The 137,595-nt window shown below is 44.4% G+C and overlaps 14 protein-coding genes across 27 annotated transcripts; 6 read left to right on the top strand and 8 right to left on the bottom strand.

The window, feature by feature from the left end:
- Positions 1–4,847: 4,847 nt before the first annotated feature.
- Positions 4,848–15,096, bottom strand: ehd1a (EH-domain containing 1a). The gene is made up of 5 exons (XM_062524560.1): positions 14,307–15,096; positions 11,410–11,507; positions 7,164–7,576; positions 6,383–6,547; positions 4,848–6,209 (listed from the first exon to the last, which is right to left on the bottom strand). Exons 1-5 carry the CDS (start codon positions 14,702–14,704, stop codon positions 5,679–5,681), a joined length of 1,605 nt encoding a protein of 534 aa, XP_062380544.1. The 5' UTR covers positions 14,705–15,096; the 3' UTR covers positions 4,848–5,678.
- A 1,986-nt stretch (positions 15,097–17,082) lies between these two features.
- ubxn1 (UBX domain protein 1) lies at positions 17,083–20,087 on the top strand. Its single transcript, XM_062524101.1, has 10 exons — positions 17,083–17,190; positions 17,636–17,698; positions 17,811–17,864; positions 17,950–18,071; positions 18,181–18,268; positions 18,403–18,594; positions 18,780–18,831; positions 18,943–19,065; positions 19,271–19,448; positions 19,550–20,087. Exons 1-10 carry the CDS (start codon positions 17,105–17,107, stop codon positions 19,588–19,590), a joined length of 999 nt encoding a protein of 332 aa, XP_062380085.1. The 5' UTR covers positions 17,083–17,104; the 3' UTR covers positions 19,591–20,087.
- On the bottom strand, positions 20,005–30,646 carry si:ch211-114c17.1 (pre-mRNA-processing factor 39). 4 transcript variants are annotated; one of them, XM_062524098.1, is made up of 14 exons: positions 30,573–30,646; positions 29,699–29,943; positions 29,320–29,445; positions 29,035–29,153; positions 28,663–28,830; positions 28,278–28,464; positions 28,090–28,194; positions 27,732–27,980; positions 27,503–27,629; positions 25,374–25,645; positions 23,853–24,037; positions 23,346–23,420; positions 22,866–23,031; positions 20,005–21,279 (listed from the first exon to the last, which is right to left on the bottom strand). In XM_062524098.1, the coding sequence occupies exons 1-14, from the start codon at positions 30,628–30,630 to the stop codon at positions 21,205–21,207; spliced, it is 2,157 nt and encodes a 718-aa protein (XP_062380082.1). In that variant the 5' UTR covers positions 30,631–30,646; the 3' UTR covers positions 20,005–21,204. The 4 variants fall into 4 exon arrangements, 3 of the variants coding, with proteins under 3 accessions (XP_062380082.1, XP_062380083.1, XP_062380084.1); XM_062524099.1 differs by having other exon boundaries at positions 28,281–28,464; XM_062524100.1 differs by having other exon boundaries at positions 29,699–29,940; positions 30,573–30,631.
- Positions 30,647–53,983: 23,337 nt separating this feature from the next.
- Positions 53,984–66,154, bottom strand: ganabb (glucosidase II alpha subunit b). Of its 2 annotated transcripts, none has more exons than XM_062524399.1 (24): positions 66,125–66,154; positions 65,274–65,375; positions 64,986–65,094; positions 64,290–64,417; positions 63,789–63,971; positions 63,470–63,539; positions 63,199–63,286; positions 62,893–62,989; positions 62,569–62,749; positions 61,919–62,072; positions 61,464–61,699; positions 61,143–61,269; positions 60,565–60,644; positions 60,089–60,229; positions 59,852–59,948; positions 59,384–59,485; positions 58,895–59,138; positions 58,538–58,602; positions 58,303–58,379; positions 57,878–57,952; positions 57,566–57,679; positions 57,314–57,426; positions 56,998–57,098; positions 53,984–56,047 (listed from the first exon to the last, which is right to left on the bottom strand). In XM_062524399.1, exons 1-24 carry the CDS (start codon positions 66,142–66,144, stop codon positions 55,941–55,943), a joined length of 2,811 nt encoding a protein of 936 aa, XP_062380383.1. In that variant the 5' UTR covers positions 66,145–66,154; the 3' UTR covers positions 53,984–55,940. The 2 variants fall into 2 exon arrangements, with proteins under 2 accessions (XP_062380383.1, XP_062380384.1); XM_062524400.1 differs by lacking the exon at positions 66,125–66,154 and adding an exon at positions 65,924–66,021.
- A 556-nt stretch (positions 66,155–66,710) lies between these two features.
- On the bottom strand, positions 66,711–71,100 carry ints5 (integrator complex subunit 5). Its single transcript, XM_062524134.1, has 2 exons — positions 70,813–71,100; positions 66,711–70,244 (listed from the first exon to the last, which is right to left on the bottom strand). The coding sequence occupies exons 1-2, from the start codon at positions 70,890–70,892 to the stop codon at positions 67,196–67,198; spliced, it is 3,129 nt and encodes a 1,042-aa protein (XP_062380118.1). The 5' UTR covers positions 70,893–71,100; the 3' UTR covers positions 66,711–67,195.
- Positions 71,098–74,298, top strand: LOC134068490 (phospholipase A and acyltransferase 3-like). Its single transcript, XM_062524136.1, has 5 exons — positions 71,098–71,251; positions 72,235–72,301; positions 72,426–72,534; positions 72,791–73,059; positions 73,192–74,298. Exons 2-5 carry the CDS (start codon positions 72,287–72,289, stop codon positions 73,312–73,314), a joined length of 516 nt encoding a protein of 171 aa, XP_062380120.1. The 5' UTR covers positions 71,098–71,251; positions 72,235–72,286; the 3' UTR covers positions 73,315–74,298.
- Positions 74,299–77,903: 3,605 nt separating this feature from the next.
- On the top strand, positions 77,904–81,080 carry LOC134069412 (phospholipase A and acyltransferase 3-like). 2 transcript variants are annotated; one of them, XM_062525375.1, is made up of 5 exons: positions 77,904–78,067; positions 78,679–78,723; positions 78,835–78,943; positions 79,629–79,897; positions 80,522–81,080. In XM_062525375.1, the coding sequence occupies exons 2-5, from the start codon at positions 78,709–78,711 to the stop codon at positions 80,642–80,644; spliced, it is 516 nt and encodes a 171-aa protein (XP_062381359.1). In that variant the 5' UTR covers positions 77,904–78,067; positions 78,679–78,708; the 3' UTR covers positions 80,645–81,080. The 2 variants fall into 2 exon arrangements, with proteins under 2 accessions (XP_062381359.1, XP_062381360.1); XM_062525376.1 differs by having other exon boundaries at positions 77,914–78,049.
- A 625-nt stretch (positions 81,081–81,705) lies between these two features.
- Positions 81,706–91,644, bottom strand: scyl1 (SCY1-like, kinase-like 1). Its single transcript, XM_062525373.1, has 18 exons — positions 91,419–91,644; positions 90,583–90,723; positions 89,932–90,054; positions 89,541–89,761; positions 89,162–89,252; positions 88,722–88,877; positions 88,334–88,492; positions 88,143–88,250; positions 87,634–87,747; positions 87,328–87,483; positions 86,939–87,127; positions 86,402–86,477; positions 85,558–85,755; positions 85,277–85,413; positions 84,647–84,736; positions 83,967–84,314; positions 83,556–83,637; positions 81,706–83,075 (listed from the first exon to the last, which is right to left on the bottom strand). The coding sequence occupies exons 1-18, from the start codon at positions 91,524–91,526 to the stop codon at positions 82,951–82,953; spliced, it is 2,622 nt and encodes an 873-aa protein (XP_062381357.1). The 5' UTR covers positions 91,527–91,644; the 3' UTR covers positions 81,706–82,950.
- Positions 91,645–98,247: 6,603 nt separating this feature from the next.
- znf185 (zinc finger protein 185 with LIM domain) lies at positions 98,248–100,550 on the top strand. 2 transcript variants are annotated; one of them, XM_062525004.1, is made up of 5 exons: positions 98,248–98,437; positions 99,108–99,161; positions 99,276–99,353; positions 99,714–99,813; positions 99,948–100,550. In XM_062525004.1, the coding sequence occupies exons 1-5, from the start codon at positions 98,400–98,402 to the stop codon at positions 100,080–100,082; spliced, it is 405 nt and encodes a 134-aa protein (XP_062380988.1). In that variant the 5' UTR covers positions 98,248–98,399; the 3' UTR covers positions 100,083–100,550. The 2 variants fall into 2 exon arrangements, 1 of the variants encoding a protein (XP_062380988.1); XR_009936776.1 differs by lacking the exons at positions 98,248–98,437; positions 99,108–99,161; positions 99,276–99,353 and adding an exon at positions 99,381–99,509.
- A 1-nt stretch (position 100,551) lies between these two features.
- Positions 100,552–103,279, bottom strand: fut11 (fucosyltransferase 11 (alpha (1,3) fucosyltransferase)). Its single transcript, XM_062525003.1, has 4 exons — positions 103,125–103,279; positions 102,210–102,875; positions 101,436–102,058; positions 100,552–101,282 (listed from the first exon to the last, which is right to left on the bottom strand). The coding sequence occupies exons 2-4, from the start codon at positions 102,873–102,875 to the stop codon at positions 101,135–101,137; spliced, it is 1,437 nt and encodes a 478-aa protein (XP_062380987.1). The 5' UTR covers positions 103,125–103,279; the 3' UTR covers positions 100,552–101,134.
- A 78-nt stretch (positions 103,280–103,357) lies between these two features.
- Positions 103,358–106,176, top strand: rab9b (RAB9B, member RAS oncogene family). Of its 5 annotated transcripts, none has more exons than XM_062524050.1 (2): positions 103,358–103,376; positions 105,119–106,176. In XM_062524050.1, the coding sequence occupies exon 2, from the start codon at positions 105,161–105,163 to the stop codon at positions 105,770–105,772; it is 612 nt and encodes a 203-aa protein (XP_062380034.1). In that variant the 5' UTR covers positions 103,358–103,376; positions 105,119–105,160; the 3' UTR covers positions 105,773–106,176. The 5 variants fall into 5 exon arrangements, with proteins under 5 accessions (XP_062380034.1, XP_062380032.1, XP_062380029.1 ...); XM_062524048.1 differs by lacking the exon at positions 103,358–103,376 and adding an exon at positions 103,942–104,037; XM_062524045.1 differs by lacking the exon at positions 103,358–103,376 and adding an exon at positions 104,077–104,182.
- A 2,612-nt stretch (positions 106,177–108,788) lies between these two features.
- plp1a (proteolipid protein 1a) lies at positions 108,789–115,211 on the bottom strand. Of its 3 annotated transcripts, XM_062524044.1 has the most exons (8): positions 114,707–115,211; positions 113,137–113,323; positions 112,799–112,955; positions 112,338–112,506; positions 111,964–112,037; positions 111,718–111,783; positions 111,316–111,359; positions 109,170–109,336 (listed from the first exon to the last, which is right to left on the bottom strand). In XM_062524044.1, exons 1-8 carry the CDS (start codon positions 114,708–114,710, stop codon positions 109,315–109,317), a joined length of 723 nt encoding a protein of 240 aa, XP_062380028.1. In that variant the 5' UTR covers positions 114,711–115,211; the 3' UTR covers positions 109,170–109,314. The 3 variants fall into 3 exon arrangements, with proteins under 3 accessions (XP_062380026.1, XP_062380028.1, XP_062380027.1); XM_062524042.1 differs by lacking the exon at positions 111,316–111,359 and having other exon boundaries at positions 108,789–109,336; positions 114,707–115,207; XM_062524043.1 differs by lacking the exon at positions 109,170–109,336 and having other exon boundaries at positions 109,674–111,359.
- A 3,305-nt stretch (positions 115,212–118,516) lies between these two features.
- On the bottom strand, positions 118,517–121,619 carry pcdh20 (protocadherin 20). The gene is made up of 2 exons (XM_062524549.1): positions 121,487–121,619; positions 118,517–121,127 (listed from the first exon to the last, which is right to left on the bottom strand). Exons 1-2 carry the CDS (start codon positions 121,508–121,510, stop codon positions 118,632–118,634), a joined length of 2,520 nt encoding a protein of 839 aa, XP_062380533.1. The 5' UTR covers positions 121,511–121,619; the 3' UTR covers positions 118,517–118,631.
- A 764-nt stretch (positions 121,620–122,383) lies between these two features.
- Positions 122,384–126,876, top strand: si:dkey-27i16.2 (regulator of cell cycle RGCC-like). 2 transcript variants are annotated; one of them, XM_062524550.1, is made up of 5 exons: positions 122,384–122,542; positions 122,654–122,830; positions 123,355–123,435; positions 125,737–125,799; positions 126,174–126,876. In XM_062524550.1, exons 1-5 carry the CDS (start codon positions 122,521–122,523, stop codon positions 126,179–126,181), a joined length of 351 nt encoding a protein of 116 aa, XP_062380534.1. In that variant the 5' UTR covers positions 122,384–122,520; the 3' UTR covers positions 126,182–126,876. The 2 variants fall into 2 exon arrangements, with proteins under 2 accessions (XP_062380534.1, XP_062380535.1); XM_062524551.1 differs by having other exon boundaries at positions 122,400–122,542; positions 122,657–122,830.
- Positions 126,877–137,595: the final 10,719 nt, after the last annotated feature.

The raw sequence follows: 137,595 nt of genomic DNA, 5'->3' as shown, positions 1-137,595 counted from the left end.
CAGCCTTCTTGTCCATATTGCAGAGGCCCTTATAAACAAGCACTGCCAGACTCTAGGAGAGACAATGAATAACCCAATTTGATAAAAATGGTGGCATGTTCCTTTAAAGCCACACACTTTTTTATGACACTAGTGCTGTTCTGTTGACCTTAAGTTTTGTTGCTAGCCTATGAAGGATAGGCCAATTATGAGTTCTGTCCAACATTGATTTAGAAAAAAAGTCAGCACATTTTACAGTTTTCAACTGTTTACATACTACATTTTTGCTTGTCACACAATTTTCTAAACATGTCTTTCTAACACCTGCCCACCTGCTACCAAATCTGTTAAACCATACACAATTTGTCAAACACCACACACAATTTTCTATCTAAATGTCCTACCACAAATCTAACAACTTAATTTCAGTTTCCAAATACAACCTCAAAATGCCACCCTTATTCACCAGTGCTTCTCTCTCTCTCTCCTCACATGCGTAAACATTCATTACTGAACACCATCCAATCATTGCCTGATAACAAACATTTGAAAAACTAAACCAAGTTTCTTCCTGTTGGGTTTCTATAACTGCCATAATCACAAATACTGGTGTACTTGAGTGAGAGCCAGGTGTGTTTGAATTTCAATTTCAATTTCAATTTACTTTCACTTATAGAGCGCCAAAACATTGCACATGTCTCATGGCGCTTTACAGAGTGTAAAACATTCAGAGAGAGCCCACTAGGGGCAAGGAAAAACTCCCTAGATTTGGGGACACATGTAGGAAGAAACCTCTAACAGATCCACAACTAAAGGGCCCAACCCATCTGCCTAGGGTCAGTTACGGTACAGTAAGGTCATTTTAAGTGTCAGAAAGTTAAAATAGTCCAGTGTAGGGAATAATTTGTCCATAGGGATTAGGAATTGTCTTAAGGAAAGAATTGTGTCGCTAGGATGTGTGGGCCAGGAATACGGGCAAGGGGACAACAACAGCCAATGTAGGGTAGTCCTCGTGATGGGACTTCAAGTGTGATGAGGGCACAGGGATGGCTGATGACTAGTAATGGTTTACCTCACAGGTGAGGAATGGGGGAAGAAAGAGATATAGAGTGGGTTAGTGTTGATATTAATGGTAATATATAATGTGATACTATAGAGAGAAAGAGGCAGAGAGTGAGACTTAAGAGGGAGCGGGAGCAGAGAGAGATTGAGTGACAAGACAGAGAGAGGAGGGAAGAGGGAGATAAGAGAGAGAAAGAGGGAGAGGGGAAAAGAGGAGTTGTACGACGTGACACCTGAAAAGTCCATGACAGCGCTAACTAAGGCATGGTGGAGGGTAGTCAGCACCAGCGCAGGTGTGGTCAGGTCAGTTGCCACCATGGGATGTATGACACCTGAGCACACAGCAGAGGTGGTCCATTCCAATAAGGTGGTTGTAGTTCCACACCATGCACCATGCCTAACAATGGGAAGCACTAGGCACTGGGACGTTTGGTGTATTGTGATGATTTACACAGCGTCCATATTTTGAAAAGGCACGGTTTGTAGACTGGGAGCTACTGTGTGGATGAAGAAAATGCAACTCTCAGACCCAGGTAGCTTTCTTAATCATAATTGCACATTCATTTACATACATTTGTTATCTGTCATAGATTTGCAATCATGTTGGAATGAAAATTCATTAAGTATCTTTTTTTGTGTTTTTTCTGTTATCCAGATGATCTGTGTGAAAGCTTTCAGAATGTGCTGAGTCTAAGAGACGCCCCGCCTCAATGTAAACCAGTGTACAGCATCGAGAAGTTGACACGCCTACAGAGGAAACTTTTTCCTGGTGAGCACATGCTTATTTTTAACTCTTTGTAACACTGAGGACAATTCATTCGTTGGTTAACATAATTGTGTTACATTAACTGTATTAACATTCATTCTGTAACTCGGCTAGCAGCAAATAGAAATTATCGTACATTTTTCGTTTTGTTTTTTGCTCTTTTAAAAGAATAAAACCATGTTCATAAACCTGAAGTTACATTGTTTTAACATTGTTGTAACTCTTTTGTGATATTGTGGAGTACTTTTTATATCACTTCAAAGATAAACTATTTATGAATGTAAAAATGATAAGTTCTGATTCCAGTGCTCTCAGGATGAATAGAATATTCAGCAGAATATATGTTGTGGAGCTGCCGTCTGGTGCATATTGAGTGTGTTGTTCTTCATTCTAGTTCCAAAGAAAAATATCACGATGGTGCTAGATGCCTTTAAAAACAACCCGCTCACCGATGCCATCCTCACTGCCAACTCTGCAGAGGGTCCTGGAATTTGCATTTGCTCCCAAAGCTGGGCAGTTGATATAGATCGCCCCAAGAATGATGCTGTATTTTGTGAGGCCCTGATCATCAGCACAGTTATCCCACTCTCTGCTGTGTGGTTGAAACGGCCCGTCCTGATTTGTGGGAGTATGCAACAAATACAGCATTCCATCTCAAGCAGAAGCTGGTGAACCTGGGAGGGCAAACTGTGTGTAATCCCCCAACTAGTGGAGAAACAGAATGTGACAGTGATGGACCACCATCCACAGTACCCCAATAGTTACAAAATTACACTACAATGCATGCTGTAATGTTGTTCATACTATAGTCTGCTCTTATAATGTCACATAATACACTGAACATACAGTATTTTTAATTTATATTACTGTAAACCACCTTCTGTAAACCAACTGTATACTGTCTACGCTGCTCTGTATATCCTGTCCTGTCTATGTGCCATCTGTCTATACTTTGTATATCATTGCACTTTTCTTTTTTTGCACTTCTGTTTAGACGCAAACTGCATTTTGTTGTCTTTGTACTTGTAATCTGCACAATGACAATAAAGTTCAATCTAAAAATGGAAATGTACATAGAATAACCCTCATTGTGCAATTACAGCGAAGTTAAAATTCACAAAGGCTTTGCTGCTCTAATCTGATAAATTGCAGGTTAGGACCAACTTGCTCTTGTGAGGATTGAGAACTCATTCGAATATAAACCAAGTCAGTCATAGAGAAGCAACTGGTGATGGTGAGTCTTGAGCTCCCACACATAAACAAGCTCATGTCATCTACGCATCAGAGACGCAGTGTCAATAGCCTCATTCGACTTCATGTATCCATCTTAAGACAACTGCAGATGAGACTATTTCTGACATTCCGATACGTCTTTCAAACTGGAATTGTACATACGTCATGGTTGAAAACGTATAAGAATGTCAGAAATAGTCAAGTCTGCAGTCGTCTTAAGACGGCCACATGAAATCGATTGAGGCTAATGATCACTCTCACACCTTCTACTCAGAAGCCTCCCTCCTCTAACTCTAGTTATGCAACTCAGCTCCCTTATATAATACATTGGGTCAGTGTGTCTGCTGGACAGGAGAGATGGCCATCAGTGGTATGGAGGGGACCCCCTGTGACATATTCCTGAGAGAGGGAAGGTGAGGAGAGCAGGAATGACTAAGACCAGACACGCGGAGCTCTCCCACCCTTCTCACGTCTGTGCTCATTCTGGCACTAAAACGATTGTATGCCGCCTTCTAGACCTGCAGGCAGCATGCAATCAGTAGGTGTGACCAACAAGAGGTCACAGACAGAACCTGGTGATGTCATGTCATGTGGAAGGTTGTTTTATTGTTTCACTGAACACCAGACATGCACACAGAGCAGCTAGAGTGAAGTATTCCAAATCAGGTGCACAAAGTAACTAACCTGACTTTCGCCAGATCCTGTAGTTCGCTGTCTGCTCAGCGAAACGCCTCTGGTGGAGCATGACGGAACTACAAGGGTCTGGCGAGAGTCAGGCTACAAAGTAACCTAAAAATCCCAAAACTCTCATTTGCACTAATAAATAATGTCTGGAAAAGGAGGTCTCTAGACTTTAGACACAATAAAAACGTTGTAACACAAGCAGCTCGCTCTCTTTTCAAACTACTAGAATAATGAAGTTCAGAAGCATGTAACTATTCTGTTCTATAAAATATATTGTAAACCAATACATGATTTGGTCAAACTCTGTGAGCTCTTCACTGGCATTGAGTGTTGCCTGTATGAGCCATGGACTATTCCAACCAATCAGCATGCTTCCTCTGGGGCACAGAAGCGAGGGGTGTTTGACTGACTGTTGAGTGGAGATAATAACAGCCTTTCACCAGAATCGCAGACATTTAAATTACTTTTGTCTTAGGGACAAAAGAGCATGTCCGTCCCAATGTAACTTTCCCCCACAAGGGGTCACTGTTGAGTCAACATTTTGCTCTGGCTATTGTGAACAAGGTTTTTCCCACTGTAGCAAGAACTACTTTACCAAGCTCTTACTGTAAATGAACCGGCCCATTGTGGTTCAAGCGGTGTGAAGAAATCAAGGCTCTAGTCTGGTCTTAGACGAGACTTCAAGCATACATGAGACTTGAAAGTTCAGAGAGATGAACAGGCCAATCGTCACCCTTGTGAGAAGATACAAGTGTCCAATTAACACCTCATAGCAAAAAGCCAAGCATGTAAAGCATTGCATTTCCTAAGACCTATGGCACAAATGGTATTCAAACATGTCAAGGCGTGTGTGTGTGTGTGTGTGTGTGTGTGTGTGTGTGTGTGTGTGTCATGGAGACACACTGTCACATATAAGACAAGAGATGAGTTACAGTGCATTGCTCACATTCTTGGCCTGGTCCCATTTTTCCACTGATGCCGGCACAGCGTCTTAAAAAAAAGAAAAAAGAAAAGAAAAGAAAAGAAAAAAAAGCCCAAACCAAGCAGATCCATAGATAGTCATGATCACAGTGACACAAGCATACATTGATTTCTCCCCCCTTGAACAACATGCTGGTGTGTGTTGGTTTTAGATACGTCTTTAATGGTAGTTTTTGAACCGGATGTACAATGACTTACACATCACGGACGTCAAATCTTCTCACAAGACATAAATCATGCATTCGTGAATGGAGTTTGATAACGATGCACTTGGACAGATCTTGGAACAGCAAATACTTAATGTATGGGGATATCAAACACAGCTCAATCAATGTCACCCTTAAGACATCGTTCAGTAACATACATAACACAGTGGTCTATTCTGAAGCAGAAAGTGAAAGCTTTTGAAGACTTGAGTTCCCAGTCCTATATGAGCAAAGCACAACTGCAAACTGCACATAAAGGTGTATACGTCTTCTTTAATAAGACTGAGAAAAACTTGAGTAAAATGAACAGAAATAAACTTATCATAGCTGTCAAACATTGAAAATACAAAACCGACAAAACTCTAGAGGAAAAAAAAGAATAAGTTAGACATATTAACTCTGAAAAAAGGGTGATGTATAATGTATATATATATTTAATATATATATATACTGTATATATATATTAATCACATTTAGCACTCTTATGAGAACTGGATTTTCTCTTAAAATGCATGAGGTGTAACATCTCATTCACAAAAGTTGTCCCTTGCAGTACCACCAAAACGTACCCCTAAACACAAGTTCAAAGTTCACTTTGTTTTGTACCAACCCTTCTGAAGAGCAAATCCACCGAATGTAAGGTCTCTCACTGGCACAGTTGATGTTTTGTTTGTTTGTTTGTTTTTGTTTGTTTTGGTTTCAACCCACACTGCAATGAAATCCATCATCTCCTCCACGCGGTCTCCTGGTTAACACAGTCTCCTCGTTCAATTGGTCTCCTGCCCTCTTTTGGAGGGTGGCACCAGGTGGTCGGGCAGTGTCGCGGGCAGCTCGTGGCCCTCCAGCTTCACCTTGATCAGGTGATTGGCCAGCGCAAACTCTTCGTCGTCCAGATAGCCGTCCTTGTCCACGTCCGACAGCTTCCAGATCTTGCCGAGCACGGTGTTGGGCAGCTTGGACTTGACCATCTCCTTCTTGGCCATGGCCCCGGACACCTTGCCGTTGACGGGGGACAGCGTGTAGAAGATCTCGTCGTAGGACGGCTTGTCGCGCGCCACGATCCACTCCAGCTCGTCGATGCCCTCGCCCGCTCCCTCGCCGTAGCCGACTCCGAACGGGCCATTCATGGTCCCCTCGAAAGCGCCGCCCTTGACCGTGTGGGTGGGCATGGAGGCCTCCTCCTGCCGCACCAGGGTCATCAGCTTGGCGATGTCATGGGCCAGCATGTCGTCCACAGCCTCCAGCAGCTTGGGCTTCAGCGTTGGGAATTTGGTGAAGTCCTGATTGATAAGGATCTCCTACGGGAACAAGGGAGAACCAGTCATGACAATCCGCATTCATCAGTTAGACAGCACGGCAGTCAGAAGGGGCCGTCCACAGAATCAGTTCACGATACGGCGGATTCATTAAAAAACAAAAGGGAACTTGACTAATACACATGATTCAGTGGTCAGTATGTCAGTATCTTTACCTGCATCTTCTTGACGTTGGGGAAGTCTCCAGGTGAGATCTGGTGTTCCCTCTCGATGGAGGCGTAGATCTCCGGCAGGTTGGCGATCAGCTCCTTCTTCTTGGAGTCCTTCCCAAACACGCTCGGCATCTCCTTCTTCAAGGCGCTGATGATATAAGCATGCACCTGTGCAAAGATAAACAAATACCACCCATTTATAAACATCGACCAAATTCCTTTCGTTTACTATAAATACCTTCCATCCACTTCCACATGGGCTGAGCGTATGATCCCTGATTCATCTCAACATGCCACTGATGCCAGCTGAAGCAGGGATTTATGTTGGTGTGAATCACTTGTAATGATTCTGATGGCAGTGGAAAATAAAAGGCTACGGTTCAGAGAGGGGAGTGAAAAAATACCATGTTTATCTTCAACTGCACACCACTACAGAAACGCAGTCAATGATATACACAGCGTCTTGCCGTGGCTAAGCCTGACAGTTTCAAGAGGCAGGCCGAGGCAGGAAGCCAAGCCAGCACTCCGATCACCTTAAATGCAGACTACTCACAGACGTTAGCCAGACCCGGGGCTGCCTGGCGCGCTGCCTCTCTGTGGTATTTAGCGGCACGCACGGCTAATGCAAACCATTCAGCTCCTTCTGAAGCAATCCGTCAACTGAATCAAATTACGGCGGGGGCTCGAACACACCGCTGCAGAGAGGCAGATCTGGCGATTGACTTGACGTTATCGACGTGACCGCAGCAGCTCGTCTCTAACGGCCGCGAAGCAAACGTCTCACCTTAGCCAAGCGCGCCCGCTTGATGAGATCGTTGAGCTTGCGCAGGGCGGCGTTGCGCGGCAGGCCCTGGATGTCGCTGAACAGGTCCTGCTCCTCGGCCTCGAACAGCTTGCGGTTGTCGGCCACCAGCAGCGGCTGCGCCCAGAAGGAGCCGATGTAGACGCGCACCACCTCGGGCGTGTTGATGATCTTGCCCAGCGACCACATGAGGGCGCCGTAGACGCGCATCAGCTGCTGCGTGCCGATCTGGTCGGCCTTGTTGAGCACCACGCGCATCTTGTCCTCGTGGTTCTTGAGCGCGCGGATCACCTCCGAGAACTCGTCCGAGATGTCCAGCTTGTGGGCGTCGAACAGCAGGATGATGCGGTCCACGCGCTCGGCGAACCACTCCAGCACGGCGGCGAAGTCATAGCCTGGCGGAACAGAGAGGGAGAAGGATCAGACTCGGTCAGATGATGGAGCCGACGGTGGTAGTGGACGATGCGGAGGAGGGGAGGGGGGCGAGGGGGGGGGTCTGTTTTGGCCAGAACATTGCGCCCAGATAGAGTTACTTCAACCCCCTAATCCACAGCCTGCTGGCCACACTCCGCTAATCTGTGAGGCCGGAGGGCCCCTGGAGAGGGGCGGCTGGCTCCGAGCTATTCTCTACAGCTCAGCTACTGTCAGCGTAGCCTGTGTGAAACTGTAAACAGCAGAGTGAAAATGAGGGGACTAAAAGGACCGAAATGACATTGTATCGACTCAAAACACAGGATAAGGGTAATTACAGAGCTCAATGAGGTACTTAGCCTTCAAGGCGTTTCAGGGACTAGCTGCACCGTTAGCCTTCAGGCTGGAGTCTCTCTCTTTCTCACACACACACGCACACACACGCACACACACAGAGAAAATCAGCACCAACACAGCGCACAGTAAACTACAACTAAACTAAAGGAACCCTTTGTTTTTCACTCCCCCTTGAGAAATTGCCGAGGGGAAAAACGCCCCTGGAGAGGCAAGACAGGCTGAGGGGGGAGAAGAAATGATGGTTTTGATTATGGAGGAGAGTCATCCGATCCGTCAAGGACACAGTTGGTACGATACTCGCAGTGCAAGGCCACGTAAACACAAAGAAATTTGCCTTTGCAAACACCTCCGGCGGCGGGCGAGGTGGTGTGTGTCTATGCATGTATGAAACACAGCAACGCAGGAATGACTACATGATGACAGCGTCTAATAACCAACGACAGAAACAAAGGCGGCTGTCTAGGAAAACAGTGCGAGCAGAGAGAGAGAGAGAGAGAGAGAGAGAGAGAGAGAGAGAGAGAGAGAGAGTGAGAGAGAGAGAGAGAGAGAGCAGCATTTCAAAATGGGAGAGGGGTAAGATCAGAGTCCCTGGGGGTAAAGCCCCAAACATTCTTTCTGCAGAATGACTTGTGCACTTGAGTGATCCTTCAGCTGCACTCACTGACACACTCACATCCGCTCTCGGTCTCTGCTTTATCAGTCAGAACAGAAGCGACGCGAAGAAGCTAACGACAAATGGAGGCTAAGCCAAAGACAAATGGAGGACAAAAGAGCATCATAATAACTGGTCTAATGACATCTCTCCACATGCTGGGACAGTGACTTTGACCTTTCGAGGCTCAAAAGCCTCGCCCTCTCATGAGCCATCCAGTTCTGTAACACACTGACAAGACAAGGTAGTTTCCCCATAAACCTTCCAAATGTGATTGTGCCTGTGTGTGTGAGTGTGTGTGTGTGTGTGTGTGTGTGTGTGGGTGAGAGCTTTTGGAGCGGAGCTGTATCTCTCTCTCTCTCTCTCTCTCTCTCTGCTGTTTGACGGGTAATAAAATGGCTGCCTTGTCTGAGGAATGAAGGGCATCTTCCTCCTGGTGTCAGGTTACCCCCAGCCTCCTGATCAGGGCCACACAAAGAGGGGCCTGTCACAGACCAAACACATCCTCCATCCACCCCTCTCTCTGTCTGTCCATTCACCCCTCTCTCTCTCTCTCTCTCTCTCTCTCTCTCTCTCTATCCATTCACTTCTCTCTCTCTCTTTTTCTACCATTCACCCCTCTCTGTCTCTCCCTTTTCTCTCTCCACCCTAACCGTCACTCTGGGTCCACTTCCTGCTCCGTTGCTGTCAGTCGTTTTTCCGCCATTCTCTCACCCTTTGTTTTACGTCTGCCCTCCACACTCTCTCGGTTTGCACCTGTATTTCACTCCCTCACATTCCAATAGGCATCTCTTCACGCTCACTGATATACACACTATTGTTTTTATGCCTTTGCCTTTACAGGTCAAATCCTTTCACTAAGAGTTGTTTTTAAGTCATCCTAAACTCACTCTCTCTCCATTCAGTTAGACACCATTGACTGTACATAATATATACAGTGAGGAGCACATGTATTTGATACCATGCTAAAACAGGAATATAAAATCATCATTTGACAATTGATCTTAATGCCTTAATTTAAAAAATGAGTAAAAATCAAACCGCCAAGGACACCAATTTTCTTTGTGATTGAAGAATGTATCGTAAATAGATAAATGTTTTCCTTAAATGCTAGGGGAAGGAAGTATTTGACCCCCTATGTAACCCTATGGGAATTTAACACATAGGGTTAACATAGGGGCAGGCAGATTTTTATTTTTAAAGACCAGCTATTTCATGGATCTAGGATATTATGCATCCCGATAAATTTCCCTTGGCCTTTGGAATTAAAATAGCCCCACATCATCACATACCCTTGACCATAGCTAGAGATTGGCATGGTGCTTTTTCCAGTAGGCCTATTAGCCTGTTTGATTTGCATTGAGCTCAATGAGCATCAAACAGGCTAATAGGCCTACTGCAAAAAGCACCATGCCAATCTCTCGCTATGGTGAAAGGTATGTAATGACGTGGGGCTATTTTAATTCCAACGGCCAAGGGAACTTTATCAGGATGCATAATAACCTGAATCCATGAAATAGCTGGCCTTAAAAAATAAAAATCTGCCTGCCCCAATGTTAACCCTATGTGTTAAATTCCCATAGGGTTACATTGGGGGTCAAATACTTCCTTCCCCCTAGCATTTAGGAAGAACATTTATTTATTTACGAAACATTCTTCATTCACAAAGAAAATTGGGGTAGTTAGCGGTTTTATTTTTACTCAATTTTTGAATTAAGACATTAAGATCAATTGTCAAATGATGATTTTATATTCCTCTTTTTAGTCAACTTTAGCATGGTATCAAATACATGTTCTCCTCACTGTATATGAAGGTTGACACACAGTGGAAAGGCCCTGGTGATTTTTTTTTGCATTATACCGACGCGTTCACTCTGCTAGAGTTGTTGTGCAATGCACTGCGGTTGATTGTGCCGAAAGGGGCCCGGCGGAACTGAGCACCTCCCTGGCAGCATGAGAATGGTGAGCGCTCACCACAGCCGTGGCAGGCAGGGGCTTAAGGGGGGGGGGGGGGGGGGGGGTCACGTGGCATGACAGAGGTGTGCCAGCCCGTGCTGATATCCATCAGCAGATAGCTGCAGTGGAATGTACACAACACACAGGGAAGCCAGTGAGCCTTATGGCAAACGCAGGAGCAAACTACAGCCCCACAGTCAAGGGCATGGTCAGACCTGTCTTTTAGAGCTTGTAGTGTCTCAAATCACCACAGCTCTGTGCTGGCCATAGCAGTGATTGTAGGGCGGGAACGTAAACAAATGCTGAGCCAGGCAAAAGAGTTAAGAGGATGAACTTCTGCATGAGAAAATCCCTCACGCTCAACTTTTTTTTCACTAACGTAACTAAAAGCGTATGCTGACTCAGGTTAAAACGTGCAGCGCTAGTTATTGTTGGGTATTTCTCCTTTGACGGATAACAGACACACTGCTTAAAGCATATGTGTATGCCGTATGAAATCAACATTTCATTAACCACTGAACCACTTGTCCTCCACTTAACTAAGGAAATAAGCTGTTGAAGTTCATTGTTTTCCTTGTGGAGGATTCCACATGCAAATATGGCATCATGATTAACTCTGGCGGGAGCTACCCACTACTAGTTTGCATCCTGATGTACGACAAAGCAACGTTACACGAGTTAGGCATGAAAGATAGAAAGTAGGGAGTGAAGTAAGGGAATGGGGAAGAGAGGTCAAGATAGGGTAGGGACACTGTGGGGAGGAGAGAGGGAGAAGAGAAAACAGTGAGAGGAGAAAAAGGAGAGAGAGAGAGAGAGAGAGAGAGAGAGAGAGCGAGCACCGAGTGCACTTACCCCTGCTGATTCTCTGTTTTTCTCCAGACAAGATTCCTGGAGTATCGATGATACTGATACTCTCCAAGACCGGGTTGTTCAGCTGAGCGCACATAAACCTGTTGGGGTGCGGGTGGGGGGGCAAAGGTGACAGAGGCAAGAGAAAGGAGGGGTGAGAGTAATTGAGGCATGAAGAAACAAACAGGTTTAGGGAGGTTAAGCAACAGCTCACATCTAAGTCTTCAGGGGAAAACCCTCTCCATCACACAGAAACTGGCCCAGTTGACATGCACACATTGCCAGTACACTCTAAATTCCTCCTTGGGGTAACAAGTAGGTTAATATGAAAACACTTGAAATGCCTAGCCGGGCGGTTAAACTGGGCTCAAACCCTAGATGTGCCGGTCTCCAGCGATCCATCCAGCCCAAACGAAAAAGAACCCTTCTGTCAAATTCAATCCATCCAAATTAAATGGCTGAACTTTGTGTGGACAGCCCCCCACTTTGTTTTCTTAAATGGAAAGTTTCATGATCAAGGCAGCTGCACAAGGACACAGAGCAGCAGACATACCATTCTCAGAGTATTTTGTATATACTGCAAGATCGGGTTAAGGTCAAACTTCAACAGAGAGGTGCAAACCAAATTATCTCAAGACTGTGGTCTGGTCTTTAGAAAGCGGTTTGTTTCTTTGGAACATTTTCTCTCTCTCTCTTTTTTTACACTTTTTAAAAGTTTTCTCTGTTCCCAAATCGACCGCTAGTGCCCCAGCCTGGACGTCCGCTCTTTTGGAGCTAATACTCAGATGAGGATCCTAGTCATGAGACCCGCGCTGTATGCCAGAACATTCTTTGTACAAGAGGGGCCAATAGAACAGGGCTTATTTAAACCCAAACCAAAAGTGGAAACTATGAAAACTATTCAGTGGGGGGGCAAAAAAGCCTGATTTTTCCAAAGTGGTTATCAGAATCTGTCTCAGGAAAGCTATTCTTCCTTCACTCTGCTTGTGTTAAAGTGGGAAAGCATGAAGCCCAGTTAGCGTGCAGGAGATAATGTTTACATCGGCTGTATGACATCCTTCACCTGAGCTTTGGATTTTATGAAATGAATTCATAATATCACAAAAATGCTTTTCAGGGCCTCTAAGCGCCAAAACACATATCCTTCATCTCCCCTTGATCCTAGTTCCACCCTTTTCTGATCCATCCTTCCTCTCCCTCTCTCCATTTCCTCTCCTCCTCTGTGTCTGTCTTTGATCTCTCTCTCTCTCTCTCTGTCAGCTTTTCAAAAAGACCCTTCTGCAAAGTCATCAGCCGTGTTGAGGAAGTGCAAACAATAGAACGGAGAAGAGAGATAGTTCAGCACGGTAGAGATAGTTCAGCGTGGACTTTTTCCACATCAGCTTCTCTTTTTAGAGGGGCTTCCTGGCTGAGCTGTGTTGGGGTGTGTGTGTGTGTGTGTGTGTGTGTGTGTGTGTGTGTGTGTGTGTGTGTGTGTGTGTGTGTGTGTGTGTGTGTGAATGGCAGAGCCCCTGGATTGCAGCACCACCACACATGGCTTCTGTCTGCCTCCTCCTGACGGGACCCACACCATCATGTGACAGGCGACAACACAAACTCCTGAGTCAACTCATTTCAGTCCAAGTCCTGTTCGGTTTTGTTCTGCGTCACATACTGATGAATCATGTTTGGCAAAGCAGCTGGCTGTGAGCAATCTGTAATTCCCTTTGATTGAGAGAACACTAAAATTAAATCTGACTGGCCTCTCAGGTGACGACTACAAATGTGTTGAGTTGGAAAGCTGCTATAGATAGAGGCCTCAAATGCCATAATAAGATGCACATCTATAGAAGACCCACTTTTAGATCAGTGGGTAGTCTGAAGAAAATGAAATAACTGTTGTCATACTTCCACTTTATGAGGATGCCATCAGACCAGCTTGCACAACTTGAAATGGTGACTCAGCTGGTGTAAGTTCTCTCTTCACACTACAGTGTAATCCTGTGGCGCCAGTCGGAAACAGTCTAATCTTAACTAGCATATGGCGAATGAGGGCAGTGTCTAATCCCAGGCAATAACAATCCTCTTGAGGAGATGAAACACCTGGACTCGCCCCCAAAACACTGGGTTAGGATTGAACTTGGGTCACTTCCATTTGTACTGGACAAGTTCTTTGACAGCTGGTGCCACCTCATATCCGACTACGCCATGGGTGTGACCAATATGGGTGTGTGTGTGTGTGTGTGTGTGTACAATAAGGGTGTGAGTAATAAGGCCAGCTGCTATTCAATATTTCTGAGTTGCTGCCTCGATCTTATATGACTATTCAATTCCATATAGTAACAAGTAAGCACGGGCCCGTTGAATATGACAAATATACGGATACACAGGCACAAACACGATCTAAAACAGGTGTTGCACAATCTGTAGACGCCAACACACACGCTTTCTATTATCTAATAGCCTACTTCAGAATGAGATCATGGACAAAAAGTTTCTGAACAGAGGGAGGCCGTGTGTTTACGGGGAAAACAAGGCCTAATGTCAATCAACGTCGATTTGTGGACCCAAAAAGCACCAAAACTGTCATCAGAACACAACGATCACCAACCCTATCCCGTGCAGCGACACATGCTCCACTAAGACCACAACCTGACAGGATGCTTTACAATAGCCAGGCAACATTTTCTAGCTTCACACTTATAAGTCGGGTATCTGTGATGAAGAGAAGCTTGACATGTAGCGAAGAAATTGTGACAAATCTGGATAAAGATAACTTACTGTCTGTCTGACCAAAATTAAGAACCCTTTATATTAGTTTAACCTTCAAAGTTAGTGTTGGCGTAGGCCTATGAAAGTTTGTTCAATGATGACGTTCACAGGTACAATGGCTTTGATGTGGCTAATAAAAGGACACTCACCTGTTCAGAAAAGCGTTGCCAAATGCGTTGAGTTTTCTAAAAGGTTTCTTAGGGTCAACCACCAAGGCGTTGCCAGGTATCACACCATCCTGCTCACCGTGCATTACGGCGATAAATGAATCTGTAGTTGGCTCTGGGCCTATCCTCATACCTGGGAAGTCCTGCTCCATCAAGTGCCGAATAAAGGTTGTTTTGCCGGTAGAATACTGACCAACCAGGAGTACCATGGGTTTGTTGTCAAAATCGGCGTCCTCCAGTGCCGGTGAGTGGAACTCATGGAAACGATAAGCGTCTTCCAGTGGAAAGAGTTTTGTTCGGTACAACCGACGTAGCCCTTCTGAGACATTCTGAAACAATTCTGGATCTTTTTTCCCGTCTCTTTTGGACCAGCTAAACATGATGAGACTCTGACACTCACCGATACAACAGGAACTTTAAAACGCAAGTGCTTATGATGAGGATGTCCGCCCCAACTGTTCAGTTTCAGGTTTTGACAGTAAATGTAGCTAGCTTACCACCACCCCTCCTACAGCAGCGCAACTACGGCTGATTCATACAGTGAAGAAATGTCGTCGTGTGTCCCGCAGGGTAAACAGAGAATGAAACAGCAGATTTCTCATAGAAGGAATAGTCAAACGTCCTTATATACCGGAAATGGCATTTAATTAAGTCTACCTGTGAAAACGGCTTGTTCTCTCGTGACTGTACCGTACCACTAGAGCGAAACTTTGTCGTTAACGTTCTGGTGCTAGCTGTGCCATTAGGCCACCTCTCGCATTTTTTTCCCACAGAGGAAACCGCGTGTGGCATTGAGGTGTGTGGTGCGTGTCAAAATAAAAGTCCTGCAATGGCAGTCAGAGCAGTATGATTATGCCACTTATTTGACATTCTCTGGTCATATCTTATGGCAGACACCTTTGTCCAAAGTCACATAGAAATTAAAACAATACAATAATTAATTTAATAGTGAACTATTTCAAAAAGTGTTACAGTAGTGAGAATAGCAATATAGTATATTTTAGTATACTATACTATGCAATACTAATACTATATATTATATATATATTATTATATAAAGTGAGGGGAAGCAAATATATGTTTACCAATGTATTTAATAATAATAGGCCTAACAATAATAAAAACACAATACAAACTTAACCTTGTAATATCAGGCTCTTTATTATTTTCTGATACCTAATTTCAGTCTTCAGATAATGTTTAATACATGCAATCCTACCTCTTAGGCACATTTGACTTGAAGAGTCAATTTTGCAAGAGCTCATCTTTTGTATCACTAGTGAACTCTTGTGGCGTTTTAGGGTAGTTCTACTCAAGCACAACACAGGCAGCTCCGTATATCTATGGGCAGCTCCTATTCGACACCATGCAGCGCTGCGCAGATTTGACTTGACGTGAAAGGTCCAGCATGCATGCATCACATTCAGTCAGATCTGCGCAACGCTGCATGATGTCGAATGCTTGGCTACCGTTTATGGTCGAATGAGACATGGAAGACATCCTCTTGCGAGATAATCAACAGAAGTTTTGCTTCTCTCCAAACAGCAAAAATATATTTAACTTGTTGTGTGGTGGAGACAAGAAAATGTCTTCTCTCATAGCTAGGGTATGTCAACACCAAAGTCTTTGAGATTCTGATTTATTATTTTCCAATGGATAGTATGGATAACCCACTTATCCAATGTAGGCTATAGCTGGCTCTCCTGTGGGATAAGAAGGCTGGATGTTCTGTAAGCTTTGAGCTCATTGCAAGAGACATGGTAAACAGAGCCCCCACTTTTGGAGGAACAGTACAAACGCTGTGAACATTCAGGAGGACAACTGAATATCCCAGCACATCCTTGTCTGCTTTTTGGCAACCCCATGGGGATCCCGATCCCCAGTTTAAAAACCACTGGTGTAATAAATGTGGTTATAGTATTTTTTTTGTTATATAGGCTAGGCTTATTTAATTCATTTTAGACAGTTGATGTAATCATACTTGCAAATCAAAGTATACCACTCTCGACTGGATGTTATAGGCTACAGCAGAAATGAGATGTGTGCTCTCACAACATGCTTTGACTGACTGGGGTCACCAACGTTTTATGACATCAAAATAGGGTTATCTGCCAAAAAAAGTTTGGGAACTCCTGATTTAATCTCTGAGAGGCTCTGAACAGGCCAAGACCTGCTGTAAATGGCAAATTAAACATACATCTTAAACATGGCCTTGTAGACTTCACAGTTTCAACACAAACTTCACAGTTGAAACTTTGATGATAAATAATTGTAGAAATAAAATAAACATCAACAACAATAAAAAATCTACTAACTGCAGGTTTTTGCTAACTGAAATCCAAAGTAATCCAACAAAAGCAAAACAACAGTAGCCAATGCCTTAATGATGCTTGTTTGGGTCTAGGGCCTAGCCCTGTTGAATATGATACTGAAAACTGTTTCACTGCACCTATAATGCATTCAAGCATCTATGTTTAATGACTGATCTATTTTATTTTATTTGATCATTTAATGTAGGCTATACTTGTCAAAGAAGTCAAAGTCATGTCAACACACACACACACACACACACACACGCGCGCGCGCACACATCATCATCATCATCATCATCATCTTTAAAACTTGCTCTGTCGGATTCTGTTTTGGCTCCTCTTGCCTAATAAAAATACCTTTAACAAAAGTCGACTGGGCACTCAGAGAAGTGGCTGATTCATTCGTCCCGGAAAATGAGTTTTTTGTAACTGACGTACAGATTGTCCCCGTCAGCTAGCCGTAGGTGCATGAAACCGACGGGGGAAACAACGAAACCCTGTCCCAATGTGAGAAGCGCTTGCTTACCTTGGAGACCCAGACACCCTGCTTTGAAGTTCGTGGTATCATTATATATTTGAATTGCCATATACTTTCAGTAACGTGAAATATTGTGACTCAAGTTCGTTTCCCACCTTTTACGGCCCAACTGTCAACTTAACAGTTGGTTTTACTATCCTAGTTGGCTTAGCTTTGTAGCTTTAGCTAATGAGTTTGCGGCTAACATTAGCCAGCTATAGCTATCTCTGAAACTGCACATGAATATCCTTGTCATCATAATAATGTGACATATTTGAGCGATAATTGGTGATTTTGCTTGTTAACTTTACTATCTAGTAATGTGTCCTCTGAGATAAGACTATAAGTGATTTTCACTGATGTACCGGTTTGGTGAGAGTGAGATTCAGACAGACAGCTAGCAAGCTAGGGTGGTCGCACCAAAGTTGTAGCATTTATAGTTGTAGGCTGTATATTTATTGACCATTTTGGAATATCCTCAGAACCATGGCCGAATGCACTACATTAGAGAGTCTGCTTGAGATGGGGTTCAGCCGAAACAGAGCGTAAGTTTAATATTTGAATAGATTCAGTATTTGTTGTCTGTTACATTCTGTTCATCACAGAAGTCCGGATGTTTCCATATTCAGTTGAGGCGTTTTGTTTATCTATTCTTAGAGAGAAGGCTGTGGCGCACACGGGAAACCAGGGGATAGAAAGAGCAATGGACTGGTGAGTGAATCTTTAGACCACGATTACTTTATTCCTTGTAAACATGTTTTGAATGGGTTGTTCACTCAGGGTTGTCTCACTCCAGGTTGATGGAACACGAAAACGACCCAGACATCGATGAGCCATACGTGCCGGCCGCAGGGAATGTTGTAGGCGGAGAGACTGATCAGCAGAGCGCAGCACAACCACCGTCAGAATCTTCAGAAGGTGATGAGCCATTTATTATATCTGGCATGAGCTGCCATGGTGTCACACACCTTAATCTCAGTTTGTGCCTGTCTGTCCCAAAACTCATCTGATCTTTCACTTGTGATAGCTATGGAGCAGGAAATGAACGCACTGATGCAAGAGGGAGATGGCAGGCAAGCCATGACAGAGGAAGAAAGGAATGCACAGGTGAAAAGGTTGGTGAATATTTTTGGTCACTTCATTCATGAGAATTACTGGGATGGTCTCAGTAAAGAAAAAAACCCAAACCACCTTGTCCCGTCTCTGGTTCCGTCTCTGGTCCCGTCTCTGGTCCCGTCTCTTGTCCCAGACTGGAGGAGCTGATGAGGGTGAAGCAGGAGGAGCGGCGCGAGAGGGAGCGCAAGGACGAGGTGGAGCGGGAGAAGCAGCGCCGGAAGCAGGGCCAGGAGCTCCTGCAGATCAAGTCCAAACTCCAGGATGATGAAATGAAGAAGCTGGCCGACCAACGGAGGAAGGAGAAGATGGAGGATCGGCTAGCCAAGTAAGAGCTCCCTTGCACAAGGCATTATGACACTGCCGTAGAGATTCTGGCCGGTATTGATCGGACCAAGATGCCTCCAGTGATAAACGGGCCAGACTCGGAAGGTTCATGATATGCTGATCAAAATAAACAATACAAAAGCTCCACCCATGCCTCTAAATGTCTGTCTTTGCTGTGTGATTCAGGCAGCGGGTCCGAGACAAGATAGCCCGTGATCGAGAGGAGAGAGCTCAGAAGGTAATGTGCCTGGATTCTTGATTGGCCGGTCTTATCCATTACTCATTGAAATATGTTGCCATACCGTGTTCTTTCAACACCCTCGCACTAACCCCATCCATGCTGTCTTAGTTTGGTGGCGGCGCTTCAGGGACTGGCATTTCTTCTCCCCCGCCTGAGGCAACCTCACCACCCCCCTCAGACAACCAGGGCCCCCCACCAGCCAAGAAGGACTATGATGAGTGCAGGATACAGGTAAAGAAGCAGAAGAGACCCACGCCTACTCCGTCTAGTCAGGAAGGATTGTAATAGTAGATAGATAGATGCAGTAGTAATTCATAGTGAAGGTCTCCTTCGCACTTTAACCTGGACGTTATTCTCTGTCTGTAAGTCACGCTGGATCAAAGCATCTGCTAAATGAATAAATGAGATGTATAACTGAGCTCATGCCCATGTCCAGGTGCGCATGCTGGACGGGTCAGCACTCACAGCCACATTCAAAGCCCAGGAGCCACTGGCAGCCGTGCGGGTCTACATACAAATGAACGGAGGCAGCGATCAAGATTTCGGCCTGCTGTCGCCATACCCACGCCACGTCTACACTGAGATGGATATGGAGAAGCCGCTCCGGGAACTAGGTGAGAAACCAGGACCAGGGAGTCCATTAGAGAAGTGAGGTTGCCTAACCAAATATCAATGCAATTTTTTTTTTAACGTATTATGTGCTTTGTTGTGATAGGTTTGGTGCCTTCCGCAGTCCTCGTTGTTACCAAGAAGTAAAGGGGTTCCAGAGAGACAAAACCAATGACACAGCTCTTCCAGATTCTGTTTTACCGCTGACATGGAGAGTATTTCTGACTCAACAATGGACTTCCCCCTCCGCCACGTTTGTTTTCTTATTTAATTATTAAATACTGGAGTTGATCAAAACAGAGCAAGCACCTACAGATGAGGTACAGTTATGATTCTGTTACAATTGTGAAGTAAATAAATGAACAGCATCCCAGGAAGTCAAAGGATATGATGATGGGCTATTTTCCAGGTGCTGTCAGGAATAATGATGTTTCAGCTGCTTATTACCCACCATTTTGCCATTTGAAATAAATCAACAATATTTTCCCAGGACTTGTCTTCCTGCAAAGAGCAACAAATCAACCTCAACACTGTCTAAATGACTGGTGGAAGACATGCCTGTGTGGTATACTGACACTTTTATTGAGCACTGTGTAAAAAACACATTTGCATGAAAGACATTCAAATAAAAAAAACAGCCAGCAGGTCACTTATGGGGTTCTGTTTGTAAAAATAAATGTCTACAAGTGTGTAAAACATGTGGTTTTACTGCCTGCACAACAATAAAGCATACAACAGAAGAGGTTGGAATGGTATTGGAGCACTCAATAACGAGTGACTGAACAAGGCAGCATCTGTCTCAACGTTGCTGATCAGTAAATTCACACAGATATGACAATACCTAGTACCCTGCTGGCTCTGTCCAGATCTCTACTCTAAGAATGACTTCGGTTTGGTGCAGCATCTTAGCAACTCTTATCTCCTCAATGCCCAAATACAGCAATACAAATCGTTACCTCTTCAAAACATTACCAGTTACTCCCTTAGCCAAAGGTACAAAAGTAAAACAAAGGCAGCTCTTACTTCAAAGTTTTAACAGACAAATGTATGCTGGACAAACGGATGTTTCAGTGCAGGGGGGGTAGTCGACATCATGACTAGCTGAAGCAACTGAAGCAATTGATCCACTGGCTAAAGAATGCGAGGGAGGGAGGGGAGAGTAGTCCTGACTACACTAAAATCACCACAAGAGATGTTTTGCGAGTATTTACCATTCAAATCTTAAAAATATCTGTACATACAAAAACGTTTTCTGCCGGAATGATGTAAGATTTAAAACACCCATGGTTGCGCTCCTTATTACTGATTAGAAACCCAGCATGAATTAAAACATGGGTGAATTGACACATAAAGACCAATTCTTTGGGGACTTTAACATTTCAATGTAAAATGAGACTTTCTATGAAAATAACACATTTTTTACACCTTAAAATCTCAGTGAAGGGGAGGAGTCTGGCTTTTGGAACTGACTACATTGTTAAAATATTTCATATCTTAAAACAATGTGGAGCTGATATTAGATGTTCCTTGTTATCAACAATGTGTCACAGAAGAAAACAATGAATATAAAACCGTGAAGCTTCACTTCAAACCCTTGAATGACTTTGATCCTTATTCTTACTCCTGGTCAGGCGTTGTTTTTAAGGAGTGCTCTAATCACTTCCCGGGATATTGCGACAGTGAATGGGTGCATATCTCCGTGAAACCAAACAGTATCCCAGAATTCCTGTGGCCTGCCGTGAGTCATGCAGGCCTTTCAGCCTAGCTGGGTGGGTAATACTGATTATACTGATTCCATGGGTTCTGGTATCCTCCATAGCCTCCATACTGAGGTTGCTGGGGAGAGAGACAGAGAGAAAGCCAAAGGGCATAAATAAATGCTGATAGTGGTGAAATATGCTTTGACTGCTTTAGTCCGTGACATTGGTCTGGGCCACGTTTCCCAGATTCGTTAAGAAGCTCTTAAGTGCCAAGAACTTCTTATGAGCGTTCTTAGAGCGCTCCTAAGAAGTTCTTAAAGCTGCCGTCGGCAGCATTTTTTTTGTCATATTAGCTTGAACGGTCATGGGATTCTGGAGGTAGAATATTGAATAGGCTGTTTAGGAAAAATCCCAAATTCTCTAGCTCCCTCTGAAGCCTGTAATCTTGCTTGCAAAAATCGAGCGCTCCCTATTTTGTTTAAGCAATAACGTTAGGGGGGAGGAATTGCTACCTGTCAGTCACAGCTTGTGCACACGCTGCTATCCAACCGCTGCTACTCTGCTGCTCACGTACACAACCTCGTCTCCAGAGGGGGAGGGGTTTGGGGGGCAGTTTGGAGCTTGGTAGAGGTTGGGGGAGGGACCTGAAAGTTGTATCAGTTTGAATTTTCCGACTTTAGACTTGGAATTTTGAAGGCTTGCCGACGGCAGCTTTAAGGGTTCTTAAGAGCTTCTTAACGAATCTGTAGCCCCTTTCACATTCAGAAACGATACATTAGCGTTTAAGAAATAGCGGGTTCAGGGGATTTCGCAATGTGAAAGGTAGACGTGTTCTGGTCCCGGGTTGTCTGAAGCCGGTTTCAGAGGCGAGTTATGGGAGGCGTTGCCTAGCAGCACGTCACACGCAATTTGGGAGTGAACAATGACGTTAAGCATGCCTTGGACCTCGGAGATAAACTGATAAACACAACTGTCATGCTAGTTCTACGTGGTTTAGCTTCCAAATGATGGCGGGCCACTTGTTATGTTATTTGAATGCCAAATGAGGTCCTTTTGTCTGTCGAAGTCATATTTCAGTGTGCTGAGTCCTGAACAACTTCTGCTCTGACAGTTAGCTCGTTGGCTAGTTAGCTATCATTAGGCAAACTTTCTAAAAAGACGTGCTGCTGGCAGCAGACGGTTTTGGTAACCTAGCAACAATAAACACTTGACCGAAGTGCTGCTGAGAAAAGGAGGTTCTCTCAGCATAAAAAACGTGATTGTTGGACACACATATATCTATGGACAGTGGACACAGCAGCTAAAGTTATCCTAGTCTCTTGTGAGTTTCCTGTATTTTAACCTCCTGCCTGGCCAAATACGTCATCAGTCACACACCCCTAATAGCGGGGTTGACCTCTGTTCCTTTCATATTCAACACGGCTCGGCTCTGATACTACCCCCCGAGACGGGTTGGATTGCCGAGGCGGGTTGACTCCCCACCCCGTGTCGTCAATGTGAAAGGAACAGCCTTAACGTTAAATTCGGCTGATTTAGCGTTAAATTCGGTGAATGTGAAAGGGGCTTGGGAAACCCGGCCCTGAACATTTTAGAACATCAACTCCTGCTCAGGGACTACAGATGTAAATTAGCCTCTGTGCTATAATCTGGTTCAGTTATGACCTGTCCCTGTTAAATAAAGTATGAATTAACCAGTAGTGACGTGCTCGCAGCTCCTCGTACCTGATACCAGCTGCTGTAGCTTCCGTAGGAGCCGCTCATGTCCCCCATCATGGGAGGAGGGGGCGCCGTCATGGGAACAGGTGGCACAGTGGGTGGAGCAGTCTGGGCAGTGGCCAAGGCAGACCCATCATCTGTGCGGCTCACTTTCTCTGGGTCATCACCATCTCTGCAGGACGGGCACCGAGAAACACAGAACAGATGACGGCACTAGCTTAACTTCAACATTCACTGCCCTGAATAGTATTTTGGAGAAATGAAAAGGCCCTGGGATTATTCAAACGTTAAACTAATTGTCCTCATTCATCATCAACATCATCAACATCATCAACTATATCACCACTTATAATTATTATTATAGTATTGCTGGTATATTGGTATAATCATCGTGGATGTTGTTAAACCAGAGGCTGGGTGTGTGGAACTCTTAGAAGGTGAGGTTAGGGTCATGATGCCCAGTCTCAGTGTCAGTGTCAGTCTTACCCATTCTCTGCTCCCCTTTTCTTCGGGCCGATTTCCTTCAGCAGCTTCTGATGCTCCTCATACATGGTCAGCACACTGGGAGAGAACACAGGACACCCAGTGAGTGAAGTGACCCCATAGTGCACCTCACTGGGTACACATACACACACACATATACACACACACACATATATACACACAAGTATTAATAAGGCCAGGTGTGCATGATTGGAGAGGGATGGAATGAATAAGGTGTCAGTGTAGGAGATGCTCTGACTCACTTGCCTTTAGCAGTGGACACTGCTGTAGCAGCTATCTGATGCTCTGCAGATGCTACTTAGGTATAGGACAAGAGTTTGAGAGCAGCAAGGGGCAAACCCTGACTCCTTAAGCAGAACATTCAAGTCCGTGTCAATGACAACTTCAAGGACAAACAAGACCCCCTTTCGGGTTTTTGATTTTTTTTAAAAAAAAGATCAGATTGCAGAAGGTATTCTTTCTTTGGTTGTGTGGTGCGGCGCGGCTTACCCTTGGACGGTGGTGCCAAAGTCTTCGGCAAACTGCAGGCCCCGCTGGGAGAAGAGGATTTTGGTCCGGGGTGAGAGGGGGGCAGCCAGAGCTCGAGTGACACACTGCTGCACCGCGGCGGTGTTTGTGCGCGGGTCTCCCGACACCTCCAGCTCAAGCAAATTCAGGTGCAGCTTACTGTTGTCCTACAGCAAACACCACGTTACACAGGTTAAGACAGACTCCTTCACAACTCTCAAGTCTATGCAATGCTAATCAAACTGTGTGGTCTCTAACATGCAATTTCTGAAGGATCAGTTGAATCCCATGGAGGGTTGACTTGACTAGAGCTATATGCACACCTTTCTCTAGAATAGAATAGAATATATACTTTTTTGATCCCGTGAGGGAAATTCATTTCTCTGCATTTAACCCAATTTAACCGAATTAGTGAACACACACAGCACACACACAGTGAGGTGAATCACACACTAACCCAGAGCAGTGAGCTGCCTGCCCAACCAGCGGCGCTCGGGGAGCAGTGAGGGGTTAGGTGCCTTGCTCAAGGGCACTTCAGCCGCAGTGGACTGGTCAGGGATCGAACCGGCAACCCTCCGTATACAAGCCCGAAGCCCTAACCAGTACACCACGGCTGCTCTACTACTAATACATTTAGGCTTAGTTCACACTGGCAGTCGAAATCGGATGTCTTGCATATCCAATCAGAACCTGATCTTTCTGACTGACTGTTCTCATTGCATATTGCAAGTGATCACATCCAATCACATCCGATCTTGGCGTGCAATGCTCAGATCCGATATAAATTACACACACCTGGATTCATTAGGTAGAGTGGTACACAACCAAGTCGTCATGGATGAAAGTGGATTTATTTTTTATATTTTCCTAGCTATTATGCGTATCCGCGGCGCAAACACCTCGTTGTCACCCTTAACGTTACAGTTTTTCATGTTTCACCATAAAATGATGACTTGAGTCTGACGTTGGTTTTTGTTTTGCTGGTAGCCCTGGCGCACGCGCTGAATCAATTAATCAATCAATCACTTCCGTCACTCAGAATTACGTTGCAATTGTTTGTCGCAGTGCAAATGACGAAAGGGGCACGTTGAAATTCTATTCAAGTGGTTCGACTGTTCAGATTGTAATATCCGATAGTAAGTGATATTGAAACCACCTCCGGATGTGGTGCGAATCAGCATGGGAAAAATCGCATTTCATGTTTTGTGCCGTTCAGACTACCCAAAATTCAAGCTAGATACAATCCAGATAAGCAAAAAATCGGATTTCGACTGCCAGTGTGAACTAAGCCTTAGATGACACTTTTATCCAAAGCAACATTTTGCAGGGGCCAGTATCCCTGGAGAAACTTGGGGTTGAGTGCCTTGCTCAAAGGCACAGCAGTGGCAGTGAGTAATTGAACCCATAACTTTTTGTGACTACTGCTAGCCAAGATCCTTGGCCACAACACTATCACTGCCCACCATGGCCCATGCCCACAGTGAGTGGTGGACTTTGACTCACAGGGTTGAGGTCTATGGCCTCCTGAAGGACACTGCGGGCTCTGGTCGCATTCTTGCCCAGCTTGAAGAGCAGCCTGGCCAGTTTGATCGAGTAGAAGGCGTGCAGCTGGGGGTTCTCTTTGCTCTGTTCCAGGGCCTCCGTCAGTAGAGTCTCCGCCCGGTCCAGATGGCCCAATCGCCTCTCCAGCCCCGCCCTGCGCAGACGCACCACGGCCAATCCCGGCATGGCTTGCTCCAGGGTCTCCAGAATACGCTGCGCCTCACTGTAGCTTCCTGCAGGAGAAGAATCACAGTATGCAATGAGAGCAAGCACCAGACATGCTAACGTAATGGACAGCATCACATTTAGAACATAAAATAGGACTGTGGCATTGGGAATATACCAAGACAATGCATTACAAAACCTGTATAGTTACAGTACCCTCCAGAATTATTGGCACCCTTGGTAAAAGTTGACTAAAAATAGGTATACAAAATAATCTTTAGGTGATTTATTGTACTCCCACAATGAAAACAATGAGGAAAAATATACCCTGCAAGGCAAGCAAATTTATTCTGAGAAAAAGGAAAATCTCATAAAGAAATAAATATTTTTAACAAAAACAGCTTGCTCACAATTATTGGCACCCCTGAAACATATTATGTACAACATTTAACAGGAGCATTTTCCTATGTAAATGCAACGTTTTAAAGTAAATCAGAGTGTCTGTGAACTTTCAGAAGTAGTTCATGACGTTCTTTTTCACTATGGTATGAAAATAAAGTCACTCAGAGGCTAAATCCTCTAGTCATTTTTCAACATTGGAGAGACAAGAGAATACACTAAATTGAAATAAAAGGAAATTGTGTTGACATTTGTAAGTAAGAGAATGTCTATGGAAACTAGGTATTTTGTTGAAAATGCCTATATTTCCAGTTAAAATGATGACTAAAAGGTTCTAATCATCTGGAAATGTGGCAAACATGCTTGGACAAAGACCCATGGCTATTTTGCTCCCACGCACAGTATGGAGGATGGTATGATAGGCAAAAAAATCCATAAGAACCACTGTTGAGAGTTACAGACAAAGCTATCATCTTGGGGTCACCAAGTCCCCCCCAAAAATCTTCAAAAGTGACCTCACTGCTAATAGATTATTTAGACAGCATGTCAGGTTAAAGCCAGTAGAGTCATTTAATGAACAATGTAAATGGCAGGAGTTACTGAATGGTACCATGACATGTCTGGGAGTGTGGTCTATTGTCAGATGAAAATAAAATTATGCTCTTTTGCTAAAAACACTTAAGGTGTCTTTGGCGTACATAGAAGAATGACTATACTAAAACTAACCCCATGCCTAATCAGAATTATGGTGGAGGGGCTGTGCTATTGTGGGGCTGTTTTAATTCCCAAAGGCCTTGGGAACCTAATTAAGGTGCATGGCATCATGAACACCAAGAAAAACCTGAACATTTTCAAAGGAAATCAAACAATCTCTGCCAAGGCCCTAAAAGTTGGTCATGATTGGATCATTCATCAGGTCAATGAACCAAAACAAATGCACAGATCAAAACAAATATGGTTTACTGAACACAAAATCAAGCTTCAGACATTGCCATAGCAGTCCCCTGATCTAAACTCCATAGAAAAACAGTGGGATGAGTCAACGAGAAGAATGCACAAGTGTGGACCTAGCAATCTGGACGATCTGGGGAGGTTTTGTAAAGATGAATGGTCTTAAATCCCTTACTTTGTATTCTCAATCTTTATGGGGTGTCAGAGAAGAATATTACATGCTGTTTTATTGACAAAGGGAGGTTTAAGAAGGTATTACAAGTAGGGGTGCCAATAATTGTGAGTGACGTGTTTTTATTAAAAACATTTATTTCTTTATGAGATTTTCCTTTTTCTCAGAATAAATTTGCTTCCCTTGCAGGGTGTATTTTTCCTCATTGTTTTCATTGTGGGAGTACAATAAATCACCTAAAGATTATTTTTTAGACCTATTTTTAGTCAACTTTTACCAAGGGTGCCAATAATTCTGGAGGGTACTGTATATACCTCAGCACTGAAGAGGATTTAAGGAAATTATTAATTATTTCATTCATTATCCAAGGGTCACCTTCATATGCATAGTGTACATTTCTTACCCTGCCTCTCCTCAAACGTGGCCCACAGCAGGTGGATGGAGTGTTTGTAGGGCAGGTGAACCTCACAGGCTCTCCTGAACACAATCCGTGCCTCCTCCACACTCGACTGCTCCAGGTAACGGGCATACTGCACACACATAAAAATACGCCAGGTTTAACTTTCGCCCTTTTAGAACAAAATCCTGTGCTAGACTCCTTCTGTCTTCTACCAGACGGCCCCGTACATTACCTTGGTCCAGAACTCCTCATAGAGGGCACAGGCAATGAGACAGCGCTCAAACAGAATCAGCACTCGCTTGTGGTCCGAGATGCCTGCTGCTGGCTTTGGGACCTCTTGCTCCTCTGCTGACGCCCCCTCAGTGCCCTCCGGGGGCTCATTGGCCCCCTGGGCCTCGGCCATCTCCCAGTCTAGGTAGCTCTGCCAGCCCTTCAGCTGAGCCTTGTCCAGTGGTTTGACGTGGAAGTATGGCCTTTTGATCTAGTGCAAACAGGAACAGGTTAATGGTTAATGTGGAATAGCCAAATCACCACCACAGCACACTTTGAACTGAAGACTGTGTACTGAGGGGAGTCAGAGTGATACTCACAGCGTCTTCAAACGTCCACCTCTTGCGGACCTCGGCCTCGTTGTCCTGGAACACCTTCTCCCTGCTGGCAAGGAGGAGCTCCTGCATCTTCTGCACAGCTTCTTCCTAATTGGATGAAACAGAGAAATGAAGAATTGCACCCTGGAAAAAAGACAAGGGAGGTGAATACACTCGCAGGTGGTACACACTACCGAGTCTTTGCCGTTGTCGTTGTCTGCGGGTTCCTCCTCTCCCGGTGGTCTCTCCTCCTCCTCCTCTGTGGGGTTGGATCCTTCTCCCTGAGCTTGGCTCTCTTTATACTCTGCTCGCAGATTCTCATATTCTTCCGCGGACAGAATGTCCTGAGGCGGATTGGAACTAATGTGAGTCTTCAGCCTGCAAAGAAGTAGACAGAGGGACATCTTTTATGTAAAAGAATTGCCTTAGCAAAACATCACAGCGAGAAAACATACCTCGATTGTGTACAGCTCATGATATTTCCATTAACACCTTTAGCTTGCCACTTCTAATCACACTTTAAAGGCAATTAATGCCCAAGGTCTCAGTCAGTGGAACATCGTGAGGCTGCCTTACTTGTCATAGTGTCCTCGGTAGAGCTGTGTGGGTATTCTGAGTGCCCGGTCGTAGACCACAGTCATGGCCTTCAGGTTCCCTTGTTCCTTCTCCCACTCAGCGTACAGGTCCCAAAGCCGGTCAGAGTGCCAGTCCATCCCAGCCGCTTCCACAGCTTCCTCAAACACGCTGCAGCAAACATCAGGGGGGAGCTAGGTCAGTTTGACAGGTTTCAACATGGGCTTTCCATTTTTCTTCTCAAGGTATTTAAAACCTAAGAGGAGAAACCTACCGTCCCCTCAACAAAACAGGACGGGGTCTTAAACATGCTCACTGAAAGTGGACAGACACATGAGGAGCGACAGACAGGATTATTGCACTACTACTGCATACCTGCGAATGCGCTGTGTGGACTCAGGCAGGTTCATGTTCAGAGTCCCCAGTAACAAGTTGATATAGTGAATCCAAAGGTCCACACTCAAAGGGATAGCTTTTAAGCCCTGCACACACACCTGCAACACAACAAGCACACAGACGATCAACCAGAGCACAGAGATTTCCCCGCTCTCTTCACTCACAACATCCTCAGGACACGACTGTGCCTCAGTGTGCCCAAAGGTACACAATGGGGTTGACATCACCAACACCAAACAATACAATGCACATCCTCTCTCTTACCTCCTCTGCCTTGACATTATTTGCAGCTCGCCTCTCCATGTCTGCAAATTTCTTCCAATAGCCATAGCACAGTGGGTATCGCACCAGGAAGGCATTCAAAGCCCTGCGGGAAGCAGTCATGTGACCCTAGAGGAAGGAGGACAGGTAGGTGAGAGGTCTCAAATGCTCCAGTCAATGTCAATGTCAATTTATTTGTATAGCACATTTAAAAAACAACAACAGTTGATCAAAGTGCTGTAAGATTACAAAAGATGGTAACACTCAGTGCATTGCATATAGCTTGAGAACTGACCATCTACATTCAATGTGAAGAAATGCATTACAATTACAGCAAACTCTTCATCAATATGCAGAGATTGATTAATCTTGAAGTTCTCACCTCTTGTTCACAGTACTGTAACAGGTCTGTCCAACTAGAGAAATCCTGGGGATTGTCGTGGGCTGCTTTCCACAGCCTCTCGAAGTCCACCGGGAGCTCGCCCTCATCCTCCTCGTCGCCCTCCACCGCGGGCATTGTGTAAGGTGCAGGAGCCTCGGCTGCTTCCATCACTGCACTTCCGGTGTCAACACAACCCTGACTCTCAGGATTTGGAGCCACAAAGGCTTCAGAGTCTCCGAGCTCTGCTGAGAAACAATACAGAATAGTGATAACTAGCCTAATGCTGTAGAAATGTTTCTTGCATATTATTACGAACTACTTTATTTGTTGTTTGAATGCTATTATTTACTCGCGGTGAACAGAATGACATCAATGACTTCTAATTTCCCACCGAACAAGCACCAGACACATTTTATTATTATGTAAACAATTTGTTTTAACGAACTCCTAACTTTTAAAAATGTTTGTGGCCACAAATGTTATGCTAGCTCGCTAACGTTAATAGCTTCATGGTATGTTGCGTGTTTAAACTAGCACAGTCCCACACAGAATCTATTGCTCAACACATTTGACAAGTGTTTAATGTAAATACTTATTAATAGTTAATAGAAAGGTTCTACATATAAGCTTTGCTAATAGTGACACACTTCCTGGAAGACCAGAGGAACTTTAGCTACGTTGGCTCATGTTAAGATAATGTGGCATTTGCTGATAACGTTACCAGCTAGCCTGTGAGCTAGTTAGCCATCATCGTGTTTAAGAAGGACGCTAACTAATAAGTGATATTTTCCAAGTGAATGAAACGCCATAGTTAGAGCGGACAGTTATAGAAAATACAATATTTTCATGCTCTCTTAAATAAAATTAACCTAACCTTCTGGAATATCCATTTCTCCATTGCCACTGAGGTCTTCAGAACCTTCTGCCGCCATGTCCGTGGATACAACAATTGACGTCATCAATGCGCGACAGTCTATTCATTCATTCGATTCTTTCCAATCTGATTCATGCTTTCTTTTACTGTCATGCCTTCAGGCCTACTGTTTGATCTACTACACAGACAGTGTTCGGTCCGTGTAACGCTTTGCAGTTTTTTTTTTCAATCGCTACAAGCGCTTACCCATACTTCAGATAGTTTTTCGAAACTCTTAACACAGACTCACGCCTACAAAACACGGCCAAATGGATCAATTTCCTCTCAAAAACACATTCCATGTTGTTACACCATATTTTGATACATACTAACTCGTCATTTCTCTGCACACACTAACTTTACCAAAACACTGAAAACCTGACTCAAAATGAAAGAATGAAGCTTGTTTTCACTTCACAAGATACATGCAGTCATTTAGAGTGCACTAGGTGTCCAAATACTGGCTACTGCTGACATTACAAAAACTGCATACGTTTCAGTTTTACAGGTATTTGCATGCAAAACATAAATCTAGACGCCCCTAGCGGCGGCATGTGGGTCTGGCTCGTCAGGCTATGCAAAACATGCAATCCAGCATTTTTACACTACATTTCTTGGTTGGGAACTGTATGTCAAGTCAAGTCAAGTCAAGTTTATTTATATAGCACATTTCATACACAGAGGTCATTCAATGTGCTTTACATAAACAAAAACCAAACAGTAATTATAGCAGACAAAAGCATAGATGGGCAAAGAGTAATAGTAATAATAATAATAATAATAATAATAATAATAATAATAATAAAAAGATCATAATGGAAAATAAAAACAAAGCATAAATCAAGATCAAATCAATAAGGAATAATTAACATAAAAGACTCCAGATGGAATAATTTAGAGACAGTTAGCAGAAAGCATCTGAGAACAATTTGGTCTTAAGTCTAGATTTAAAACAGGCTGCAGTTGGGGCCTTTTTAATGTCATCAGAAAGTCGGTTCAAAGCTGCTTCGCCATGTTTAGTTCTAACAGCAGGTGTTACTAAGAGGTTTTTCTCCTGAGACCTCAGAGGACGAGAAGGTGTGTACTGCTGAAACATGTCTGATAGGTATTTAGGTCCTGCTCCATTTACTGATTTATAAACAATTAGTAGTGCTTTAAAGTCAACTCTGTGACATACTGGAAGCCAGTGCAGAGATTTAAGAATTGGAGTAATGTGCTCAGTTCTTTTTGTTTTTGTGAGAACCCTAGCTGCTGCATTTTGAATCATCTGAAGCTGTTTGATAGTCTTTTTAGGAAGGCCTGTGAAGAGCCCATTGCAGTAATCAACCCTGCTGGAGATAAATGCATGAATGAGTTTTTCTAAGTCATGTTTTGACATTATTAGCCCTCTCAGTTTGGCAATATTTTTGAGGTGATAAAAAGCTGATTTAGTTATCATTTTCATGTGACTGTTGAAATTTAGATCACTGTCGATTAATACACCGAGATTTGTAACAGTATCCTTTGCTTTCAATCCTTTTGTTTCAAGGCGGCATGTCCACATGTAATGTCCACATAATGTTCACATTCAAAAGAATTCCAGGAAAAAGCATTTTTTCCCCTTTTTTTTACTGTTCACTACAGGAGGTAGAGTATAAATACTGTTTACAGTAGGCTATGATAGAACAGTTTTTTTTTTTTTTACAGTATTGCTTGAACATAATATCCATGAAACACACAAGAGTATTCTGAACAAAAAACAACAGCAAAAAGCCCAGATAAAAAGGGGGAAACTTAAAAAAGCACAAAATGATCAATTCTCACCAGCCTTTCCTTACATGACATCCCTGAAGGCAGGCACCTGACCCAACCCACGGACATTGGGCATGACCTGTATGGGAGTGCAGACTTATAGGAGCTGGTGGTGGTTGCTGTGGCCTGATCAAGTGAAGAATAAAGATATTTAAAGACATTTAAAAGCAAGCTCCAGTACATGCGCTTGAATTTCATGGGCAGCTTCTTCCATTGTATTGACAAATGAATTTACGGCACATTGACCCACACCTGCCATCTGTAACTGAGCCACAGCAGACCCACATAAATCAAAAGCTGAGCGTTTTGTAATAAAGTCACAGGAACTTGTACTAGGGCATGTAGCCAAATCAGTTGGCCGATTGTCATCAGAATATTGCTGACTAACAGCACAAACAACTGTCTGCACATTATTTGAAATTTCACAATGTACTCTGTTTAAGTGTTTTCTGTACCCTGAAAAAGACCACAAACATAGCACAACATCTTTTTTTTATTGTTCCCTTGCCCTTTTGTATTGCTCCCTTGCCCCTAGTTCTGCTATACCTAGGTGTTTCCTTTACTTGGCCGACGTCTATTTCGTGGATAAAAGTGTACATATTGTGAAGCACTTTGTTGTAGGACGTACCGAACACAAAATGACTCTTGAGCAGTTCATCAAAGTCGCCAACTGCAATGGCTGACATGCATGGGATGGCATACTTGTCGAGAACAATGTACTGTGCATGGATGGTGTTCTTCTTGGGTCCAGCTGCAAGGAGGAATGGCTGCTTGCTCTCCTGTATGGCATCCAGATGTTCTTGTACACTGTTTCCAGTCTGTGAATGAATTTTTTCACATTAATGCAGGGCTTAAAGTGCCATATCAGATGATGAAAAAGACATTCAGAATGTTTGTATGACAATATCAATAGCATGATTCAAGAGTGTCGATGAGTGTAGCCTACATAGTGTAAATCTGGATAATGTAGTGTGATTTCAGAATGTTAAAGGTCGCATTTTGTGCATGTGCATAAACTCTTTTAGGAGGTGTATAAACTCTATTTCTGAAATTTGAGAAGTGGGTAAACAGCGTTTAGCTTAAATGACAAATGAGGCGTCGGCATTACTTTGAGAACATCTCAATACAAGCACCATACACTGGTAGGCGAGTGGAGAAAATATTTTGACCAACAACAATTACATTGTTTGAATGCTAGAAAGAAACAATGCAACAGAGGGCAACACTCTGACGTGGGCCTAATCTAAAAGGCGGCACATATGCAGAACTGATGGCGACAAGAATCATTCACCAACCTTTAAGAACATGACAACATGATTCTCTGCCATGGATGCAGACATCTTCCCGGGTCTTTAGCAGCCTTGTGCAACCGGTGGAATCAGGTGGAGTAAGAGAAGTATCCCTGCAAGTTCATGATCCCATGCTCTATGAAAAAGAGGCACAAGGATGTGATTAGCAGCTTAGTCAAACTTCATACATTTTCCAACTGAGAGAAAATCGTTCAATTGTTTTAAAGTATCTCACCTGTGTCGTTTTCTTCATCATCATTCCCCATACTCTCTGCTGCATCAATCAGCTCCTGAAGAGCACCTACTGATTTCCCCTTTCTGTGACCGGCAGCGGTTCCCACGACATCAATGGCTACCCTCTCCATGGGAGCTCCGACTGTGTATTGCTGTAGCGGAGCGTGCGAGCACTGTGAAAGGCCTGCGAATGAATCACCTTGGTCTCTGGATCGAGCGCTGGCCAGCTTCAATCCATGCCCACACTCTGCTGAGCATGGCGTCCTCCGACTGCACCTTCCGAATCTCCTCCCTCGACATCACGTCCATCGTGACATCGGCGACCGCTCTGCGACACTGCGTCGTAGAGCCGGGTTGTGGCGCAATGTCCCTCTCGCTGGTGGGCTGCTGGCTATCGCTGTTTCCCTTGTTGGCAGGCTGCTGATGAGTGCTGTCACTCGCTGATAGAGAAGGACACAAGGCGAGCAATGAAACTTAAAGCGATCTTTCCAGAGGGAAAGCATTCTAGAGTCTATTTGAGCATGGAAATATGTCAAACTTTTTTTTGTTCAAAAGTGTTTTTAAATGCATAGCAGCATTTTCTACTTTGACAGATGGAAACATTCACAATGAACACTATATGAGCAGATAGTTAGATGCATTTAAAGTTGCAATTTTAAACCACTAACAAGGCTCAATAAAAAGATAATTCACTTACTTCTGGTTGATGCAGTCCTTGGATCCTCTGGCTGACGTGACGACGAACAACCACACTGGCACAGCATCAGTGCTTGATACAAAAGCTTAGCAAGATCTCGTAGAGTTTTGCGAGATTTGGAAACGGTTCTCTGCTGTAGTTGTTCCTTCGGGCTATGAACAGAGGTGTCAAAAGTATTCACATTCATTACTCAAGTAGAAGTAAAGATACTACGGTTTTAAACGACTTCTGTAGAAGCGGAAGTATCAACTCAAACTTTGTACTTAAGTAAAAGTATAAAAGTACTGGTTTTAAAACTACTTAAAGTATAAAAGTAAAAGTAATGTAAGCGAAAAAATGCCATTAAGGACAAAAGTTGAGGCCACGGCACAGGGGCCGATAGTGCACTACCCCACTAGCCCACCCCATAATGACTAAAATGATATATTAAAATGTTAGTGTTGAAAAATTTGGGATGCACTAGCTATCTGTTTCATCTGTATACTGTATGTCCACTGAACATGAACGCATGCTAGTAACAATGCAGATACAATATGTGTACTACTGAGCATAAACATGTGTTTCATGGAACGGAAGATATGACTAGTTGCTTAAGTATTAATGGTGTAAAAGTCAAATTTCAGGGGCATGTTATCAATAACCTATTAGTATGTAAATGTACATCCAAGCTTAGCCACCTGCAGGAATTTGTGAGGGCAACAGATGTAAGATAACAAAACTGGCCAAGAAAATTAGTATACCCAGGGCAGGCTTAGTGGCTATTTCCCTTGTATGGTTGTCTATATGCAGTATACATTAGTGCTGTCAAAATTCATGATTAATCCAGGTGATTACAGTAATCAAGAAAAAAAAGAACCTTCAGTGGATGACTTCCTTTTGAGGGCTGCTGAAGTAAGTTGCGTGTAGTCTACCTCTCTAGACGAGTCGGCTGTTTCTCCTGTGGGGAAAAATGAATGCACAGGCACAGATTGAGTTTCATATTATTTCTCTAAAACCACAAACTCAGACTATCTAGGACTTCCGCTGTATTAAATGTCATGCCTGAAGTGCATGAATGAAGGTCAGACTACAAGTTAGGGAGCAGTTTCACTGGTCTGTGCAGTTATATTGAGCAGACCAGAATATAGACCCTTAGCCTACAGCTGTTTTAGGATAGCTTAAGACAAGGAGCTGCTGGCATGACTGAAAAGGAGCATTATTGATGAGACAGTCGAAATTCGAACCAGCTAAATTCATTGTAAACAGCATTCGGCTGATAGATGGTAGTTGGAGCTCTAGGATTCATTGTAAACAGCATTCGGCTGATATGGTAGTTGGAGACATGATTTGCCCCACAGAGGCGCACGCACTCTCATAGGCCTACAGATCATGTCTAGAGTGACCAGGTGTTCCCGTTTTTGGTTGCCTGTCCCCGGGAAATTAAAAGACAAACTAAATGTGGCCGTTTTTTAAAAAGATAAACCTTGTATCTATATCAATCAGATTGATAGTCAAACTTAACGGTTTGATTAGGCCCAGTTTTGGTCTCGGGCGCATGGTCACCTACAGTAGCCTATATGCACTATCAAGTAGACTATATCTTTACAGAATTAACTTACAAATATCGCATACAGCGGTAATATAAGCTCAGATAACTTTTGGCTAAAGTTGAATTTCAAATCTCACAGTGCCCACCAACAATATACCGCTAGCAAACCCATGTCATGTAATCTAGTATCTAGCCATAGCAAACATTGCGTGTGCCATTAGTAGCTACGTTAACAGGTTACTATATTGTGTAAATAATCAACTGATATTAACAAACTCTCCACTTACCTCATATGCTTTGTCAAATTAGACGGCTAGTTTTTGAAAGCCAGCAGGTAACCTATGTAAGGTAACAAAGTATTTGTAGCTTATAACTCGTTACTTGACAGTTCTGGCTATGAATGATAACGCCGAAGACTAGACAATGTTTCTTTTAAAAGACAAATTATGAAACTAAAACTGTGGCTGAGCGAGAATGTTCCTAAAGCAGATGTCAGTCATGTAGGCCTATTAGTTCTGGAATTGCCACAGTTATCCTACGGGTGGGCTGCGATCAAAGGAACCATATCTGATTTAATGTGCCATTCGCTGCACTTACCGGCCGTGTGCACTTATAGTGTCTATGAGACAAGCTGTTACTGGCAGGATCAACCAGCCAGCTTGCTGGATAGCTGCCCGTCCCCGGCCCGCGCTGGGGCTTTCGTTGCCTCTGGATTGGCCTCCGGAGAGGTTGCCCCATGCGGGTGTACGCAGCGTGGGTAGCTGGTACACACGTCCGTGTGTGTGGACCTTGAGGACCGGGGAATGCGTTATAGGCTGCCGTGGGGGTTGAGTCCGGCCACTCGCCAGCCGACATCCTGTATGGGACTGCTAGTCAGACGGGGCGGCTGAATCTCGCAACAGAACCTTTCGGCGCTGGGAGCGGAGGCTCCGTGGAGCCCCATGTGCCCCCGGCCTGGAGGCTGATGCCCTGGGGCGGGGAGGGGGGGCCCGATCCGCTGGACGGTCTAGTATTCATATCGGCCAGAGAGAGACAACGAGGCTGGGCGAAGCGAGCTGGAATGCTTATACCTGGAGCTCAGAATTAGGTCCGCGGACGCGCTGGGGCGGGGAGGGGGGGGGTCCGACCCTGGACGGTCGGGGTGCCTCCCCAGGCGCGTCTCGTATTCCCATCCGCCAGAGAGGGTCAAACCGGGGCTTGGCGATCGATGGAACGCTTCCCTGGAGCTTAGAAAGTGCCGTGATTTTTCTAAGTCCACTTTTTTAGTGCACCCTCATTAACGCGCCGGCACCCCACCAGAGGGGGGGAGGTTAGGTACCCTCCAGGCCAAGGGGACCTGGCAGAGAAGTGTCCGAAGCCGTCGGACGCTTTTCGCGGCGCTCCCCTGGTTTCAATTCTGGAGCCTGCCACCTGCCCAGCCTATATAATTAAATAAATGAGGGACATAGCCTCAGGAGAGAAAAGTTGTCTCTCTGCCCATGATGAACCTAGGGACATAGTCTCTGGAGCGAATTTATACCATGGGTAGAGAAAATTTTTCGCTCCAGAGACTAAGTCCCTAGGTTCATCATAGGCAGAGAGACAACTTTTCGCTCCAGAGACTATGTCCCTAGGTTCATCATAGGCAGAGAGACAACTTTTCGCTCCAGAGACTATGTCCCTAGGTTCATCATGGGCAGAGAGACAACTTTTCGCTCCAGAGACTATGTCCCTCATTTATTTAATTATATAGCCTGGGCAAGTGGCAGGCTCCAGAAACGAAGCCAGGGGAGCGCCGAGAAAAGCGCCCGACGGCTTCGGACACTTCTCAGGCAGGTCCCCTTGGCCAGGAGGGTACCTAACCCCCCCCCCTCTGGTGGGGTGCCAGCACGTTAATGAAGGTGCACCGAAAAAGTGGACTCAGAAAAATACGGACCATTTCTGAGCTCCAGGGAAGCGTTCCAGCTCGCTTCGCCCAGCCTCGGTTGCCCTCTCTCTGGCCCGTATGAATGCTAGAGGCACCAGGGTTGGCCCAATCAATCCAGCAGGTCCGGTCCCCCTCCCCGCCCCCAGCGCGTCAGCCTCCAGGCCGGGGGCACATGGGGCTCCACGGAGCCTCCGCCCCCAGCGCCGAAACGTTCTGTTGCGAGACACAGCCGACCCGTCTGACTCAGCGGTCTGATACAGGAGGCCGTCGGCGGGCGGGTGGCCGGACTCAACCCCCAGCGGCAGAAAAAAGTGGACTTAGAAATATACGGACCATTTCTGAGCTCCAGGGAAGCGTTCCAGCTCGCTTCGCCCAGCCTCGGTTGCCCTCTCTCTGGCCCGTATGAATACTAGAGGCGCCGGGGGAGGCCGCCCGATCAATCCAGCAGGTCCGGTCCCCCTCCCCTCCCCGCCCCCAGCGCGTCAGCCTCCAGGCCGGGGGCACATGGGGCTCCACGGAGCCTCCGCCCCCAGCGCCGAAACGTTCTGTTGCGAGACACAGCCGACCCGTCTGACTCAGTGGCCCGATACAGGAGGCCGTCGGCGGGCGGGTGGCGAGACTCAACCCCCAGCGGCAGCCTAGAAACGCATCCCCCGGTTCACAATGTCCAGCAGCTGCCTGGTTGATCCTGCCAGTAACATATGCTTGTCTCAAAGATTAAGACATGCAGGTCTAAGTGCACAAGGCCGGTACAGTGAAACTGCGAATGGCTCATTAAAACAGATATGGTTCATTTGATCGCTCCCACCCGTACTTGGATAACTGTGGCAATTCCAGAGCTAATACATGCAAACGAGCGCTGACTGGGCCCCCTCATGGGGGCCTGCGGATGCGTGCATTTATCAGATCCAAAAACCCATCCGGGGGCCTCGTGCTTTGGTGACTCTAGATAACCCCGGGCTGCTTACGCGGCCTCGGTGGTGACGATTTGTCTTTCGAATATCTGCCCTATCAACTTTCGATGGTACTTTCGGCGCCTACCATGGTGACCACGGGTAACGAGGAATCAGGGTTCGATTCCGGAGAGGGAGCCTGAGAAATGGCTATCACATCCAAGGAAGGCAGCAGGCGCGCAAATTACCCATTTCCGACACAGTGAGGTAGTGACAAAAAATAACAGTACAGGTCTCTTTCGAGCCCCTGTAATTGGAATGAGCGTATCCTAAACCCATGGGTGAGGACCCATTGGAGGGCAAGTCTGGAGCCAGCAGCCGTGGTAATTCCAGCTCCAATAGCGTATATTAAAGTTGCTGCAGTTAAAAGCAATTCCTCTGCCCGCGATGCGAAGTCTAACGGTAGTGTGAAGGTTCGGTGCGGTGATTGCTAATACTACAGCACCAGAAGGAGGAATGGGTCCCTGTAACGGTTTTGCCTCGTATGCCTGAGTGGCCCAAGAAACAGGGCCTGGTAGGTGTGCCCTTCAAATATAAGCCTCAATATCAGTCTGAGCAAAGTGGAGAAAAATGGCACCTGTAGACGGTCTTTATGGGCCAAATTGTGGGAAGCCCCGAGTGAACCTGTTTGTTCCACAGCGAGTCCCCTGCCAGTGTCGCACGGAGTGTGCAACCGAGGGCCTTTCTCATTAATGAGGGCTGAAGAATGAGTGGGAGGCTCTTCTGGACAGTCGGTGAAATACCACTACTCTTATCGTTTCAGTGAGGTGGGGAGGCGAGCCCCTGACGGGCTCTCGCTTCTGATGTCACACGGTGCGCGAGCCATCGCGACCCGCTCTGGGGACAGTGGCAGGTGGGGAGTTTGACTGGTGCAGTATACCTGTCAAACTGTAACGCAGGTGTCCTAAGGCAAGCTCGTGAGGGCAGAAACCTCCCATGGAGCAGAAGGGCAAAAGCTCGCTTGATCTTGATTTTCAGTATGGATACGGACTGTGAAAGCTGGTGAACACAGGTTAACTTGTGCTTATCCAGAGTTGGCCGTGGCGATGTCCAGGGCTATGTCCAGGGCGGTGTGGGCCGATCCCTCTGGCCGGAGTAGGCCTGGTGGTCTGGCCCTGGGCGTTTGGGCTGAGTAGGGAAGTCCTGTGGTCCAGGTAGGCTGTGAGGCAGCGGAAGTCCCCCTGGAGGTCCAGACCAGCAAACGCTCCAGGGCCAAGACTTATTTATTTATTCCTTGGTGCGCCATGGGTCACAGAGAAAAAAAGAAATACTCCAGAGACTCAGTCCAAGCCGCTTGAGCCGGAGGGGGCCCCGCCTAGCAAACAACGCCAAACTTGCCATTGCACTTACTCGTGCCCATAGCAAGACACTAGTTTGAAAGCAATTGGAGGAATGGTTTGAGATACATGCAAATGACAGACAGACATTCCTGTAATTCATAAATAGATGACATAGTAGACATCGTAAACTTTAAAACTCCGCTGGTCAGAGTAATGCTATGAGGGGTTACATTTTACAAAAATATTTAGGGAAAGGTTGGCAGCTCTAATGATGAGAAAAGGAGAGAAGAAAAATGAAGTCCTAATGCACAAGTCCGAGTTCAAGTCCACAGATGAGTCCTTATAATTAGTTAGGGAGTGTGAGTGTGTGTGTGTGTGTGTGTGTGTGTGTGTGTGTGTGTGTGTGTGTGTGTGTGTGTGTGTGTGTGTGTGTGTGTGTGTGTGTGTGTGTGTGTGTGTGTGTGTGTGTGTGTGTGTGTGTCAATGCCAATGTAGGGCTATGTTGGATGACCAGTGTGGGTTTGGTTGTGTTCTGTTCTGTTCTTTTCTTTGTTTCAGGAGTGAGGACACGGCAGGGAGGCTAGGCACCTGGTGGTAGGGAATTTCTGTCTCACCGTCATTGCATTGTAGTGACACCGTGGTGTTCAGTGCAGTGTGTGTGTGTTCACGTGTGGTCCTCCTGACCCTCCTTCCAGAACGCCTCCCTGTGGTAAGTCTCTCCTCCTGGTTTATGTGTTTTCCATCATACCCATAATAACCCATAAGCCTACTTAACCAGTTCTGTGTGTATGTTGTTCTTTTTTCAGCTGTGTTTGTCACTCTCTTATTGCTTTTGCTTAATTCTGTTACCAACTTGGAAAAATAAAGAAATTATTTGTGTTTGTAATAAGAATCTGTCTCCTCCTTGCACAAACCTACCTTGTGCTGGTCCTTTAGTTTGGCTATCCAGCTATAATTATCAGTCTTTTCCTAGGGGTGACTTACTGTATATCCCCTAGGTGGCGTAGTCGGATGCTTTTGGCTCACTTCTGCTTTGCAGTACAGCCAGGCACAATACACCTAATCTACTTTTCCAAGTTTGAAATGATGCTAAAACTTTGGATATTCTCTGCCTTTTATGGACGGTTCATATACGAGAACTGTATTGAGGGCAGGAAACAAAAGCGTTTTGTTTTCATTTGTGTCATGGCTGCTGTGACTCTGCTTTAACTAGTTATATTGATAGAGTTCATGCCAGATGTTTTTTTGTACTTTTTTAGCATTGGACCGGAATCCGTGGCGTTTGTTAATGGCGTTCATTTATTGTATAATCAAAACTTGCATCGACAATCAGGATATGAAAAATGTGAATTGTATTAGTTTAAATGTATTTGTTACAAAAATAGGGAATGTGTATGGACTTAACATTTATTGTTATTTGATATCACGCCTGTTCATGTTTTTCAATTCTTTGTGTCAGAGTATGTGTCAGAGTATGTTATGTCTCAATTGCTAACTGTAATGGTCGCCTGGCTCAAGGCCACCAAAACATAACAGAGGGGAAGACCACACCGAAATATATAACAAAAAAAGATTTATTAACAAACATATATATACAAAAGTCAGTAATTGGAAAGCAAAGCAAAACTGTGGTGTATGTCAGCATATTACGCAAGTGTCATGCGTAAAGTAAACGAAAAGCAAAGGAGAAACGCAGCCGGTTGTCGAGCCGACCAAGCCAGAGAGAGACCCCCGCGGACTGGGAGGTCCTGGTTTTATGTTGTGCGTCATTAGGCCTCCAATTAGCCACAACTGCAACTCAGAGCTCCCCCTGCTGGTACACACACACAAACAGCAACAGCAGCCAACAGACCAACAAATAGACCTGGAGGGTCAGGGACGAAACCAGCATGGGAAGGCTGGGTCGTCACACTAACGCATACAATCAACATGCCAACATTATTATTAATGGTTTTGCTTTGTATAGTGCTTTAATTATTGTAGTTTAAAAAAAAATAAAAAAAAATAAGATGCATTTCCTTTATTATGCCGATGTTGATATGGTAGTATTTGTTTTGTTTTTATTCTGTTTATTCTTTTATATATATATATATATATATATATATATATTTAAAGCACTTAAATAGCACGTCAATCGATATTATTATTATTATGAAATGATTATATTATTATTATTATTATTATTATTAGGCTATAGATAATAGGCTATAATAATGTTGTTGTTATAATAACAATACAAAAAGTAAGTGTTGTCTCTCACTCTCACTGTAATAGGCCTACAAATTAACTTGAGTTGATAAATTTGAGGCTTGCATAGGCCTACTTAAGACTGTACCTTTCAGGCGGTGTATGCACAGCACATATTTGTCGAAAAAATGCCAATAAATGTGCTTGTGTTGGCCTTCAATGATGTCTGTATTTGTCACGTGACAGTTTGGCATTAGGCCTACATGTCTGTCTAAAAAAAATTGTAAAACAATTATCAAACATGATGTGAGCAACTAATAATCAACATCAAGCACTACTGTGTTTTGCATACACTGGCACAACCTGCCAGACACAACCTGCCAGACTGTCCAAGTTAGTATGTCTGTCTGAAGGCTTTTTCAGCTCTCTTTATCTAAAGCAGCAGAACACAAACACACAACAAAGGTCTAGCCTAAGTATATATATATTTAAAAAAAATGGTAATGCAATAATTTGTAAGGATTAATTCATCTTTGACATATTGTAAAAAAAAAGTGGTTTACACCTATTTACTCTTCTTTCTCTGTGTGTGTTTTCAGAATCATTAGTGTCATGCCTGATTTTTCTAAACTCTAAAAATGGAACTAAAAGCTTGGCATATCCTTGAAACACTTTCAATAAAAAACACACCACTGTGTTGAGGAACAAACATATTTAAATACAAATCTGAAACATTTTCATTGTACTCTCTCTTGTTAGTGGGACGTTTTCAGACTAATCAGTTTTGGGATTAAAACTGTAAAAATAAAACTGAGAGATTGACACATCCCACTGTAAATTTAAAACTGAGTGCACACCATGTCATTCATCAGAAAAAGAAAAAGAGGGGAAAGACATTGTTACTTTCTCTTCTAGCTTAAGGGTCATCCGTTTTGGGCTTATTTGTTCCTGACCATCATTACCTTCTGCACAAACTGAAATATTCTATGTTGTTGGGAATGATGATGAGTTATGAACTGTCCATAAAAGGCAGAGAATATCATCATCATTCCCAACAACATAGAATATTGATGTTGATTGTATGCGTTAGCAATTGAGACATAACATACTCTGACACATACTCTGACACAAAGAATTGAAAAACATGAACAGGCGTGATATCAATTAACAATAAACGATAAGTCCATACACATTCCCTATTTTTGTAACAAATACATTTAAACTAATACAATTCACATTTTTCATATCCTGATTGTCGATGCAAGTTTTGATTATACAATAAATGAATGCCATTAACACCTACAGTATACTACTGTAGCCTCCTATTTCACTCATCAGGTAGGCCTATAAGTAGGCCTTATTGTCAGCTGTGTCTGGCTCAAATCATAAATCCCAAACATCCTATCCTATTTGGCAGATGATGGGTGAGTGTTAAGCACATGATGACGCTCCACGGATTCCGGTCCAATGCTAAAAAAGTACAAAAAAACATCTGGCATGAACTCTATCAAGTTAAAGCAGAGTCACAGCAGCCGTTCAACACAAATGAAAACAAAACGCTTTTGTTTCCTGCCCTCAATACAGTTCTCGTATATGAACCGTCCATAAAAGGCAGAGAATATCCAAAGTTTTAGCATCATTTCAAACTTAGAAAAGTAGATTAGGTGTATTGTGCCTGGCTGTACTGCAAAGCAGAAGTGAGCCGAAAGCATCCGACTACGCCACCTAGGGGATATACAGTAAGTCACCCCTAGGAAAAGACTGATAATTATAGCTGGATAGCCTAACTAAAGGACCAGCACAAGGTAGGTTCGTGCAAGGAGGAGACAGATTCTTATTACAAACACAAATAATTTCTTTATTTTTCCAAGTTGGTAACAGAATTAAGCAAAAGCAATAAGAGAGTGACAAACACAGCTGAAAAAAGAACAACATACACACAGAACTGGTTAAGTAGGCTTATAGGTTATTATGGGTATGATGGAAAACACATAAACCAGGAGGAGAGACTTACCACAGGGAGGCGTTCTGGAAGGAGGGTCAGGAGGACCACACGTGAACACACACACACTGCACTGAACACCACGGTGTCACTACAATGCAATGACGGTGAGACAGAAATTCCCTACCACCAGGTGCCTAGCCTCCCTGCCGTGTCCTCACTCCTGAAACAAAGAAAAGAACAGAACAGAACACAACCAAACCCACACTGGTCATCCAACATAGCCCTACATTGGCACAGGTACCTAAACTCCACTTCACGACATTAAGTTGTAGAAAGTTTAAGTAGTAATTCATTTAAAATTGCAAGTGAGCAATACACCAAAAAAAACACACACATTCATATGCTCTCTCTCTCTCTCTCTCTCCCTCTCTCTCTCTCTCTCTCTCAGAAAAGCACACACACACACACACACACACACACACACACACACTCACACTCCCTCATCTGTGGACTTGAACTCGGACTAGTGCATTAGGACTTCATTTTTCTTCTCTCCTTTTCTCATCATTAGAGCTGCCAACCTTTCCCTAAATATTTTTGTAAAATGTAACCCCTCATAGCATTACTCTGACCAGCGGAGTTTTAAAGTTTACGATGTCTACTATGTCATCTATTTATGAATTACAGGAATGTCTGTCTGTCATTTGCATGTATCTCAAACCATTACTCCAATTGCTTTCAAACTAGTGTCTTGCTATGGGCACGAGTAAGTGCAATGGCAAGTTTGGCGTTGTTTGCTAGGCGGGGCCCCCTCCGGCTCAAGCGGCTTGGACTGAGTCTCTGGAGTATTTCTTTTTTTCTCTGTAACCCATGGCGCACCAAGGAATAAATAAATAAGTCTTGGCCCTGGAGCGTTTGCTGGTCTGGACCTCCAGGGGGACTTCTGCTGCCTCACAGCCTACCTGGACCACAGGACTTCCCTACTCAGCCCAAACGCCCAGGGCCAGACCGCCAGGCCTACTCCGTCCAGAGGGATCGGCCCACACCGCCCTGGACATAGCCCTGGACATCACCACGCCCAACTCTGGACAAACACCCTTAACCATGCCCACCTCGAGTTAACCTGTGTTCACCAGCTTTCACAGTCCGTATCCATACTGAAAATCAAGATAAAGCGAGCTTTTGCCCTTCTGCTCCATGGGAGGTTTCTGCCCTCACGAGCTTGCCTTAGGACACCTGCGTTACAGTTTGACAGGTATACTGCACCAGTCAAACTCCCCACCTGCCACTGTCTCCGGAGCGGGTCGCGATGGCTCGCGCACCGTGTGACATCAGAAGCGAGAGCCCGTCAGGGGCTCGCCTCCCCACCTCACTGAAACGATAAGAGTAGTGGTATTTCACCGACTGTCCAGAAGAGCCTCCCACTCATTCTACAGCCCTCATTAATGAGAAAGGCCCTCGGTTGCACACTCTGTGCGACACTGGCAGGGGACTCGCTGTGGAACAAACAGGTTCACTCGGGGCTTCCCACAATTTGGCCCATAAAGACCGTCTACAGGTGCCATTTTTCTCCACTTTGCTCAGACCGATATTGAGGCTTATATTTGAAGGGCACACCTACCAAGCCCTGTTTCTTGGGCCACTCAGGCATACGAGGCAAAACCGTTACAGGGACCCATTCCTCCTTCTGGTGCTGTAGTATTAGCAATCACCGCACCAAACCTTCACACTACCGTTAGACTTCGCATCGCGGGCAGAGGAATTGCTTTTAACTGCAGCAACTTTAATATACGCTATTGGAGCTGGAATTACCACGGCTGCTGGCTCCAGACTTGCCCTCCAATGGGTCCTCACCCATGGGTTTAGGATACGCTCATTCCAATTACAGGGGCTCGAAAGAGACCTGTACTGTTATTTTTCGTCACTACCTCACTGTGTCGGAAATGGGTAATTTGCGCGCCTGCTTCCTTCCTTGGATGTGATAGCCATTTCTCAGGCTCCCTCTCCGGAATCGAACCCTGATTCCTCGTTACCCGTGGTCACCATGGTAGGCGCCGAAAGTACCATCGAAAGTTGATAGGGCAGATATTCAAAAGACAAATCGTCACCACCGAGGCCGCGTAAGCAGCCCAGAGTTATCTAGAGTCACCAAAGAACGAGGCCCCCGGATGGGTTTTTGGATCTGATAAATGCACGCATCCGCAGGCCCCCATGAAGGGGCCCAGTCAGCGCTCGTTTGCATGTATTAGCTCTGGAATTGCCACAGTTATCCAAGTACGGGTGGGAGCGATCAAATGAACCATTTGGGGATGCGTTTCTAGGCTGCCGCTGGGGGTTGAGTCTCGCCACCCGCCCGCCGACGGCCTCCTGTATCGGGCCACTGAGTCAGACGGGTCGGCTGTGTCTCGCAACAGAACGTTTCGGCGCTGGGGGCGGAGGCTCCGTGGAGCCCCATGTGCCCCCGGCCTAGAGGCTGACGCGCTGGGGGCGGGGAGGGGGACCGGACCTGCTGGATTGATCGGGCGGCCTCCCCCGGCGCCTCTAGTATTCATACGGGCCAGAGAGAGGGCAACCGAGGCTGGGCGAAGCGAGCTGGAACGCTTCCCTGGAGCTCAGAAATGGTCCGTATATTTCTAAGTCCACTTTTTTCTGCCGCTGGGGGTTGAGTCCGGCCACCCGCCCGCCGACGGCCTCCTGTATCGGACCGCTGAGTCAGACGGGTCGGCTGTGTCTCACAACAGAACGTTTCGGCGCTGGGGGCGGAGGCTCCGTGGAGCCCCATGTGCCCCCGGCCTGGAGGCTGACGCGCTGGGGGCGGGGAGGGGGACCGGACCTGCTGGATTGATTGGGCTAACCCTGGTGCCTCTAGTATTCATACGGGCCAGAGAGAGGGCAACCGAGGCTGGGCGAAGCGAGCTGGAACGCTTCCCTGGAGCTCAGAAATGGTCCGTATTTTTCTAAGTCCACTTTTTCGGTGCACCTTCATTAACGTGCTGGCACCCCACCAGAGGGGGGGGGTTAGGTACCCTCCAGGCCAAGGGGACCTGCCTGAGAAGTGTCCGAAGCCGTCGGGCGCTTTTCTCGGCGCTCCCCTGGCTTCGTTTCTGGAGCCTGCCACTTGCCCAGGCTATATAATTAAATAAATGAGGGACATAGTCTCTGGAGCGAAAAGTTGTCTCTCTGCCCATGATGAACCTAGGGACATAGTCTCTGGAGCGAAAAGTTGTCTCTCTGCCTATGATGAACCTAGGGACATAGTCTCTGGAGCGAAAAGTTGTCTCTCTGCCTATGATGAACCTAGGGACTTAGTCTCTGGAGCGAAAAATTTTCTCTACCCATGGTATAAATTCACTCCAGAGACTATGTCCCTAGGTTCATCATGGGCAGACAGACAACTTTTCTCTCCTGAGGCTATGTCCCTCATTTATTTAATTATATAGGCTGGGCAGGTGGCAGGCTCCAGAATTGAAACCAGGGGAGCGCCGCGAAAAGCGTCCGACGGCTTCGGACACTTCTCTGCCAGGTCCCCTTGGCCTGGAGGGTACTAACCCCCCCCCCCCTCTGGTGGGGTGCCGGCGCGTTAATGAGGGTGCACTAAAAAAGTGGACTTAGAAAAATCACGGCACTTTCTAAGCTCCAGGGAAGCGTTCCATCGATCGCCAAGCCCCGGTTTGACCCTCTCTGGCGGATGGGAATACGAGACGCGCCTGGGGAGGCACCCCGACCGTCCAGGGTCGGACCCCCCCTCCCCGCCCCAGCGCGTCCGCGGACCTAATTCTGAGCTCCAGGTATAAGCATTCCAGCTCGCTTCGCCCAGCCTCGTTGTCTCTCTCTCTGGCCGATATGAATACTAGACCGTCCAGCGGATCGGGACCCCCCTCCCCGCCCCAGGGCATCAGCCTCCAGGCCGGGGGCACTTGGGGCTCCACGGAGCCTCCGCTCCCAGCGCCGAAAGGTTCTGTTGCGAGATTCAGCCGCCCCATCTGACTAGCAGTCCCATACAGGATGTCGGCTGGCGAGTGGCCGGACTCAACCCCCACGGCAGCCTAGAAACGCATTCCCCGGTCCTCAAGGTCCACACACACGGACGTGTGTACCAGCTACCCACGCTGCGTACACCCGCATGGGGCAACCTCTCCGGAGGCCAATCCAGAGGCAACGAAAGCCCCAGCGCGGGCCGGGGACGGGCCAGCTATCCAGCAAGCTGGCATGGTTGATCCTGCCAGTAACAGCTTGTCTCATAGAATAAGCCATGCACACTATAAGTGCACACGGCCGGTAAGTGCAGCGAATGGCACATTAAATCAGATATGGTTCCTTTGATCGCTCCCACCCGTAGGATAACTGTGGCAATTCCAGAACTAATACATGACTGACATCTGCTTTAGGAACATTCTCGCTCAGCCACAGTTTTAGTTTCATAATTTGTCTTTTAAAAGAAACATAGGCTAGCCTATATTGTCTAGTCTTCGGCGTTATCATTCATAGCCAGAACTGTAACGAGTTATAGGCTACAAATACTTTGTTACCTTACATAGCCTAGGTTACCTGCTGGCTTTCAAAAACTCGCCGTCTAATTTGACAAAGCATATGAGGTAAGTGGAGAGTTTGTTATTATCAGTTGATTATTGACACAATATTTGTAGTAACCTGTTAACGTAGTTACTAATGGCACACTTGCAATGTTTGCTATGGCTAGATACTAGATTACATGACATGGGTTTGCTAGCGTATATTGGGCACTGTGAGATTTGAAATTCAACTTTAGCCAAAAGTTATCTGAGCTTATATTACCGCTGTATGCGATATTTGTAAGTTAATTCTGTAAAGATATAGTCTACTTGATAGTGCATATACTGTAGGTGACCATACGCACGAGACCAAAACTGGGCCTAATCAAACCGTTAGACTATCAATCTGATTGATATACATACAAGGTTTATCTTCTTAAAAAACGGCCACATTTAGTTTGTCTTTTATTTTCCCGGGGACAGGCAACCAAAAACAGGAACACCTGGTCACCCTAGACATGATCTGTATGAGAGTGCGTGCGCCTCTGTGGGGCAAATCATAGCTCCAACTACCATATCAGCCGAATGCTGTTTACAATGAATCCTATAGCTCCAACTACCATCTATCAGCCGAATGCTGTTTACAATGAATTTAGCTGATTCGAATTTCGACTGTCTCATCAATAATGCTTCTTTTCAGTCATGCCAGCAGCTCCTTGTCTTAAGCTATCCTAAAACAGCTGTAAGGGTCTATATTCTGGTCTGCTCAATATAACTGCACAGACCAGTGAAACTGCTCCCTAACTTGTAGTCTGACCTTCATTCATGCACTTCAGGCATGACATTTAATACAGCGGAAGTCCTAGATAGTCTGAGTTTGTGGTTTTAGAGAAATAATATGAAACTCATCTGTGCCTGTGCATTCATTTTTCCCCACAGGAGAAACAGCCGACTCGTCTAGAGAGGTAGACTACACGCAACTTACTTCAGCAGCCCTCAAAAGGAAGTCATCCACTGAAGGTTCTTTTTTTTCTTGATTACTGTAATCACCTGGATTAATCATGAATTTTGACAGCACTAATGTATACTGCATAGACAACCATACAAGGGAAATAGCCACTAAGCCTGCCCTGTATACTAATTTTCTTGGCCAGTTTTGTTATCTTACATCTGTTGCCCTCACAAATTCCTGCAGGCGGCTAAGCTTGGATGTACATTTACATACTAATAGGTTATTGATAACATGCCCCTGAAATTTGACTTTTTGCACTATTAATACTTAAGCAACTAGTCATATCTTCCGTTCCATGAAACACATGTTTATGCTCAGTAGTACACATATTGTATCTGCATTGTTACTGGCATGCGTTCATGTTCAGTGGACATACAGTATACAGATGAAACAGATAGCTAGTGCATCCCAAATTTTTCAACACTGACAGTTTTAATATATCATTTTAGTCATTATGGGGTGGGCTAGTGGGGTAGTGCACTATCGGCCCCTGTGCCGTGGCCTACACTTTTGTCCTTAATGGCATTTTTTCGCTTACATTACTTTTACTTTTATACTTTAAGTAGTTTTAAAACCAGTACTTTTATACTTTTACTTAAGTGCAAAGTTTGAGTTGATACTTCCGCTTCTACAGAAGTTGTTTAAAACCCTAGTATCTTTACTTCTACTTGAGTAATGAATGTGAATACTTTTGACACCTCTGTTCATAGCCCGAAGGAACAACTACAGCGGAGAAGCGTTTCCAAATCTCGCAAAACTCTACGAGATCTTGCTAAGCTTTTGTATCAAGCACTGATGCTGTGCCAGTGTGGTTGTTCATCATCACGTCAGCCAGAGGATCCAAGGACTGCATCAACCAGAAGTAAGTGAATTATCTTTTTATTGAGCCTTGTTAGTGGTTTAAAATTGCAACTTTAAATGCATCTAACTATCTGCTCATATAGTGTTCATTGTGAATGTTTCCATCTGTCAAAGTAGAAAATGCTGCTATGCATTTAAAAACACTTTTGAACAAAAAAAAGTTTGACATATTTCCATGCTCAAATAGACTCTAGAATGCTTTCCCTCTGCTCGCTTTAAGTTTCATTGCTCTCCTTGTGTCCTTCTCTATCAGCGAGTGACAGCACTCATCAGCAGCCTGCCAACGAGGGAAACAGCGATAGCCAGCAGCCCACCAGCGAGAGGGACAGTGCGCCACAACCCGGCTCTACGACGCAGTGTCGCAGAGCGGTCGCCGATGTCACGATGGACGTGATGTCGAGGGAGGAGATTCGGAAGGTGCAGTCGGAGGACGCCATGCTCAGCAGAGTGTGGGCATGGATTGAAGCTGGCCAGCGCTCGATCCAGAGACCAAGGTGATTCATTCGCAGGCCTTTCACAGTGCTCGCACGCTCCGCTACAGCAATACACAGTCGGAGCTCCCATGGAGCGGGTAGCCATTGATGTCGTGGGAACCGCTGCCGGTCACAGAAAGGGGAAATCAGTAGGTGCTCTTCAGGAGCTGATTGATGCAGCAGAGAGTATGGGGAATGATGATGAAGAAAACGACACAGGTGAGATACTTTAAAACAATTGAACGATTTTCTCTCAGTTGGAAAATGTATGAAGTTTGACTAAGCTGCTAATCACATCCTTGTGCCTCTTTTTCATAGAGCATGGGATCATGAACTTGCAGGGATACTTCTCTTACTCCACCTGATTCCACCGGTTGCACAATGCCGCTAAAGACCCGGGAAGATGTCTGCATCCATGGCAGAGAATCATGTTGTCATGTTCTTAAAGGTTGGTGAATGAGCCATCAGTTGTGCCGCCTTTTAGATTAGGCCCACGTCAGAGTGTTGCCCTCTGTTGCATTGTTTCTTTCTAGCATTCAAGCAATGTAATTGTTGTTGGTCAAAATATTTTCTCCACTCGCCTACCAGTGTATGGTGGTTGTATTGAGATGTTCTCAAAGTAATGCCGACGCATAATTTGTCATTTAAGCTAAACGCTGTTTACCCACTTCTCAAATTTCAGAAATAGAGTTTATACACCTCCTAAAAGAGTTTATGCACATGCACAAAATGCGACTTTTAACATTCTGAAATCACACTACATTATCCAGATTTACACTATGTAGGCTACACTCATCGACACTCTTGAATCATACTATTGATATTGTCATACAAACATTCTGAATCTTTTTCATCATCTGATATGGCACTTTAAGCCCTGCATTAATGTGAAAAAATGCATTCACAGACTGGAAACAGTGTACAAGAACATCTGGATGCCATACAGGAGAGCAAGCAGCCATTCCTCCTTGCAGCTGGACCCAAGAAGAACACCATCCATGCACAGTACATTGTTCTCGACAAGTACGCCATCCCATGCATGTCAGCCAGTGCAGTTGGCGACTTTGATGAACTGCTCAAGAGTCATTTTGTGTTCGGTACGTCCTACAACAAAGTGCTTCACAATATGTACACTTTTATCCACGAAATAGACGTCGGCCAAGTAAAGGAAACACCTAGGTATAGCAGAACTAGGGGCAAGGGAGCAATACAAAAGGGCAAGGGAACAATAAAAAAAAGATGTTGTGCTATGTTTGTGGCTCTACTTTTGACAACTCAAATATCCTTATTAGGCACCTTAAATTGGCCCATGGATTTGTGCTCTGGCAGAAATGTACATCTTCGTTGTGGTCAATCAGACTGTATCCTTTAATTTGGGTCTTTTTCAGGGTACAGAAAACCCTTAAATAGAGTACACGGTGAAATTTCAAATAATGTGCAGACAGTTGTTTGTGCTGTTAGTCAGCAATATTCTGATGACAATCGGCCAACTGATTTGGCTACATGCCCTAGTACAAGTTCCTGTGACTTTATTACAAAACACTCAGCTTTTGATTTATGTGGGTCTGCTGTGGCTCAGTTACAGATGGCAGGTGTGGGTCAATATGCTGTAAACTCATTTGTCAATACAATGGAAGAAGCTGTCCATGAAATTCAAGCGCAAGTACTGGAGCTTGCTTTTAAATGTCTTTAAATATCTTTATTCTTCACTTGATCAGGCCACAGCAACCACCACCAGCTAATTCTCTTGCAACAGATGTGACATATTTCATGGAAAGTTTAAAGGCCACTGAGTCTGTTTGTAATGTGAATGGATGAAAGCAGGGCTAGTGTGAAAAAAATATTGTTCCACATGACTATGCTGTAAAAGATGTCTTCAAAGCTGGGATAAACTGTTGAAAAGCGAACGTCCTACAGCTCCTGTAAGTCTGCACTCCCATACAGGTCATGCCCAAGGTCCGTGGGTTGGGTCAGGTGCCTGCCTTCAGGGATGTCATGTCCTGTAAGAATTTTAAAAAATGTTAGATGCAATGCTGATGACAGTCATTTTGTGCTTTTTTAAGTTTCCCCCTTTTTATCTGGGCTTTTTGCTGTTGTTTTTTGTTCAGAATGCTCGTGTGTTTCATGGATATTATGTTCACTAAGAAATACTGTAAAAAAAATTCTGTTCTATCATAGCCTATACTGTAAACAGTATTTATACTGTACCTCCTTGTAGTGAAAAAAAAAGAAAAAAAGAGATGATTTGCTTTTTACTGGAATTCTTTTGAATGTGAACATTATGTGGACATTACATGTGGACATACAGTTCCCAACCAAGAAACACACACACACACACACAGGTGAAGGATTGAGGGATTAATTTATAGCCTATCTCTAACTGGCCAGAGGTGCCACCCGTACATCCCTTGGCGCATTTGGTTCAGTCCAACGACGATGCAGGAATGGAAAACTGGAAAATGGACTCAATTCAAATTCATCATTTACCGTTTCAAAAACCACACTCGAAAGTTAAAAATAGCATCAATTGTCCATTTGCTGAGTAGTCTGACAAAAGGATAATGAAAGTTTTGAAGCCATTTTTCATTTTCTCATTTGAATTCTGCAAATAGAACAAAGCACTGCAAAGCGCTACACGGACCTTGTTCATTAGCTTAAATACGTTTTGCGGACAGCACAGGCTTATCTGAAATCACATGCCAACGTTCGGTATAGTACATTTTTATTACCCACATCAGATCCAACAATCAAACATTAGTCGTTATTAACTTGGGAGTAGCCCCTCAAGGCAATCCTCTACAAATGTGTTATCTGAAAGAGGGCACGAGCTAGTTTGAACCTATGGTTTGAATAGGATCCCTAAGTGGACATCAACGCCCTGCAGAACTAATCCATACTACCAAGAAAATAAAAACATCATTATTAAAACATTGCAAGGTTGACCTCTGTGACTAATATTTCTGCACTTGCACACAGATACAACCCATTATTTAACAGCAGTCAATAAGACTCTACAAACCCACAACCCAAATTGTATTGTATTATATCATTATATCATTGTAAACATTGTACCCGCCCCCTCCCCTCCACCAGTTACTCTCCTCTTATGAACATCATGAACATAATGAATTCAACACAATCTCAGAATGCAAAGAACAAAAAAAACAACGTAGTTGTTCCAGATTCAGTGGTTTATTCCCCTGAAAATATGTCACAACTCTTAGTTTGAATTTAATTTCCCGCTTAAGCTGCCACATTTCCCCTTACCCACCCATCACATTACAATACACAGAGCCAGTACTAGCAAGACATATTTAAACTGTCTCACAGAATTATCAAGTATTTCAAGTTGAAGTTAAGGACACAGTATCTCAATGTTTTCCCAAATTAGAGAAAAATCTGGCACAATACCGAGTGTTGTGTTGTTCAGGACAGTAAGAAGAAATGGGTGACGATTTCTAAAGGCTCAACCATGCTATGGTGACTACTGATTTTCACAAGGCATGATTAGGTTATTAAAATGTTTATAGAGATCCAGATGAAATACCTTCCGATGAAATGCCTGAAATTTCTCAGAAATAATAATAAAAAAAACATTTTGACTTTAGACTTTGTCAGTTAAATATATATTCAACAATCACATGATCAAGATTGAATTGACATAGACATGGACATTTATAAAAACGGAAAAAGGAAAAAAAAAAAAAAAAAACCACCTAGTCCTAGGAGTTCATCTAAGATTTTTTTTTTTTTTTTTTTTTTTTATGACATGGTCACACAGTAAGGTGGGGATCACACTAGCCAGCGGCAAGCGGCAGGTTTCCTATTGTTCTCTATGGTTCGGCAGCGGAATGGTGACAACGCTGGCGTAACGCTAGCGTTGAGCAAACTGTGAGTTGAACTTGGTTCAACTTTGAAGCGCAACGCTCGGCTCGTCACAATCAGTTTTGGAATGTTTAGGTATTTTAACCAATCAGATTTGACTAAGGACGTAGCAACAAGATTGAACTTAGCAACGAGATATACTGTTTTGGATGTATTATTATGGTCTGAGCGTTGCGTTACTCTTGCCGCTGCCGCTTGCCGCTGGCTAATGTGATCCCTGCCTAATAACTCAATTGTGGTCCTGGATGGCAAAGGTGATAAGTCATCACCTGTTATGATGATCATAGATGTGTTTGTGTGTGTCTGTGTGTGTGTGTATGATTGTTTCGCGTCTAAAGAGTCCCATACCTATTGGTCTACTTCAGGGAAATTCACTTGCATTTGTGTGTGTGTGTGTGTGTGTGTGTGTGTGTGTGTGTGTGTGTGTGTGTGTGTGTGTGTGTGTGTGTGTGTGTGTGTGTGTGTGTGTGTGTGTGTGTGTGTGTGTGTGTGTGTGTGTGTGTGTGTGTGTGTGTGTGTGTGTGTGTGTGTGTGTGTGTGTGTGTGTGTGTGTGTGTGTGTGTGTGTGTGTGTGTGTGTGTGTGTGTGTGTGTGTGTGTGTGTGTGTGTGTGTGTGTGTATCTGATAGTAGTCCCATACTCGATCAGCTTGGTCTCCATGTGCCTCTTACAAGCTTCCCTTCCTTGGTCATTTCTCCACGTGTGGTCACCACAGCCTGTGGCCACTCTCCTGCACCCCCATAACAGCCTATGGATCCTGAGCCCAGTCCCATCAGCCTCACAGCAGCTCCACAGTCCAGTCTGCGCCAGCGCTCACGCCAGGCTTACGGAGGGTCAGCACCGACATGGAGGCATCAAACTCGTACTCCAGTGGAGTCTCTTTACCTGGACATTTAGAGGGGAGAAACAGAACAAAACGAAAATTAGGCGTTCTCGTATACAATATATATCCTGGGGGCAGCCGAACTTTAGCCCCGCCTACATAATTTTCCAGCGGAGAAGTTCAGTCTGGCATTTCTCCGTTGGCCTTGCACTATGCGCTGTACAGATCCTACCGGACCAATCAAATTGTCAGGGCGGGCTTTACACAATGATGGACAGATGAACAGTGCCGTTCACAGCTTCACGCTTAGGTTGATTTAGATTGCAAAAGAAACGCTATGGCTCTGAATGCATATTTTTTCCATGCAGTTTGGAGGTTTTATCACGGATTCACACAACCATTTCTGAACACTTAGACCAACGTGGATATGTGGGAAAACTTCGGTTTCACTTCCACCAAGGTAGGCTATAGGCTTTAACAGCATGTTTGCGTGATGTTGTTCCCGTTTGTTTGAAATGTCTATTTGCTCGTTAGGTTAACGACACCTTTCCCCAGCTGTTCATTGCATGTTTGTACAGTTTGAAGGAATTATTTTTAAAAAACGAAGGAGGGGAAATCTTTTGCAAATAGCCTACCCTGCTACATATTTCGTTGTCTTCGATTTCGCTATCAGGTGTTGTACAAGATAGATACTGACAGCGCTGACAACAGAAGATATAGCCTACGTTATTGCCTATTCCGTTGCTCTGTTTGGTTAGGTATATCCAATGAGTGCAGAGCTATCCCCCCCGCCCTGGTTGAAACACGCCCCATAATCAAAGCTGGAGACATTTCAGACTCACATTCTGACAAGAATTGAGGGTGACGTAGTCAGGCTATACAATATAGTGAATTAGAAATCACCACTGTAATGGTGCACTACAATTAGCATGTCTTGTGTTCGAGCAGCAGCAGCAGGAGGAGGAGGAGGAGGAGGAGGAGGAGGATGATGATGAAGAAGTGTGTATCGTACCATCAGTCTTAAGGTTGACCCCTTTGGGATTACTGGCCCCAAGAATGATCACCTTCTCGATCCAGGAGGGAGAGGAGAACTGGCTGTCAGGGCACAAGTTCCTGCAGGGACAGTTGTTACACAACATGTTTGAGGACACATGTATCATGCAATGGTTTTTGTTTTAGTTTTTCTTAACTATTGCTTTTAGAAGTCATTTTAACACACACAATTGAGAATAGCAAGAAAAGTGAGATTGGGCTAGTCAGAGAGGAGAGGAGAGGCAAGAGATAGGTGATTGTACTGTAAGTGATTAGGATTATGGATAGTGTCTTACCTAGAGGAGAGGACATTGTTGGCAAAAGTTAGGCTTCTGTGAATAAACTCCTTCTTGGTGTCGAAGCTGAAGGTGTGGCCATCGTCAATGTAGAGCTCTCCCTCTGCAGTTCTCTATGGTAGCCATCACACACACAGTTTCATTAAATACCGCTGTTTATACTACAACCAAAATAAGCCAAAACAAAACCAGTGGTCTCTCAGTCTCAGAGACTTTTTATGATTGCATTGAGAGTCAAAATGAATGTTTAACCTGGGGACTGAGAGCCACAATGAGAGTGTAGGGGTCATTCTCCATGCATGAGGAGGACCTCCGGACCCGCAGCTTTTTGGGAATAATGGAACCACCACGTTGGAATACTGGGATCTATGAAAGAGCAGGATGAGGATCTATGAGCCAACAGGAACAAACTGAAAAGCAGCACCATCATGTACTTCATTTCCTTAATTCATATCACAGTATTTGCTTGTTTGTGCAAAGGCAATCAAAGTTAGATGTTAAAAATGAGTAGTTAGTTTACGTTTTAATTAGTTTATGTTGGCAAAAGTCAAAAATCTATCTTACAGAACTCATGGTAACAGGAATGTACAGGCTCTGAGCACCGTTGTGTTTCTGGAATGTGTGGACGTCGTACCAGATCTGGAAAAAAAAGATACCAAACACAATTTATAACACAAATTGGTGCAAACGTTTAACAATTTACGAGCTGCAGATCACATAGCAACTTATTTCAGCACAAAGCAGTCTACTCTCTACAATAAATACTGCTCCGCATTCCACCTGCTAGCTGAATTGCTTTAAAACAAGCGGTCCATTTATATCCTCAGAGATACCAAAACCGCAAAGAAAACAAATAACAATCTGTTAGTCTAACACAGCCTGCCTTAGGGCAGTCTCCTTAAGAGATGGCAGAAAACTTGGCGAGAAACTGGAGAGGAGCTGAGGAAAGGCCTCTGAATGGAGAACGAGGGCATTGTGGCGGCACCGACCTCTCCGTGTCCTGGCAGATAGGCCGTCACGCCCCGGGAGCCCTCCTCGGTTACAGGGTGCACCAACAAGTCCTTCCCTGAGGCAGAGACAGAGTGAAACTGGAGCCGGCAGAGTGAAACTCCTCATTTGTGTACCAAGCATGATACACCATATGATACACCAACACCACCATCTTGTCAAATTCTCTGTGTAAACGGTTGCTTGCTTGCTCACTTACAACTTTTAATGACTTACCAATAAGGAACTGGTCATCCATGGTGAACGTGGCTGTGTCCTTAGGATACTCTACCCACAATGGTCTGTCAAAGACAAAAGTGTATGACTTACAATGCACACACAAATAACCTCAAATCAAAGACAGGCAAAACAACTTACTAATGCAACTTTGACATATTCAGATTATTTCACTCTCGCTAACTGAACCAAGAGATAGGCACACTGGCTGAGGACACACTACCTCTCTCAGCACAGCTCTCCTAAACCACACACTCTGGTCCTGTCATGTTCGATGTGTTATTCTCTTTGTCCTTTGAAGCGCGCTTGTCTTGTGTAATGTGCTATGCAAATACACTCCGAACAAGCCTCCCTCACCTCATGACGGGCTGGCCGGTTCTGTGGGCCTGGTAGAACTGCTGGTACCAGTAGGGCAGGAGGGCGTAGCGCTGGCGCACGGCCTCGCGGATCAGCGCCGTGTTCTCGGGCCCGAAGAGCCAGGGCTCACGCCGGGGGGTGTCCAGGTGGGCGTGGGCGCGGAAGAAGGGCTGGTAGGCACCCGTCTGGTACCAGCGAACCAACAGCTCAGGGCTGGGCGTCTTGAAGAAACCCCCGACATCAGCTGACAGACAGACAGACAGACAGACAGACAGGACATGGAGAGGGAGAGAGGAGAAAGAGGGACATGATCACAAGGGTAAATCATTTTGAATGGAGTGGAGAGAGGGACAGAAAATAATTCAGCCACTGGTATTCAGCTACTTACTAAAGCTGTATGCTCATACAATTCAGTCAATTCAGTCCATGCACAGTATAAGTTGCGTGCATGCACACACAGAGCAAGTGAAAAGAGTGTGTGTCACTGACCTCCACAGAAAGAGATGCCCACCAGGCCCAGACTGAGGCACATGGGGATGGAGATCTTCAGGTGGTCCCACTCTGCCGCGTTGTCACCGGTCCATACCGCTCCTGAGCACGCGAACACACACACACACACACACACACACACACACACACACACACACACACACACACACACACACACACACACACACACACACACACACACACACACACACACACACACACACACACACACACACACACACACACACACACACACACACACACACACACACACACACACACACACACACACACACACACACACACACACACACACGATGTTTAGACAGGGGGCAGACCCTCTCAAACAACTACAGTCATTCAAAGCAAGCAAAACATCTAGGACGTAATGCAGCTAAGAGGAGATCCAGCCTAAAACCTTAAGCCAATCACTGTGGGTTAATGACACCGGCGTGCTGAAGGGCTCACCGTATCTCTGAGACCCAGCGAAGAAGGCCCTGGTGAGGACGAACGGACGCTCAACTCCCCCTGAGCGGCGGATCAAACCATCAGCAGTAGCCATTTGCTGAGGAGATCAGAGAAGGCAGGTTCAGAGCTCTGTTTCATCTGACTGAAAGACCAGTTAACTGTGAAAGTATATGTGAGCGGCTGGCGTGTGTGTGCGTGTGCGTGTGTAATTCATCCTCTCCATTAAGCATGTCTCACCACGTAGAAGCCATAGAGGTTGTGGACGTCGCGGTGCTCCCAGTCTCCATGCTTAGCATCCTTATGCATGGTCACCTCCGGCCCATTGAACACAGACGGCTCATTCATGTCGTTCCATGTGTACAGGTTCTCCATCGAACCCTGAAACACACACACACACACACACAGTCATATAGACACTTATAAACTATTATATTGTATGCAGTTTTTTTCATCAATTTTCATTTACTTCATTCTCAATCTCTGATGTTTTATTTATTGTGTTTGTTTGTTTGTTTGTTTGTTTGTTTGTTTGTTTGAATTATTACACTTTATTCCCAATTGTGTTAAATGCTCCAAAGGTAAAGCACTTTGAGCTGCATTCTGTGTATGAAAGAAGCTATTATCTGGATTTGGGTAAACCTAACTGAGGCAAAAATAATGCTTTCTTAAACATGAAACAAATGTACATATTGACCTCAACTAAGATATCTCACCTCATATTGATCATAGGCAAACATACTAGCCCACCAGTCTCGCATCGGAGGGTTGGTGAAATCTGGATAGCCAGCACTCCCTGGAGAAAGACAAACACAAACATTTACATGCAAAATAACAGCCAGTATGGCACAACACTGATGTAGCACAGTACATCAATTAGCGAGCTAACAAGCTTTTAAACGTCCCGTTTGTTGATATGTAGGAGGAAAGTCTTTCAGCTGTTAATCTTGTTAGTGTGCTAGCTTAAGGCACAACTCTCAAATGTTTTCTCTCAATTGAAGATAATCTATTTTGAACAGAGAGAAAAAAATGTGTGCTGGTATTTCATAAAAACCACTAGAACTATTGGCAAATTATACATTTGCAGTCTTAAAGAGATAAGGCAATATTTCCGGGCAAACCTCAAAGAGGATGCTGTGGTTGGATCTCAGGCTGATGAACATACGCTTGCTTTGTGCAAAAGAACATAACACGTGGAGGACAGTGCCAACTAACACTTCTTCAACACTTGATATTTCATATCATATCATAGGTCACTGGCTTAACAATACACAAACACGTGATGGTTGTTTACCAGGCCAGCACCAGCCTTCATAATCTCCTCCGTCTTTGTTTTTGATGTAGTAGTTTTGGGCCCGGATCTCGTTGTGGATTTTGTAGTTGCTGTCTACTTTGATGTGGGGATCTACGATTGCCACCATCTGCCGGAAACAGAAACAGAAGCTTAGAAGCGTCAACCGTGTAGTGTAGTGCACACACACACATCTCTCCCCTCTTAGCAGATCTGGTGTTGCTACACTTTACTTCAGCAGTTGAGCTAGGGGAACTCGGAGCTGTGCAACTCTTCCTACAATTGTACAACTCTTCCTTAATGCACTCTGGTCTGGTGGCTGACCTTGCGCCGTTTGTCCATAATGCCCTGCAGCATGTCCTTGGGGTTGGGGAACTTGTGGGCGTCCCAGGTGAAGTAGCGCTTGCCGTCGGTGTGCTCGATGTCCAGCCAGATGAAGTCGTAGGGGATGTCGTGCTCGTCAAAGCCCTTGTCCACGGCCTGCACGTCCTCCTGGTCGTTGTAGTTCCAGCGACACTGGTGGTAGGCCAGCGCAGCGATGGGGGGGAAGGACTGAGTGCCTGCAATAGGTCAGCAGGAGGAGATGGAGGAATGAGCCCAAAGAAAGGAGAAGGACGATGACAAATATTGGCTTGTAATATCCATTATTAGTCTACTTAATTACAAATAACTCATGACAACACTGTCCTTAAAAAGCACCAGACAGATCCATGAAAAGGGGGGAAAAGGCTGTGTGTGTATGTGTCTATACTGCACGCTTTCCATGCACTCTCGCTCACCAGTCAGCGAGGCGTACTGGGTGAAGACGTCAGAGGGAGTGGGCCCGAGCATGATGAAGACGTCGATGATGCCGCTCTCGGAGATCCAGCGCACGTCCGTCTGTGGCGTCTCGCTGGCGCCCTGGACGTAGTCCAGCATCTTCCCAAACACCGTCTGCGTGGAGAGAGGAGAAGAGCGCATGCTAGAGCTGCTCCATAATGGCAAGACATCATGGTCATGATCACTCTGGTCCACTACTGAAATCACCATTATTTAACAACATTACTCAATGATTTTGGAAACATGATCCATTTTCTAAACGTTAAGAAGTAGAGAAGATTAAAATTGCACTAGATTTATAACTCAAGGCAAAATAATGGCAATGTTTCAAAATAAAACGCAGCAAAAAACCCCATTATATTTTAATCATGTAGCTTTCAAAGTCAAAGTCAAATTGTATTTCTATAGCACGTTTACAGACGGCTGAGCCGCACCAAAGTGCCTCACAGTAAAGTGCAAAAAAAAAAATTCAATATCATTGGTAATCATAATGGCTGATTAATTCTATAATTACACAACCTCCCATGTATCCACAGATTCCTCTATCTGCCATCTCATGACAGAGAAAGGTGAGACAAAATAGAGAAGACGGTGAACTGTGTCCTCACACCTTTCCAGCAGTGTTGGAGCTGATGTCCACCCAGGTCTCTGCAGCGTTGAGCCAGAAGAGGCCCATGGTGCGCGCTGTGCTATGGGCCAGCATGACCGGTACGGCTCCGTACAGGGCCATGGGGTTGAACAGCTCGTATTGGAACACGTCCAGATTATACAGCCTATAGGGATCCCCACCGCTACAACAAAACAAAGAGCTAGGTTATTACAGCCATCTACTGACAACTCTCTGCTTTAATGACTTCACCGGCTACTTGTCTTTTCTATAGAGGCTTTGAAATGGTATGAGATGGATCAGCAAGATGTATTGTTGACTGCTTACTCTGTGGTTTTCAATTTGAGATTGTCGCCGTGTTCTGGAATGCCATAGACGTGTTCTACTCCGGGCAGAGAGAAGTCTAGACTGATGGAGGTCGGCCCTGTAGGGCAGACAGATGTCTCGGAGTTACACAACACAAGCAGAGCTCCAAGCAAACACCCAGAGAGCAAAGTGCAAGGCATATTAAATTAACACACAAAAATAGGGACAAAGCCAGACAGTGTTCTTGAACCAACTAAATCTAATGGATTAAGCTGGTGTGTGTGAATGTGTGTGTGTGTGTGTGTGTGTGTGTGTGTGTGTGTGTACCATTCGGTTTGCTGTCAGTGTGCGACTTGAATGTCTCCTCCCACATGCCGTCTATCTCCTCCTCTTTAGCACCTTCTTCTGCGGTCTCCTAAAAGCAGGGAGAGGAAGGCACAGAATGAGACTGAGGAAACAGGTTTTGGTTGACGATTTCTTTTTCATAACACCTCAAAATCCTGTCTGAATCTTACCCTCCATATTAAGCACTTGTAAATGAACAACGCAAGGAAGTGTCGGTGTGTGATTGTGTGTGTGTGCGTGTGTGTGTGTATACCTTCGCTTCCTCCTGCTGTTCTTCTCCATCTGCATTCTCCTTCGCCTCGCCACCCTCAGGATTGGCCTGACTGCATGTTGTTCCATAAACACATACAAAAGGATAGCATGAATTTCAGAATTTCTCGTAACCAGTCATGGTATCAGAAAACATAAAATCCTGCTCCCGAGAAGCTGCTGGAATCCAACAGGAACAACTTTGAGCATCAGTGTTCCACTACAGGACCTCAAAACAATGCACTTATTCAAGCAAATTTGCGCATTTTTCAAGAGAATCTCTTGAAATTCTTCAGCACTGTAGAGTTCAGGTGGGGACTTACGTGTCCTTGCGCACACGCAGGTGCTCAAAGGCCAGGAGGCCCCGGGAGTTGAGGGACATCAGCACCTCGGGTCCCTCCACGATGTCCAGCCGGAAGGGCCGAGCGCTGACGATCAGCCTCTGCTGCCGCTGTGCTCCCAGGGACAGCACCACGCCGTTATCATCCTGAGACAACAGCGACAGACTACACACACAGCGGCGAGCAGGGAAAGACAGCAGGAGCAGAAGTTATAGGAGAAGGGAGGGGCAGAAGGCATAGACAGAGTGATAGAAACAGAGAGGGAAAGAGTGAGTTAGAAAAGAGTTAGCACTTAAGACAATATAGACAAATCATACATACTGACTGGGGAGGGGGGGGGGTTCCAAATGTTACTGTGCCACAATAACCACCATGGTTGAGAGAGTCTTACTTTAACCCTCTCTCTCATTTAGTTATACTGATTTAGAGGGCTGGTTCTCAGACCTTGATCCACGCGAGAGCCTACTAGGCTGAAATACTCACGGCTCAGTGGGTGGGTCGGACACCAGCACGTCCGGCACCTCATAGCGCGGCCTGAGTGGTTTCAGCTCGTTGATCTTGACCCGTGTCATGTTGCCCTGTAGCCGGTACAGCTCCAGCAGAAGACGCACCTGTGCAGAGGATCATGGGATATGAACAGGTAGAAAAAGGTCACAATGTACAGAAAATGCAATCGGATCTTTGTAATTGTACATGGAGACTCTACAAAGCTAAAGGTTCTATGGATGAGTATGAGGTTCAGCAGTTCATAATGTTGAGGAGGGTCATCCAACATCTCACCTTCAACTCAACCAATAAGGGCTCTCTCACTGACACAAAAATAAGAGACCTTTGCAAGTCCCCTTGTTTGAACAAAGGAATGGTCAAAGCCATAAACATTCTCTGAGCTGTCTGAAAATATTCGGGGCACTTCTCTAACTGAGTGTTAGTTGATTTGGAAGAAAATAGAAAAGTGTGGCAAACACAAATAGGAAACTGTCTCCCTGACATAATGCAGAAACTGTCCAACCATTTTACAGAAATACAATACAGAATAGTCGATTGTTGTGGGATGTGTTTCGAGGAGATGTATGCAAAATATTCCAATTATGCCCACTAGGCCTTTTTCTAATGGTGGGTAGAAAAAGGGAGTGGGCTGTGAACTTTACATGTCAATGCAAAGTTAGCTGGTAGCCAGACCTTGTTGTTGTCATTGATGAGCTGTAGTGTGACCCTGGAATCACTGAGTTCCAGCGTGTCCAGCAGAGCTCTGTACGGGGACTGGCCTGCCTTCAGTGCCCGTTGACGTCTGTGAGAGCACGTGCACACACGCGCAAATAAAAAGAGGAAAGAGCATGGATTGTCAAGTTAGACAATAATACGAGGAAAGCTAGTTAAGCTATCAGAAAAGCGGTCATGCGGTCTCAATAACTTCTGAAAAGTTGAACTTGAACTAGAGTGGGCATCGTTAATCATTAGGTTACTCACTTGCAAAAGGCACTCTGGTCGCAGGTTTTGAAGTTTCCTCGATCCACAGCCAAAGACCCACTCACCAACAATGAAACACAGGCCAAGACTAGCAGCCCCATTCTTGAAAGAACAGGAAAGTCGATTTAGAGCTAATTAGAATTTTGAAATCAATAACTAAGACAAATCAGAGCTCGTTAAAAAAAAACACAAGATGAGGATATCTCATTGTGAAATCTTGATGGGTTCATAGGTTCGTATGGCTACGTCATCATATGTGGCCTACGAAAGGAAGATGAGCTAGCTTATCAATAACCTAGCTAAATCCTACTACCTAATCAACCGGGACAGAAACTGGATATGAAATTGATTTTATCTTCCGCCATAACTCTTCCCAATGTTATGTCTACAGAATCTTAAACCGAAACAGGTGCAAGCTAACACCTTTGTATGACATCCGCTGTAATGTTAATGCGCTAACCGACTTGGTTAGCTTGCCATCACCGCTAGCCAAAATTGACACAATCTAATGGTTAGCGGGGAAGGCAGAGCTGTATTAAATCAGGCTATCAGCTTGCTCAAAATACATATATTCGATCGTTATATTGTCTGAACTATTCAGTCCAGTGTTTCCAATAGGCCCGAATGATGCTCTGGATGGGGAAACTTACTGATAATCCAAGGATGCTCACCTCCTTCGCAATCACCGGCTAACGTTTACGTATCACAGTGCTGCGGCCTATTTCTACACTTCTACACAATTTAAGAATGCTGAGTCCTGCCTCTACGTAACTGGCGCTAATATTCACATTTTATCATTACAGAGATGTAATAAATAAAAAGACCACTACCGTTAGCTATCTTTCTCTTACCTCTCAATGAAGGCAGCCATCTTGGGTATATTCCAACCCCCAATGGTAGTCCAGCCCCCCAAAACAGTATGAGTATAAGCAATAATGAGTCTCATGAGATATTTATTTTCCTCTAGGAACCTACGTGACAAGGGAATTTTACCTGCCTCTTTTTCTTTTTACTAGTATAGTCAGTGCATTGAACAAAGAGTAGGCCTACTTTCATATTAATCTTTTGCGCCCCAAAAATAGTACTGCCAGTGGCAAGTATTATACTCTTGAACACTTCAGTTAATAACCACTGGTTAGTGTCATAATTATTATCGTTTTATAAGTGCTCTAGACCTTGATCTTGCGTTAAACATGCGTTTACAGCACCCTAGATGTACAGTGTGTGTGTGTGTGTGTGTGTGTGGTGTGTGTGTGTGTGTGTGTGGGAGGCGGTGTGGGAGGGGGTGGGTGGGCTCACAAGGTCAGACTCATGGCTTATTTCCTGAATTTCCTGGTGGTGGTGTTCATGCATAACAGACATTTCTTGATTAATTAATTATTTATCTTTTAAATTACACCAAAACAATTTCAATGACAAATTTTGACACCATTTGGAAATACATATTTTATTGAAAAGAATCTGCAGTACATCATCATAACATCACTATAACAAATGTGAAATGTCACTGTGGAAAAAAGTCCTGGAGTGCTGCAGAAACACTTACAAAAGGCTGACTATGATATTAAAAAACTGATATTTCATACAGAAATGCGCAGAAAGACGTACTGAATGACTGAAAACAAGATCATACATCAGGCTACCTTACACACAGTATTATTGTCATTGGAGAAATTAAAATAATGTGTGCTTAAAGTAAGAGCATTATTAGTCCTACACAAAACAAGGGAAAGGAAATGTTAGAGAGTATTCTTAATGTCAAGTGTTGTGTGTTCAAAAGTGTAAGCAAAGGTGCATAGAAAGAAAACAGCACAAAGAAAATATCACAGAACGAGAACATCACAAAAAATGACCGTAACACTCAAGCACCTTCTTGAAACCACAATCAAACCGCTCTAATGTACACCACACTACCCTGTTCCTTAGACTTGAAACCTCCAGCATAAATGGCCGAGCTGGTCAATGTTCTTATGCAGCACGCTGTGAATCGGTGCCATGTAGCGTGCCACATCCCCATCGCGGGAGAAATCTCGGTAGAAAAGTCCTTTGTCTGCACTAAAGGTGAACTTCTGGGGCATGGGACTATTGCCGCGCATGTACTCCCAGATGCCGAGCAAAAGCAGCCTGACCTCGAAAGGGGTCAGATGTGGAAACAGCTCATGGATGTTGCTGAGGACAGGAGGTAGGAGCTGGCCCTCCCCCATGCAGGAGACCAGGAGGCAGGAGGCCTGGAGGTGCCAGGGGGAGTCCACCACCAACGGCTCTCGGGAGGACTCCCAGTGGGAGAGCAGAGTGGCGAGGAGGCCCCTGAGGACCACTGAGCAGTAGCAGAGGGCAGGGCGTCCAGCTGCAACCACACGCAGGAGGTGGAACAGGATGGGGTTGGCCTCAAAGGCACGGCGTATGTGGATGTCTCGCTCCACTGTGGTTTTGGCATGTTCTTCAGGTGGCCACGCAAGCTCTCCATTGGTTACTTCAGGGCAAATGTTCTCCACCAGAGCAACAGCAATGGCCTTTGCTGCCTCAGCGTTGATTGGGGCAGGTTCATCAAGATCAGCACCTTGTTTGAAGCGGGAGCCGTTAGAGGGACCTGCGCCCGAGGCATTGCCGGCGTTGGCCCCAGAGCCCACTCCAGCCGAGCTGCAGCACTGGACGGTCACCGCCAGCAAGGTCTGGAGGTTCTGAGTGACCTTGTCGGGGTCCAGCTGTGGAGAAACACTCGGAGGTTTCAACCCTTTCCCAATCACCCCGGCGTGAAACACTGACCACACGCTGCTGGAGAAGTTCACCGTGGTGCCAAATTTACAGTTGATGTCCAGCAGCGAGGGTCCCAGGTCTGGCACGGATGATGGTGAGAGCGGCGTGTCGTCCGAGGTGGCCTGGCCCCCAAACAAATCGGCGTGACCCCTGTGCAGTGCGCCCTCCACAAGCTGCTGCAGGACGGCCTTCAGGGTCAGGGGGGAATACGCCGCCAGCCGAGACAGAAGCCGCATAGAGTAGGTCACTGCCTCGCTGCCACCTCTCCCGCCATCTCGCAGTCCAGACACTCCCCTCTGCCGGAGGGCCAGGAAGAAATGGGCCACGGCCGCCCTCGCGATGACCAGGATGTGGGCCGGAGTGGCGCTGCGGGGCAGCTGGCTGCAGGATAACAGGCGAGCCGCTGCTCGCGACACAAGATGGTCGCCGTGGAGGAGCAAGGGGCAGAAGTCGTGGAGGTGGTTGGAGACGGCCGCCCCGACCTGAACGGACATGGACGCCTGCGCCGATGCGGCCGCCCCCGCTCCCTTCCTGTCCTCCTCCTGGCTCTGCACGGCGGTGGCCAGGTTGTTGAGCAGCTGGCTGAGCTCTCTGCTGCTGAGGTTCTGCGTGTGAATCTGAGCCACGCAGCGCGCCACAGCAGCCGGGATGAGCCCGGGGATGGAGCTGGAGAGCGGGGCGTGGAGCTGCGAGGCCAGCGCCAGCTCCTCCGGGTTCCGGGCGAGGGTAAGCAGGTGGCACAGAGCTTCAGTGGCCACGGTGGGGCCCCCGTACACCGACAGCAGACACAGGAGCTGGTGCAGCCACAGGTGCCTCTTTCTTTCCAGTCGCAACGTTTCACCGCAGAGGTCAGCGATGTGGGACTGCAGCTCCTCCAGGAAAGGGATCACTCGGGCGGTGGGTGGCACAGACGGGGAGAAGGAGGAGTGGGCGTACGGTTCGTCTCCATCCGGCCGGTTGTACACAAGCTTGTGGAGGTGCATGAGCAGCATCTGCAGCAGGCGGTCACAGCTCTCACGGACGCCTTCGTGAGGCGACGGGGAGGGTCCGGAGATGATTACGGAGGACGGAGTGGCCGTGTCTGCGAGGAAACGCAACACCTTGGCTCCCCCCGCGGGAAACTGGCTGATCAGATGCACCGCTAAGCCCAGCAAGTTCTCCAGCTCCTCCCGGGGTAGTCCCTGCAGCTGGGCCTGGAGCTGCAGAAGGACCGGCGGACGCAAGGAATCCACCAGCTCCCCCGACACTGCGCCCAGGAGGGTCGGCGATAGGGCAATGAGCTGTAGGAGGAAGGGCACGGCAGCATGGCGGAAGTGGACGGAGGTCTCCCAGGCGGCCGTGCCCGACGGAGTGGTGACCGGTGGCTGCGGCGGAGGGGACACACTGTCCTGAAACATCCGAAAGAGCTCCCTTTTGATGCTGTCTGAGTGTCGGGAGGCCAGGTGTCCAAGGATACCCACCACCGATCCTATCTTGGGAACCCTGTTGCTTTTGTCCATACCCGCCAGCGCAGAGGTAGGACTGGCACGAGCACCCTGTAGATTTGTCATGTCGGCACTGGTCGGGTAGCCGTGAGCGCAGAAGTCTTTCAGCCCGCACGCCAGCACTCGGCTGATGATGGTGTCGGGGAAGGCCGAGCCGATGTGGGCGACCACCCAGTCGAAGTGCGGCGAGTGCTGCACGGACGTGTCCAGCAGGGCGTCCACGCAGGCGTCGGGGCACCAGGCCAACATGGCGGCGAGGCACTGCGAGTAGATCTCCATGAGGGAGCGCGTGGCGGCACAGGACATCCACAGCTGGAGGAGCTCGTTGAGGCTGGAGGAGTGCGGCGCTGCCCGGCGGCCGGCGTGCTTGCTGCTGAGCTGGCCGAGCAGGTCCACGGCCCAGCTGGACACCAGCGGCGCCCAGGCTTTGGGATTCAGGCGGATGAACTCGGACAGCACCGAGTGGATCTCCTTGATGACGTCCTCCAGGTTGGAGTCCATGCTGCTGCCACCATCGTGGTCGCCCTCCGTCTCCAGATCGTGCAGGAAGCCCGAGACATACTCGTCGTACACACTCCTCAGGTGTTCCAGCACGGCGCCTCGGCACGCTGGCACCGTGCAGAGAAGGCGGACAGCACAGCGGGCATGATCGCGGACACTGAGTTTGCGTCCCTGTGTCTGGTCAACCCCACTAATGAAAGCCTTTATTTCCAAGGCCAGTTCATGGGGACTGCAAAGTAAGACAATGCATGTTTATCTATTGCATATTACATGCACAATTATTTCAATTCATATAACGAGCAAAAAATGGCTTTACAAAAAGGAGCAAGGCGTTATTTCTAACAAGATCTTTACTGAACTGTTGTTGTGTTACTGTCGTGTGCCACTTGCCTACTGTCACAAACCACTCACTCACTCACTCACTCTCTCGCACCAGTGTACTCTACCACTTACCCACTGTCCCATACCACTTGCCAACTGTTTCAACCATAACCCATGTAACAGCTGATAAGTGACAGGGTCAGTGCCACATGCCCACAGATATATGGGTTAGTGTTAAAGTTATGGTGGTTAGGGTTGGAATGGTTGGCAAGTGGCACTAACAACAGTACAGTGTTTGCTCCTACTGCTACTCCAGAAGTGTTGCAATATGTGTTGAGGTACTCCGGCATATTAAGATGATACAGCAGGAACCGACAAAGCGAGGAACACGTCTTACAATACCTACATATAAACATTTAACTTTTAAACTAATGTTCTAACTTCGAGAGCAATGGAATGACTGTCAAATTACTTACCTATATGTATTCTGAGGCGTGTGACTGTGCGTGGTCTGCATCGCTGTCATAGTTGAGCCATTAAACATAGCAAATATCATACGTTATTTTTTAATCACCATATGCCACATTTACGATGTCTAGTTGGTCGTAATTTAATGGAGCAGGATGTAAGGATGATTATATTTGAAATATCTCGCTAACTCTTCAGACAAATCAACATTACAACTCTTTTATCAGCATCCAACCGACGGAAGTGCAATCCGTTTTCCTTCAAGGATAGTCGACATCTCTGAACTTGATCGACCCCTGCAGTAGTGGAAGAAGTACTGCTTGGTGTTGTGGTTGCGTCACTTCGCCCCTCTCTTGCCTCCTGCTCAGCTGACTGATGACATTTGGCAGGATACTTTCAATCTGAGAGAAGTTGTCGGAAAGCAACCCTGTAACCTTCATCATCACGGTAAATATAAATAGTGAGCTATATAAGAGACGATTGATGTCACTGGTGTTTCTGCAGAGTGAACATTTGTTTTATTTAGAATCAATGTAACGTTGGGCAATGCCAATTGCACGCGCTGATTTAAGATGGTAAACAGTTAGTAGCCTAACGGAAACAGGACGTTAGCTCACAGGCTAAATTCAATGTTGATACCGAAGAAATATAGGATTTAATGTTAATATTTTGCTTAGATGGACGTTTCTGTCAACAGAAAATACGAAGAGGCTGTCACGAAAAAGATAACAGGCAGTGACCTTCCATTAAAATTGGCATCGAAGCAAGGCAAAATGATAGGGCATGATGATGTTTTCCCCCCTCAAATCTCAGGCTTTTTTTTCAAGATGTCGATTATTTTGAGAATGCCGTCTGTAAATAGCCACAACATCTGATGTTAGCAGTAATTGTGATAAATGTTGTGTCTATTTGCTGTCGTTATAATTTAGGCGGTCCTGGGCTAAATTGGGGTTTGTTATTTTGGGACAGTTCTGGGGTTTTCTATTAGTCTAGCAGCTAGCAGTACCCGCATGGTAGCAGGTAAGGCTAAAGTTAGCAAGAAACTTTCCATGTTCAGTTGCATATTGCTGTTCCTATAAACGTTGCACTTTGCACTTTCTTGAAGTTCAGATTAATTCAGATAATCCAAACCTCTCTTTAAACCATGGGATTAAAGGTAGGCCTACCTCGTGCCTCTCTGCCTGTGTGATTATCAAATTTATTTTAGCAGCTTAGAAAGACACTCAGGAATAACTTCATATAAATGGTTACGTAGGAATAATTGTTACGATTTTATTACTGGAATGTGACGATGTTTCAGCATGAAACCTGAATGCCTATATTTTTTCGATCACATATGACATTCACATTTTAAGAGAATCCCTTCTGTCCTTATAACCTTACGCTTATTTTTTTTCCATGAATGAATGCTGTTGTGTAATTCCTCACAGGACAAAGGGAGATAAGTGTCCCCTAGGCAAATCTTATCTGAGCTTCGTCAGCATGGCTCCAACTCTGGTAAATGTTTGCATTCTTAGATAACCTATTTTTAGGCCTACTCAATTGCTACGGGATATATAGTAAATTTGTAGTATTTGTTGTGTAATCTTTTTTTACGAAAGATTTATATGTTGATTTCTAGTATGATGAGAAACCAGAGATTGGGGACCTGATAGAGATCTTCAGAGGCACATACCAGCACTGGGCGGTGTACATCGGAGATGGATATGTCATTCACCTGGCGCCACCCAGTGAGTCATCACTCGGTTTTGTCTTTTATGTATACAAACATCAAGGTCAAGTGAAACCAGTATATTGGCATACATCGGTCTGTTTTAAGGCAGGGTAACCTGACCAACAATATTGTGCCTTGTGTAGCAGGCTACTCTTGGTCAGCATTGTTTGATTTTATAACTCATTTATTATGAAATTATTACTAAATCATCACATCCTTTAGCATCACATAGTATTACATGTTGCTCGATGTCAACTTGTACAACTCTGTAGCTGAACAGGCAGGTGGTGGGGCTTACAGCATGATGTCGGTACTGTGTGACAAAGCCATCGTGAAGAAGGAGGAATTGTGGGATGTTGTGGGAACCGACCAGTGGCAAATCAACAATATCCTGGATAAAGAGTATGAGCCGCGGCCAGCCCACATAATCCTGCGGGAGGCCAAGACCCTTCTGAACCAGGAGCTACCCTACTGTGTTTTCCGAGGGAACTGTGAGCACTTTGCCACTGAGCTGCGATATGGCAAGGCCCATTCACGCCAGGTGAGCCATGAAGCATGCAAAGTTACGCTCTTATCTGCTAGAGGGTAATTGCTCTCATGCACAGCACATGAAATCTTCACTGTCAATCATTTGTCATGGTTTATCTAATTATAATGCTGTGCTAACGTGCAGGTACGCAAAGCTGTTGAGGTTGGCGTCGGAGTGGGGATGGCTGCGATGATTGGTGTGGGAGCTCTGGCTGTAGCTGCAGCCATGTTTGGAGGTGGAAGCAAGCAGAAGGAAAGTAAGCGCTGAATACAAGACCTACAGTATCTTTCCTTGAAGTAACCCTAAGCACACTACCACCACCAGGCCTTTCTGACAATAAAAACGCCAAATTTCTCATACATTTGTCTGGCGTGGACCTTGAAATATATCCGTGACTGGAGTATGGATCAGCTGACACACTGTCAGTCATGATTTGACAGATTTGTATAGGTTTTTATCTCTCTCTCCATGATGGTGCCATGTGTTGGTTTATATATTGATTACGCTGCTCTCTGTTAATATAAATCTATATAAAATGAATATGTAAAAACTGTTGACTCAGTTAACGCACATCTTACTCTGTGATAAATGATCAGAATTAACACAAGTACTGGGTCTCCCTCCAACTCAAAAAATTCAGCTAAAGAAACTGGACTCTGAGTTGTGCAGCTGTGGATCAGCTGGAATCAAAACATATGGTTGTCAGGGCAACTTTGACAGAAAAGCAAAATAAAATTGCAACAGTTGTCCATTTCCATCAACTTTTATGCATTATACTCCATGTGAATCAGGATTTAATCCACCCTTGTCTAGAATGTTGATTTCATATACAGTTTTATTTTACGCAAATTTGTGAAAAAGACACAGGATTTCCTTTTACTATTAGTTTCTAATCCAAGTTAAAATTCACATTAAAAAGTTGGCTGGGAACCCAGTTGCTGTCAGTAGGCAGATCCTTTAGGCTACACAGCTAACAATTGTTAACTATTGATTGCCATGTGATTGATAAAAAGTGACTGAGTGATTTTGTCATCTACAAGGTGTCGGGTGTTTAATATAGTTAAAAGGGAATGCAAATAACATTGCAGCATTATCTAATATTTGTTCACAGAAGACTGGAATTTCATAGTTGGCACAGCTTTTATGTAAAATAGTAATGAATGACTGTTTGTTAACATTACAATGTTTCTATGTGATACATTTCATCAAACCTTTTGTCGAAAATAAAATTGTATGAAACCTGTGCATAAAGTTGTCTTATTCACAGAGTCAAACAATAATGAGAAAAGTAAAGAACATTTAGATGTATTCAAATTAAGTTGTCATGCACTGAAAAACTCGTTTGTCCACCCATGGCCAAAACAAAAGAGTATTTGTTAGCTGAGATCCCGCTGCACAAAGCCGTTGAGCAACTGTTGCTGTGGAGCAACTCTTTAGCAGTGGCCAGCTTAAGTTAACCAATGAAATATTGGTTCATTTTACCCAGTTCAGTTCATTTTACCCTTTTTTTACACTCACATTACAACTCAGTCAACCCATAAACAAGCACATTAAGAGCACTGATTGGCACGTGTTGGCCTCTGGCATTATCACAGCATTGTAAGTGTTTGGTGATAGGAGCTCTGTTTGGGTGGTCATTATCTTTATTATTATTAACACTTAATTATTTGAAGGAGTTATAGTCAAGTGACTCAAATGAATAAAGGTCTAGTGGGCGTATGTGGTGATATTAAAGGGATATTCCGCCATTTGTGGAAATACGCTCATTTTCCACCTTCCCTCGAGCAAAACAATCGATATTTACCTTGTTCCCGTTCATCCAGCCATTCTGTGAGTCTGGCGATACAACTTTTAGCTTCAGCCTAGCATAGATCATTGAATCGGATTAGACCATTAGCTTCTCGCCTGCTAGCTTCATGTTTAAAAGTGACTAATATTTCTGGTAATTTTCCCATTTAAAACGTGTGTCCTCTCAAGTTAGAAAGTGCAATAAGACCAACTGAAAATGAACCCTGCCGTTTTTCTAGGCTGATTTGACATGGAACTACATTCTCATCTGGCGTAATAATCAAGGCAACTTGCAGCTACTGGCACTACTACTGCTTGATGTATGGGGACTATTTTCAGATGCTGCGTACGATATCACTGCGCCTATGGTACGTTTGAAAGTTGCCTTGATTATTACGCCAGATGAGAGTGTAGTTCCATGTCAAATCAGCCTAGAAAAACGCCAGGTTTCATTTTCAGTTGGTCTTATTGCACTTTCTAACTTGAGAGGAGACACGTTTTAAATGGGAAAATTATCAGAAATCTTAGTCACTTTTAAACATGAAGCTAGCAGGCGAGAAGCTAATGGTCTAATCCGATTCAGTGATCTATGCTAGGCTGAAGCTAAAAGTTTTATCGCCAGACTCACAGAATGGCTGGATGAACGGGAACAAGGTAAATATCGATTGTTTTGCTCGAGGGGAGGTGGAAAATGAGCGTATTTCCAAAAATGGCGGAATATCCCTTTAACTACAAAGCCACTTTTACATTCTTATAAGTTTCAACATTACTGCGCTTACTGTGGGTATTTCATGGTTATTACATTTATTGGAAAAACCCGGACCAGTGCCCAAGACAGTGAGGTGACTCAGAGGGGAGTGGGAAAGAAGGGAGGTGCACTTGCACTAGATTGCAGCTGGTGCAGTGGGTAGCCTACTAGATAAGATGGATGGAGACCATTTCTTATGAAAACGGCTAAAATAGGACTAAGAGTACATTTCGAAAGTAGCAGAAAAAAAAATTGCTCAATATATTATCATTTTTTGTGAAAACAAGGGTTTCCACCAACATAATAGGTCCCGCTCGATGCTGATTGGCTAAAAGGCGTTGTTGGTGCCTCCCGGAGAAGGAGGCGCGTCTTGAGCACTGAAAAGCATAAAAGACAGGGCCCAGCCATCAGTAGGTCAGATCTCACTGACGGTACCAGCTGGTAACATCTTCGCCTTATTGCTTGATGGTTCTGTCTGGACATTGTTTGGCTGTACTCTCACTGCAATACGGTGAATAAAGATCAGTAGTCTTCAGAATCTTCTGTCTGTATTGTCAATGTTTTATACCTGGTTCCAGAGTACTTAGCTGACTACTGTAGGTCCAGAGGTGGACTTTTTTCCGCAAGCTCTGTCAGGAATTTGTCCAGTACACAATTAAAGTAATGTCTTGAGAGATGCGAGACATAATAATGCACCAAGACTAGCCATCACAAAAGTAGGCTATATGCTTCATGCGCTCTTCTAGTTCTGGGAAAATTCAGCCGTATGAAACAAAAAAAACTCATAAGAATATCGCGTAAAAGTTCATTTATTTCAGTAATTAAAAGGTGAAACTAATATCAGACTCAGAGACTCAGAGATATTTCAAGCCTGTATTTGTTATAATTTTTATGATTATGGTTTACATATTATGAAAACCACAAATTCAAAATCTCATAAAATTAGAATATTATGAATAAAGAAAGGACTTTAAATACAGAAATGTCAGCCCACTGAAAACTATAATCATGCATATGTGCTCGATATTTGGTTTGGGCCACTTTTGCAAGAATTACTGCCTTGATGCGGCGTGGCATGGATCAGGCTATCAGGCTGTGGTGTTATGGAAGACCAGGATGCTTCACTAGCGGCTTTCAGCTCTTCTGTATTGTTCAGTTCATGGCTCTTATTTTTCTCTTGCCAGTGCCTCATAGATTCTCTATCGGGTTCAGGTCAGGCGAGTTTGCAGGCCAATCAAGCACAGTAATCCCATGGTCATTGAATCCGGTTTTGGTACCTTTGGCAGTGTGGGCAGGTGCCAAGTCCTGCTGGGAATGCTTCATAAAGCTTGTCTTCTGAAGGAAGCATGAAGTGCTCTAACATGTCCTGGTAGACAGCTGCGTTGACTCTGGATTAAAGTGGACCAAGACCAGCAGATGACACGGCTCCCCAATCAACACAGACTGGGAACTTCACATTGGACTTCAAGCATCTTGGATTGTGTGCCTCTCCATTCAGCCTCCAGATTCTGGGACAGGTTTCCAAATATATGCCAGCTGTGGCCTACTGGTTAGGGCTTCGGGCTTGTTGCCGGTTTGATCCTTGACCAGTAGGGCAAATGTGGGTGGGGGAAGTGGTTGAGCCCTGCTCTCCCACAACAGCTGAAGTGCCCTGGCCTTGAGCAAGACACCGTTACCCTCACTGCTCCCTAAGCGCCGCTGTAGCAAGGCAGCTCACTGTTCCGGGTTAGTGCTTCACCTCACTGTGTGTTCACTTATTCACGGATGGTAAATGCAGAGACCAAATTCCTTGTATACGCAACTTGGCCTAGAAACCTGATTTACATTTATTTAAATGAGATGCAAAATTTGTTCTCATCAGGAAAGAGGACCAAGGCTGGGTGAACCCTGCCTTTAGTGTGGTGAAAACCAGTAGGACCACTGAGCAATAGACCAATTGTTTTTTTATTTAACTCAGATGCCTCTGATGTTGTTAGTTGTTCAGGAGTGACAAGATCTACGATATTTGAAACCCATGTCCAGGAGTCGTCTCTGTGTGGTGGCTCGATGCAGTAACTCCAGCCTGTGAATGGCCTTTTGACAATCCTCTCCAGGCTGTGGTCATCCCTGCTGCTGCTTGTGTAACTTTTTCCTCCACACTTTTCCTTTCCACTTAACTTTCTATTCATGTGCTTCGATACAGCACTTTGAGAACACCCAACTTCTATTGCACCTTGAGCATGGAGAGTGTCGATGATGGATACGACTCAGGGAAATTTAGATCTTTCTCGCCCTCTTCCGTTATATAAATGGTACTACATTCTGCTTTCACGAGTATTTGCGTCACTCTTCCTACTTTCCCTTTCGCAGCAACAAGTTGCGTCAGGGTGCTTGAAGTATGGACTATTGACAGTCTAACTTGGGCTATTTTGGTTCAAGCTAATTTTCGCTAGGCCACTGGCTCACCGGCTCACGGAGATCGACCAAGTAGGCTACTTTACCAAGGTAAATATAACGACTGATTGATAGCCTGCCTTTTTATAGTTGAAGGAGAAAATTAGCCTGGGGAATACAGCAAAGTAGTCCCAAACAATGAAGTCTCTGTCGACACGACACCACCCATGTTCGACACATGAACTCTTTGTAGTGAAACACAGCCTTCAAAACAAAACAACAGTGTATTACTATCATGCATCACATTAGTGTTATGGAGGTGTTTTAGGAATACTAGCGTGAATGTGTTAGCTAGTTAGCTAACTTAGCTAGTTAGCTCAGATGTTTTCAATCCTGGAGAAGGCCTACTTTGACCTTTACACTTAATTGATGCATCGAGTTAGGGCTGTTCTTTGTGCTAAACTTCTGGTGTCTCTCCAAAACCCTTTCTTTTAGTTTAACTTCCCTAAAGGTGTATCAAATCATCTAAACTCTTTGTGTAGAATGTAAAAATGACAGGCTTTTTATACTGAGCAATCCCACTTGCCAGCTGCTGACCAGCATGCCCAAGTCAAATGTAATGTCATTTTACATCCTAATTGCATACTATTATCAATGATTGACTTCCTTAATATAATCCCTCCTTTAATATCCCTGCCTTGTTGTCCGCTTGTGTCATCCAGCCAAGATCTTCCCCAGTGTTCACCGAAGTCATGGCACCCACTCTGGTAAGTGTAAATACATCTAGAGGGTACATTGGGTTGGTGCATTAGTTGCATGACAATTAATGTGTAATGCAATGTTTTCACTGAAATACTTTCTGTCTGCGTTTTCCTCAGTATGATGAGAAACCAGAGATTGGGGACCTGATAGAGATCTTCAGAGGAACATACCAGCACTGGGCCGTGTACATCGGAGATGGAAGTGTCATCCATGTGGCACCTGCCTGTGAGTTCCAATCAGTGCGTTCTTACCAGCATGCCAGTCAAAGTTATCTCTGTGAATAGAACAAGCTCCAGAACTGGCAGTACGTTACCAGTCGTAATGATAGGTCTGTTAGGGGGAGCAGACAGGTGGTAGATTAAACGTTATGAGGACAGCCAGGAAAGAACTTCACCTGCATCTGAGTAACTTAACGATCAACGTTAATCAAACCAACAGATTAATTCCATGAACCTTTATTTAGCAAACTGTAGACAGATAAAATACACAGAATATAAAGCAGTTTACATAATACACATTTCAGCCAGTGCACCCTCAGACTGAATGAGTAGTGGGAGCAGCTAAAAATGGGTTTCGAGAGTGCCATGATGATACCATTTACAGATCCCTCCAAACGTTGCATAAACTCTTAAAAGTGCTTTGAATGTGCTCACTCCTGCAGTGACAAACATCTGACTGGCTCTCCCTCCTCTGTGCGTTTTTAGGAAGATTCTCATGGTATCATTGAAGGCAATTTGCAGCTTTTGCATGCTAGATTTCTTGTAGATAGACCACAGATGGGCTGTGTAGAGAGGTGTGCAATATGCTTTAAACAAAGCCACTTCCTTGTTATTATTAGCAACACCCAATTAGCGGTGTCATTTGATATTAACTGTAACTGACTGAAGGAATACATCACTCTCTCCTCCAGCTGAAGAGGCACGCGGTGGATCCCGCAGCATGATGTCCGTGCTGTCTGACAGGGCTATCATAAAGAAAGAGGAATTGTGGGATGTTGTCGGAACGGACCAGTACAGCATCAACAATCGCCTGGACAACAAGTACGAGCCGCGGCCGGCCCACGTGATCCAGCGGGAGGCCCGAAGGCTCCTGGGCCAGGAGGTGCCGTTCTGCGTGTTCCAAGGGAACTGCGAGCACTTTGCCACGGAGCTGAGATATGGCAAGGCTGAGTCGCGTCAGGTGAGAGTGGAAGGGGAACGGTGCTTTAGTTTGTCAGTCAAAAGGAGGTCATTTTGCCTTATGATACTTACTGGGGGCGGTGGTTGCACAAGTCTTGTCTGGAGACAACTTATATAGGATAGAGAACCACTCATAAAAACTTGAAAACATGGCTGGTACTGGACTGTGGTGTTAGATATTTAAATAGGACGACATCATTTTAAGTGTTCTTTTATTCTGGGTGGTCCTAAAAGGGGAATTAATGATGCAGTGAGTTCTCCATTTAGCATAAACCCTGAAGTGAGCAGGTGGACAAGCCCTGTAAAGTTGAAGTTCTGTGATGATGTGTTCCTTCACTAGTGCACCTAACACAGGTGATATTGATTATTAGCTCAAGATTTGTGTTAATTAGGATCAGCTGGTTAAATGAATTCATGGGTTTCATCAGGTCCCTTTCCACAGGTGTATTAATCAAGCTCCATGCAGTCTGCATTCATAATCAAGGTGCTTGATTTAATACACCTGTGGAAAGGGACCTGATGAAACTCATGAATAGTTGGAAGAGGTTTTTGACTTTTTTACACATTCAAGTGTTTTATTAACTGATTGGTTCTAATGTGTCGTCTGTGCTTTGCCTACATGCAGGTGCACCGTGCGGTTGAAGTTGGTGTGGGGGTCGGTATAGCCGCCATGGTCGGAATGGGCGTTCTAGCAGCAGCCGCAGCCTTCTTTGGAAGTGGAAGCAAAGAGAGGAAAAACAAGAGCTAAACAGAGAAACCGATCAGCCTTCAGGGGGAAGCACCCCAACACCAGCAGGCCTTGCAGAACTGAATGTGAAAAAGACCTCAAATCAACTACTGAGATCTGATGGGCTGTAATATTTAGCACAAAAAAGTTTTTGTAAATAAACAATTTGATCTCTGATTAAAAGCACACCCACAATACAGTGGGTGTACTTACAATCATGTAGTCATTTAGAAAGTGATTTCCAGCAAACTGCTGGCTGGTTTTCAGTTTTAGTAGTATGCTCAAAATTGCGCTAGTACTGCTATTGTTAGGTGAGAGAATACATTTCTACCCACAGCCTTTAAAAGGGGTGTGTATTTGCACTATTTTACACTTTAATGCCAAAATGATTGTTGTTATGAATTCAGGTGTATTTAAATAAATATAAGCCAGCACTATGTGTGCAAACAATCTTTTCTTTTCATTTGAGGGGTATACCTACTGGCCAGGTAGGTATACCTCCTTACTGAAATATTAAGTAAAAAGTATAGTTTGTGATGCTTTTATCGAAATCAGCTAGCTCCTCCTCACATCGGTCCTTCTGTCCATGAAGTGTGAGTTCAGAAAGCTCAGGTGCGCACACAGTACATTTCACTGATGAAGTATGAATGTTTTCTAGTGGTACGGTGGCATGGTGTCCAACATGAGTGTTCTGCTGAGAGATATTCGGCTCTCACGCTGCGTGTGATCTTAAAAAATAAATGTAATCCACTTTGAACAGATGTTCCATTTTCACTTCTGTTATAGTGCTCCCTTGTTGGTAGCAAATGTACCTCAGGTTGGTTATTTTACTGGGAAACAAGATTTCCCTGTTACATGAAACTCTTCCCATAGGTCCATAATGTTCGGTGGGGAAGCATACTTCTCAGCTTCTATATAATGATATTTTTAACTAAACAAACTGTATCTCCCATCTTTAGTGTCGATAAGACAAGACGAGCTAATAAGTCACTGTGACCAGTTACCAGCTCCATTGTACTCATGTGACTTGTGATTTGTATAAATGATGTTCTCACACCTGTTCCCAGTAAACACACAGCATGCACACGGTGTCATTTAATTCGCAGCTGTATTTCTGAGTTGTTTGCATCATACACGTGATTACCCCCTTTGTTATAATATTGCACAGAATCAAAAGGGTATGACCTCTCACCACAGCTGACATTGAAGTCAACACAACGCCTGCTCCTTCAAGTACAGTACTGTCACCAAATAAAAACAAGGCACAAACCTAAAACTGGTAATTGTACAGTCTGCCAGGCGCCCCTTCAATTGTCAATGGCAACAGTCTGAACCAGAGCCATAACCAGACTGCTCCGGTTCTGGCCTGTTCTAACTGTATGTCTCTGGGGCATACCTGACAGCTGAGTGCTTGCAAGCCAGTGATCCACAAGCACCAGCAGTGGAGGGAGGCCCAGCCCTGCGGCTCACACAATGTACCATTACCATAGTAACCATAACCATGTGGACCTGATGGCCACTGCACTGGTGTCAAGCACATGACGGGGAGGCATGCATGAGGGGTGGGCCTGTTCCACACCGGCCTGTGAGAAAGGATAGTACTTGACTGGTTCATGCCGCTCCGTTAACTACAGTCTCATGTTGGAATTATTGTTCAGTTCATGATCTCTGAAGTCAAAGGGAGTGGCACACAGTCATTATGTGAAGGGCATGTAGGGTACATGAAAACCAGATGGTCAGCTTGGTTGGTAAACATTCAACGCTCAGCCAAGCACTTGGATTATGTGAAACATAGATTCCACATATACACTCATGGTATGGAGATAAATATTTCTATATATATCTATGCTGTAAAAATGTGTTGATTCTTTATGGCTAGGTGTGTGTCTAGATGCACACAAATGGATTCTAATACCAGCTTTATTATAAAAACATCCAGGACAACAAAACTGCTGTGATGCAAAATAAAAAGTCATCGTTGATGAGGGGAGGTCACCCCCCACCTTAGGTCACAGTCCAGCGAGTGCCCGGGGAAAAGGGCATCCCTTGGCATTTGCCCTCGGCCAGGGGCAAAAAAGAATGAATAAAGCACTAGCATGTCCTTAGCTTTTGCTCCTCTCATTGTCGTCAGGAATTTGTCGTCTGCAGGATCACGGAATGTTTTTAACTCTCCGACTCAAACTCTTTCCAGCCCAACGCCATATCCAGCAATGTCCTGAATGGATGACTTTGAGTCCAGATCGATCACAGCGCAGTAGGCTCCCTCCACCGATTCCCTTCTCTTTTTGGCATTCCGCCCTGCACCGCTCCACCCCACCTCCTCTGCCTCAGTCCAGTTTGCGGGCCCCCAGTTTGAGAGGACCCTTGACCGCTTTGCGTTCGGCCCGTTTGGCCTCTAGTTTAGTCCTCCTCTCCTCGCGCTTCTTCTTGGCCAGCTCTGCCTTGCTGAGGCCTGAAAGGTTAAGATCAGAAGAGGCAGGTGAGCAGCAGCCAAGTTCAGGCACATGTACTGGAAGACACTGAAGATCTGTGCAAAACTCCCTGGCTCACTGAGCCTCACTCTGTAATGTTTTTAAATGGATTCCCTACAGGTGACATAATATGTTGCTTGTAAAGACAGCATTTCTGGTTTTCTTGACAGACTGCAAATGTATAATAATGTGTAACAAAACATTAACAGGAGTTTTGTTTTCACTATTATTTGAGAGTTACATCAGTATGGTATGACAAGAAACATTTATATTCAGGACAACCATTCATAACAGAATACAATTTCTAAGCCCAGTTCACACTAACCAAAGGAACTAGGCGTTTCCTTTCATAGAACTTTGACTTGGAAGTTTACATTTCCAATCTGAACACAACTTTTAGTCCAATCAGTGTGAACTGGTCTTTGGTGACATCCTGTCTGATCATCTGATCCAACACTGACCTTGATCTCCATCCAAGGACTCCCAATTCTCCTCGGCTCCCCAGTCTCCTGCTGTGTCTGCTCCCCAGCCCTCTTCTGCCTTCTGTGTTCAAACACACACACACACACACACACACACACGGTTCGATAAACAAGGGGTATGGGGACAAGAATAACAAAGGGCCTCACTTTTTATCCTCTTAACTTATAATTTAACAATGAACCATTTTAAAAGGGCAATCTATGTGTATCATGTGGTGGAACCTTCAGCTCTTGTAATGCCACACTGTACCACGTGTGCCAGCCGCTGGCTGCACTAAACACAAATCGATGGACGAGCACCATGTGCAACTGGAGCTGACCAAACTCTACACATCTCCTTCAAAGGCCACATCTCTCATCCCTCCTTTAAGCTCCTCCCTGCTTCCTCACCGCTGGCGCCGCCCTCTGTGACACGCTGTTGAACAGGTCGTTCTGCGTCTCTCCTTTCCCCCCGGCGCTCTCCCAGTTGTACTCGCTGGCCAGCCGCAGGCCCTCTGCCCCCCCGGCCTCGCTCTTGGGGGCGCCGGGCGCCGGGGCGGAGGAGCCTTCCCTGGGCGTGGGGATGAAGCTGTCGCCCAGGCCGCCGTCCTCCTCCCAGTCGTTGCCCCAGCCCTCCTCGGCCGGCGACGCCTGGTCCTGGCTGTCCGGCTCCTTGTCGTTGGACCAGCTGTCGTCGGCGTCCCAGCCCGAGCTGCTCCAGTCCGAGCTCTGCTTCTTCACCGAGGAAGCCCCGCCCAGCTGTGAGTGACAGGGACACGAGTCAGTCATGAGCTGCAGTAACCCAGTAAGATGCAGAATGACTGAAGGAGAACAAGGCTGCATTCAATGCTAAGGCACAGGAAACAAGACTGCATTCAGTGCTAATATAAAAAAGACAAAGGCCTCTGAATACATTTAATCATACTATAAATAGTTAGTATAGCACTAGCAGTATGTTAGCAGGATACTCAAAAGGCAGTCTGAATCAGTTCTGAAGGGCACATTCCTATGCAGATGATCATAAGTAAATTCCTAAAGATGAACCTAAAGAAGATATCATACAGATACTCTTATCATTAGCATCCACTTACAGTTCTCTCATTGGTCTTCTTCTTGCCTGATGACACCGTTGACCAGCCGGAGGTCCAGTCCTCAGGGTCTGTCTGGGCCTTCTCAGTGTCCTGTTGTGAGGGATGACGGACAGAGGTGAGGACAGCACCCTCCACCTGCTTCTCTGACCTTTGTCCACCAAACATGTTTTTGAGCTGACAGTACCCTCAACCGCATATTCAGAGAGCTTCCTTCTTTTTATTGTTGCTAGGTTGCTAAATCATTTGTCAGCACTTCCTTTTTGGAACACTGTTTAATGCTAACTAACTAGCTAACTGAAATGACAGCAATTGGTCAGGACTCAGCTCACCAAAACATGACGTTAACAGACAAAAGGAGGTCATATGGAATTAGAGTAGGTCACCCCTCTAGGTTTTGTAAGTAACACTCTGTCCCGCCCCTTCCTCGATTTTAATGGCTAGGAAGAAAGAGGCGACATTGACGAGCCCAGCGCTGTTCTCAAAGTTGAACAGATTTCAACTTGAAGCGCCTTGAGCGGTTCGGAAAAAACCTCTATCCGCCCAGGGCTTGTTTCTGCTGAGGGCGCTGAGCGCTGGGAACGTTGTACTTCGTTCAGCCTCTGTTGTTAGGCCTCTGTTGAAGTGTCTCACCTCCAGACTGCCCCAGTCCTCGTCCTCCCAGCGATCTGCGATTGGCTCGTCCGGCTCCTCTGACACGTGTGAGGCCTGAGGCTCACTGGCGGGGGGTGTGGAGGTAGGATTCCTGGGCACCTTTGGTTCGGCGTTGCCTGACAGGAAACGAGAGATCATTCAGACGACTCAAGAAAAATAGACTAAGAAAGACAGTAAACGGGAAGAGAAACAAAAAGCTTCCCTGGACAGCCATGTGAATAAAAACGAAAAAAGCAGGTGAGCATCTCTCGTCCACTCACCTTTGCTGGCCCCGTCTGGGACGGCGGTCTCTGCGTTGGCGGTGGCGGCGGGAGCGTTCTCCTTAGCCGTGCCTTCAGCACCAGCCGGCGCGTTCCGGATGAGTTTGGAAGTGAGGGAGGAGACTCCGCCCACCGCCCAGCCTGTCCAAGAGGCAGCAGACCCCGCGGTCCCGGGACTCGTAGCCAAGACGTCCTTCTCTGTTGGAACACACGGGCACAGACCAGATTAATACCTCACATCCCCCAAACACAGCCTGTAGTCACTCATCCCACTCATCAATTTCAATTAAACTGTGAAAAACAGCTCATCTAATAAGTCATCATAAGGTAGACGGTTTCTGTTCTGATCCTAGATCAGCACTTGGTTGAAATCAGTATAATTAAATGCTCTAAGCTAGGGAGCTGAAGTCTGCTCATCACCCAACGTTGTCCCCTCTATATCTTCAAAAACCTCCTGGAGACCCAACTCCTCCTCTTCTAGCACTACCAACAACTGGACATGCTGAATCTAGCAACTACCACTAAACTATCCCTCTTCTCTTGAACAGCAGCTTGATTCTATAGCGCTTATTGCTGCATTAACATGTCCTTGTCACACTGTTCCTTGATTGTTCCCTCTTTTGCAAGTCGCTTTGGATACAAGCATCAGCTAAATGACTATCGAGTCTCAGACTAGTTTAGCCAGATATGCATCAGCTAAATGACTATAGAGACTCTTAGACTAGTTGAGCCAGATATGCAGATCAGGGAAACATTCAGGGACCAAGATTGACAAAGACTTTTATAAAGTAAACAACACAATATGGCATTCATTAGCAAGCCCATCAAAAGCCATTCAGAGTACCTAATTCTTCCAGCTTGGATGGGTCCTCTGATACAGTCTCCAGCTTGGTGAGGAAACTCTTAATGGCTTTGAATGCCTGAAAGGAAGAGTCAACGCACTGTGATGATGATGCCACCGTTCTGCTTTACATTGCAGTCTGAAATGGCTACATTGTTTTGAGTTATCAAAAGACAAGACACATCAATAATGGTATTCATTTCATTACATTTCACATATAATGGTGCATTTTACCACTACATTCTGACTCCAAAATTATGGAGACACTGGCACTGATCTCCCTGACCTCGCCAATTTAAAAAAAAAAAAAAAAAAATGTGTTATTTGCGGTCTACGCCAGAGTGAGATAAGAGATATATACAACGTTCTCTTCTCTGTACGTGCAATAACCCAGTCTGACACTGACTGGCCTAGCTTATCATAACTCACTGGAAGTGGGTTGTACCAGTTAGCTTATAGCTGGAGATAACTCTGGCGTAGACCGCACATAAGCTTGTTTTCCCTCAGTCAAGCACAAAAGAAACTCTCAGGAGTGTGTACCTGGTCTCGGACGTTCTTGTCTGGGTCGACGGTGAGCGTGCAGAGCGTGGGGAGGATCCGGCCGGCGCTCTCCACCATACTGAAGTAGTTGTGTGTGGCGGCAAAGCCGAGGACCCCTGCAGCGCGGGACGCTGGGAAAGGGTCTTTAGTGGCCCGACAGAAGGCCGAGATCAGAACACGCTGACGCGTCTGGGTAAGAGTGAGACAAATAACCCTCTTTACAAAACAGACCCAAAATTAGCTAAAACATTGACTGCCAACACACACACACGCAGTGGAATCATGAAATTATCTGAATCAACCAAAATGATACCAAAATAAAAGATTTCTGTTATTTATTTTCCAGCGATAAGAGGGAAGGGGGGACAGTGCCGATCAAGGCGTCTTACTCCTGAGTTGAGGTAGGGGGCGATCTTGCCCAGGCAGACAGTGGTGTTGCATCGGATCGGGCCCTGGTCATCACGAGCCTGCAGCCTGGCAAAGTGGCGCATCAGCTCCTGGTTCAGGTTTGTCTCATTTAACTTGGGGGCCAGAAGGAGCATAGACTACAGGGAGGGAAGACAGATAGAGAGATGAGAGTCAAGTTGGGGGGTTGTAGCTATGTTTGTGACAGAGTGGCAGTTAAGTGCTAAATCTAGGCACCTAAATGACTACTGATCATCTTTTTTTAAGCATCTGGAATGTACTGCCTTTACCTTGACCGTCTGCTCCCTGATGGCTGGGTTGGTGTCAGTGAAACCGTGCACGACGTGAGGGAAGATCTGAGAGTTGACTGCAGCCTCATTCAGATACTGAATAAATTGCTCCATCTGACAAAAGGAAGAGGAAATTCTCTCTTGTATGAAGACATTTCCTGAGGTCGCCATCAGACACAATTCAGGCTGATTACACATATACATACATACATACATACACTTTTTGGGTTATGTTGCTGGGCAAAGTACCTGAATATTGTTGTACAGGCTTTGTTGTTAGTCAAATTATTACGTGCATCTCATCAGAACACATACAACCGGTTATGTAGTTGCTCAGCAACATTGCTTAAAGGGCAGCTTCATTACATTCAGTACATTTGCTGACACCTTTTAACTGAAGCGACTTACAACATGGTAAACAGTTTAAGCTTTTTGAGCAATTCTTCAAAAAGCTTCATGTTTCACCACCTACAGAGTAAACCCAGATGGGTATCCATAAGCCTCCTCACCTGCTGAAGTAACCGTATTCTCATGGCTCTGTCCGTAGAGGAGAACATCTTTACTATGACTGGAATGATCTTCTGTTGGTACTCTTCTGTCGACAGGTACTTCCCCACCTGGGAAACACAGGGCCCATGTTGAAGATGCACGAAACACAATTAAGTGTATTACGGTCAATGGAAAGATCTAGATCACATACCTTGAAGAGAGGCGTGAGGACCACAGCGCCGGCATTGCCAAACTCAAAGGCCGTTAGAAGCTGAGGGAGCACTTTGTGTTTACAAAAATCCTCAGGGAATGAGTCCAGATTCTCACTCAGGTCCTGGAAGAACTGCTGTTTCTCTGCTTGCTCTTTTATCTGGACGAATACACACACAACACACACACACAACACACACACAACACACACACAACACACACAACACACACAACACACACACACACACACACACACACACACACACACACACACACATTCAATAAATATTGTATACCGAATATATTCATATGTGCATCCTATGACACATTTTGCATGATATATGTGAGACATATCAATGAGATGTTCTTTAGCAGAGGAGTGCAGTCACCTGAATTTCCTCCAAAAACAGATTGCTCTCCACAAAGCTGTTGCTGAGGAAACCACCAGATGTGCGGCAGTTCTGGAGGAAGTTTGCCGGGTTTGGTCGGGACTTGGGGTTTGCTCCAACTAGCTCACAGTAATGTGAAACCAAGGACTTAGGGACCTAGAGAATTGATAAAAAGGAGAACTGTTGTTATTTGGTGCGCAAATAAATGCCAAATAACAGATCTGTTATTTTTGTTTCTGGCCAAAGGCTATACGCAGATACAAGCATGCATCAGTTTAGATCATTAGTGATTCATCAACCATTAAAATGAGTCACCACATCTAAAATAGACCTGGCATTGTACAGTAATAAAATAAAACATGAAAGATAGGATATTTAATATGTCTGCCATTACAAATAGCATTTTGAGCAATGGTGCCCCGTGCTCCAGGATGGTGTACCTTTCCCAGTGACCGTAGGGAAGATGCCCGAGCCATTGGACCATTGAACACTTCCCATATAAGGCAACCCAGTCGCCACACATCCCCAGCCCTGAGGAGAGTAAGGGGGAGAAAGAGGGAGAAAGAGAGAAAGAGAGGGAGAGAGTACTGTATGAGAGATAGCTGGATGAAAATATCTAACCAAACAATTAAAAGACTAGTAGTAAAAGATAGTAATATAATTATGAGAAGTAATTCAAGAATGACAACTTATTTCAAAGGGAGAAATCTAATCTAAAATTAAACAATTGCTACCATAACTTGTTTTATATCCCCACTACATTAACCCAGAAACTTTGCCTCCTCCCACTCCCCCATGCAATTGTGCCCTGCTACGCACCATTTCTCTCCACCACTGTTGGGGGTCTCAGGTGGGTCATACTTCTCCAGGTCAGGGTGTATGGTCCTGGGCGGGAGTAGGCCTGAGGTGTCCCCCTGCTGAGAGGTCATGTAGTCCAGCCCTCCCAATTTCCATTCGCCGGCTCGGTCCACAAACACCGTCCAAATGCCCACGTTGTTATGAAGCAGATGGCAGTCATTCACCACGAAACTCAGAGCTTTCTGTTAGATGAAGGGAAGATAATAATTCACACACAAAAGCTAAGGCATGATATCTTACAAATTGTAGTTTTAGCAAAAAGGGTGGGTACATTGTAGTGATCAAAAGTGGTTGCTGACTTTGGTTTGGATATTAGGAATCCTGAACTGATCTAAAATCAACAATCCCTTACCACAATTTGGTGAAGACCCCAAGACACCTCCAGCTCCCCAGAACCACCCATATCAGGCCGCGCTTTCAGATGGGTTGAGAGAGGAGTCACTGGCTCTGTAACCAGGTACAAGCTTTTCTCTGTCTAGAGGACAAACAAAATGCAAACAAACCCGAGTGACATCAACAACTTTGTTTTCATAACTGAGTTGACGAACAACATGGTCTGATATTGGAAGAGTCTTCTATCTATAGTTCTACAAGACTGGGACAGGGTCACAGGGTTATACAAAGGTGTACCTGTTCAGATCTCTTTGGCACTCACCTCAGACTGCACAAGATATTGCATTGAGGGTGGAAATACAAAGGCAAGTTGATTGCGATGGAGCAAAACTACTAGGCTACTTCAAACATTAGGTGTGTACATAAATGGAATGACTTAAAATGAAATTACTTACAATTAAATTAGTAAAACGTGTATGATCATATTTCAGAAACATCTGCAACACACCAGGGCTACTGGGCCAACTAACAAATGCCTGTCTTTCGCACTAGCCTTAACAAACTCGCACTGTCAAGTGTTACCTGAAATCAAATCACACCATCAAATGTCTATCGAATATCCCCTCGGATAAGGCTCCTTTGTTTACGGAGACACAGGACTCAAACATACCTCCAGTCCATCCACATAGGCCAAGATGTTCGGATGTCTCAGCGTCTTCATGCGCTTGAACGCTGCTTTGGCCAGCTGGGTCTGGGCCTCAGTTCCCTGGGACACCTCGTAAACGAAGACTGACACCGGCTCGCCAGTCGTCTGCATAAAATTGTGTGACAGATACTTGTAAACACTACATTATCTTCAAATGTATCTTAAATTATGGTATGTCACATGCCAACAACAAGCTAATGTTACCATACAATCATAGTCTGAACAGAGAGGCTAGCGGTCAGTCAGATAACCTGTTTGCAAATATTCAATGTTACACATATTCAGACATTGTGATTAATGTCACATAGTGTACATTCAACTCTACTTGTGCTTGTGTTGGGTTGACATGACGTGACAAAACGTATTCATTTTACTGTCAGTCTGTGGCATGCAAGCTAGTTTGTCAGATACCTCCAAAGGTAACGTTAACATTAGCTAGCTAGTGTTGTTGATCAGGAGATTGACGTGGCGGTAGCAGTACGTGGCTTCTCCAGTCTGTTTGCTTGTTAGCTTGATTGTTAACATCAACCAACCAGTCAGTTAGTTATATGTTTTCGAGATGTGATGAGCTAAAAAGAGTTGAATGCGCTTGTATGCTTAGGTTACATCTACAACATACGAAGACAGACATATATCCCAACGCGTTTGTGTACTGTTTGATCAGTGATGATCATGGATAGGCTAGGCTACTTGCTAGCTAAAATACAGTCCGAGGACTTGCTAGCTAGCTAGCTAGCTAATATGGCCTGGATTTCAGCTTGCATGACTTGTCGCCCAATCTATTATGGAGGTATTCTTACCTTTCGTTTGCCTCGGTGTAGAGTCCATATTCCCGAGACCTCTTGGGTCTCCGGTAAAATCTCATAATTAAAATCTTTCACGGGATCCCGTGCAAAAAACGACCACATCCTTATATGTGGAGGTCTACATCAAACACTGGTAATGGCGGAGGATATGAGTTGGATCTACTCTAGCCTGTGGGGGGCGTGAGGAGGCATTAAAGTGTGTCACTAAACATTCAAGGATTCAACTTTGCCAGCAACACTCCCATTATTGTACTGTCAGACATCCTGGAACATTAAACCTACACCTCCTACAACGTGAAGGGGAAAAAAAGAGAAAAATAATATAGGCCTATTCATGAAAGAATATCACATCCAAAGAAGTGGATAGTAAAGAAAGAAAGAAAGAAAGAAAGAAAAAAACTCAGCCTACAATCATCAAACACGTAGGTTAGGCCTACTGTATTTCCATACAATGGGCCTACTGTGCTTAGACTACTAAATATTTCAGATGGAGGCTGTTAGTGGGCTTGGAACAAAAAGTTTTTTGGGTTAGGATACAAACAACCTGGATAGACACCTCACGCTGACAGGATGGTGTAGGATGAAAGTTGGAGGTCCACTAGGCCTAGACCAAAGTCCGATCATAAGTGTCTCTGACTAGACCAGTTCCCAACCTGGGGTCTGGGGACCCCACTGACCGCCAGAGATTATAGGGGGTCCACACATTAATTGATAATCTCAATTGGATAATCAAAACTCTGTAGGCCTATAATCCAAATTAAACATATTTTTGTTCCACATTTAAATTCATGCAGCTATTTATTACCTCTGACCTAGCTCTGAACTTGTGTAAGCAACTTTCAAGTTGGGGCGGGCTAGGCCAGGTAGCCTATCGGTAATTAATTCCCGGACCCTGATTGTTGAATAAAACAATGCCTTGTGTGTGTATGCGGGTAGGAGTTCGGGTAGGGGGCCCTGGCTTGTAGACACAGGCAAGGGGGCTTTCAAGGAAAAAAGGTTGGGAGACACTGCAGACCCTGACACAGGTCGCTATTTAAAGCTGAATCCCAATATTGCAGAGCAGGGGCATCCCCATATATCTTCAAAAAACTCTTGAAGACCCAGCTCTTCCAAGAGCTCTCCTAACACCACTTACAACCCAAAAACACACGTGACTTGCACTTACCATGATAATCTTCTCTGGCTATGCCTTAAATGTCTCTGGACTCTATTTGTATTTCAGCTATGCATAAATGTATATACCCTGCTGAGCTTTGGGTATGCAAGGGAAAAAGGAACATTTTAAGACTAAAAAATGAAACTGAAAACTGATGAGATTAACAATGTTGTGAAGTTTACTTTTTGCTCTGGGTATTCAAACTGTCTTATAAATTGAACTGAAAAAATATACAGTAATACAGTACACTAATCTAACAGCTCCTGCAACTAAAGACCTTATACTCGCAACCCTTAAAAACGGTTTCAAGTTTCCAGAAAATGAATTTAACAGCAGCCTGTCCCAATCCAATTACACCTGCAAGTATAGCAGAGTAAAGAGGGTTGGTGGAGAGCGCATCATTTAAATCATTTGACATCCCCTTTGGAATGGACTAACAGGACTCTTCCCACTCAGTCTCTCTGCGGCCACATTCCTCCTCATGTCTCTGGGGGAGGCTGCAAAGTGCTGTGTAATGAGGAGCTGTGATTGGTTATCAGATAAGGAGGTGGCGCTGAGGTTTGTGCGAGTAAAAGAAAATGTCTCAGTCTTAATCTGTATTGATGAACATTTAGTCCCTGTGACCTCATACGCACTGTGGCCACGTGTGGGAAACTGTGTAATCAGTCTCCAGGATTTCCTGACTGCCTGAACTGATGCTGCTTGATTTGTTTAAAATGACTTGCCTTAATCGTTCCATTGGCCGCTCTCCTTTAAGGCAGACATAATTCCTTTGAGGATATAGGGCCTGCAAAAAGATGAGCTACAAACATCTGTTTCTTTCACTTGTATCGTTTCAGTAAATTACATTCTGAATATAACATTATGGGAGTACAGGCCGCTCTGAAAGATTTGTTCATATAACGTCTTTGTCAGCCTAAATGATGAATAATTATAAATGACATTCCCTGAAATGTTTCTCTAAATCTCACACATATTCACTACAAAAGTAGACACTTTTACAGGCCAACTCTGATAAAACACAGTTTAGTATCTCTTATTTCTAATGGGTATTCTTTTCATTCATTCATTCATTCATCCATCCATCCATTCACTTACTCATTAATTAATTCATTAATTCATAATTAATTCACTGGAAGTTCATTGAGGATATAGTCCTCATTTTTAGCTATGTCAAGATTAACAACAATTAAGCAACAACAAAAGAAATAGACAATAGTTGTAGTGAATGTAAATAAACCAAAACAAGCGATAACATTTCAGAGGTGTAAGAAGAGAAAAACACAGCTGAACATTGGTGTTGTGAAAACCTGCGTCCTCTGGTTTATTGGACCTCAGCCACTCTATAGTGTCTTTCAGGGAGAAAGGCTCAACTCAAATAAACCGTTCATGAGATTGGCTTACTCCTGAATAGTCTACATGGATCAGTTTTATGCAAGGAAGATATGGAACTGAGCTGATCAAAGTTGTTCACAGACCTATATCTTGCAAAAAGAGGCGTTATCTGCAACATGTCCCTGGAAAACTAATTATCATCTTTCACAGCTCACTAACACTTTATAGAATCTTGCTGTCTCCTTTAAAGTTGTTATATTTATTTATTTGAGGGCTAAAAGTTGAGATTGCATCATGTTAAGTTGAATGGCATGATGGGATTCATAATGAGATCAGTGGTCAGTGAGGTCATGTAACGTGACAGAGTTTGTTGACTATGCTGCTCTATAAACTTTCCACTTGAGGGCACTATAGGTCCATTACTGTAGTTCAGTTTCAATATGTGAAGGCACCTTATTGTAAAAGATCTACGTGGTTTTAATGAATGGAATTGAACAATACAATTACAAAGAAATATTGGTTGAGAGGCACCTTGTGTTTGTTCACATCTCCCCTTCCTCTGACTTTAACAAAATGCTACGGTTGCTCTTCTTGTTTGTCATGTTCCCAACTTTTAGCCTTGTGGTATAAGAGACTGAATACAGTTAAGACTCACTCATTTTAGGCCTACAACTTGTTGTTTACACACACATTTTTAAAGTTCTTTGTCTATTTTTCAAAACCCACCATTGCTCACACAATATGCAACATTCCTGAAATCTCAAATCTCTAAACTTTTGTGTGCTCAAAACTTGTTCTTCTGTCTTTCGTGGGCTGTAGGCCTATATTTCCACAAGAGTGCATCTACAGAGAGAAATTGAAATACTGAAACCAAAAATAGATTTTCCAAATAATGTGCTCTTGTGGCCAATAGGGAAAAAAGAGAGATTACGTAACAAAAACTGACGCAAAATACAAAGACCACTTCATATAGGCATGGAGTTTCGGAATTATGTTGAATTATAGAGCGTGTGCTGTTTTTGAAAAAAGTGTTTTATGAAATTGACAACTAAGTCAAAGGCTGATAATTAGTGTATGGTTTTGTATATGATGGGGGTTATGGAGTTCGAGTGACATGTTTCAAATTGTGCATGTGACAAGTAAAGACTTAGTGTGTAAGCAATTGAAGAAAAAAAACCGAGTTGAAACCTGAAATATGTTTGACGGCGTGAAACAGAAGGGATTTTAGTGACAAATGCAAATGACTGAATAAATAGTCAGTGAACCATAGCCACTGTCATAATATAACCAATGAGTGTTGGAAGCATTGCATAGGCCTATCTATAAGGGTGTTCAAGCATCACAGACAGTAAAAACAGGCAATGATAACTGAGATGAGTCGTAAACCAACACTAACTCAGCTCTGGCATAACATTTTGATTTCAGTTATGCCGTTATTGCAATCATCAGAAGATAAGATAGGAAAGAAGTAGGTATACTTTATTCATCCTGAAAGAAATGTAGTTGTCACAGCAGCAACGCCACGCAAACAAAAGCACATATAAAATCTCAAAGCCAGTGTACATTTTGCATCACATTTGAAGTTTACTGGAATCTTACTTCGATATCTTATTCCAAAGTCACACTTTTGCTTCCCAAAAGTGTGACTCTGTTGTCTTATCGGAGGATTTTTTTTTGAAGATATCTTATTCCAAAGTCACACTTTTGCTTCCCAAAAGTGTGACTCTGTTGTCTTATTGGAGGATTTTTTTTTGAAGATAGTTAGCCTGACGGAAATTTGGGCTTGCTTCCAGCTAGGTGAAGTTCCAAAAAAAGTTCAGTCACTGACTGAAAGCCTGTACAGTCAAATCCTGTTTGGTTAGCTTGATAGAGGGATGGATGGATGGATGGATGGATGGATGGATGGATGGATGGATGGATGGATAGATAGATAGATAAAAAGACAAATATGCACAATGCTTGCAAAACCTGCACATAACTCAGAAACATGCACGGAAACAATTAAACTTTAAAGACAGAGCTTTTAACATGCAAATGTGAAATCTGCATTGAGTCATGCATTTCCCCCGGCACAGAGGGGAGTCAGTGCAGATGCTCATGGGCATGGCATGGGTCACTTCCTGTGACAGGTAGTGGAGCCTGCAAGGTAGGACACACTGTTGTCTCCGTAAGTTGAACTTGAGCTCATATAACATTTCATGTTATCAATAAAATTACATTGTGTGAAAACTGGGAAGCGGAAAGAACAAGATCAGAATATAGACATAACAGTACATTAGTACGCTCCTTCAATGCACACATCAACAGTGTTTGTTGCACCTATATGGAACATTGCAAGACTACACCAAGTCCTCAGTCCAACAGAGATGAAGTCCTGCTCAGTGTTACGTCCTACGCTTACTTCAACTCCATCTTGTCTGGCATCCAAAATAAGCTCCACCAGCTCAAATGAATTCAAAACTCTGCAGCAAGGATCACACGTTCCAAATCCAAAAGCCAGATAACCCCTGTGCTCATCCAACTGACTTCCTTTTGCATACAGAATCCAATTTAAAATCATTTGCTGCTCACATAAGGCCCTACAGAATCATGCTCCCACTTCACTGACCTGCTGGAGAATTGCACCCCTCCCCGGTCACTGCGATCCTCCTCAGCAGGTCTACTCAAAACATGAGCCTCAGCACCATGGGACAGTAGTCACACTGCCCCCAAGCTCTGGGATTCACTTTCCCCCCATTAAATCAGGCACTGTGAATCCATTGCAGTCTTTCCAATAATCTGAAAATCTCATAGGCTATGGTTTTATTATATGGTTGTAAATGTGACTGTAATGTTTTATACATTTGAATTACATTTGTGTGGTGACCTTGGGTGACATGAAAGGTGTTTTTTTTAATCAAATGTATTTCCTCATCACATAAAACATTTATTTTCCAGTTATAGATTTGTAAAAAATATATAATAAACAAATCAAACAACCATACATTTGTATTTTTTTAAAACCTATTTTATGAATGGCATTTCCACAGTCAATCTGTCTATGACATAAAGCTCTTCAGATAAGCTCTTCAAACAATGGATGTCATGTTGTTTTGAATGGAGACACTTATGCTTCTCATTAATCTTCCTCTCACATCTCTAGGACAGTGTGCCAACCAGCGCTATGATGACTCCAGCAGATAATATCACCTTCACTGACACGGACCGACTCAAGGTATTGTCAGCGCAGACAAGCCGACCAGGAGACAATCTTGCTCCTCCACAGACAGACAGTCTCTTCTGTGACCTCAGTGGCTCTTTTCCTTTATTCAACCTTCTGCCTGTTCCTCTCAAAAGTTGGTGCTGACAGATTTTTCTAGCCCTCCGACACTAAAACCCAGGACGTATCGTGCTAAGATATGAGGTGGATAGAGATCAAAGAAGGTTGCTGGACAGAAGTACTCTCCTATTCCTGTTTGATGTTAACCCTGTGCGTGCGTATGTGTGTCGATGAAAGAAGAGGAACCTTCAATCGACCTCAAATGCTTCCCTGCACAAAGCATTCATCTCTGCCTCACTGCATACCTGTATTATTCATGCCCATGATGTTTTTAGTGACCCAATCTAGTTGTGCATTCCTGGATCTAGGTCAGGCACAGAGTGGAATTGGTCACTAAGAACTCTTTTCTTTGCTTCTACTGGCAATTACAGTAGAATTTCATGCTGCGTATGTCTGCGCATTGCATATGAATTTTTAACCATGAGCAGCATCTTAAGAGGATAGTGATGTGCACAGTCCCAGTCCTCATCCTCTTCATCACTGGCCACCGCCATATAGTCAGACAATATAATAGCCCAAGGAGAGACGAAGATGGAGCAGACGCATGATCCTCAGCTCATGTCTGTGGGGGCCACTGGGGCGCAGCTCCAGCTCCCGTAGCACATTCAGGTCCAGGTGCTGCCCACTGCCCACTGGGTTGAGGTCTGACCCGAGTCATCTCTTCCTGCTTCCTGTCACATTTTCCTTGTGTGTGTATGTATGTGTGTGTGTGTGTGTGTGTGTGTGTGTGTGTGTGAGTGTGTAGATGTATTTACTGCATGTGTGTGTACATACATAGATAAGGTAAATGCATTCAGGTATTGGGAGAGGTGGTAAAGATCAAGGTACCCCACCCCGGCCTACTTTCACATGATGGAATGCAGTGAAACCTGAGCAAAGGTTAAAGGGACCCGATTGACAGAGAGACCGAAGTGGTCATAAAAGAGAGACTCCACCTCTGTGACTGAAAGAATGATGGGGGTGGGTGGGGGGCAGCTCCCTCTCCCTGACACACCTGAGAGGAGTGTGGGGAGGATAGGTGTGATGGTAGTAATAGTATTGTAGTAGTAAAACTCTCAAAGGAGCGCACGAGAAGGATGTAAATTATTAAAAACATTTCCTTACTTTGTTTTAATATCAAGAGCAGTCTCCTGCTTTAAAGAATAGAAGAAACTAGCCTTGTGAAATGGAATCAATTGTGACGGAAGATATCTCCATGGAGAGGTGAGTTACCTGGTTTGCACTGTATGATAAAAGCCTTTGTTTACATCATAATCAATAACAACATCCTACAAGGTTTGGGTTAGCTTATAGTGCCTTATTTGATGCAGATTTGTTACTTGCCTGTGTGTCACAGCACAAATGGGATTAACACATTTTTTTCCCCGTGTAGGTCGCTTTGTTTGGTCTTTGTAGTTCATTAGCTGAGTCGAACGGAGCACAGATCCTCACATTACAATCTAGCATTACCCATGCATTGTTATTGGCTGGATTACACCACCCTCTTAGCACATTCCTCATTTGGGAAGAAATAAACAAAGAGTACAGTAATAGGTTATCAGATGTCCATGGACACCCACCCCAGTTTGTGCATTTCTCATAGCATTTTCTGGTACTTTTTCCTTACAGTGGTTCCTCTTACAATACAAATAATAACATATAATGAAAGAGCCTTGGGCGTTATTATAATTACAGCATTATTATCTTTGTTTTGATATATTCTGATGTTGAAGTTTAAGTTGTCGTGTTAGGAACATGAAGCCTGAGGACAAATGTAATAACATGCAATGACATGACAGTACAATGTTTACCAGGAAGAAATCTGTGGTCCTTGTGTATTCAAATCACTGCAACATTTGACTTATCTATATCTCCATTACAATATCTCCCACAGATCCTTAGAAGGCTTAGAGCAGACCTGCAAATCCCCAGTCAATGATTCAAAAAGGTATGTGAATGAAAAAAAAACTGGATTCCACTGATTGTGGAAGGGGGAATCTCAGGTCAGGTGATCAACATATAATTACTGAAGGTAATCTTGTCCTCAAACCCTTTTTTTAAGGGCCTTTGTGCTGTTGAAGGAGTATGTCAACACATCAGCGCTGTCCAAACATGAATTGAAGCATAACGTTGTGGGCAGGTAAGGGTGCAAAAGGGTAAACAGTGAGAAATAATTAACAACGCAGGTCTATTCAGATCCTCTCAGCAGATGGATGCGTTAAGGTCTTCTGGCTGTGTAGGTCGACTAGTATGTTTATGCTCGAGGGAATACACAGATGAAAATGCTTACCTGCAGGTTGTACAGCTCATTATAAAGCCACCTTTTAAGTTTAAATTGCTGCACATACTCTCAATCACAAGAAGCTCAAAGAACACTACAATTGGCAGCAGGCCAACTTTCTAATCCAGCTGTCAGGAATATAATTTCCCAACTGCTCAAGACGCTTTTGAGCTGAGTTCCAAAAGGGTAACAACAATTATTTTTCACTTTTCTCCTCAGTGAAAAGACTACTTGCACATACTGCAGAGAGCCTGTGGACACAGATGTCGTTCTCACCATTGAGGACCTCAACACATCTTGCCACCCCTCATGTTTCAAGGTACAGCCTTTGAAAAGTAAAACCCTGGGAGTCCTTTGAATAAAAATGGTATCATGACAATGAAATGCCATCACTTTAACATTACATCAGTATTTGTTTGTAAAAGAAGTAATTGTTGATGGTTTCTATTGCAGTGTGGCATATGCAGCAAGCCAATGGGAGACCTGCTCGGTAACATGTTTCTGCGTCAAGGGACAGTTCATTGTGGGAACTGCTATGCAAAAGTCAATGAAAGCAAAGGGTCAATCAAAGATCAGATACAAAAGTAGAAATGAGATACTGTACATTCAAACATCTTACATCATCACCAGAACTATCTCTTAAAGGCACACACCAAGTTTTTGAGAAATGAGCTTAGGAAGTGGGTTACACTAGTTAGCATTAAAGCTCCCTTTTAACTATAGGTGTGCATCCTTTCACCTAACTGTGGAGTGGAAGGCTAATAAGCTGCATGTTACTTTAACATTGTGAAGGAAGCCATATACACTTGAATGAGGGAATGATTTTTGTATGAGATATCTCAGACTTGTTGTCCAAAACCACTACTGTTGATCATAAAATTAATTAAGAAAATAAATGTTTGAGTTGTTATAAAAATGGACAACTCTTAAAATCATAACCTATGTTACAACATAACTATTTGTTAACGATACCTCATATCAAGTTATGATCTGTGGCCATATCACGTAGATCTTGCTATGTGAAGCACTTTGGCAACAAAATAAATATTTGTCCAAATGAAATGTGTTATATCACTTTATCTCTTTTGTTTGTCTTATAAAAACATAAAAAGCTCAGATGATTGTAAAAAAGTTGTACAAACATTACAGCATCGAATAAAACTGTTTACAGATAACGATAAAAACTGTGTGTTTTACAAGTAGTTTCATAATATTAAGTTGGTGAAGTCTGCAGTTTGGCTTCCCACTCAGAAGGCCTGTATCCTAATATATTTATGTATCTGTAGATAATATACATGCCCATTTCCTGAGAGCCAAGAGTTTGGTGGCTGTGCTTTACTGACTTAACTTTGCTCACTTACTACTCAATATCATTTTTGTTTCCCTTTTCATATAAAAGGATATTGACATTTACAATATTGTCTCTCTCCTAGTGTACATACAGTATTTGACACTTACCTAGTGTTTTAAAAAGATGCACCACTTAAATGTTTCCCGGGGACTGTGTCTAAAAGAACATCAATCAGTCACCTTTTGCATCAAAAGTCAGTAAAAAGACTTTGAGGCTTTGAAGTCTCTATGGTCACATCAGGTGGGACAAATGTTGTCTGAGTGGGCACTCTGCCACAGCTCACAGAGTCTCAGTGACCTTTCGCTCTTCTCGTTGCTATCTTCTGTATGTGATGCCACAGCAATCCAGGGTCAGACTCATTCAGTCGGATAAGAGACTCCAGACCCTCGGCCTGGTCCAAGCTCTGCCAGTAATCTTGGGGCCACATCTGGAGCCAACTGACACCACACAAACAACACACACACACACACACACACACACACACACACACACACACACACACACATTTACAATTAGCATGGGGAAAGCCACTATGTATTGGGATGAAAATAAACATTAGTGTATAGGACTAGGTCACATTATCATCTTACCCATCATTTGGATGAATATCGTCAACTTCCCCATAGCCTGGGCTGGGCAGCGGGCAGCCCATGTGGGAGTTGTTGGCCATCTTTGGTGAGGGAGGTGCGTGAAGCTCCGGGTTTTGCTGGTGGGCTTTCTCAGCTGCCAGGCGTTGGTTCTCCTGGTCACAGACGTAGCACTCAAAGCCGTTGAGATAGTTGGGCTTACTCATGTCATTGACGCCCCACTCCCGACTTTCCAGTCCTTCCAGCAGCCGCAGGTTGGTTATCTTCCTGGGAGTCTTGAACTCCAAGTAGCGCGAATACTCCGCGTCGTCGCTGTCGATGGCCATAATGAATTCCGCGAGCTTGCGAGGGCTCGGGAAGTCCTCGATGAGGATGGCGGAGTGCGAGTTGGGCAGCCAGTCGGCCACGGAGGAGGACCCTCGGTAAACGGGGACGCAGCCCTGGTGCAGTGGGCGCCACAGCTTCTCGGTCATGTAGTCTGAGCACAGGCCGTTCTCCATGGCCAGGTGGAACTTGTAGCGCGCCACGAAGCTCATGAACTCGCCGTCCTCGCCGGTGGCTGTGCTTGTGTCCTCCAGACGCTCTGGCATGTTCTTGTTGTTCAGGCACTTTCCATAGGAGTCGATCTAACAAGACAGAAGACAAGAGAGGGAGAAGGCAGATGGACTAATAAGAAATTGTGACAGAAACTTAAAACTAACTGTATAAATGGAGAAAGAAAACCTCTCACAGGTCACAAGGTCTCTACATAGTTTACTGCGCAGGAAGTGCTCTCACCTCAATGTACTTCATGAGCTCCTGGACGTAGCGGTCCCGGTCGGACGGCACGTCGCAGTGGGACTGCATGTAGAGCACTGGGGCCAGGCCGGCCCGTCTCCAGCGGTTCTTCTCCTGCAGGGACACGGCCGTGGGCTGCAGCAGGTACTCCAGCGTGGGCAGCCACTGCAGGGTGAGGGGGTAGTCCGACTCCCGCCTGAACGTGGCCGTGTAGTTGAACAGCTTGATGCCCGGGCCGTGGGAGAGGACGTAGTTGTTCATGGGCGACTCCTCGTGGAACAGTGCCCACGTCTGGTGGGGCAACCGGGGCAAGGGGGCCTCATAGGCCCGGAAGTCTGTGCCGTAGAAGATGATGGCCGCTGTGCGCTTGTACAGCTGGACCTTGCGGTTGCGCGTGACCAGACAGGAGGAGTGGTTACAGTCGATGCGCTCCGTGTCACCGGGGAAGTGGGGGAAGAGGCCAGCACTCCACCAAAGGATGATTGGCAGCTCTTTGTTGCCCCGAGAGTCATTGTTGCCAGGGCCTCGGTAAGAGCTGACTGAGGTGAACTCCATGTCAGTCAAAGCACTCTGGGGCAGGAACGCTCCATGGTCCCCAGTGTGCAACAGTTCCTGACCCCAGGATGGGAGTGAGTGAAGCAGGAACAGCAAGCTGACAACACCCATCTGGGAAACAAACGTATTTTGATCAAATGTGGAGTAGGCTAGGCCTATGCTTATGCATGCATGGATGGGCCCCCTATAATCAGTCTAAAAGGCAACGTTAAATAGACGTGAATGATTACATTTGGGAAATAGCTGATGAGTAGTTCTCTACCAACAATCAGTTAGAATAACAACAATAGCAGTTCAGTTTTGTCATGCTATTAGGAGGGGCATTCCAGAGAAGTTGTAATGCAATTTAATTAGCGTTACCTTTTGCAACAGCTCAGAACTAGGGAAGCTCCAAACCCTTCTATCTATTTAATGTACACATCGCACGTTGCATATTTGCCTCATTCGTCCGGTTTAATCATGAAAACACATGGAATTTAGATGGGCGTCTGTGACTACTCTACAGGAAAACAGTGGCGTTATTAAAGGGACGTACATTTCCGGTTCCTGGAAAGTTTGTGACAATTTCAAAATAAAAGCCCACTGTTCCACTGATCGGACAAAATGCCCCGAGTAAGTTCAGAATACAGTATGTGAAGATAAGATTTCTGAAATTAAGCCGACTATAGCTTAAGTCATTTGTATTGATTGTTTAAAGCCTATACTAATACAATTCACCCGCAGGTAGCCTACAGTTTCGCGAAAGTGCAGAAATGACTTAAAATGTGTGCAATCAAAATGTGCAACTAGCCTACTTTAATTATCTTACATTATGAAATTGGCTTGTTCAATTCACCGCACAGAAAATTCCCATATCAAAGCCAATTACAGACAATATGTTTTACACCAAATAACCAGTAGACCTCATGTTTCGACAATTTCTTAAAAAGACTTCCGACTTTATTTGTGGTTGCTTCTGAGTTCTTAATTGAAGAAAGAAATAATATAGACTTTCTTCTTAAAAACATGCTGATCCATAGCCTACTCCTGGTGATTTAAAAGTATGAAATTACGGCACGTAAGCCTAATGTCAAACTTAATGTGATAAGTAGGCCATAATCAGTCTTGCGTGACATCGTTTGTGGTCTAACGTTAAGATTAGGAATGCACCGAGAACGTGACTTGCTATCTAATTATAAGACTGATACACAGCATGTGGGGCGCTAGCCGCAAAATGAAATTAAAGAGAAAACTTTGAAGCTCGGTGTAGGCCACTGTGTAACCGATGCAGCAGGTAAACGATATCTACCCATGTGATGGGCTCTAGGACCGTGGCATCTGGGATGCGGGAGGGCGCATCCCTTGCAAGTTCATAGCATATTAAATCACAGTGGTGAGCTGGGCAAGCAAGGATTCATTATATCATGGTACAGAATGAGGTAAATTATTGGGTTGCTTTACAGTTTAATTTTGTTCTAAGTGCATGTTTTAATCCCGTTGTGTGCAAATTAGTTTTACGCGAGAAATGTCTGCTTGGTTTACATTCTGGGATTCTGTCATCACACAAACCAAGCCAGCTGCCGATAATAACAAGCTAACACGAGAGCAATGACTAGTACCGCTTTAACAGCTAACTAACGACGACTCTTTACAAAGTATGTCTCTGGTAAATTGTAATGTCTTGTGCAATTTTAATCAGTCACTACATGCGCCTTTCACGTGCGATGGAAGATTTAACATATTTCTCTGCAACTCCGAAATAATAGCTAATGTTAAGGCTTAGCCAGAAATTCGCTGAAGTCCGTTAGCTTGTCATGCGCAGATTTAGTACTTCCTGTTTCGTTGTCATCTGTCTGACTCATTGTTGTTGTTTTATTGAGAAACCTTAATATTAGAAGGGACAATTATCTCGGGAAAACATTAATGTCTTCCTAAACACAATCTTATATTTCATCTGCTTTGGAGTCTCGCGAATGAAATTAAGAATTTAGGCTACTGTGAAACCTTAAACTGGAAATGGGAACACATGTTATTTGATAGCGCACTTGTTGAAAGTTTGCAGATGATAACAAAATCGGTTATCTGTTTTATTATTTATTTATTTATTTGGCAATAGTCATTTGTCGTAGCTGACCAATCCCATGCTGTATGTGGAGAGGGTGGTCATCTTTTGAAACATGCTTGGTCATTGACCTTTTTTACAGTCTGTGGTAGGCTATAAGTAAACAAGTGGTAGCCTAGGCCTGTGTGTGTCACGTGTCATTTTAATCATTTTCTCAAGCTTTTACTGTTTAAAACATGTGGAAAAGTGGGAGTAATAAGTATTTGAATGTAATTTCATATGAGGCTGTCCTGACCGACTGTATTCCTGATAGGTTACAATAATCCATCAGTAGTCAACCAGCCAGTGGGCCAGCATGAGTGGGAAGAGCCTGCTGCTGAAGGTCATCTTGCTGGGCGACGGGGGCGTGGGCAAAAGCTCTCTGATGAACCGCTACGTGACTGACCGCTTTGACTCTCAGTCCTTCCACACCATCGGCGTGGAGTTCCTGAACCGTGACCTGGAGGTGGACGGGCGGCTGGTGACGCTGCAGATCTGGGACACGGCCGGCCAGGAGCGCTTCAAGAGCCTGCGCACGCCCTTCTACCGCGGCGCCGACTGCTGCCTGCTCACCTTCGCCGTGGACGACCTGCAGAGCTTCCAGAACCTGGGCTGCTGGAAGAAGGAGTTCATGTATTACTCGGACGTGCGCGACCCGGAGCGCTTCCCCTTCGTGGTGCTGGGCAACAAAGTGGACAAGGAGCAGGAGCGCGAGGTTGGGGCAGACGAGGCGCGGGCGTGGTGCGAGGAGAACGGCTGCTACCCGTACTTTGAGACCAGCGCCAAGGACGACACCAACGTGGGCTCGGCCTTTGAGGCAGCCGTCAGAGAGGTCATCAAAGGCGAGGACCAGATTGACCATGCCCTGCTCAGCAGCACCATTGACCTCCACGGGAACCGTAAAGCCCCCCGCTCTGGCTGCTGTTGAGTCAGCTCCACCCTGAACTGCTCTGCCTCCTGGCCTTGTGCTGTCCTGACCCGTCCTTGCTTGGTTGACCCTTGACCCCTCACCCCCGGCCTATGTTGTTTCACAGGTACAGGCGCAAGAAGCCGTTGAGGGGTTCTACTGCTAATAATAAGAGTGTAATCGAGATATGGTACTATTGCGGCACTATGGTCGTACATGCTGTTCAGTTTACATTATACATTTGCTGTCTGGTACTAAAACACATTACAGAATTCTGATGGACTCTTGTCAGTATACCGTTCAGAATTTCCAAGAGCACAGCTTGCTGCACGTCAGTTTCACATTTCAAGGTTGTAACCGGTACTTGACATGCAGTCTCCTCTCCCAGCAGTGTTACAGCTCATATTACAGTACTAAACATGGCTGACAAACAAACATACATCTGCATAAAACTACTTACTATTCAGTTCTGTGTCTAACTAAGAAAAGTCAGAGAAGACATTAAATTATTGTCCAAGTCTAAAGTGTATGGGTACAAAGGGAATGTATGTTTTTTTTTTGGAAAGGGATAGACATTAGGGTTTCTCTTTACGACATGGATTTTACACAGGTACATGTTGGTAGCGTCACTTCTTTCTTCCTCTTTTTGTTACAGTGATCTTTAAACCTTTACAGTTTTGTGTACTCTCTTTTACTGGGTTGTTTTTGTTACTGATGGCACAACCTGTTCACTTCTGCAGTGTGCTGTGTATGAACTGGTTCATAAAACCTGTGATGCAGGGTATTTGTCCCATGTCACTATGACAACAGATAGGGTGCCCTACAACAGCTGACTCGTTTCGCTCCTTTAATTATTGCATGGCTTTTGAAATACCTTCAAAGTGACAGGAATCAATTGCAAGTTTATGGAACCCTGGAGGTATCATTGCAAGATATTCTTGGTGTATCAGAAAACGTGTAGTCATTTTAATGAATTGAGCTCACATTTGACTAAATTGTGCGCTCAATTTAGTAAATCGTGCGCATATTTTACTAAATCGTGCACATGTTTTACTAAATAGTGCACTCATTGTAGTAAATTGTGCTCTCATTTTAATTTTTGTAAAATGAACTAAGTTGTGCACACAATCTAGTAAAATGAGTGCACAATTCACTGAAAGGGTGCATATTCTATTGATATACAGAAATATCTTGCAATGACCCCTCCTGGGTTCCATATAGTCCCATCTCAAGTCTCATCAAAAAAAAGAAAGTATGAGCCTTGGTCCATATTACACCGAACCATCTGTGTCTCCTCTATGCTGTCTTGTGCCTTGGCAAGGCCGTTTGAGAACATTCCAGTCTCTGAATCCATAACACAGATCTAGTCTGGACTTGTTACACCTACTTGTATGCAAAGTCAGTGGAGCTGAGTGCATGCCTTTGATCTTTTTGTTTGTTGTCTGTTTGTTTTTAACTGACAATTCTGTTCATTTTGATTGGTATCTGAAATTTCAGTGTCTTGATCTGTTCATCCTCAAGCCAAAAAGGCATCCGTCCTTCGATATACCTGATTTAAAAGGTATTATATCTCCATCACTCTGCTGCATAGTCTGGAATAGATTTCCGCAATCTAGAATGATTTCAATATTGGGATATTATTGTTTTATGTTCGATCTTACATTTCTGAGTGGAGAATTGTTTTGTGTGCTCTGTTACAGTGTAGAACCATAATACGTTTTGCCGCAACGCCTATACACTAGAGATTGTTTCCATTCTTGCTCACATCTGCATGATGTCTTATTTGATGTGGCTGTGATATGTCCGTTCCATTGATTTTCTTTCCCTGCTTATCTTTTTGTCTGAATCTTAAGTGTTGCAAATGAAAGGTACACTGTGAATAGGAAACGACAACACTGTACAACACTGTGTTACTTCCACTGTAATATTGTGGTATGAACTTTCTTTACAGTATTTAATGATTTTGTATGATATTCTCACAGTCTGGTACGAAATGTTAGCAACAGCTGGTATCTGTATGAATGCAAAACTGATGGCGCTTTGATGTTACTTGTCTTATCTCACTGTTTTATGTGTTACATTCCCGAGGGCTTGCTAAATTAATCCCTCTAGGGGAGTGCTGATTGTCTATCAAACTTTGTTAAAATATTTAAAGTCAGTGGGCATCAATTAATAAACAAAGCTGCAGCTTGCCTTATGCTCAGTCAATACTTGGATGAGAGTTATAGCATGCTGCCTGTATTGGTACTCTTACCAGAAAGGTGCCCACAAAATTCAATGGCTTTTCCTCATTGGAAAACTTTGGTGCCCGAAGGGCTCTCTGGATATTACATTTTGTTTTCAAAACAGTGAGAAGAGGATATTTGTCATTGAAGTCCTTATGGGTATCAAAGTTGGATCATATTTCTGTTTCGAATCATTGGTCTGTGCATTATGTTTGTTTATCACTGCACCAGTCATGAATTTTTAAGTGATGCCAAAATCTGATTTTCAGAGGGCTAGACTGCATAGAATGTAAGCAGTGGCAGTTTGTGCAAACTTGCTGGAGTGTTCTGGCAAGCAGGTGGCTGATTCACATAGCAATGGGCATTCATTCGTAAGTACTGCACTAACTGACACTGGACAAAACCACAGTTTCCTACGCCACAGTGTGTTGCACTAGTAGATGCTTTGAACTGAGAAGAAATTGTTTAATGGTCCCTGAAAAAATGGTTGGAAAGCGCCTCGTGTATCCAACCTTCAACCTCCAACCTTCGCCATCTCCAATCATCTCTTCAGTTGCACTAAGGAGGTCAGGACTGGCTTTGTTTACAAACCTTACTAATTTAGTGGTGAATATCCAGTGGCAATGCTCTAAATAAATCATGCAGAATACCAAACAAAAGATGCCTTCTGAGTGATCTCTTTTCAGGATGGATAAGAAAAATGCCACTTTGGAGATGTTTTTCTTTTTTTCAACCATAGTCTGACCACTGTGGTAACTTTAGTTCATGATAAAAGTAAAGAATACATTTAAAAAATACAGTGCTTGTGGGTATGTGATCACTAGTTGTTTATAGCCATATTAAGTTACAATAACTAACAGAAACACACTGAATTGAAACAAGTAGACAACTCCAAATAATCTGATATATGCTTTACAACTAGATTTCATAGAAGAAAGGGGTTTCAGTTTATCCTTAAATTCTATCCCATAACAAAAATAATAGAGGCACCCCAAAACACTTTGACACATTGCAAAAAATTATTATATAATTTGTCTCGACTTCATCTGGGTTGTCACAATATGCTACCTTAGAGAAAATATTTAGCTAATCTAACACAATTATGTTTCTAAACTCAGCTGTTCAGTTCTATGCAGTATAGTGTTGGCTCCTTCCCTGTTCTTTGGGTGATGGGAGTGAGGCAGCTGTTGCTTGGTTACATGTCCAGTGTGGACGGGGCGTAGGGCGAGCAGAGGTTCCCGTTGCGGTCCTTCAGCAGGTTCCCAAACAGGGCGAGCTGGTTGCTCTCCTTCCTGTGCTGGTCCTGCTGGCGCCTCCTCAGCAGCACCTGAGTCACCGTCAGGTGTGTGGAGTAGTGAACCTGCAGGGGCGAGAGGAGGCGGCTACACACCTGCACCTGAGGGTGACATGGCGGCGAGGCGTGTACACACAGAACCCTACTACCATAAATCTGTAGCCATGCATGACCTGACATGACCCGACAGGACAGGACTTCCTATTGAAAACATACACATTTCTAAGATGTAAAAAATAGGGGAAAAAGTCTCTGCACACTTGGATCCATGCAAAAAAGTGTCTTTACTTATACCAAGCTTTCGGTCCTTAGACCTTCATCAGGCAACCTGCACTGTGCAATGCCCTGATGAAGGTCTAAGGACCGAAAGCTTGGTATAAGTAAAGACACTTTTTTGCATGGATCCAAGTGTGCAGAGACTTTTTTCCCTATATCTTACAGACGTTTTTCTGGCACCTTGGCTTTGGAGAGTGCGGTGTACAACCCTAGAAGATGTAAAAAATAAAAGTTCTCCACTACAGTCAACAGGTTAGAAAATGTAACCTGTGCTGTTGGACAAAGTATGTGTCAAATAGGCCATCTATATCATCTAGCTATAATTCCAACAAATATTGTTAGTAATGGACATCAAAATACTCACAGGAATATAACTTACATTTTTCTGTAAGCAATAATTACACATTGGTCTTAGGTAAGAGAAGACATGTTATACAATAACTACTAATTTTTCACTTGACAGTTACTGATCAAGACCATGCAGATCCACTCCACTCAGATGACATCACATTTGCATAAAGAGATGGCATTTGGCAAAAACTAGGAGGAGTCTACGCGCACATACCACCCGCAGTTCTGCAGAAACATCTAGCCATCTTCTTGTTACATATTCACACCATTCCCTTTTTAAACGAAGGCTACTTCTCATCTTAAAAAGCAAACATCCAGGCTCAGAATAATAACCATTCTACCCTTTTTTCACTCATGCATTGTTGGAAACCATTATGAACATCTGACTCCCCAAGACATCTGGCTGCCATGTCAGACAAAGACAGAGCCCACCCCAACTATTTGACTCCATTGCCGTGCCTACCACCGGAGAGGGGCTGTTCTTGAGCCATGCGCCCGTCACATAAGGGTTCTATTCAAGCAGCTGAACCATTTCAGCCCCTCTTTGTGCGCACAGGCTCTCCTCTGACATGTAAAATGACCCCTTGCATGGGGCATAGTGACAGGTTTGCGGTAGAGCGCCCCCCTGATTGGTCCCCTGTCTGAGAAGGCTCTGCTCTATTGTGAGAACCTTTCAACTGCCCACCAAAAGGACTGTGAGAAAGAGGCACTGGGGTCACAGCAAGACTGCAAGTACTAGTTTTGTCTGACTCCATGGCAACCAGATGTAGGTAATGGTATTCAGACTACCCATCGTCATCTCCAGTGCTACATGTTTGAAGGCCTCTGTAGCAAATTTTCAGTACGTCATATCAACATTTTTGGGGGCAACGAGTCTACTCGTTAAGGTCACAGCTTATCGCAACGATAAAAAAAATAATAAAAACACAGGGTTGGGTTATGAAAGACAAAAGAAATCTAAGCAAAAACAGCAAAAGGCTGATGCAGTGACCAACATTTGGCAATAACATTTGAGACTGGCCTGAACAAGCAAACAGTGCCAGTGTAAAACATAATCAATCACAAAAATAAGGTTTAGGTCCTCTTTCCAAAAACATCACACAGCAACATTTACAAAAACATACATTTAAGTCCAAGTTTTTCCTCATGGTCTTCCTCAACTGCCATAACAGTGCTACCGTGAGTGAGAAATCTGACCCAGTGATAAAGTACAGAAGTGTAGATCCTACAGCTTTGCACTTGCTGAAAAATGAAAATGGGCATCTTTAGCAACCAGCCCAGTCTAAGAAGAAGTTCACAAAGTCCAGTGTTGTTTTGGAAGTGTGCGCCTTGACGTGCATTGTTCATAGCAGTGGAAGGACAGAGAGGAGAGGAGGACAGTCTAACACCGTGGACTTATGCCCTTTCTCCCCAAGTACCTCAGCACTGCAAAGTTATAGGTGGTGGAAACCATATAGGTCAGCTGGTGAGAGAGACAAAGAGAAAGAGAGAGAGACAGATATAAACACCAGAGAGAAGACACCAGAGCTTCAGTATACGCAAAAAAACCCATAAGGTCAAATTCAGATTCACACACACACACGTCATGACATTATGCTACTGAGGAAAAATGTTCCCCACACTTTGCAGCTGGTTGAAAGCAAAGACGCTTCTCAGCTGGTTGAGTCAGACTGTCAGGGCCAGTGGGGAACAGATGGGCCACAGTCTGAGCGTGCATAACTAATGGCGAGCTGGATTCCTCGACTCCTACTACAAGTTGCTCGTAGGGCCACGGCTCCATTGTGTTCCGTGAGAGGCTGCGCCCCAAGCTGTGTACTCACCAGAGCCAGCAGTGTGATCCCGGCGCCCGCAAACGCTGCTATGTACAGGTCATAGGTCAGGAAGAACTGTGAGACGAGAGGGGAGAAAATACAGTGCCTGAGCAAAGGGCGACTGAAGCCAGAAGGAAGGGGGGAGAGTGGTTTCTTTTTTTGGTGTCACTTTCATTTGTGGCAGGCTTTTGATGGAGGTCCCCATGGACTCACTTGGGAGGTCGAGACTCACACATAGCCTTAGGCTGAGCTTACCTCTCTTGTTTTGCACACGTTTGACAGGGTCATTCCACAGGCTTTCCCCGGAATAGCATTCCATGGTAGCAACCCTAAGGGAGACAAGAAACAAGAACTGTTTGATTTTTCTTTTTTTTTTTTTCTCGTCAGAGCAAGTGTTAGCAGACGAATAGAAGTGGATGCCCCGGATCTATAAGAAGTGATGAAATTACTTGCAATACTCCTCCACAGGGGTTTGGTTTAACAGACAGGGCCTAGGACAGAGCTACATTCCACCTCCACTGTGCAATTTTGAATATGAGTCTTGACTGTGAATCCGTGGGGGAATATATCTTTTTATACCCACAACACTTGATCTGACTGAACTTCCGCACACATTCTAGGGCACTAACCATACTGTCTGGCGTCGATACACAGCTGGTTGATGCTTGTTGGTGTCTCAGTCAGATCATCGATCGTGTGGCAGGTGGCATCCATGTTGTAGAAGAAGTACACTGGCAGTGCTGACAAGGCAAAGACTAGCAGCCAGACGACAGCCAGGATGTATGTGACCGCAATGAACTGTGAATGGATGTAAGAGGAGTCCATTGTAAGATTCAAAGACATCATAATTATTTAGGAATATTTGTTTGTGTGTTTATTTTTTTAGCTTTTTCTTGATTCAGACAAAGAATGTTTCCATAAAAACTGAGAGGGAGACAAAAGTATAGGGAAATGAATGGTTCCATGAAAGTGCAAGTCATGCTCCTTAATCAGACAACCTCCGTGTGCACCGTGCTTGCGTGAGACAGGAAGTCTCTTTGAGGCTCCATGTCCCTGAACTGTAACGTCATGCCAGAGCTGCTGATCCTACCGTGGAGCTGAGGCAGCGGCCGCAGACGGTGCTCCTGAACTCGCCGAAGGTCTGCCTCATGGCACTGGTGGTGTAGAAGCCCTCGGCCAGCAGCACTATGCAGTAGAGGAAGAAGAAGGAGGCCAGGCCGTAGATGATGTATTGGAAGTACTGAATACTGAAGGGGAGGAACACAAAGAGTTGTTAGTGATACAGAACTCTATGGAAGTAACCGTGTGAACACAATTTTAAACTAAACTGAAATTTGAATGTGATCTAAATAGTTAGGACTGGGTGGGTCACTGTCAAAGATTCCGATGTCAGGGACCAGCTGTGGAGACACTGGACTGGATACTCACAGATATGCTAGGGTAATGTAGTCTTGCAGGTTGCGGGCAAAGTAGGTTTCTATGAGCCTCTCAGTCTCGGTGAGAGCCTGGTGTCCACAGCCACAGAATAGGGCGATGCCAGAGAAGCACAGCAAGGTTGCCACCAGGGAGGCATAGGGCACTCCACCAAGGCATCGCATGCAGCATTCATGAACACCTAAGAAAGATAAAAAATGTAAAAAAACCCACTATGATTCAATGCACAGATTACCATATATTACGGTGAAACACACTGTCCAAGAAGGATCTGGGGATTTCTGGTGCAGGAACATTATGATTTGTGCTCACCACCTGATCACACAGAGCGTTCTCAAGTCCATTAGGGTGCATGACTAAGAGAGCAGGTGTATAAAAAGACACAACAGCCTCCACATCGACCACTTTACTGGAGGCACGGAGTTATGAAAGAAAAGGGGGAAAAAAGAGCTTTTTCTCCTGCGGGTCTGAGTGCTTGTCTGTGCCGTCTCAGCAGGCGTGCTGCCTCAGAAAGTCATGTGCGGACTGAATCTGAGCGCTGGGGCAAGACGGGTCGGCCTGTACCAACTCCAGATCAGCTCCACTGTCCATTCAAGGCCTGTGCCTCGAAGAGAGTGTGAGAAAAGAAGGAGGTCCTGCAAGCTCCCTGACAGAGAGAGAGAGAGAGAGAGAGAGACAGAGAGAGGCTCCTTTTGTGACTTCATGGACAATAGTCTTTGTCCCACTGCAGAGAGGGGACACAAGGGCCAGCAGTGTCAAGCAAACAAAAGGCAAGAGCCACCTCAATGTCTCATGCGGGCCAGTGTATATCCACGCCTGATCTCAGAGGGGGTGGGATGGGAGTCAGCAGCCAGGGAAAGGGATAGTAGACCATGGCATGGGTGGTGGAGAAAACGCACACTGTGGCGTCAGACACCAGCTTGCTGGAGCAGTACACATTTTAGGGGCTGGTGCCAGTATAGCTGACAACAGAGCCATAAATCAAAAAGAAAATAAGGGTCTATTGAAAGGCATTTATATAACACCTTGCATATAACGAGACATGACAAATAAATAAAAATCACATTGCAATTCATACGAATGTATTTACCCAATAATTTAGAACTACTAAAACATATTTGGTGACAATGATGAGGGTTACAGTTACTACAGCTACAAAATGTCAACCATTCAACCACAAAATGGCAATTAACACAGATAATCAAAATATCTAGGGTACACCATGCTTTCCTTACATTTTGGGGTAACTGTAAGTCAAAATTAAATTTGGGAGAGGGTGGGGCAACAAGTTGTCCCACAATTCACTGTTGGATGATTACACAGTTTCTTTTTTTTAAGTTACATTGTAACAGGTGAAACAGGATCCTCAGCACATTGCATTTTGAACAATTTGAACATTATATTACAAGGCTACTTTGAAACAAAGTTATGGAACTGAAATAAACAGTCCAATCATATATCTTTGAAGAGTTTACTCTTGGATCAAACACACATTTTTATTTAAATAAAATCCCCGTTTAATTAATCTCGGTGATGCTGAGGCAGTGGACATCATTAAACTTACCCATCTCGAGGACGTCTGTTGGGCTTGTTCACCAACACAGCGCCTGATCCAACGATATCGTGTGCGATTTCTCTGCTGTTCCCCCGTTTATCAATCTGACTCCTTGCTCTGCTTCCTCAACAATGAACAGATTCGTTGGTGCCTCAAAGTCGAGGCTTGAAGAAACAATGTGGCTTTTGAATGTGCTGCTGGCCCACACCACAGCGGCCTGAGTTCAAGTCGGCGAATAATGAAGGGTCAAGGTTCCTCACGCCTTGAGAAATTAACTTGGTTCACCTCATTGTTAGCGGCGTAGCCTTCATATGCACCACTGGAAGGGCAATTTTCTAGCATATAGTGCAAAAAGAAACGATCAAATATTACGAAGTTTTTGGTGCTGCCGAATCATATTCAGTTCTTTTATAGGCCTCCAAAACAGTGCGATATTAACATGTGAGTGCACGCGACTTTAATAAGATTCTGTTGACGATAAATGTTCCAAATGGTTTAACATTAGTTTAGTAGCCTATGGCAACTTTATGAGAATTTCTTAAGTACGTGAGAGTAGGCCTACAGCACCATTTTCAGAAACATTCTCAACTGGCTCCCCCTGACAATAATCTGTTCATCAATGCTAATTCAACATGCATACGATGGCTGATTAATTGTACCAACAATACCCTCATCACTTATATCCACTGCGTGATAAATGTCTGTCTGTCTGCCCATGGAAATGTTTCAAGTAAAGGGTAGCCCAATTGTTATGAAGTCCCGAATGACTCGCCTGTGCCTTGGGTGATGGAATAAGCTTGTGGCATTGGTGTGGCAGCTCAAGACCATGCGTAGGCCCATACCCTGATACCTGGCCAAAGCTGAGGTGCTGAGGTCAGATGCACGTGTAAGGGCTTTTAATTGCAATATAGGCCTACTGTAGGCTTGTTTACAAGAAAGTAGGCTACCCTAACTATGATAAGGCCATCTTCAAACTATAATGGTTAGAGTTGACAGTTGAGATATACATTTGTTTCTCCTTTGTAGGCTATTTGTTTTCTTACAACATGCCCATGCATGAAATGGGCAAATGCTCTGAATAATTGTGCATGTTTTTGGCAAAGGAGTGCTGTTCGACATGTAAAACTATTTTCTTATTGTGTGTAATGTGATAGATAACGTTATATAGTTTTGAATTAAGTATTTGCTTTTGCAAGATATTTGGTTTTCTGTGTAGTTTTGAGAGACGCAGTTTCAGAAACTGCATTGTGCAATGTCAGAAGAGTAATGCATGTCATGTCATTCTTAAACACCAGGTGGCAGTCTTCTCCACTGTGCTTGATTGGTGGGATTTCTGTTAACAAGAATACATATTTTCAAAGAAAGCTCAATTAACTGGTGGTGGCATAGTAAAGTTATTTGAAGAAAATAATGTACATATTTCAATCTATCTGACATTGTAATATTTTTCTTGAATCAAACATTTACAAAGAAAGTATATTAGCCACAGCAGCTTTGTTGAGAATGTATTGTGACTGGCTTGTTTGATACTTCTGAAGTGATAATTGCCACATTGCTTGAATGAACACAAACATTGACAATGGACCTGAAAATTTTGCCAAGGGCATGGGAAAGCTAAACCACTTTCCCCACAAGTTTCTACATGGAATATTCGCTCACTCACATAGGAGTAGCCTGAAGTGTTTTATGCTTGAGTGAAGTGAGTGAATGCTCCACGGAAGGCTGTTCAGGACAGGTAGGCTACCTCATTTGTTTCCGGTGGAGCGTTAGCTGTATTGTACAAGTGCATCTTCTGTTATATTTTGCTCCTTGCATGTTCGAATCGCTCCAACACTGAAGATATAGGTTTGCCCATAACACGTTTAACAAATGCAAAGCATTTCGTAATGTGCTGCTTCTAAGTGCAACAACCATAATTGCAGCAGGTTCAAACACACAGCTCCAACAGAAACAAATGAGGTATTTGCACACCCTGCCGTCCATAGGCCTATTCCTACTCCATTCTAAAACCAAATCCCACTGTTGTGTTAACCTGATGACAGCTATGGAAATAATAGATAGAGCAAGTTCACTTGTAATTGGCCATATATCACATTAAGCTGTACTCTTAGCTACTTTCAAATGGTTAAATTATTAATTTAACAGTAACTAAGTTTGTTGCATAGGTCAGTGCTACGCAATAAGCTTTAGGCTATTCCTTTCAGAAAACAAATGCTGTTATGGACAAGTTGTATTGGCTACAGTTTTCATGTCCAAAATATCGTAGGATTATATCATCAATCAACTGAATTAATCTTAATTAAAACCTACTTTCAAGGTCACATTCATTTTTAAGATTGAATTGGACCCATAAAATCATTTGAGATAATGTAGATCAATAGGTTCGAATTTTGAGATAATTCATAACATTCATAACAACATTTTGGGATACTTCATATCTAATAATTGCACTTACATGTATCTCCAAATTTTGACTGAGTTCAATTTAGTATCTCACAATTCTGGTTCTGAATGTTGAGGTTTTTTTTTTTTTTTTTTAATTTTTCAACTTAGTTTCTCAGAATTCAGGTTCAGAATGTTGAGTTTGCTTTTTGACCCCACACTTGTTTCCCCCAAGTGGTGGCAGGCCAAACAATCTATGGTAAAATATGGACAAAACTATGAATATAAAGGCATTGAGAAGGTCTAAGGTTGTACTTAAAATTACCTTTTGTCTTTTTTGCTCTTCTTTAACTGTTTCAAATAAAAAGTCAATCAATAATACATGAGTACTCTTATAGTTTGTAAAGATCAGATCATTGGTTAACCCAATCACATCATTTCAAACACGGTCATGTTTATATCCCTAACTAATCATTTTGTCCAACAAAACTCCACCATGCAGCAGCACATTGTGATCTGTCTTGGTGGGACAACAGCGAGCAGGCACTATCGAATAACAGCGCGTCACCTTGTGACTTGAGATGGAGTGCGCCTCCTTTGCGCTCTCACTTGACGTGCAACCCCCCTGGTTTCCTCTGGCCTCCCTCCAAGCCAGGTCCTTGGGACACTTTCATCACCTCCCTTGAAGGGAAACGTTAAACCTCTTTGTGCTCACTATTACCTGAGACTTCCATCAATTATAGCGGAGAAATACGAGAGACCCCTAAGAAGAGGATTACCTAATTCAACAGGTCCACTTGCCTAATAGCAGGAATTACACTCGCCAAAGCTCTCCCCTAGTCAGCATGCTCCAGGATATAGCATGACAAAAATGACCCCAAAACAGCTGGAAATAGTAGTTGATAGTAAATCAACTCATAAACACAAACATTACAAGACAGGACAGAGACAGTAAATCACTTCAGGACACTTCAGGCTACCAAGTGACACATTATTGAAGCGTTACACAATATCTGAATGCACATCCGTGATTATTTTATAAACCTTTGTTATCAAACCATTCCTAAATCAATCTCTGGCTTGCCAAGACCAGCCAAATTTCCTTTCTTTTGTCCTTCTCACGAAAGGTAAACCTCAATGCTCTTAGTCAGTGAAATGTGACTGTGGAAGCTTTCAGTGGAAAAACTTGTTTACCACAGATCTCAACTGACTCTTATCGGGGTTCATCAATCTCAAGTCACCCTTCAAGATGGAGAATGTTATTCTTCTTAAGAATGAAATGATAAAAGATAAAAATAAAGTCTAATCTCTCTTTTTAGTGAGATTAGTGGTTTAAACTGGTTTATAGAAATCTGACTCAATAAATGACTTTCTCTGCTACTTGGTGCTTTTTCTGTGTCTCCATACAACTCTTAAATGTGAACACTGCAAGCAATATAAAAATGTAAATACTTTTAATAACAGAATACAGATTTGCATAGAGATTTGTGTAAATAATAATAAAAAAAGCGTTCTCTATAGAGCTGAAGGTGTAAATGATTCAGCAACCAAGTCAGTCTTTCTCCCAGTGATCAGAGCAATGCTTGTCCCTCAGTGGGATCATTTCACGGGCCTTTACATGATGCCTCATGTTTCTCTGCTTCACAAACAGCCCCACGGCAATTGACAAGAGGCACAGAGATAAAACGACCATGCCTAAGCCAATGAGTAGTATTAACTTGGGATTTTGACCGTTCTGCTCGCTGGTCTCACACTGATTTGGCACCGTGGGCCGTGGGAGTGTTCTTGGCAAGCTCTTTGGAACACTGTTTAAGTGACACTGCGCCAATGTCTCGTTGACCAACAGGTTAACCCACACTGGGGTCTGAAGTGGGGTTGGCTTCCCCCCATCGCTCACCACAATAAAGAGGTGGTGCATCCCATAGTCCTGACCCATCAGATGTTGGGTGAGTGAAATATTGCCCGAGTGCGGGTCGATCTGGAACGGGCAGTTCTGCGCCGGCTCGCTGCCGACAAGATGGTAGGTGATGTCCGAGTTGATCCCCGAGTCCTTGTCCACAGCGTGGATGCGAGTGACCGCAGAGCCCGCCGGGGTGGACGGCCGCACGGTGAGGCAGGTGAGGTTGCTGGGGGGCACGATCACCTGGGGCCAGTTGTCATTGACGTCTTCCACGTAAATGGTGACCCGGGCGGTGGCAGACAGCGCAGGGCTGCCCCCGTCTAGCGCCTCCAGGAAGAGTTCGTAATGGTCCCGCTCCTCACGGTCCAGCTGTGTCGTGCAGCGCAGCATTCCCTGGACATTGTCCATGACGAACGGGCCAGTGCTGTTAAACACACGCACCTCTATGTGCCCATTGGCACCTTGGTCTATGTCTGTCACCCCAATTTTTCCCACAGGCGACAAACGGGGGATGCTCTCCAGCACAAAGAAAATAAAATGCGGTGTGAGGAACGCGGGCACATTGTCATTCTGGTCCAACACGTGAACAGACACAGACGCTGAGGTTTCCAGCGGTGGGGTGCCGTTGTCTCGGGCCAGCACGGTCACCGAGTAAACCTCCCGCTGCTCTCGATCGAGAGAGACCGACACCGTCAGCTCGCCCGTCACGCGGTCCACGTGAAAGATCGGGGACGTGCTCTCGCTCAGTCTGTAAAATAGCATTCCGTTGTGCTGACTGTCTGGATCAAATGCCCTGACCTGCAGAATGCTGGCCCCTGGCTTATTGTTCTCCTCCACATGTATCTGATAGTGTGCCTGACTGAACTGCGGGGCATTATCATTCACATCAACCACCAGCACTTTGATCACCTTCTTATGTGTCAGAAGTTTGCCCTGGGAGTTTGCGATGACAATGGTAATATGGTATTCAGAATGTATTTCAAAGTCAAGTGGCTTTGATGTTGAAAGGCGATAGTGACCATTTTGCGTTTGTGGTTTTAGGGAAAATGGCACGTCTTCCTCAATGGAGAGGGCGCAGCCGCTGGTACAGTCCCGCAGCTCTAAAAGCGCCAGGGGAGATGGCGGCGCGTTCTCCTGTAACAGTATAGTTTGGTTTTCATGCTCCGCTATGAACCTGATCTCGATCACCGGCTGGGCCCCTGTCATTGGCTGCACAGATATGGTTACCTCGGAGGCGACGGGGGAGCAGAGGGGGCCGCTGGCGAAGACTTTCAGCACAAACTCCTGCGGACTGTCAGCCTGAACGTCATCAGCTAAGGTGATCAGTCCACTGCGTGTGTCCAGATGGAACAAGGCCATTGCCTTCTCTGAGTTCTTCCTGCTAAACGAGTAGGCTATGGCGGCATTGTCGCCCGCATCTCTGTCTGTGGCTTTCACCTGGGCAATGAATGAGCCCTTGGGTGTGTTTCCATTGATGCTCACTGAATGGGGGCTGTCTGGATCAAACTCTGGGCAATTATCATTGACATCAGACACAGTAATGATCACTGTGGCACTGCTGCTGAGTGGTATCAGACCATGGTCAGCAGCAATAACGGTCATTTGATGGTTATCCTGAATTTCATGATCCAACTCCTTTTGCAGAACAAGCACCAGGGAGGGTCCCTCCTCTCTCACAGAGAAGAATTTACTATCCTGCAAATGGTAGCTTATCTCACCATTGCTGCCAAAGTCCGCATCCCGAGCTTCACCATCCAAGACAAAACTTGTCCCAACACTTACATCCTCTGTCACAGTCAAGCGCATGACATGCTCAGGGAAATATGGGGCATTGTCATTGATGTCTTCCACATTCAGTATGATCTTTATGACTTCTTCCTGTAGACCAACAACAGCATGGCAGGTTCTGGTGCAATCACCGTGTTGCGGAATAGGGCACACGCTCTCTCTATCTATGATCTGCTTGGTAGTATACAGGTCGCCGGTGTTTTCATGTAGACTTAAGAAGTCCCCATCAAGCAGCCGGTATGGGCCCAGATAATCTCTGCTGATAGTGCCAACGTAGACACCTTCCTGCTGTTCCTCTTCCACGTGGAAAGTCAGTGTACGGCACATTGTTTGCTTTAAAATAACCACAAAAAGCACTTTCTACAAAGAAAGAGAAAAACAAGCACTGAAACAGGGAATTGATTTCATGATCTTATTGAGGTTCATTCAATCTATTGCAATGCCACACCTAAACACTGAAGGACGTAGACTTCATTTATCACTGAATGGACCAGACTGCAGCCTTCACTTGTATCAAGTCATGGCCTATACAGGCCTACAAAGTGTAGCCAAGGTTAATATCATTAGCCTACATTTCAACTAAACTAACTAATAGTCTAAAACATTACTGTCAAACTTTAATGTTCACTGTTAACATGCTTGTAGCCTATGACTTTATACTACCACGTGTTACACATGACTGAATGAAAGACATTCCTTAACTGATATTTGAGTCTTACCTGTAGTAAGACAGCGGTATTCATGTTATCGCAAATCCCATGGCCCAGCCGGCTACTTTAAAACATGCTAACAGGTGAGGAGCGACAATGTGCTCGCACAAGACACGGAGCCTACCTTTGAAGGGTCCCCGCCCTCTTCAATTCAGGTGCGTGGCGTACACTGTACAAATAGAGGTTTGGCCACGCTATAACCTACAGTGACCAATCAAAAAAGAGGTTTCACATTCCTATTCCATTTCATTAACTCTTAGGTGGTTGTGTTAGAAGCACAGGTGACAGCTGTCACTGAAATGTAATCTTGAAACGGCGTGTTACAATTACTTCATACAAAAACACCGGAAGGCATTCATTTGAAATATGTGCAATTAAACCTATTTTGTTGCCCATGTCAACTAGAACACCACAGCGTAGGATACAGCACGACCCAGTTCAATGAAGAGCTGTCGCCATCATGCGGTCACGTTGCGTACTTTTTGTTATGGTGTAAGGAGACTCGTCGGCCTAACACATTAAACAGATTGTCATTTATGCTGCAATGGTTTCCATTTATAGGCTATCTGAATATCAACAATTGTCATGTAGCGGAGTAGCCGACAGTGACGATGAAAATAGAATCAGAGAATTCAGTCAAAATGTGCATTGCACGTTATCTTTTTAGTTTCTCCTTGACTGTGAATAGCTAAATCTTAGTTAGCTGTTCAGAGTAGAAAACTTCAGAAATGTGTCACTGATCCGAATGGTGTCTAGGGCACCTTACTCCACTCTCAGCTCTCACCCATAAGGACCCCGTTAGAGTTGCGTCACTTTCTATATTAGTGGAATGTTCCGATTTCGCTACGAGGGAAAGTTTGGTCGCCCTCCCCCCAATGCGCAAGGGAAACCACAAAAGCTGCATTGAACGTTCATTGGACGTTACTGAGGCGCCTTCCATCGCAGGCGGAGCGCCCGAATAAATTGGGGAGTTGAACGTCCAAGTAAGCAGTTCCTCAGTTCACTCTACTTTTGACCTTTATAAGCCAAGCAAGTATTCAAGGATGTCGGGCCAAACATTCACAGGTGAGGAATTTGCCATTAGCCATAATGTCAACAGCACATGATAACTATTTTCAATATTATGGTTTGCTGCATATATTCTAGTATTCACTGTTTTGTGCGATTATTTCTTAGAAGACTTGGACATGGAATTGGGGGATTTGCTTCAAGAATTCAACGATGTTGCTGAAGAACTGAGGGTCCCGGCGCAAAGTACCAAATACGCCTATGGTCACCTTCTCAATGAAGCAAAGCGACGCACCGGACTTAATGATGGTGTGAGCGACAGCGGCATAGAAGATTCCGACTACAGTGAGTTATTTTCATGTTATATTATATTATATTATATTATATAAGTTATTGTTGAGGTGGTGGAATACAGAGTCACCTCTGACCTCATAACATTATTCCTTAATCAGATTAAACAAAACAAAACAAACAAACAAGAGGACTGCCTCAGTGTTTTGGTTTAGTCATCAGTGACTATGAAGCTGGCTACTTTTTGCTTTGTGTGTGACATTTCATCTGCTGGCTATACACACTTTATCTAACAGCTCACTTACATTAACATTGAACAGTGGGCCTACAATGCAATACTTGTGTGTCATATCATAAAAGCTTATTTCAGCTAAATGTGCTGCAGTGACCTTAACACCACTCAATATGAGTCGTTGTCCCCCCCATACCAGGCAGAAATCAAATTGCAATACGGAGAATAACATCTCTTCATCAACTGCACTCTGACCACAAACCAAACGTGTCTACAGATTACAGATCAAAATGACAAACTTCACACTCTGAATGAGTTGTATAACTCTGGTCTACGCTCTCCCCAGGCAGTGAACCATCTCTTGGGAACAGCTTGAACACCAGCGAGGAGGAGCTGAACACTGCAGGCATGACGGCAGCACCTAAAGGTATTACCATAACATCTCTATCCAGATAGCCATCACATTTACACAACAATGCCAGAGGGTGGGTTGCCCCCAATTCCAGCTATTTTTGACCTGGGGTTGGTTGGGTACTCAGCCACCCTATTTCGCCTTATCTGCACTCGATTTAAGGTTGGTATAATTGCTATACCACACTTTTTTTATTTAATTTTTTTGCCTTGTGTTGCCTTGTTGTGGGTTGTGTGTGTGTGTGTGTGTGTGTGTGTGTGTGTGTGTGTGTGTGTGTGTGTGTGTGTGTGTATGTGTGTGTGTGTGTGTGTGTGCGGGGAGCTTCAGTGTAGGAATGTGAATTTGAGGAGCATCGTCTCATTTAAATGCATGAATCTTATCAATAATACAAGACCCTGTAGACAAGGCACCAGAGAATGGAAAACACCACAAAGCCTGCTGTCTAGCTCCCCTGCGCCGCTGATGGCCATACCCTTTCAGCAGGATCCTTGGCCTGGCGCATGGCGAGGTGGGCCGCAGGCGTGACTGCCTCACGGGATTATGGGCTGTTTATGATACAATGTGACAAAGCCAGTTGAATGTGTGGCCGTGAATGTATCTCATCCTTTCTATCACACACAAAAAAGAATGTATTGGGGGGGATTTAGATTTTTTTTTGATTTGATTTTTTTTTTTTTTGATTTTATTTGGATCCCCATTAGATGATGCAAAAGCACCAGCTACTCTTCCTGGGGTCCACACACAACATATAATAGACAAAAAAAATCAACATACAATTAAGAAATCAACATACAACACAACAGATATAAAAACAGGAAAAGAAAACACTTTTCCTGGGGTCCACACACTATAACAAACAAGAAATCAACAAGACAACATATATATACTATATATAAAAAGAACACATAAAAGAAAAACAGAAAAAATAATGACTAACTAAGCCACCAACACACAACACAGACAAACCACGACAAGAGATGAAGTGACAAAAAGGAAAAAGTACATGTGAGTTAAAAAAAAAAAATCAGTAGTACTGTAAGCTACATACTAGGATTTAGTGCAATCAATCATAAGGTGCTGCTTTACTTGTTTTTTAAAACTGACTTTGCTCTGGATTTTTGATATCTGATCTGGAAGGTAGTTCCATTCAACCATAGCTCTACATAGCACTGTGCGCTGTTTCAGTGTTGTTTTGATTAGTGGGATTGTGTAGTTACCACTAGTAGCATGTCTAGTGGGGTATGTGTGAACATTGGAACTGAGTGTGAGCTGTCTAAACAAACAGTCTGGTTTGTTTAGTGTATTAATGTTCTTTATAAAAGACAGAAGTGTTGCTTTCAACCTCGCCTCAACTGTCAGCCAGCAGAGTTGGGCATGCATGTTTTTTACATTGGCTCTCTGTGTGCATTTAAGGGCAAGCCTTGCTGCTCTATTTTGTACCCTCTGAAGCTTCCCTAGATTATTTTTTGTGGTACCTGACCAGACCACCGAACAGTAGTCTAACTGTGATAGGACCAGGGTTTGTAGGACCTGTTTGGTCAGGTGAGGTGTTAAAAAGGAAGAGCATCTTTTGACTACAGATATGTTCCTCCCCATCTTTTGCGCCAGTAAATCTGTATGCCTTGACCATGACAGTTTACAGTCTAAGTTTACCCCCAGGAGCTTTATTTCTTGTACTTGCTCAACCGCAGCATTGTTCAGTACTAAATTTAGTTGGGGCTTAGAGCTTAATGAGTGTTTTGTTCCAAATACAATACTCTTGGTTTTAGATATGTTCAGGACAAGTTTGTTATCCGAGACCCATTTGAAAACCTCCTGCAACTCTTTGTTGAGGGCTGAGGTGATTTCCTCAACTGTTTGTGCAGACATATAGAGAGTTGAATCATCTGCATACATAGACACACAGGCTTTCTTACAGACAAGTGGGAGATCATTTGTAAAAATGGAGAAGAGCAATGGTCCTAGTGAAGAACCTTGCGGAATCCCACAATGTATATGTTGTGCATTTGAGAGGCTTCCATTAAATATAACTTTCTGTGTCCTATTGGTTAGGTAACTTTCTATCCATGCTATGGCAGATGGAGTAAAGCCATAACACTTGAGTAGATGTTTCTACCCTTTCCCTCCCGTCCTGCAACCACCCCCCCCCCCCCCTTCACTCAATCCCCTTATGTAATTTCAAGTGGAAGATCGCGTTTCTTCTGGGCGACTCGGTATGTTCCAGAGGAAATGCCAGTGCTCTGAGCGCTGACTCTGTGCAGCTGGGAGCGTTGCCGTGCGCTCACATTCTTTCCTCTCTCTCCTCCCTCTCCGCAGCCAAACTCGGGGACACAGGGGACCTTCAGAGCTTCATCGACAACTTGGACCGTGAACTTGCAGGTATGTAGAAAACCCCGGACTTGTTTTGTCGCCGGTAGAGAAACTCTGAGTAGAGGAATCAGTCATCATCACAACTTGTCACCGTTTAGGCCACCCTCAACCAATCACATCAGGGTAGATATCAGCCGCAAGGTAACATCATTGGTGGGCTTTTCAAGTTGCTGAAGCCACATTCCTGTGCGGCATACCAATAGAGACAGTGTTTTTTTTTTTCAAAATGGCCTTCCACTGAGCAGCTTGTGTTATCTGTGGGTGTTCAGATAAGTGCGGCTCGTGAATCATAACTCCCCCAACATCTGTGCGCCCTGCCATGCACATGCAAATCCTAACTGCTCTCCTCCGCTAAGCTGTCACAACTTTTATCTCCTTGACAGAGATGTGAGCGGCGAAGGCGGCCACGTGACTGGCAGCGTAACAAGCCTGAAGTTCAATAGAGACAAAGCGGACTGGAGTGCGACAAGTCGACATCCTCGCTCGCTGCTGCGACACGACACGTCCCGATCACCACCACCCCCCACCACCCCCCCCCACCCTTTACAAGAGGTTAACCTCAGGGCCACAAAGAAAATCATGTCGGCGAGGGCTCTGTCGGGAAACGGTGGCCGGACTACATCATCTTCACCCTTTGACAAGGAAGTGTGACATTCTTTTAAATGTCTTTTAATTAAGACTCCCGCTTTAATGGTGGGTCATGAAAGGACCCCATGCTGTGGTCTAATTAGTAAGAGCAATTGGAATCAGACCAGCCTACGGTGTCCCCAGTAAAAAATGGCTTCTACATTACAGTGTTCATTCAAAATATTTTTTTTACTAACCCTTCAGATCTCCCCCTATTTATACTTTTCTTATGAAAGCTAAAACGGCTATTGAATTTTAACTTGATGTAGCATTTTATACTTTGTAAAATATGATGGAGTATGGTTTATGAAGGTGTTGTACAGAAGTCCTGTGTCATATAATGGTGTATAATTTGTTTCCACTGTTGTGGAGGTTGTGTCATGTTTGAATTTAGACATATTTAACTGGATTACGTCAAACTGATGAATGTACAGACCAATAAAGCTTTTTATCTATGCATTCAGCTGTCACATGTTTTTTTTCTAATCTATGCATTCCGCTCTCATCTTTTTATATCTTTGTTGTCGTGTGTTCTCTAGCCTACTGTACTGTTTACAGTATGAGCTACGCAGATACTGTGAAGTGTCAGTGATCGTGCCTGCCGTGCATTGTGTGTCTGGTATGCTTTGTTTCTGTTTCCTTCATTGCCGTGCTTTGATTATGTCTTAGTGCGCGTTTCTGAGAGCACACAGGGAAATCAACAAAGACAAAGACCCTAGTCTGTGGATGCCTTCGACAGGATGTGCGTCAAAGCTGCTGAGTGCAAAACAATAGGGAGCATTTTTGTCTGCGTCTGCCCCAGAGTCAGGGCCTATTTGAGGAGTCATGGGGGCACTTGCTTGCCCTCTGAAAGCCCGTGTTTTAGAGTGGGATGAAATACTGCCTGGAATGTCCCACAGCTACAACAGACAGGGTACAGAGAACAAGACCACAGCAGAGCCATTTGCCAATTTATGAAGAAAGATGTGCCTTTTTAGCTAGTTTACATTATGTCACAAGGCAAATATTGAGCATTATGTAACAGAAGGCTAACAATGGCACCTCTCATTGCAAACACTGCTATAAAATTGGGCTCATTGAGATCTGAGAATAGCCAAAACCTGTGACCGTTATGATGAAATCAGTTCCTACGAGTTGTCTTGTGGTTTTAGCTGTGATTCACTTGCACAAGTGCATGTGACACTGATGATCGCACACAAACAGACACGATTGCAGAATCTTGAGTTATTCTTAGTAAACATGAGCAAGAGGGGCTAAAACAGCACTGCTGACGATGCGCCTCCTCTGTCGACCTTTGCCTTAGGGCAGGGCCAAGGGAAGGAGAGCGCAGGTTAATTTGTAGGCCTAATGTCGCTGAGTAATTCAAACCATTAATAGAATCCTTCCTTGAATGGTGATGAAATACTAAAGTCAGGCACTGCTCCAACTTGCTCATTGATCAGAGTCAACCACAGGCTGTCAAAGCCACATATCATCTGCAGGCCATGTTTGACACATTAAGGATCTCCATGCTGATAAAGAATCTCAACTAGGCTAGAGACATCAAAGCATGACTTGATGAAACTATCCATGTACAGTGTTCTGAAAGATTTAATAGCCCCACTACTCAATGGGGTTTTGTTGTTGTTGATATTAAACGACAAGCGTATCAGTGTGAACATTGCAGGTGCGGAGGTGAACAGATTTGAGAGAGTGAAAAATAGGACACAGCATCTGCTGTTGGTGATAATAAATACAAGGACAGCTACTGAGTGTTCTTCACACGTGATGACAAATAACTACTTGGTGGTAAGGGGGAAAACAATGCAACAGTCATCCACATACTCCGGGTTCCTCTGTTACGTAAAACTGTCTGGGATCTAAAGGGGGGGGGGGGGGGGGGGAAGGGAAGGCTCATTATTCAGTGTTTAGCATGAGCATCCTGTCCATAGTTTGTTTAAAGACACAGTGTTCTGGCCATTCTCCTTGGCGTCCTCCTCAAGGAGTCGGCTTTGAACTTGGCACTTGACTCTGCTGGCCACGGACTGAACTCTGTCAACAGTAGCTGGGTAGGGAGAGACAAAGAGTGGGGGTGGACGCAGCAGCTCTCAGGCCACAGCTGTTTGGGAATCCGAAACTCTCTTGGCTTCTGGGTTTGGTTTGGGGACTTTCCTTTTATGGCAAAGTTTTGGACTCCATTTGTCCAGAGAGGGTGTGAAAGCTAAAAAACAGGAAGTTCCTGCGTTTTCTGAAAAACACCAAAATAGAAAGAAAAAGCACAGCAGTGCCATTGTTTCGGTTATGATATGACACATTATGTGTCTACTGAACTGAGACCAATTCTTCTCAACCAGATCCCAGATATTTTCCTCTCAAATATCAATCATTTATGCGATTTCTTGTGTGTATGTGTGTATAACAACACACTACTGTCATTATTCCAACGGTTGCAGGGCTGTTAGTCATAAATAGTTGAACATTTAACCAGAACAGCCATTGCACCAACCCTGTTAGTCTCAGTATTACCTGAGCCAGGCCTGCTGTGTCCTAGCAGCCCTGCCCTGCTTAATTAGCATGGGTGGCCTGAGTGATGATGGAGGGTATTGGGGAGTGGACGGGGGTCGGGGCCTGGTGCCTCGTCTAGCGTATCTGCATGACAGAAACAGCGCACAGGGACGAGTGGCTATCAATTTGAACATGAATAGAGGCACGTCTCCTTCAACCCCATTCATATGAAAATACTCAGTTCTTCTTCTTTGTTTTTTCTAGACGGGATTTCAGCATGCTGTTTGTTTCACATCCATGGTACGTATGGCGGAAAAACAAAACAAAACAAAAATGCAGTTGCTATGGCTTCACCCAGTTGGTCACCCAATTAAGCACAAAAATGTAAATTGTTGTTGATTGCCGTATGGCCCATCTTGGGATTGGAAAACAAAGACGACACCAAAGAGGCGGGAGAGGAAGCCCTGTTGGGCGGATTGTTAAGAGATGAGCGCAGCGCGCTTCTCGCCGGCGCGTGTTGTCTGTTTAATGAAGGAGAGCGAGCAGTGTGGTGCCCTTGGGAGGGTCCGCGAGCGCGCGCGTGCCCAGCGAGCAGCTTCTGTGCGAGGAGCTGTGAGAGCAGGAGCGAGGGAGGGAGGGAGGGAGGGAGACCAGCCACCTCCTAATGAAGGCGCAGAGCGCTGGCGTTATGTAACCGAAAGGAACCCACAGTTCCAGGGAGCTGTTTTTGTTGGAGGTTTGTCAGGCCTCTACATTGGATGGTTGGTGCAAAGAAAATAAACCATACTTGGCCCAGGGTTTCTGCCACCAGCGGAAATGAATGAACTCCTTCCCCTTTTCGGTCAACCAGTTTGTTTGTTTGTTTTTTAAAAAATAAGTTTAAAGGTGGCAACGGTAATCACAGTTAGATTTCTAAGTTAGATCGGTCTTCCATGACTGAACTTGGCGTCAAGCTATTTTTCTGGCGGTGCCATCATTCCAGAGCACATGGGGAGGAACAGGAAATGCATGGAGTTCTTTAGCAAGAATGGTCACTTCAGAGGTATTTGAATACCACTGTGTGGCTACTGGAATGTTTAGCTCTTTTTTCCTCAGAGGCCCAGAGACGTTGTTTATTGCTAGTCTACCCTTTGCCTCCTCCTGTGCAGTATGTGCCTGGCCATTTCCACCACGTTGTTAATCAATGCTCAGGAAATGTCACCTGAGAGGCCATTACAAACAAAACTTCAAATCATGTCAGACCTCACACATGACTGAATGTGTTATTTTTTCTCACAGGACCAAAATAACTCGACATACTCACAACTACCAATCAGCAACCAGCAAAACAACAACAACAACAAACAAAAGCATAACAAAGCAAAAAACTAAACTAACGTGAAGTTAGAGACAACCCTAAAATAAAAAGAACAACAAAAAGGCTTCATTGAATATATCCAGAAATAAGCGTTTTTTGCACCAGTTACCAAATACAGAATACAGAATATCCTAGAGTTAATCTTTGCCACACTCTTAGCCCTTTTTGCTTCAGGTTGTATACAGTAGGGCAGTATTTTAATGATTTGTAATTTTCTCTCAAAACTCTCTCAAATGTATTTCAAAAATGTATTTAATCACTTCAGCGTATTTTGTAATTTGTATTTTGCAGGATTGAAAAAAAAAAGTAGTTTGTAACTATATACTTTGAGGGATTGCCAAAATTATATACGACCTATAACTGTGACAATAATATGCTTATCATAGTCCGGGAGCAAAACGCCAGAATCTTGGTGAACCTTTTTTTGTCGGTCAAAGTTATTTTCTTTGCAGTTTCTTATTTGTGTAGTGGTTACTCAATAAGAATAGGGAGGATGCCTGGTGATATCTCTTGGACAATTCCTTATATTCAGCTCTAAAGTTGGCGATTTGTCCTCAAAAATGCCAATGTCATTACCCTTTGGGAAGGACAGCATGAAATGTAAACCCATGTTTCCTTTTTGTTGCAGTAGTATGCCACAATGTGACCGACAAGAGATGTCAACTGAGGGAGCTAAAATGGTCCACATGGGTTGTAGAGGCAATTTTTTGTTTGTGCCAAATTTATGCCACCCTGTAAACAACTTACAAGCACTACATTTGTCTTTTCTGTTTTATCATGGAGAACCCTTTTCAGCGGCATATGCCCCCAGGAGGGGTAATAAGCGTAAGTAAGTAAACGTAATAACATGTCTGAAAGTTGAAAAACATAAACTTGAATTGTCAGGTGTGTCAACTGCTACAAGACTAAAATTTGAAAAAGATACAAGATACTGAGGGAGAACATTAGGAAATGGACCCCATGACCTTGAGTACTTAATAACTGATGTCCACTCTCACTACATGACAGTATTTAAACCACTTAATGGATTTGACGTGAGGATTTATGCTATGAAGGACGCAAAGACCTCCCCGATGCGAAACGTTTTCTCTACCAAGTTAAAGGTGCTCTAAGCAATGCTGGGCAACGTCTGTTGACGTTCAAACGAGACGCAGCACTTGCTCTCTTCTCCCTCCCGTGCAATTGAAACTCTCCTAAATGGGCATCTCATCGGCTATTTCCTGGAACTCTGTTTGTTATGTTTCATGGTGCAGGTTGCACCAGCTTGTTTTTGTTGCCGTATGTGGAGCTTGGGCTGTGGAACTGTTGGGACACATCACAGGATGTTATTCTGTTTGTCCCCCATGTCACCAGTCATGCACAGTGTATGTGGGCAACAGGCATGCATGTTGGGACAACACCCAAAAATGCTTTGTAGGATGGATTGATGTCATATCCCTGATTGGTTTGCCAAGCAGACGTCAACTGCTCCAGCCTCTGATTTGGATCTCAAATAGGGTTAAATACTGTATATTCTGCAGAATTCACTCACATTCACTCTACTGATCAGTGTTGCTTTGGGTTATAGACTTAGTCAGGCTGTGTCACTTGTAGTATTGACAGTTCAATAGCTACTGTCGTCTCAGTGTGCTTCCTTGGATCAAGGTTTTTTTGTGCTAATTTAAAAGTGAACTGGTTGGTGTGAGTTTTTTCCACCACAGTAGTTTGCTTTGTTATACAGTTGATTCCACTGTTGCAAAAGCCTACTTGTTGACAGTTCAATCATTGTTTACATTCATATGGGACACTGATTCATTTATTTGACCAAATCCACTTCATAGGAGCCCCAATTTACAGAATTAATATCCCTCTGCTATCAGAAAATACTATTTCTGGTCTCTTGGGGATACGGTTTCAATAGCCTAATAATACCAATTACTTGTGTTTTTTTTTTTTTAATGAAATACATTCTTTCACATCAGTAGGTCTATTTTGGATTTTATTTTCTAACATTTTATGAGCCAGTATTTGTAGTTTGTAACAAAACAGTTTTTGATATATTTCTGCCCACCTCAGACCATCGGTCAAAAAAGTTTTAACACTGCTTTATAAATGAAAGTTTAGTTAGCCAAGCCTTATTCTAGCGCTTTTTTCCCGCTAGCATTCCATGTAAACACTGCTCTGAGACAGATTAGGGACGTGGTCACTCACTACAATGGGCATTTTACAGAGCCATTTAGGATATCGAAGGTACACTGGAATATTTCCGTAAGGGTCTTTTACATACTGACAAACATTGCTAATGTATAGGCCTGTTAATGGTGAAAGTAAGCTATTTATATCAACATACCATATTCACCCCATGGGGCTACACTGTAGAATCACCCGACATTTGGATGAGACATGGGGTCCGTGATCTGAGTTGTCCGAACTCTCTCTCCATATACGGCTCTGGTATAGGGCATGAATGACTGCCATCTGATGGTCAGACTCTTCTGATGCAACTGTAACATGGGGGGAGTTTCCACTGCTGGAGTTCCCTCATGAGAGATGAATGCCTACATGACAGAGCCTTCCCAGGAATCAGAACACACCTCCTACTTCTCATAAGAGACAATGTCAATAGTTATTCATGAGTAGACTCATAATTCCCTCATGCACGTTATCTCAAAGGTCATCCATTTTTTAAATGATCCTAAAATATATCACCTTTTGTCAATTTTTCACACTCATTATGTTATGAGAAGACTGCATGAAAGTTCTTCTATTGTTGTGGCAACCCCACTTCACGATAATCTAATGTTTTGAAACCGGATCTCCACCGATCCACCTGTTGCCTGGAGAGGACTCCCCAGGAATTTCCATTGAACTGCCACTGAACCAGCTGATTCACACAGTGACAGACAATGGAATGACGCTCCATTGTGCAACATGCTCCCACGGGGAGGGTGGATGAGTGTTCTCCGGCGCCTGTGATATGCTGCTTGATCTCTGCTGGCCCAGGCATCGGCTGGAGGTCTTTAATGGTCTCCCTATTTCTTCCACTGCTGCACAGGAGCCACATTGTCTGTGGTTCCTTCTCCCCGCTGCTCCCGGCGCCCATCTCCAGCGGTTGCGCAACCCTGCCCTGCCCTCTGCTGCGGCGGTTGACTGCGTTGTTCTTGTCACGGCCCTCTGAGCAATAGTCTCAGCCAAAGCGCCGTCTTTATGGTTCGTTTGAGAGATAGAGAGAGAAAGGGAGAGGGCGAGACCTGCATCTGGGGTCGTTATCAGCCGTACATAAAGTTAATAAAGGTTCAGCCATGTCATTAGCTTGGCCCCGGATCGGAATCACTTTAAAACGCCTGAGCGCATGCTTGCTGGCCCTGCCTTTAATGTGCCCTGAAGATTTGCTGCCCGCAGTAATTAGTACATATCACTGATAGGCCTCCTAAATGGACACGTGCCTGCTTTGAGAGGCAGACTCAATCGTACCTAATAACTTGTAATGTAATTGGGGGTTTATCTGGTAGCACAGATGATTAGGGGGTGCTGGGTATTCACAGCATCTCCCCCCCCCCCCTCCTGGTCTCAGTACAGCCTTGTGGCTTCTCGCAGCCATCCATCATGGAGATTGGATCATTATAGTACCAGTCACAGCAGCAGCTGGGACCTCTGGCCCTCAGAAAGGAAGCTTTCCAGTCGCCGCTCCACAGCCCTGTCCAATTAATGTCCTTGTTCCTTTATCATGATAAAAAGATAAACAACTCCCTTATAATGCTACAACAGTATTAGCAAATGATATATAGGCGGCCGGCCTCCTGCAAGCAGCAAAAGCCAGGTCCAGTAGAGCAGATGTGGTGCTACATATACAGTATATGTAGGAGCAGCTTTTCGATGTGCCTGTAGGGTATGAAGCCTGAGGGAACCGATTAAATAAGAATTTCAGAGATGTTCGTAGTGAGCCACGTAGCCATCAGAGGTCAATTATTCCTGTCGTCTTCAATAAGGAGATGGAAACTGAATATATTCATTTTCTCACTCACATCGGAGCAGCCATGCAGCTGCAGGAAGCTGTGTGTGTGTGTGTGCACACATGCACGTGCCCTCTGAGAGCAGAACTAGGCCATGCGTGCACTACAAAGTCTGCAGAAAAAAAAGCGACTTGCGATGTTTCCTGTTTTTCAAAGATCCACAATGAAATGCTGTGTGTAAAGATGTATAGATATTTTTTATTTTTGTATATGTTTCTTATGTGCACAATTATAAATACATTCTATGGACATAACATAGATATATTCATAACAGGGCTTCTTATAAAACTGTTCTGTACAGTGATTACTGAGAATGATTAACCTCAGACATGGAACTAAAAAGCATTTGGAGTCTTTATTGATCTTTCACATATTTTTCTTTTTTTTTTTTAACAAAGATTTTCAGAACACCTAAATGAGATGATTAAAACAGCCCAGCGTCTTGTGACCTAAACGTCCAGCCTGGAAAAAACACCAAAATTTGTGTGAAAGTGAAGAGTGGATCCCCATGTGGAAACAGAGACGTCCACCACTGCTCGTTCATCTGTTGCCTCGCCTAGCTAAGGGCTCCAATGATCTCCCACATAAAATAGAATTCCAACCTCAAACTTCAGAAATTGAATGCTCCGACAGCACAGACAATCAGTGTGGTTACATGCAAACAAACAATCAGATTTCAGTCCAATTATTCTCTTAACTCCGATTAAAAATTGTCATGTAAACGATGTACTCTGGTTGAACTGTAAACTGCAAATTGTGTACTTTGAGTGAACTTTGTACTCCAATTTCATGTAATCGGAGAAGATAATCTGGAGTGCTTGATTAAGATCTGATTCGATCTGCCACATTCCTATAGAACCTTACAGAAGATATTCAGATATATGGAACAGAATATTTTGTTAGAATGTTCAAATCTCCTCGGCTGAAGGGGAAGGAATTCAAATTTGTACTTGTTGTTGTATGTAAACTGGAATATTCAAAATCTGATAATACTTGACTGATGATTGGCACTGTAATCCGATTGTTCTGCGTGCAGAACCCCACTGAATGATGTGGCCAGAGAGGTGAAAAAGAGAAGAACCAGTCATTTCCTTTCTTGAAAAAAAGAATTAAGAAGAAAATATGTTATGTGCACTATCAATTCCCATGTGTCACATACAAATAATATTGTGAAAGTGGATAAAATGCCACCACTTGAACTGTGACCTATAATCGACCAAACATGCTATTCAGACGATGTAATTGGCTTTACTACTGTATGTGTATCAACTCATCAAATACCCGCCTAGCAGTGGTTCTGCTAGGATGAGTGTGTGGGTGTGTGTATGGCACCCAGCTCCCAACTGACTGGCTGGCGAAATGTACCGGATCACATCTACATTCTGCATTCAGCCTCTCAGTGGGTGGCACAATGATATTTGGCACGCAATCTTACTCCTGCTCATGGTCAGACCTACAAGCACAAATGATGTGTAGTACTGTCATTCCATTCCCGATCCCCTCTCCTCTCAACAGAGTAGGCCTGATTAATACGCACCATATTAATGATCAAAATCTCCCAATAAAACTACTTTACCTTGACCAAAATAGTGGAGTCTGTAAATACTAATAGGATAAGAAGAATTTGTGTTATTGTGGTGGAGGATGCCAGGTGCTCTCTCCTCCCTCCTGTCTTTTGATTACTAAAGGACCCGTCTAGTCCCAGCCAGCTATAAAGGCCCAAGCCTCCTCAGAGAGAGTGACTACTCATTACCCACTTGGCCGATATAGACAAATTTGCGGCCCTGCAAGACGGCTGATGACTCGAAATGGAGGACGCAGGCTTTTGGTGGATTTGCGAGCGCCGCGTCCACCCCTCATTGAGCAGGGCGCGTTGGACCCGCTGATGACTGAGTGCTTCTCCTGCTCGCCCTAATCAAAGCCAATGGCTCGGCGTGTCTATTTGGCACAACATTAGGCTTTATCTGCGTTAGGCGTTACGCGCGCATGTGGTTTCCTGTCTGTTGCTCGGTCGCCGCGGTGACAAACGGTTGCAGGCGGCTGTGGTGGCGCTCGGAAGAGACCTTGCTGGATTCTTACAACAACAGCGCTGTTCGGTGGATGAATGGGAGTACTTTTTATTTGTAAAAGACGATCAGCAGGTGACCTTGTTAAGCAAACTTCACACGCTATTTATAACAGAACCGAGCAACGATTTGGGTGGACTGTGACACTTAAGCCTGTGGCTGCTGAGTCAGACCAGGAGGGGGTTGATTAGAGAGAGCAGAACAATTACAAGGCCCCTTGCTGGACAACATGAAGGCAAAGGTTTCAGCCTCCATCTCCTGTGATGTTTCTCTGAGGCATTAGTAAGAGCTGAGTGTTTTTTCCCCCTCATATCCCAACCAAACATCCAAATCCAGCACTCATACCTGGTGAAATATGAAGAGACGGTTCTACCGTGGAGTGGGTGTGTGTGCTACTGAAATCCCTCTTGACTGCTGAATCATTCTTCTTGATTTCCTGTTGGTAATTCTATCTGCACTCACAGAAGTGTCTGCCTCTGTTTCTCCCCAGGCGATGTGACTAAGGAAAGCAGAGTTTGTGGTAAAAAATATTGTCCTTGTGGGGAAGAGGACTGAAAGCTCACTAATAATTCCATTAAAATGGCAACTCAAGTCGAACAAATCAGTATTTGACATACTTCTGAGAGGAAAGGGAAAAAGCTTGCGTGAAGAAAGAAGTATTTTATGAAACCTTCTTTTCTCCAGTTTTATGGTTTTAATTTGGCACATGGCACAATAAGCATGTATACATCTGGTATACATAAATAAATACTAAATATATTTTTTACATAAATATATACATAGAGCTTTTAAAAAGACGTCTGCCGTTGTCTCAGCGGATGGACATGAGTTCAAATAGCACAAACACTAAATGACAGCTCTGTCGTCAGAACATAGATGCATTCAATCTGATTTCTGTGCTCATTTGCTGAATCAGGTCACTGGGGATAAATCTTCATAAAAGCCCTATACATATATGAATGTTTGCCCATATTTATATATATATATAGATATAGATAGAAAGAAACACACGTCTGCTCTGATTGAAGTTTAGTCAGTGCAGACAGGCCACTGTCCCCCTTTTTGGGCAGAACTCTTACAAAGTCAATGGATCATGTCAGTTAGTTTGAATCTTTAGCTATTTTTCCTCTTACACATAAAATAATAGATTTATTTTGTCATTTTTAAGCAAAATTAGACATATATAACATTTGTTTTAAAAGAACAAAAGTGCTATTTCGCAAAGACAGACAACCAGAGACGCAGCTGAAACACTACTTGTGGTGAACCAAATCAACAT

The sequence above is a fragment of the Sardina pilchardus genome, chromosome 21 (genome assembly GCF_963854185.1).
Source record: "Sardina pilchardus chromosome 21, fSarPil1.1, whole genome shotgun sequence".
NCBI classification, from domain to species: domain Eukaryota; kingdom Metazoa; phylum Chordata; class Actinopteri; order Clupeiformes; family Clupeidae; genus Sardina; species Sardina pilchardus.
The sequence above is the reverse complement of the archived record's forward strand: the minus strand, read 5'-3'. Positions and strand labels throughout refer to the sequence as shown.

What these genes read in the sequence shown, in the direction of transcription:
- ganabb (XM_062524399.1), bottom strand. Translation starts at nt 66,144, where the DNA reads ATGGCTGCCTTCATTGAGAG. An exon ending in TTATGGACAAACGGCGCAAG is followed by an intron (nt 61,270 to 61,463) that starts GTCAGCCACCAG and finishes TGTTTCCGGCAG; the next exon opens with ATGGTGGCAATCGTAGATCC. An exon ending in TGAAGGCTGGTGCTGGCCTG is followed by an intron (nt 60,645 to 61,142) that starts GTAAACAACCAT and finishes GTCTTTCTCCAG; the next exon opens with GGAGTGCTGGCTATCCAGAT.
- ehd1a (XM_062524560.1), bottom strand. Translation starts at nt 14,704, where the DNA reads ATGTTTAGCTGGTCCAAAAGAGACGGGAAAAAAGATCCAGAATTGTTT. An exon ending in AAAACAGAGAATCAGCAGGG is followed by an intron (nt 7,577 to 11,409) that starts GTAAGTGCACTC and finishes CTGTTCCGCCAG; the next exon opens with GCTATGACTTCGCCGCCGTG. An exon ending in AGCGGGCGCGCTTGGCTAAG is followed by an intron (nt 6,548 to 7,163) that starts GTGAGACGTTTG and finishes ATCTTTGCACAG; the next exon opens with GTGCATGCTTATATCATCAG.
- LOC134069412 (XM_062525375.1), top strand. An exon ending in CATCCATGTGGCACCTGCCT is followed by an intron (nt 78,944 to 79,628) that starts GTGAGTTCCAAT and finishes TCTCTCCTCCAG; the next exon opens with CTGAAGAGGCACGCGGTGGA. An exon ending in GCAAGGCTGAGTCGCGTCAG is followed by an intron (nt 79,898 to 80,521) that starts GTGAGAGTGGAA and finishes GCCTACATGCAG; the next exon opens with GTGCACCGTGCGGTTGAAGT.
- plp1a (XM_062524042.1), bottom strand. An exon ending in TACATTACCCTAGCATATCT is followed by an intron (nt 112,956 to 113,136) that starts GTGAGTATCCAG and finishes CCTCCCCTTCAG; the next exon opens with TATTCAGTACTTCCAATACA. An exon ending in TATCGACGCCAGACAGTATG is followed by an intron (nt 112,038 to 112,337) that starts GTTAGTGCCCTA and finishes TGTCTCCCTTAG; the next exon opens with GGTTGCTACCATGGAATGCT.
- fut11 (XM_062525003.1), bottom strand. Translation starts at nt 102,875, where the DNA reads ATGGGTGTTGTCAGCTTGCTGTTCCTGCTTCACTCACTCCCATCCTGG. An exon ending in AGCTCATGAAGTACATTGAG is followed by an intron (nt 102,059 to 102,209) that starts GTGAGAGCACTT and finishes CTGTCTTGTTAG; the next exon opens with ATCGACTCCTATGGAAAGTG. An exon ending in GATATTCATCCAAATGATGG is followed by an intron (nt 101,283 to 101,435) that starts GTAAGATGATAA and finishes GTGTGGTGTCAG; the next exon opens with TTGGCTCCAGATGTGGCCCC.
- LOC134068490 (XM_062524136.1), top strand. An exon ending in CATTCACCTGGCGCCACCCA is followed by an intron (nt 72,535 to 72,790) that starts GTGAGTCATCAC and finishes ACAACTCTGTAG; the next exon opens with CTGAACAGGCAGGTGGTGGG. An exon ending in GCAAGGCCCATTCACGCCAG is followed by an intron (nt 73,060 to 73,191) that starts GTGAGCCATGAA and finishes GCTAACGTGCAG; the next exon opens with GTACGCAAAGCTGTTGAGGT.
- si:dkey-27i16.2 (XM_062524550.1), top strand. Translation starts at nt 122,521, where the DNA reads ATGTCGGGCCAAACATTCACAG. An exon ending in GTCGGGCCAAACATTCACAG is followed by an intron (nt 122,543 to 122,653) that starts GTGAGGAATTTG and finishes ATTATTTCTTAG; the next exon opens with AAGACTTGGACATGGAATTG. An exon ending in CATGACGGCAGCACCTAAAG is followed by an intron (nt 123,436 to 125,736) that starts GTATTACCATAA and finishes CCCTCTCCGCAG; the next exon opens with CCAAACTCGGGGACACAGGG.
- ints5 (XM_062524134.1), bottom strand. Translation starts at nt 70,892, where the DNA reads ATGATATTTGCTATGTTTAATGGCTCAACTATGACAGCGATGCAGACC. An exon ending in ACGCCTCAGAATACATATAG is followed by an intron (nt 70,245 to 70,812) that starts GTAAGTAATTTG and finishes CTTACTTTGCAG; the next exon opens with TCCCCATGAACTGGCCTTGG.
- si:ch211-114c17.1 (XM_062524098.1), bottom strand. Translation starts at nt 30,630, where the DNA reads ATGGCGGCAGAAGGTTCTGAAGACCTCAGTGGCAATGGAGAAATGGAT. An exon ending in TCCACACAGCGCATTCGCAG is followed by an intron (nt 28,831 to 29,034) that starts GTATGCAGTAGT and finishes TGTTTGCTGCAG; the next exon opens with CGTGTTTGAGGAAGCTGTGG. An exon ending in GGTGGACGTTTGAAGACGCT is followed by an intron (nt 27,981 to 28,089) that starts GTGAGTATCACT and finishes TGTTTGCACTAG; the next exon opens with ATCAAAAGGCCATACTTCCA.
- znf185 (XM_062525004.1), top strand. Translation starts at nt 98,400, where the DNA reads ATGGAATCAATTGTGACGGAAGATATCTCCATGGAGAG. An exon ending in GAAGATATCTCCATGGAGAG is followed by an intron (nt 98,438 to 99,107) that starts GTGAGTTACCTG and finishes TATCTCCCACAG; the next exon opens with ATCCTTAGAAGGCTTAGAGC. An exon ending in CCAGTCAATGATTCAAAAAG is followed by an intron (nt 99,162 to 99,275) that starts GTATGTGAATGA and finishes CCTTTTTTTAAG; the next exon opens with GGCCTTTGTGCTGTTGAAGG.
- ubxn1 (XM_062524101.1), top strand. Translation starts at nt 17,105, where the DNA reads ATGAAACCGACGGGGGAAACAACGAAACCCTGTCCCAATGTGAGAAGC. An exon ending in ATAGAAAGAGCAATGGACTG is followed by an intron (nt 17,865 to 17,949) that starts GTGAGTGAATCT and finishes GTCTCACTCCAG; the next exon opens with GTTGATGGAACACGAAAACG. An exon ending in AGGAATGCACAGGTGAAAAG is followed by an intron (nt 18,269 to 18,402) that starts GTTGGTGAATAT and finishes CTCTTGTCCCAG; the next exon opens with ACTGGAGGAGCTGATGAGGG.
- rab9b (XM_062524050.1), top strand. Translation starts at nt 105,161, where the DNA reads ATGAGTGGGAAGAGCCTGCTGCTGAAGGTCATCTTGCTGGGCGACGGG.
- scyl1 (XM_062525373.1), bottom strand. Translation starts at nt 91,526, where the DNA reads ATGTGGTCGTTTTTTGCACGGGATCCCGTGAAAGATTTTAATTATGAG. An exon ending in AGAAGACCAATGAGAGAACT is followed by an intron (nt 84,315 to 84,646) that starts GTAAGTGGATGC and finishes TGTCACTCACAG; the next exon opens with CTGGGCGGGGCTTCCTCGGT. An exon ending in GTCCTTGGATGGAGATCAAG is followed by an intron (nt 83,076 to 83,555) that starts GTCAGTGTTGGA and finishes TTAACCTTTCAG; the next exon opens with GCCTCAGCAAGGCAGAGCTG.
- pcdh20 (XM_062524549.1), bottom strand. Translation starts at nt 121,510, where the DNA reads ATGAATACCGCTGTCTTACTACAG. An exon ending in ATACCGCTGTCTTACTACAG is followed by an intron (nt 121,128 to 121,486) that starts GTAAGACTCAAA and finishes CTTTCTTTGTAG; the next exon opens with AAAGTGCTTTTTGTGGTTAT.